At 39.8% G+C, this 144,179-nt stretch overlaps 4 protein-coding genes and 2 pseudogenes across 4 annotated transcripts; 3 read left to right on the top strand and 3 right to left on the bottom strand.

The window, feature by feature from the left end:
- Positions 1-14,592: 14,592 nt before the first annotated feature.
- On the bottom strand, positions 14,593-18,454 carry LOC137278985 (monocarboxylate transporter 4-like). The gene is made up of 5 exons (XM_067811474.1): positions 18,210-18,454; positions 17,575-17,768; positions 16,786-16,929; positions 15,578-16,336; positions 14,593-14,762 (listed from the first exon to the last, which is right to left on the bottom strand). Exons 1-5 carry the CDS (start codon positions 18,452-18,454, stop codon positions 14,593-14,595), a joined length of 1,512 nt encoding a protein of 503 aa, XP_067667575.1.
- Positions 18,455-67,707: 49,253 nt separating this feature from the next.
- LOC137278984 (monocarboxylate transporter 6-like) lies at positions 67,708-83,494 on the bottom strand. The gene is made up of 6 exons (XM_067811473.1): positions 83,455-83,494; positions 80,550-80,778; positions 80,046-80,239; positions 70,613-70,756; positions 68,279-69,037; positions 67,708-67,850 (listed from the first exon to the last, which is right to left on the bottom strand). Exons 1-6 carry the CDS (start codon positions 83,492-83,494, stop codon positions 67,708-67,710), a joined length of 1,509 nt encoding a protein of 502 aa, XP_067667574.1.
- Positions 83,495-95,456: 11,962 nt separating this feature from the next.
- On the bottom strand, positions 95,457-96,255 carry LOC137278983 (uncharacterized; annotated as a pseudogene).
- Positions 96,256-101,450: 5,195 nt separating this feature from the next.
- LOC137278981 (monocarboxylate transporter 4-like) lies at positions 101,451-106,334 on the top strand. Its single transcript, XM_067811472.1, has 5 exons — positions 101,451-101,459; positions 103,407-103,514; positions 104,333-104,483; positions 104,976-105,731; positions 106,165-106,334. The coding sequence occupies exons 1-5, from the start codon at positions 101,451-101,453 to the stop codon at positions 106,332-106,334; spliced, it is 1,194 nt and encodes a 397-aa protein (XP_067667573.1).
- Positions 106,335-119,253: 12,919 nt separating this feature from the next.
- Positions 119,254-120,024, top strand: LOC137278980 (uncharacterized; annotated as a pseudogene).
- Positions 120,025-130,790: 10,766 nt separating this feature from the next.
- Positions 130,791-134,687, top strand: LOC137278979 (monocarboxylate transporter 4-like). The gene is made up of 5 exons (XM_067811471.1): positions 130,791-131,029; positions 131,744-131,937; positions 132,675-132,818; positions 133,342-134,100; positions 134,518-134,687. Exons 1-5 carry the CDS (start codon positions 130,791-130,793, stop codon positions 134,685-134,687), a joined length of 1,506 nt encoding a protein of 501 aa, XP_067667572.1.
- The last annotated feature ends 9,492 nt before the right edge of the window (positions 134,688-144,179 follow it).

Below are 144,179 nucleotides of genomic sequence, written 5' to 3'. Positions count from 1 at the left end.
AGAGTGGATGCTTTCATCCCTAATCCCTTAAGATGTTACAAATGTCAAAAATATGGTCATGGCTCATCCTGTCTTGTGAAACTTGTGAAGATAGTACACAATGTGACAAATCTCCTTCTTGTGTTAACTGGTCGGGTAACCATCCGTCCTCGTCTAAGGAATGTCCCTCATGGAAACTGCAGACTAAAATCTCTCAAGTCAAACATGATCGTAATATAGGTTTTATAGAAGCAAAGAAAATTGTTCTTGCGCAAGAGCAACCAGGAACTACATTTGCCAGTGTTGCATCAGGTGCGCTCGCTCATCCAAAACCAAACCTTGCATCTCTCAAAACCATAGGTTGCCAGACTGATTACACATGGGCGAAGACATCTGCACCCACGTTGTTATCTGCTGTAGTCAAAGTGCCGCCTTCACAAGAGACGTCCAGCTCACAGACCGTTCTTACATCACAATCAACTCTTCCTTCTCAGAAATCTTGTGATACGCATTCGTCTTTAAGTGAGACACAAACGTCATCACAGCCAGTACGGCTGTCCAGATCAGAAACAAATGTACAACATATTGCAAAAAACAAATCTAAATCAAAAACCGAACCTTCAAAACAGTGTCAGAGTGGTAGAACCTCTAAAGGGGCTAAAAATCAGGTCCAGCTGTTCAATAAATTTGGATCACTTGAAGAGATGGATGTGTCAGACGCCGGCCATTGTCGGACACACAGCTTGTCACCTTCAAGAAATGTGAAAGGTCGATCTCCTGTTCATCCGCCTAAGCGATAACTTCGTCACCACTAGTCCAGTGGAATTGTAGAGGACTGAGGACTAATTTTAATGATTTACAACTATTAGTTCAGGACTTTAACCCGTCAGCATTCTGCTTACAGGAAACTTACTTAAAGCAGAATAACAATTTTGAGATACGGAACTATATTGCCTATCATTGTATTTCTCCTCCAGGCGATAGGGCCATTGGCGGATCATCCATTCTAGTCAGACAAAACGTTATTCAAAGCCCTGTTTCACTTCATACTAATATGGAGACTGTTGCTATGAGAGTTACTTTACATGTAGTGTTTACGCTCTGCTCTCTTTATATATCACCGTCTTCGACGTTTGCCAAAACTGATCTTCAAGCCCTGTATGACCAACTCCCGAAGCCCTGTATTATAATGGGAGATTTAAATGGGCACAACCCACTCTGGGGTAGTGTAACTACAAACACTAAAGGGAAATTGTTGGAAGACTTTTGTTCTGACAATGATTTATGTATTTATAATGATGGTTCCAGCACATATTTACATCCTGGTAGAGGGACTTATTCTGCTCTCGACTTGTCACTCACAAATTCAGAACTACTAAATGAATTCGAATGGTCAGTCCACGATGACCTTTGTGGAAGTGACAATTTTCCTACTATTCTAAAATCTGTAACTCCATCTGATGTTCCTCCATCATCAAGGCGGAATTTTAAAAAGGCTAACTGAGCTTTATATGAAACACTGTGTGCGGAGAAACTTAATCCTGAACGTTTTATTGACGTTCCTGATGCTATTAAATGTTTTTTCTGAGGAACTGAATTCCATAGCTGATGAGTGTATACCAAAGTCCTCTGTAGTTCCACACATAAGAAAACCATGGTTCAGCGATGAATGCAAACAAGCTAGGAAGGCAAGGAAAAAAACAGAACATTATTTCCGTCGCCATCCTATGGTGCATAATTTAAATAAATTTAAAATTTAAAATGCTAAAGCACGGCGTACTTTTAAACAGAACAAACGCCAATCTTGGCAAAATTATGTATCCAAAATAACTTCTCGGACACCCATGTCCAAGGTATGGAACATGGTCCAGAAAATCAAAGGTAAAGGTACTAAATCTACTGTCCATCATCTTAAACATGGAGATCAATTGCTTACTGATAAATCAGATATCGCTAATAAACTGGGTGAAACCCTTGCTAAACACTCTTCCTCTTCTAATTATGTACCAAAATTCCAGCAATATCAAAAACAACAAGAAAAGAAAACTATTAATTTCAATTCTGATAATGGGGAAGATTACAATGAAACGTTTTCATGAACTATATACTGCTCTTCATCAAGCTCATGACACTGCTACAGGAGCTGATAACATACATTATTAACTCCTGAAACATTTACCAGAATCCTGTCTCCTAAATATTTTTGATAATATTTGGACATCGGGTAACTTTCCTCCCTCATGGCGTGACGCCATAGTCGTACCAATACCTAAACCTGGACGTGATCATACGGATCCATCCAATTATCGTCCGATTTCATTAACTAGCTGTGTTTGCAAGACCATGGAACGCATGATAAATAATCGACTTGTTTGGTACTTGGAAACAAATAATCTCATAACAGATATACAGTGTGGTTTCCGTAAAAATAGAAGTACTGTCGATCACTTAGTGCGACTGGAATTATTTGTTAAAAACGCACTAATTAATAAACAACACGCTGTGTCTATCTTTTTTTATCTCGAAAAAGCATATGACACAACCTGGAAATATGGCATTCTGAGACATTTAAATGACTTAGGCTTGCGAGGTCGTTTGCCTGAATTTATTGCCAACTTTTTAAATAACAGACAATTCCAGGTCCGAGTGGGTTCTACCCTGTCTGATCATTACAATCAGGATCAGGGTGTTCCACAAGGCAGTATTTTGTCTGTCACACTTTTTAGCATCAAGATCAACAGTTTATCAAAGGTTTTAAACGATTCAATTGGTGGATCGTTATTTGTGGATGATTTTAATATTTCTTGTCGTGGTAAAAATATGCATACCACTGAACGACAACTACAGTTGTGTTTAAACAAGATTAATAAATGGTGTCTTGAAAACGGCTTTAAATTTTCTAAATCGAAAACTAACTGCATACATTTTTGTCGTAAATACAAACCACATAAAGACCCTGAACTATCCCTAGATGGGACGCCCATTAAAGTTGTGAAGGAAGCCAAATTCTTGGGTCTAATCTTTGATTCACATTTAACGTTTTTACAACATATTAAATCACTCAAAACTAAATGCCTGAAAGCACTTGACTTGTTGAAAGTGGTTTCAAATTCAAAATGGGGAGGGGATGAAGCTACCCTTCTCCACCTCTATCGATCACTCGTTCGTTCTAAACTTGATTATGGCTCCATCGTATATGGTGGAGCCTGCAAAAGTAATCTTAAACTTCTTGATCCTGTCCATCACCAAGGTCTACGACTTTGTCTTGGGTCCTTCAGAACCTCACCTATTGACAGTCTTTACGTTGAGGCCGATGAACCATCTCTTGCACAACGCCGTATAAATTATCTTTACAATATATCACAAAACTATACTCTAACGAATCTAACCCTGCATATAACTGTGTCTTCAGTCATCTTTATGAGGATTTATATAGCAAAAAGTCTTCTCTTGGGCTCAGAATAAAGCCGTTTATTGCTGCTGCTGGAATTGAGCTGGACAATATAGCTCCCTTCCGTCTTCTTTCTTCTCCCCCTTGGCAGTTGGTTAGGCCACAGGTTGACCTAACATTAGCTACATTTAAAAATCAGAAACTAATGAATTACAGTATAAACAAGAATATAATCAACTGAAACATACATATAACAATTACAAATCCTTATTTACAGATGGATCCAGGGACGGTGGCGCAGTTGCTTGTGCCACTGTCATTGGATCCAGGACAATATCTTCTAGATTACCAGACAATAGTTATATTTTTACAGCCGAAGCTAATGTCATATTAACAGCTCATAAATATATTCAAAGACACCCGAAACGTAAGCAGTATATAATATATTCCGACTCTCTTTCTTGCCTTCAGGCTATTAAAAATATTTCTTGTAAACATCCACTTTTAATTGAAATTATTGAACTGTGTAATACTCTTGCTACTGGCCAATACGACATCGTCTTTTGTTGGTTACCCAGTCACGTAGGTATTACTGGGAATGTGATGGCCGATCTTGCTGCCAAGGCAGCACTAAACAAATCTGTGACACCACTTCTCCTTCCATATTCAGATTACAAAGCTTGCATTAGAACGTATATCCGTGATCAGATGCAGAAGAAGTGGGACACTCAAGTAGGTATCAATAAATTACATGAAATAAAACCGGATATTGGATACACCTACTTGGGTTGTCAGTCCAGATTTGAGGAAGTCATTATGCGACGATGTCGTATTGGCCACACAAGATATATACATAAATATTTGCTTAAAGGTGAGGATCCTCCGTTTTGTATCCCTTGTGATGGAAGAATCACAGTCAAGCACATCCTGCTTGACTGTGTTGAGTATCCCATCACAAGGGAACAGTATTTAATTCACGATCTTTTTAATACCACAAGTTCTCATTTAGTCATTGCATTTTTAAAAGAAGTAGATTTATTGACTGAATTGTAAATAGATAAATATTTTATTATTGGAAGTTTAAATTCATAACTTGTTAGTGGGTGTACCCTCAAAGGGGGTTGAAGTATTGAAAAACTATTGTCCTCCTGAGAGTATTAAATGTTCTCGTCACGATATGGCTGAGATATTGCCGATCTGACGTAAAATATTAACTCACTCACTCACCCAAGGACAATAAATAATGAGACGGAGAACGTCGCTTAAGATCGTTACAAGTTTATTGCCTGTTATAAAATGTTGCACGTCCGACATAGTCGGATTGTAGGTGACATGGCCGTCGAATCCATGTAATATGAATACGTAGGCAATGAATAATACACTTATAGGTATAAGCTTGGAATGTAATAATTATGCTATAATTGTTTGATTGGTAAAATATATATGACGTAATGCATTACTGCTTCGTGTTGGATATTTACAACTGATGTGACGTCACGCATTAGCGATCATTCAGAATAATATAAAATTGATGATTTGGTATACCGTAGATATAGAATCATACTGAACAATCATTCAGACACTGTCGTACATCCAATGCTAGTGATTTAAGTTAGTAAGTGATGTTATGTTTATGATAATATTATCTGCATGCTAACAATGATATAGATGTAGAAAGAATAGATGTTGAGAGGGCTTACCTTTGAATGACCGAGATTACAACATTATAAAATGTTGCATAGTCGGATTCTGGTGACATAAATGGGAAATTGAAAGCTGTCGGCGACATCTTTCCCCCTTTGGAAAATGTTGTATTCAACATTTATAGCTCCAAGGTAATGGCCAATGGGGGAGAATTGAAAATATCCAAACAGGGATACTGATGAAAATATCCCAACTGAATTGGTTAAGCTTTCAATGACAAGCCATTGAAAGGAACATCAAATAACCGAAAAAGACACCTGTTACTCTTATTAAAGGTCGTAAGGTTTCAATGATCAAGAAATCATCGAAGGATCTGTCACACACCAAACTGAACGAACCCCAAACAAGTTACCTAAACTATATTTATGTACAAAAACTTCAAACAAACACTTCTTCCTCTTTCGATTCTTGACGAAAGATGGCCCCGAAGTTTGTCACCCACTGGTCTCCCCAAGTCCAGGGCCTCCATCTGAGCTGGTGATGCAGTTTGAACACTGACGACAGGAGAGATTGCAGCATCTTCTGTATCCACAGGAGCACTTGAGGTGGGCGTTTAAGTCGACCTTTCCGGAACAGAAGTGTTGGAAGGGGAGATAACTGTGTCAGCTTTTGGCTGTGATCTCTCACTGGCTGGCAAAAGCTCCTGAGAGTGTACTAGCAGAATACGCGGCACTTCCGATCAGATCCGTGGCTTTGGCTTGACTCCTCATTCTGGGTAGTAGTGTGATCTCCCCTTCGTCCTGACTTTCTTCTTCAGATCTGTCGGAAGCTGGAAACTCCCTCATTCGAATTGATACTAAATTCTTGCTCTTCTAGATTGGCCTTGCTCCGTTTTGGGTGTGTCTTACTGGAGGGAAAGGTATTCCAGTGGCAGGGTCAAGTTGCCGTGGAGCGTCTTCATCGGCCCCTGGCCACTCTCGTGCTTGAAAGTGTAGACGGGAATGTCCTTGTTGGGTTGCTTCACAACGGCATAGACGCTTTTTTCCCGCTTGTTGGCCAGCTTGTTCCTTCCCTTAAGTCCGACACATCGCACCAGAACACGGTCATTTGGTTGTAGAAAGGACTCTCTCACTTTCTTGTCATAATTTTGTTTGTGGCGTTGTCCCGCCTTCCTAGAAGCTACGTTGTACGCGAACTGTAACCGTTCTTGAGGTTGTTAGCATACTGAGAGTGGGTAGCGTGTCCTTGTCCAAGGTCAAATCCAAGAAAGACGTCCACTGGAAGTCGAGAGTGTTGTTCAAACAACTGAGATAGAAGGGAGTGAATCCTGTACTCTCGTATCTTGTGGCATCGTAGGAAAGGACAAGCGCAGGTACATAAGTTTCCAGTCACTCTTCTTCTCTTCATCCAAGGTACCCAACATGTTCATATTGTGTGGTTGAAACGCTCTGTCATACCACTACCTTGAGGGTGATATGGTGTCGTTCTAGTCTTCTTTGTCTCAGTAAACTGGCAGAATTCTCTGATTATGTTGCCCTCGAGTTGGAAAGGCAATGGCATAGCGAGTAAAATGATCCGTGATCACCAGGATATTTTCGTAGCCGACGTGGATTCCTCGAGCTGGAGATAGTCCAAACAGACAAGTTCCATGGGTTGTGAAGTGTGGATACTGACAAGTGATGGAGCTTTTATCGAGGTTTTGGCCTTGCGTCAGGCACAATTCCCACAGTTCTTGACATACTTCTCTGTATCCTCAGACATTCCAGGCCAGAAGAACCTTGGCCTCACAAGATAAAGAGTTCTGTCGCGTCCCTGGTGTCCTGAGTCATCATGGAGAGACTGAAGTATTTGCTGCATCTTGTTGCTTGGTAAAACTAGCTGATGTTCAATACCTTCGACGTTGTTGATTCGCCTAAACAAGATCCCGTCCTTGGGAAACAACTTGTCCCAGTCCTGAAGTAATTTTCTCACTATAGGATTCTCAAACGTGGTGCCATGAACTTAATTCCTTCCCTCATGAAATCGATTACACGTCGAAGATGTGGATCATTGAATGGTTCCTTCTTCCAAGACAATGAAGTAGGGGACAGCGGAATTATATCATCTGGGCAAACAACCTTTTCATCGCAAGATAAGCTTTCCACAGCAACGCAGGAGGTGCGATGAACTTGGCAGATGGCCTTGATGGATGGGGTTTCGATGTGGGACTCCTTGCTGTGTGAGTGATCTGATTTACTTCCGAATCCATCAGCATCCATGTTAGTGTTACCTGCACGATAGGTGATGATGAAGTCGTATGCTGAGAGAGCAGCAAGCCACCTGTGTCCCGTGGCATCAAGCTTAGTTGATGTCAAAACGTATCTGTGACAGCTCATTTGAGTGCTTAAAATTCAAGCCTGTATGCATGATAGATTTAAAAAATTTAAATCCGTTTTCAAGACACCATTTGTTTATTTTGTTTAAGCATAACTGCAGTTCCCGTTCAATAGTGCGCATATTTTTACATCGACAAGAAATATTAAAATCATCCACAAATAACGATCCATGGGCTGAATCATTTAAAACCTTGGATAAATTATTGATCTTGGTACTAAACAATGTAACAGACAAAATACTGCCTTGTGGAACACCCTGATCCTGACTGTAATGATCAGAGAGGGTAGAACCCACACGGACTTGAAATTGCCTATCATTTAAAAAGTTGGATATAAATTGAGGCAGGCGGCCTCCAAAGTCATGTAAATCTTTTAAAATTCCATGTTTCCATGTCGTGTCGTAAGCTTTCTCTAAATCGAAAAAGATCGACACTGCGTGTTGTTTATTAATAATGGCATTTTTTAGCAAAAAAAATCCAAGCGTACTAAATGATCGACAGTACTTCTGTTTTTACGGAAACCACATTGTATATCTCTTATGAGGTTATTGGTTTCCAAGTACCAAACAAGTTATTTAATTTAATAATTTATCATACGTTCCATGGTCTTACAAACACAGCTAGTTAGTGATATTGGTCAATAATTGGAGGGATCAGTGTGATCACGACCGGGGCTTAGGTATGGGAACAATAACAGCATCACGCCACGACGAAGGAAATGTTCCAGATGTCCAAATGTCATCAAAAATATGTAAGAGCGTCTGTACACAAGACTCAGGTAAGTGCTTGAGGAGCTAATAATGTATACCATCAATGCCTGAAGCAGTATCATGAGCCTGGTCAAGAGCAGTATGAAGCTCATGCATCGAAAATGTTTCATTATAATCTTCCCCATTATCTGAAATGAAATGAATAGTTTTCTTTTCTTGCAGTTTTTGATATTTTTGGAATTCGGGTACATAATTAGATGAGGAAGAATGTTTGGCTAACGTTTCACCTAATTTATTAGCAATATCTGATTTATTGGTCAATAATTGATTCCCATCTCTAAGATGGTGAATGCTAGATTTAGAGCCCTTACCTTTGATTTTCTGGATCATATTCCATACCTTTCATATTGGTGTGCGCGAATTAATCTTTGATATATAGTTCCGCCAAGATTGGTGTTTATTTTGCTTGAAGGTACGACGTGCTTTGGCATTTAAAATTTTAAATTTGTCCAAATTATGGACCATGGGAGGCGACGGAAAAACATTTCAGCTTTCTTCCGTGTCTTCCTAGCCTGTTTGCATTCATTGTTAAACCATGGTTTACGCACATGTGGAATTGCAGAGGACTTTGGGATACACTCTTCATCTATGTTATTTAGTTCATCTGAAAAACATCGTATGGCATCAGGTATATCATGAAAAAGTTCAGGTTTGAGTTTGTCAGCACATAGACTTTTATATAAAGCCCAGTTAGCCTTTTTAAAGTTCCACCTTGATGATGGAGGAGCTTCTGACGGAGCAATAGCTTTGAGGATGGTTGGAAAATGATCACACAGGTCATTGTGGACCGACCATTCAAACTGATTCAGAAGATCCGGGTCTGTCATGGACAGATCAAGGGATGAGTAAGTACCTGTACCGGGATGTAAATACTTGTTGGAAGTATCATTAAAGAGGCATATATCATTGTTGGCAAGAAAATCTTCTAGTACTTTCCCCTTATTATTAGTGTGTGCAGTTCCCCAAAGAGGGTTGTGTCCATTCAAATCTCCCATGATGATACAGGGCTTGGGAAGTTGATCATACAACGCCTGAAGATCAGCATACTGAAGAGATGAAGAAGGAGGAACATAGAGTGAACACAATGTAAGAACAATGTGCAAAGTTACTCGGACAGCAACAGCTTGGAGGGGGGTATTCAGAGAAACATGGCTATGAATAATACCTTGTCTCACCAGAAGCGAAGAACCTCCTGTTGCTTTAACACCCGGGGGTGAGAAGAAATTGTATGAACTGTACTGTCTTAAGTCAAGTTTCTCAGTATTTGGTAAATATGTCTCATGTAAACATGGAGCTGAAGGTTTAAAATCCTGTATAAGTAATTGTAAATGATTAAAATTATTCCGCAATCCTCTGCAATTCCACTGAATGATATGTGAGTCATTCATGGGGGCTTAATTTGAGATCGGAATTGAGGTCTGCTATCCTTCACAATGTGCGAGGGACTAATCTCCATGTCAAGAGGTTCAAATGAATTATGAACCTCAACAGTATTTGGAAGTGTAGAAGGTACCTCCAAGTGCTGGAGGGACCTGGCTTTGCTTCCCATTTGTTTCTTTTCTTTTCTGGATAAGTGGCCTGCGCCCTTAACTGCCTTGTTGGATGTATTGTCTGGCATAATATCAGTTTGAGATGCTGATGTTGAGGTTTTAGCCTCAAGCTGAGGATTTGGAGCTACTGTGTCTAGTGTAACTTGTTGTTCGACCCAGGAAAGTGTTGTTTGGCAAGCTACAGATACTGTCACTGGAGCTGGTCTAGATTGTTGAGTTGATACAACTGCTGAAAAAGTGGACATGATTTGGAAGAGGCCAGATGTTTTCCGTTACAGTTTGCGCACTTTAAAGTTTCTGTAGCGCATGTGGAACTGTCATGAGTATCACTGCAGCGAGAGCACACAGGGTTGCAATTGCAGTTCTTTGCTCCGTGGCCAAACTTTTGACACCTGTAACATCTGAGAGGGTTTGGAACGTAAACCTCAATACCGATATTGAAATAACCCACTTTAATACTTGTTGGCAATTTTGGAAGGGAAAACGTGAAGAGATAGGTGTTGGTCAGTATAACACTGTCATTTTGCGTTTTAGTGAAACGTTTCACATCAGTCACTCCTTGACTCTTCATTTCAGCAACAATATCCCTCTCACTCATGTCAGATAGACATCGAGCACGATCTCGTACAATTCCTTTACAGGAATTTAATGTTTTGTGTTCTGAAACGGACAACCTCAACGTTGGCAAACTGTTTAATAGACAAAAGGTTCAAAGATTGCCGTTTACGTAAACATTCCACTAGCAAAGAGCCACTCGAGTAACATTTTTCACTTCGCCACAATATCCATTGACAGCTTTTGAAATTGCAAAAGGGTTCAGTTTAATTGGACTGTGGTCTAAAGCCTCAATGAATGAACCCAACAATGAATCGAACCCAGGAATCTACATTAATGCCATGATCATCATCAGGCGACCTTGCATCCAAATGCCGTCTTTTTGAACCGGGGTGTATTTGAGTGTGGTTCAACAGCCCTACTCCCCATCCACCACGGAGAGTCAACCAGGACGGTGTCTAATTGCATTGGGTCTCCAGAATACAAACACCAGGGATACAGGGATGTTATACTCCAGTGAGTATGGCACAAATAGCAGTATTTGTATACCAAAGTACATGCCAGGGAGGTTCAGCCCAGTGACAAGAAATTGGAAACATACTTAATTTGGAGGCCAAAACCACCAGATTGGCCCATGAGCCACAACCTTCTGGCATAGGACTCTAGGCAGTTAAACATATTAATAATCTGAACTATGGAAAGTGAAGAGGCAAACACCCAAATACGACGAAAATGTGCACAAAATATTCACTATGCACAGGGCATTGCGTGACCAGCCGATTGACAGAACCGGGCCAGTTCTACCACCCGTCTAGGCGAAGTCAGGGCCAAAGTGGTGTATTGAGCAACAGGAACACGGTTACAGGCCCCTATTGTCCTCAACCACCAGGATCCGTTCCTCCGCCGACACAGGGCCGCAACCCACGGCAAACGGGTTGGTGGACCAAATATACCCTCGGGTCCACAACGGGGGTGAACGGCTCTCAGCGTTACCCAGCACCCACCACGAGGTGGTGGCCGTTCACGGGTGCCTCAACTGATACAAAGCAAAGGGAGGTAATCGCCTGTAGGATAGGGCGAAGGAAGCAGTATAGAATAGGAAAAATGGAAAAAGACCCTAAATTTATTGTCCTATCAGTTTATATGACTAGTAAACGCGGACGCGAGAATAAATAACGCGAGTGAATGACAGTATAATTAGTGCAGATGGAAATGACTGACGCGTGCACACATGCAAGCAATGAAAAATGTAAAGAATCAATTATTGTACTAAGTCAGCACACTAATATAATACTTAGGCATGCATTGTCGTTTTTACAGACAATACGGATACCTTCTTTTTCCTTATTTAAATGCAACTAAACTTGTCTAAACTAATCTAAATTTATCTAACTAATATGTAATCTAACACAGCTATGCGAAATTCAGTGCATTCATACAATATTACGGCAAGTAAACAGTTGTCAATAGTATGAATACAGCTGAGCCTTGAAATCACGGCAGATGTCAATGCTATGAATATAGCAAAGCCATGGATCTTAATGGAATGTCACGTAAAAATTGCACTGCAGCACGATTGTCTCCCAATGTGTATATGATGGTCACAGATATCACATATTACAGTCTTGTTTAGAGTGTCACATGTAAATATGGATATCACAGATATGTACAATATATAAGATGCAAAGTGTCATGTCACAGCTAATGAGAAGTTGACATGTATAAACACACTAAATCACTGAACACAAATCTCATGTATATGACAATCCTCTTGAAGTTGACGTCGAGGTGAACTGTAACGTGATGGTGTTGTGATCTTATCGTGGGGTTTTCTTGGTTCGTTGGTACTAGTTGACGGCGATGGTGTAGTGAACCCCGTCCCTGTTCTGGTCTTGAAATGTCCCAAGGACAATAAATGATGAGACGGAGAACGTCGCTTAAGATCTGAACCAGTTTATTGCCTGTGAATGACCAAAATTACAACATTATAAAATATTGCACGTCCGACATAGTCGGATGTTGACATGGAAGTCGAATCTAGGTAATATGAATACGTAGGCAATAAACAAAATCGTTATAGGTATAAGCTTGGAATGTAATAATTATTTTTGAATTGTTTGAGTGACAAAATATATATGACGAAATGCATTACTGCTTCGTGGTGGATATTTACAACTGATGTGACGTCACGAATTAGCGATCAGTCAGAATAATATAAAATTGATGATTTGGTATACTGTAGATATAAAATCATTATGATTAATCATTCACACTCTCTCTCTTACGTGCAATGCTAGTGCTTTTATCCAGTAAGTGATCTGCTAGAGAAAGATGGTATTACGCGGTGGATGAATTTCAAGTATGCAGTATGGGAATTATCAAGATACCATGAAATTACAAAATACCAGTATATTGCTTACTCATTCAGCAACACCTATTTCTTTACAACCTCTAGTCATCTTTACACAATTTGTTCACCTGAAGATACTATGTCGGATATACATATTGCACACTTTATGTTACCGCTATTATGACTATTGGACATACATTGATAAGGTACTCTGTATACTTTCAAACACTGTATGAACGAAGATTTGTGAATGTGTATTGATGTGATTTTCAGTTAGTTGTATATGAAATGTGAACAATCTTGTCAATCTGCTGATTTCTCAACGTAAAGAAAGAGATGCCAAATGGTTGCGTTGCCGTCAATTGACCCCATGGGTCGGATGACGGTGCCCCACCGGGCCCATCATTTCATGCTAAATATGTTGTTTGTGAGTACGATGTGAGTGTTGTGAAAGCCTGTAGTGGTTCGACCCCTACCTTGCTTCCAAGATCGCATATTCTATTTAGATTTGTTTTCATCGTGTCAAAACTAATTACTAATTGTAGTACATGCCTGATAACAAACATGATTTTGCATGATACACAACTTGTAATATAACGAATTCGTCCTCGGGAGCGAGGTTTGGTCGAAGTGACAATAATATTGTGAGAAGTATTGTATTGACACCCACCTGGCTTCCAAGAATAAAAGTGCTACGTTATAAACAATGTTCCTTAATATCATATTGTCCGGCAATCAAATACATATTTTATTGCCAGTACAAAGTAGTTTAGAATTTGTAACTCGGTGAAAACAATCATAAATAACATTTATTCTCAGACTGGAAACCGCCTTTTTTTAAATCGTGGTATCACAGCTAAAGTCAGTTTGAGAATCAATTAGATTATGGTTTATTTCCATCAAGTTAGAAGAACAAAACTACGTCCTCCTCGTGGTTAAATATGTCCTGTAGTCACGACCCAAAGGATTTTGCATGACACAGTTTGTAACAGAACGATATATAACCCTTATGACAGAATCGTCTATGAAAACAATTTGTATCTCATAAAATAAGCGAAGCAGGTGACAAGATTAGATGGCAGTATACTGTGAAACAAAGCTTTCATTTTTCAAAATGTCACGATTGCAGATTTAGACAAACCTATAAACAAAATAATCTATCCTACACGAATATTACAGCGATCCATAGAGGTGTACCTCACATTACGTCAAGTAGATGCACCCCTCTGATTGGTTGAAATTTCGTTCGCGGAAGAGAATTGTGCACTGTTGTCAAAAGTGTCGATTTAAGGTAAAAGATATAGCTTGCAATAGGTACGTTAAATGATGGGATTTCATTTCATTTGCCAATAAATGATGAATCTATTGGCGACTGGCCCGCTAGTCCGTGGCAGGTAAAAATCCAGTCTGCCGATAAGTTTACATAGTCACTGAATCGATATAAATTTTCATGAATTCAGAAATGTGCTTTCTTAATCCTTTTTATGTTAATTTCCTTTTTTCTAATCCTTCATTTAGTTTCGTTATTCAGATTTCGAGCTCATGAATTATGTAGTGGGCTAGTAACTTTCGGGTACTAGCCCAACTGGCCATTTCGCAAACTGGCTGTTATGAACACCGCCTTTCCCAAAGAAAAAACCTCTCACTGTATGCAAAATGGTTTAGTTAATAACAGCTTTTTGGGAGGGCAGCGTCCGCAGGCCAGCACAGATCTCAAAGGGTATACACGAATCGGTGTATTTATTAAAATGAATTTTTGACTTTAACTTCATGTACAAAAGGTGACAGAATCAATGGTTACGACAACTCCTTTCAACTGAAACAGTGACACATCCATTTCAAAATTAATTGTGTTTCCACTGTAGGTCCTTTAACACGACCAGCTTGGTCATCCATGACATATTTTCAGGTATTTGAAAATATGTACTATGCAAATTATGACTGTTGCTTGTTGATGACAATGCTGTCTAATTTGACAGTCACAATTTAGTATTCACAGTTTCTTGCGAAACATGTGCATCCATCAAAGAGGACCTTCCTCGTCGGACATGGAGTTCCAGAAGCAGGAGGACCAACCCTATAAACAGAGCTACACCACCAGCCAGGTAAAACATCACGATGTAGTCTCCTGTTAGGTCTCTGATGGCGCCTGGAAAGGAATAAACACAAGTTTGAAAAATCAAGTGTGCTTTTAAATTGATTTGGTTGTCACGGTGAGTGTGGAGCGTGCGTGCGAATACAGTTTGGGGAGGAAAGGGTGTTAGTTAATTGTCAATGTACAAACGGGAACGGGTGGTCAGCAAAGTTTGCAATACTTCAGTTTGACAGTTGGCCATCAGGGCCTGCTGCAGCCTGCAGGCTTAAAAATCTACAGGCCCTGAATGAAATCTGCATCCCCAAAGCAAACTAGACTACACTGTACACAGTTTCATACTGTTTCTACAGCGAAGCCCATGGAGCAGAGATATTTTTTTTTATTTCTCAAAGACTCCATGGTGTTGACATTCCATGCGCTGAAATACCCGCAATGCAACTATATCATCATAACATAATGGATCATGGATGATCCTTGAACCGTAATGACGGGAAAAGCAAGGAAAAGATTCTACTTGTAAACGAAGACAAGGGCCTGCAGATAATTAAGAAACTGCCGGCCCGATGCAAATACACAACTGGCACTGTGCCCCCAAACCAGCGATTATTTCGAACGCTTGTGGTCAGGCTCGCTAATTCTCTGACTTGTCATTGTATCCCATTTGCGTAGATTGACGCTCACTGCGTTGATCACTGGATTCTCTGGTTCAGACTCGATTATTTACAGACCGCCGCTTTAAACCCGGAATACAGCTGAGTGTGGCGTTAAAAACGTACACAGTCCAGTTTCACTTCTTTTGAAAACCGAAAACCCATTCTGTGAATATTTTCCCAAGATCAAATCAATTACATAAATATGCAAAAACCTACCATTCACGGGTCCGCTGCATATATCAGCCATGCCAGAAATCCCAAAGAAGAAAGACAAAGCTGAAGAATACATAGCGTGGCCACACAGTTGATGCAGGATAATAGGAATGCACACATCCACCACAGATATTAGAATCCCATGACCCACTGTCAGTGCAACCATCGCACCATAATCATAAAAGTAGGTAAATCCAAAACTGAGCAGTCCACACACAGAAAGGGCTGCAGCTGAAGACAGAAGAGCAGGTATGTTCAGCACTGTGTCCAAAAGTCCTCCAAGCAAGCTTCCAACAACTAATGAGACTGTGAAGGCGGAGAGCAGTAACGACGCAGCCTCTAGAGAGTAGCCTCTGTTTTCAGCAATGTCAACGATGAAAACGGGCAGTCCAGTATAAAATGTCCATATTGGTAATTGACAAAATACGAATATTGTGTACGATACTTTTTTAAATACGCGGATATTAAACGGCTTGGTTTTGGGCTTGTGGTCTCCTCTCGAAGTTTTGGTCAGAAATAAAGGCCTCGTCAAACAACGGATCGTAAATCCTAGGACACACATGTTAAAGTTGATTCCCCCTAGAAGCAGAAACACCCCCCTCCATCCGTACACATCAAGGAGAATTCTGTTTAACTGTGGGGAAATGAAGGCGCCAAATCCCGCACCAGCAGTGATGAGGGATACTCCCATGGTCTTGTGTTTTGTCATGACTGTGCTCACCACCATGAAGGACGAGAAATAGGCCAAACATAGTCCAAATCCTGTAATAAACACAGCACGTGGTATCATGAACTTCTGACAAAAGTCGAACTGCTAAATATAGTATATATTCCAAAAGCTAAATCCTTTAATTGACACAGCAGACAGTATCATAGGCTGTTGACAAAAGTCGCATTGCTAAATACGTTATACATACCAAAAGCTAAAACTACTGTATCTCAGTTAGGACGACATTCCTTTCATTGTGACACATTCCCAAACTCAAAAGTTCCCTGCATCAAAATTCCCGTTCTTGCCACACAAGTATGGTTTCTTGTTTTCGATTCGAGTTGTTAATAAAATATGTAGAGTATTCAGAAGACACGTGATTGACTGAAGAAAATGCAGATCCTATATGATTTGCGCAGTCATCTCTTCGAATGCGTATGACCCGATCCTCTTTAGAGCAAAAGGAGAAAACCTGACGTTCAATGTGTATTGAAATTGGTACCTGTTATAAATCCCACAGTTACGATGAGCACCTCCACATTTGGAGAAAAACTGGCCCCAACACATCCAACCAATGACAGTATTGCTCCTAGTATGACAGAGGGTGCTGGCCCCAGCTTCTGGACTATTGGGCCGCAGATTATAGCTGGAGAAAACAGGACAGCTTAGAGTGTGTCGGGAAAATATGAATAGGAAGCTAAAAATACAATAACATTCTATATAGAATATATTTTCCATACGTAACCAGTGTGAACAAATATACAACAATCTGTACGTGCACTTTAGTTTGTTCAAGATAAGTACGCTATGGGTATTCTGAACAAACTTTTAACGAAGTACGATACAACGAACAATTGTTAGGGTCTCGAACACCTAAAGTATATTTTGGTTGAAATGTGTATAACGAAACGTGGTTATAACCATATGATTAAAGCCGTAGATGAAAATTAATGTTCGTAGTAGGTTCTAAATATCTTCGAGAATTGGTCGACACGAGTTGGTCGCGAATGCAATGAAGTGGGGATACTGCACTGTAAACCCCATAACGATCTACACACATGCGCGCGAGAGAGAGAAGGGGAGAGAGAAGTAACAGCTATTCAGTGCTAACATATCTTACTTCATTACTATCCATAACCTCGGACAAAATCTATAAAGGTAACGATTACCGCTAGATTGTGTTTGTTAATCCCCACATCCAGTATGGTTTCCTCCCAAAGGTGGCAGAGATATAAATGAGGTTACGAAATACACTGTAGATTCCAGACTGAGACTGTACTAGGGATCATACCCCCTGTGTAAATTATGCCGATACACAACGACTGCATCAGTGACGTCTGAGCTCTAGTGGTGCTGAAGACGTCAAGGATTTGGACAAACACGACTCCCAGACCGAGGGCAAATCCCATAGTTAGAAAGTTGATGCATATACAAGAAATTAGCACTATCAGCTTGGCAGATGAAGTCAGTTCCGGTGTCTGAGCACTGTCATAAGAAACAGAATGGGTATGAATTTAAATCCATTTTGACAATGTTCATAACACTGTGTGATACCATTAAGGTGGCCACAAGACATAGGCCGTTTATTACGATGTGTAGCGGCTAAAGAAACATTTCATAGAGTTCCCCACAGATTATCTTTAGGATAATCAAAAATATTTTGACCCGGTAAAGATACAAATCATTGTATACATAATCCTTTCAGATTCCCGTATTTCATGCAATCAAATTGTTGATGTCACCATTTGCAACAAAAACAAATCATTTAAAAAATGCTAATTGCTCATAATATATATAAAGACATATAAAGCTATAGCATCTACGAGACATAAATGACCGTTCATAAGCAATCACTAGGTGTTCACATTGTGCATAATTATCCATAAAAATCATCAGATACTATGAAAGGTCCAATATGTCGTTTACTCGGGTTTCTCAGTATGGCCGGTAGACTCGGTTGTCTCGCTGGATGACGCCAGTACTCCTTGCTTTGCTTCCACACAAAGTTCCTGGCTGGTTGCACCTTCTTGGAAACTCTGTAATGACCCTGTCTTGTTGACAGCAATCGTTCCCGACGTAGACGACTTTGGTGTGGCAAGCATTGCGAAAGAAGGATCATCAGACTTTGAAGTTGTCCAGACGGGGATTTTGTTAGACACAGCGCTAGCCATGGCTGAAAATAAGATTTCGGACTTGATCCTTGATGCAACCATTTCTAACGTTCCCTAAATGGTACAAGCTATGGACATTTGTTAAAAATAGGAAACGATAGTGTGTGCCTGAGATATTTTGCATTGACATGACCATTGTCACAAGCACAGGGTCGTAGCTACCATTATTAAAAATCTCGGGCTTGCAAATCACTTCTCGAACTTACGTGAAAAATGGGGGTTTTACGCGCATGGAATAGAATGTGATTCATGTTTAAAAGATCACCAAAATGATGGTATCTGATCAAAGTGATCCGTCCGAATTAAGACAATAAATTCAAAATTCATCTCCATGTACACAAAACTGAGACAAAATAACACCTAGATATTGGTAAGCGGTGTACAGAAAACTCCACATCTCTTGGTTATGAACACAATCAGGTGTGACAGGCTGCTGACCTGGTTGATGTATGTTATCGTATGCCATCACGAAACATGCAAAATAGACTGAGATGGCATATCGTTTTATCAATTATTTTATAACACCCACAGTCATTGTCATTGCTTGTTTCGTCAAAATTTTATGAAATCATCTCACCAGTTGCCACTACAAGTTAATATGCAGAAATCATCAACACGACTGAATGTCACAGTGAAGGAAAACTATTCAAATATACTTCTACTTCACCGAGATAACCAGCAACGGGCGAGATGCTGGGCCCCTATTCTCGAAAGGATCCTAGCCCTAACTTTGATCCTAGGATCTAGGATAGGTGTCCTACCTTATTCTCAAAAAGTATCCTAGCGCTAGGATATCCTAACTTAGGACAGATACTAAGATAGGTTCTGACTTGTCCTAAGTCCATCTTAGTGGAAATCAACATGGTGTGATACTTGTTTGTTCATCAATTTCGAAGTTGTTAAAACGTAATTACAGCGGAATTTACAACAGCACATAGTTGTTATGAGTTATAAGAAGATTTTTTGAGTTTATATCAGCAATTTATCAGCTGTGAATAAGACTCATTTGTTGCAATACACATATTCTTTAGATCTACAACCAATATGTATTTTTATTTTTACCTATTCTATTCCTTTTTATTCATAACATCGCTCTTTTTTATCACATTGCTCTGAAATGTCAATGTCAAGGCCAACTTGATAAGGGAAGTAACTTCTGTTTATTTCCTAAGTGAATTTTCACTTTGTGAGATGACGCATAATGAAAGTTTAAGTCATGATAATCATAAAAAAAAATCAAATGAAACTAATTTTTGCACGTCTTAATTCCCTTTTTGGCAGACTTTCAAAATCTGATGACAAATGTTATGTCCTAGTTGAATACATGAATTTGATGTGATGAAAATATTGAAAATGTTAACAATACTTACATCTATTAAAATAGTTTACATCTATTCGGGTACAAGTTCACTCTATTTTCTGGATACAAGGTATGAATTTTTATTATAAATATAATAAATTGCAATTTCTTCTAGATCATGTAAGTCCACCAAAAGCTGAATTTCACCACTCTCAAACCTTTTACTTCGATTTCTAGTCTCACCATTTGTCTTGTAAATTGACATCGATCTGCCCTTACATATGCGTTTTTCATGCAATGAATTATAGGTAATAATTAGGTGAATTTGAAGTTTTTTTCTATCTCACCTACTGAAGAGTTCGTTATCCTAGCTAGGACCAGTTACTCAAATTAGAACAAGGATACGATCGTTTCGAATATGGATCTTATCTTAACAGTAGGATGTCATAACTCCTGTCCTAACTAGTTAGGATCTGTCTTAGCTGGGACAGTTTCGAGAATAGGCACCCGGCATTCTTTTCTGAACCCCAGGATGGACATTTTCGCGTTGTCACATTGTCAATATTTTTCTATTCACCCAAAGGTGACAATCCGATGGTTGGCCGAAATATCGCATTGTAGCCTTGTCATGCCCTGCTTAATTTTACAAATGCAAATGACTTCGAAACTTTGATAACACTGCATTTCTATCTTTTATGTCGGGGTTTAGGCAGCATACCTTAACTTAGAAAGCACAGAGTGTCCCTGTTTGATGACATCGTAAAATGATTCACAATGCAAATCGCTCACTGGTATGCACATGTTTTGGGTTTTTTTTTTCAGTCTTGTTTTGTAACCCACAGTGGTGAGAATGATATGATATCAATTCCGTACCAGACCGCCAAAGGTTTCTAGCGTTTTGAGATTTCCAAGATTTCTAGGTTTCCGTGTGTTGTCAGAGCACGCTGTAAGACGTGTTTGCAAGGATTAGAGTGAGTGAGTTAATATTTATCGTCACATCGGCGATATTGCTGTGATATCGTGAAGAGAACAAGTAAAAATTACATTGTAGATCATGAGAATATGAGAAACTAAAACCACTAATATCTATCACAGATATCCATTTAAGACTAGTAATTAAATCTAAAACATTTTAACTATACTGGACAGTGCAATATAAAAATGGGCAATAGATTGCCAACAACTGAAGGTAGATCACCACACCAGGGACCGAGGGTTGTTACATTACTTTTGCTACCTGCATGGGCCCTAGCTGGTTTTACACCATCCCGCCCGTCGTTGGCCATTTAGGCGTATCAAATCATACTGATTAATATTTATGCGTCCACTTATATGAATTAGTCTAAACATTCTGGACTGGTTATCGCATTAATTTGCGCAATAGGACGGAATCCAGTAAACAGGAAACGGGAGTATTCTGTAATCAATGTTTTGACTCGGTCGAACACGCGACAATGTCCCTTCCCTTCTAATATTATATACAAGGTTTTAGATCTTCATACTTATAGAAGAACAGAATGTGTGGAGACAATTTCTGGTGACTACTGTCGTGATGTTGCCGGCATATGGCTAAAGGTACGTAAAACTATACTCACTCACCCATTAGAATATGTTCATTTCAGGCAATAATGACAGGTCGGTTGCTGCAAGGAGGAACAGACAGGCTTACTCGTTACATCGCCGCATGGCTGTCAAGAAACGTAACAGAATGCTTGTGCCCATGTTTTGTAAGGTATGTTCACAACGTTGGAACTGGTCAAAAATATTTCAAATTGGATGTCTTGCATCATGTGGCCAAATCTTATGACCAGCAGTTGGCATCAGGCCTATCCACAGTGATGGTCATTTACACAGTCATGATCAAGGCCAGGACGCATTTCTGTTTTCAGTAGATTACCACATATCGGTCGTTATAGTTCAGATGTACAGCTCATGAAACATGTTCAGACTTATTGCGCTTAGTTGACATGTTGATGCGAATGTTGCAAAATAGGTAGCCTCAATACTGTGTCACAGTTTAACATGCGTATCTGACACATCACACTGTCATGGCAGCGTCTCCTAGACGGCCAGTCACTCGCACACAATATACAGTCTTCTAGACGGCCAGTCACTCTCACACATCACACTGTTTCCTAGACGGCCAGTCACTCTCACACATCACACTGTTTCCTAGACGGCCAGTCACTCTCACATGTCACACTGTTTCCTAGACGGCCAGTCACTCTCACATGTCACACTGTTTCCTAGACGGCCAGTCACTCTCACATGTCACACTGTTTCCTAGACGGCCAGTCACTCTCACATGTCACACTGTTTCCTAGACGGCCAGTCACTCTCACACATCACACTGTTTCCTAGACGGCCAGTCACTCTCACACATCACACTGTTTCCTAGACGGCCAGTCACTCTCACACATCACACTGTTTCCTAGACGGCCAGTCACTCTCACACATCACACTGTTTCCTAGACGGCCAGTCACTCTCACACATCACACTGTTTCCTAGACGGCCAGTCACTCTCACATGTCACACTGTTTCCTAGACGGCCAGTCACTCTCACATGTCACACTGTTTCCTAGACGGCCAGATACTCTCACATGTCACACTGTTTCCTAGACGGCCAGTCACTCTCACATGTCACACTGTCTCCTAGACGGCCAGATACTCTGACATATAACACTATGATTTTATATGAACATTTCAACACGTCACTATGTCATAAGACCTTACACTTGTTGTATGTGTCAGAATGTAAAAAAATATAACATAAAAAAGTGCATTGTTTATTACCCCCCTTTGCTGACCCTGCATTCAGAGCTGGCACAGACGTTCTGTTCCAAAACGGCAAGTCTATCCAAAACCTCCTTCAAGCTACAGGCAAACCAACAACAACACCAACACATGACGTCTCGGGAGCAGTCTACTGATCCGTTGTGAATGCGGATTGTCCTATATTGGTGCAACATCCCGCCCGCTCCCACTACTAATTAACGAACATGAAACCCGTTTATCGCCTCTTACGACAAGCATTGGTGGCTGAAGACCAGTTTTAACCCGGATCTTCACGGATCGATGCACCAAGAAGCTCGTATGAAGTATTTCTTTTTGACATAAAATGGCTTTCCTCTTTCTGCTTCGTACTGAATTACACAATGTTTGTCGAGAATCGCCTGCTTCACATCCGCTGAGTAGCGTGTTTAGTCAGTTAACACCACGACTTATACCACAGAGCATGGGCGGAACATATTTACGCTGTTCAAACACCGGCATACGATAAACAACTTATATTTCTTTTGATCTGAACCAGTGTACGAAATCCACTGGCCCACTGGCCCACTGGCCCACCTGACATGACTGGATAGCGAACGTTCATGGGGTCACTTAAGTTATAATGTACTTTAAAAATCATGAAAGATTATGGCCTGACAAAATGTTCATCGTACAAAGCAGCTTAATGTTGAAACCCGTGTCATGGCTACTATATCTTATTCTCGTCTATTTTTGTAATCTTCTGCTTAATTTTGCATCCAAATTTTGGGCTTGTGAATTATTTTAAAGGCTAGTAACTTTAAGGCATAATATCACAACCTTTAATCGTTTGCGTTTGCAATTACCATCGCAAATTGGAAGTAGCAATGACTTTCATGATCAACCCGTTCACCATGTACACGTATGTTGTTAGGGGTACATTCTAATATTTAAAATAGATATGCTAAACGTATCTGATGTTAATTTATTGGAAATCTATTTTGATCCATATTAAGAACAAAAATTATTTTGAATTCAACTGACAGTCTTATGTGCTGACATACCTATATATGTGCTCCAAATGAAGACTGTTTTTGCACACTACTTGGCGTAGGTAATCGAATAGAGCAGCGTTTTATATGTGAGATATATTTGTGTTTATTTGTGAGATTAAAGTAATGTTGTTTTCAGCTCCATCCAAACACAAGAGTAGAATAACAGTGCAATTATAACTTTTAATCTTTGGATATTTACAATACTGCAATACTCACATTGGAAAGACAAAAAGTAAAATCGTTCCACTTGGTGGAGAACCACTAGACTACCGCCCGTCCCACCATCGCAAGAGGTCGGTGGTGCGATCATCGTTTGGGTCATATCAAAAGAGGTTAGAAGAAGTTAAGTGATCTGGTCCTGACTGGTTTGGGCAATAAGAGGATACAGCACGGACTGGTTAGTTTAGATTGTACATAGTGTGTTTAATACGGGTTTCCTCTGTAACTCTGGCACGCACGGTATCTGCGTTTGAACGGCACTAGGTAACAGGTGTAAGTATAAAAACAGCCACACAATCGTCAAAATATGTAGATGAACCCGTGAATGTCTGGCTTGAATTGGTCTTCAGCAACCCATGTTTGTCATAAGACGATACAAACGAAATTATGAAAACGCGAGCAAGCAATCGTTAATGTCATATTTAACGAGAAACAATATTTCTCCCAAATTTCGCCACGAAACAAATCACCTTCTCTCATACAGATCTCATGTTAACGACGGTGTGTTTTGTCAGCTTTAGGTCATACATATCCCTATCTGAGACATGATCACTGTCACTGTCCAAGTAACAAGACTTTAATAGGGCGGATTGAAATCCTTTCTAGTGTACCTTTCTCCTTGAACATGAAACTGCGTTATTGCATGTGCACATGGGCACGCGTGGTGGGGAGCATGAAAACGAGGCGAAAATGGGAAGATAATGAGAAATAGTTGTGCAAAGGGTGAGTTTTGGACAGTGATGTCTTGTTAAGTATAACAATAGGTAATAGGTTACGTGACAGATGTAAAAGTAAAACCCAGACACGCACATCGGATGTGTTTACCACGTTGGTGAAACACGGGCATGGTGCTGAAGAACTAAAGACACCGTGAAGATCCTCAGGTTTGTGAATGTGCGTGTGTAGGTGCGTGCGTTGTTTCTGCGGGTGATTCGTGATTCAAGTTGCGAATGTGTCCTATATTCATGGATTCACAAGAATACAAAGTAGATTCGGCTCAGTTCAGTCTAAACCATTTTAAGCTCCGGTTCAAATTCATTCACTGACGTTTATCCTACCATTTCGCAAAAAATAAACAGTTAAAAGGACGTGCCCCTGGTGTTAAAATATACAAAATCAACGAATTTAGTCATTCATATCTGCAGCTGAAAGTCATGGAAACCTGACACGGCGATAGGTATTACTTTACAATGTATGTTCTTGTATGGGATACAGGTTTTCCAAGATGGCCGCCAACAAGATTGACAAACCTGATCAAATGCATACAGGAACACTGTGATGTTTTTGTTATTTATATTGCGTGTCATAAAAGAATGTGACACTATCGACACTATGACATTATCATTCTTGAAATCACTCCGTTATTTTATTAATACGTTGATGTGCACTACAAAACAATGATAAAAACCGACTAATTCCATCAAATTACTATATATGTTATTCAGCTGTGACAGGGTAGCGTAATCATGCGATGACAGTGCACAATGTAAATAAGTAGATATAGTTTTGAGTGATATTTTTCAAATGAAATTCCCCCTATTTTTGTTTCAGTTTTTGCACCCTGCCGTTTCATAACAGACACCCGGTGGTTGGGTCAATCGACTCAGCAATTCCCCTTATTTGTCCTCCCACAAGTTTCATCTCCAGAAAACTTCTCACCCACTTGAAAATTTGGACAGCCCTAAAATGTAAGTTTCATTGCACAAAACCAAGTTCCACAGGAAGATATCATTTAGGCGAGGTCATCAATATCTCTTGAGAGAAATCGCACACTAGAGAGTACTACATTGTGAGCATCATTGTATCACAAAACTAGAATGGAGTCAAAGGCAATAGCGATTTCTACTCAAATAGTCAGTGAGCTATTTAAAAATCATAAACATTTTAAATAATGAGAATTGGAATAAACTCAGGAGTTCGAGATGACCCGATCTCAGAACCTCACCCTGCTGGAAACAAACAGGGACAGTGTACCACTTATCTGAAATTCGTTTCTCACTGAGAAACTTTACATATCGTTACTTCACTGAGTCCCTTGCTGTTGAGGATGCTTAGCTGCACGTTTCATAATTCAAAACCCTGGTGATCATTTAAAGAAAAAAGCTGAAATAAATATTTCATTTGATAACAAAGAGATCAGCACAACTTTGAAAGGTTTCATCGATTCTGGTGGATATACCTGATGCGAAAACATATATGCTTAAGATAGTCTAAATAATTACCTTGAGTGACCTCGTTCAGGTGTTGTTAATAGCCGTGTTCAGTGATGAAACTTTGACAACGACAAATATTTATTTGTCTGGACTCATCTCAGTGGATGCCATCAAACGAACGAGGTGTTTTAGAACTTCCTGCTTTTGCAAAGATTGTGACCAATCTTGAACCTGTCTGCAAAGAACACTGCATCTTTGTTGAACCACACGCAAGAAGTTGCATGGAGACATATCGTCTTTCTACCTATCTGCTGCTAATATTGCAGTGCATGTATTGAATTACCACTTCAAACAAACATCCGAATTCATTCAGTGAATTACAGTTGACATCAATGGGCCATTGCAGTAAACATCCAGCAATCGCTGGATGAGGTCGCTTCGTTTTCAAACCAAAATGGCGGCTTAGGAAAATGTTTTGAATTCGAAGGCTGAACAAACGTGTTCGGCTGCCAAACTGGCAAAAACAACTTACATCCCAGGATCCTAAGTTTGTTCCACTGGTTCAATGTAGTCATCAACAATCATAAATTCATTACTCGTAATCGAGACGTTCATTACTAGCGCCAGGCGAGCAAACTGTAACCGCTCCGCCATTTTTGGAAGAGCGATAAAAGCCTCGAACTGTTGCAAGCCAGGAATACGCGATTCATTTGCTTACTCTAAGCGATTTTCGGCTTCCAACGTTAGTCACACACTGATACTGTGTCCCGTGAAGATCCATCTCCACGTAGGACAATAATCTATTCTGGAGATACGAGCTCAATTATATAATTAAAATGCACGATTCTTATTGTTATCTTGTATGGGATATCAAACTACGTTCTTCAAGAATGCAGAGCATACACTGACCATTTCCCAGTATATTCGCAGAACAACAGGAAGAAGCGCACGGTAGGAAAAGACCATGCTAAATTTCCCATGCTAAATTGTCCGAGTGTCAAATACATCAGCAATTCTGTAAACGCTTGGGGAGATGGGGTACCCTTGTGGATAAAGCGTTCGCTCGTCACGTCGAAGACCCTGGTTCGATTCCCCACGTCGGTACAATGTGTGAAGGCCAGTACTGGTGTTCCCCGCTGTGATATTGCTGGAATATTGCTGAACACAGCATAAAACTCGCAGACGCTTGTCAATGAGGAAACGTAACAAAGACTCCATCAAAGCAAAGCTGGGAAGTCCAAAATGTTTGAATGAAACCGTGATAAATCGTCAGCAGATTGAGGAAAGGTCAATTAAATCAGTCTCCCTCCCGTTCTCTCTCCTGACTCTAGACCAATTTGTATTGATGTTAATGGGGTTATCCTGAAATCCTCCTAAACCATGCAAATATTGTCTAGACTCTCCACTAATGACCCGGATATTAGGGATGCCCAAGCAGCAAAAAGTGTCTCTGTTCAATATTCTAAGCAGGTAGCCACGAGACTGAGAAAGAAAGTGTGTAAGAAAAGTTGATTGCATCCTTCAGCGGTAACCCCGGATTCGTCCCCTTTGTAACGTACCAACGTTAAAATCGTAATGTCTGTCAAACAATCTCACCACAGGCATCAGCTGACCTCAGCATGCCTATTTTGCTCATGAAATATGGGTTGTGGTTGTGGGGCTTGCTGGGTTTGTAACTGTGACGAAATAAGGGACCATCCGTAGCCTCGAGTAAGCCTACTGAAAAGAGAAAAGCTCACCATGTATACGTACCACTGAGTGGCCATTACTTGAGATCGCACTGTGGTTTTGAAGGTCGTCATTCGGGGATTCATCTTGCACTATAAGTAGACATATTTGAGCTACCCTGTGGTAAACACGTATTATGTATAGAGAAGGTGACGTTTTATCTGTTAGGGTAATGTTACGTACTTGCGAGCACATGGCGGCGTTTACAGAGTGTCACGAGTGAAGCTTCTTCATTTTCTGTAGGTCGTTAGTTACAATTGCACTGTAAATACCTTACATATTGTTAGTTACAACTGTACTGTCGGTCGTTAGTTACAATTACAGTTTCTGTAACCCGTAATCAGTTAGTTACAATTTCATTTTAGATAACATGTAAGCCGTTAGCTACAATTTCATTTTAGATAACATGTAGGTTGTTAGTTACAATTTCATCTTAGATAACATGTAGGCCGTTAGTTACAATTTCATTTTAGATAACATGTAGGCCGTTAGTTACAATTTCATTTTAGATAACATGTAGGTTGTTAGTTACAATTACTTTTACAACTATTAGTTTTCATATAATTATTGTGTTTGTTTTAGTTTTTTAAAGTTTTTTGGGTTTTTTTAAGGAGCTTGATTTCATTGATGAAATTTGATTAACATGTTCTGTATAAAGATGTATTTTAATGATTGATAGTTTAGATTAGTGACTTCGATCGTTAGTGACTATATCCTCATACGGGTTAAAGTAGTGTAAAAACATTGTACTCTTTAAAGGATACGTAAGTCCTAAAACTTAAAACGTAACATATTTGTTGTTTTATTATGGCTAACTATCAGAACAACTGCGAATGGCTATAGGGTGAGTGAGTGAGTTTAGTTTTACGCCGCACTTAGCAATATCCCAGCTATATGACGTCGGTGGTTTGTAAATAATCGAGTCTGGACCAGACAATCCAGTGATCAACAACATGAGCATCGATCTGCGCAATTGGGAAACGATGACATGTGTCAATCAAGTCAGCGAGCCTGATCACCCGATCCAGTTAGTCGCCTCTTACGACAGGCTGAGTCGCCTTTTATGGCAAGCATGGGTTGCTGAAGGCCTATTCTACCCCGGTACCTTCACGGGTCGAATGGCTATAGGGATGGTATATGTTGCGATAGTAGAAATATTGTTGTAGCGCATCACTGTTAGTGCATCACGCTCGACGCATCAAGCATCAAAGTCCGACTCTATGTTGTGTTTTTTATGCTAGAGAATCCCGTAGAGAAACAGCATGAATCCAGCTGGTACATGCTGGTAGACAAAAGCCCTAGCCATGGTTCCTAGGGTGGTGGTCTGCTTTCAGTTGTTTGCGATCCCAAGCCTTTTTGGCAATGTTTTGTCCTAATGTGAAGTCCTAGTCTGTTTTACTGTCCTTCGATGACAAGCTTCTGTAATTTACCATAAATTACTATGTAATACAATTACATGTTCTCGTTACGAGGCACCCGTGAACGGCCACCTCCTCGTGGTGGGTGCTGGGTCACGCCAAGAGCCGTTCAAACCCCCGTGTGGACCCGGGTCAACTAGGTCCATAGCACCCCATTGCTGGTCGCAAGGAGTGACCGAATTGGGCAACCTGTTTGCCGTGGGTTGCGTCCCGTGTCGGTGGAGAACGGTAGTCTGGTGGTTGAGGGCAGTAGGAGCCTGAACCGTGTCCTGCTGCTCAACACACCACTTTGGCCCTTACTTCACCTAGACGGGTGGTAGAATCGGCCCGATTCTACCAATCGGCTGGTCACGCCAAGCCCTGTGTATGGACTTGTATGTCATTACACAAATTTAATTTGCAAATGTTTTATTTTTGGACTTGGTACATTTGTTTATATCAAATGTTCACGATTTTTCAAACTGATGTTTTGAACTTTGCCTAGAGTCCTATGCCAGAAGGCGGTGGCTCATGGGCCAATCTGGTGGATTTGTTATTTATAACTCTTCTGCTGGAGTATATCATCCGAGTATCCTTGGTGCTGCAAGAGACCCACCTGTTATTAACATTGTCCTTGTGATACTCCGTGGTGGGTGGGGAGCTCGGATGATGAACCTTAAAGCACTAGCCATGGCTTTCGAAAACCCTGTCACCAAGAAAAAACGTCCTGTTGACACAGAACCTGATATTAATGAACTAAGACCCTCCACATCTATTGACCATTGGCCACGTTTCATAGTACTTGAGACCGTTAACAAGACACTCTTGAAGCTGAACCCTTTTGCCATTTCAAAAGGCATACAAGGCATAGCAGGAGATGTTAAAAACGTTAGACGTTTGCGTTCAGAGTCTCTTCTTATTGAATGCAGTAAGAGACAACAAGCAACTAATCTCCTGTCAACTAAATCATTTGTCGGCATTCCCGTATCAGTCTCTGCCCACCGAACACTTAACACCAGCAAAGGCATAGTGAGAGACCGAGATTGCCTTTTTGCTTATATGCTGGAGATTGATATTGCCTCAGAAATGAAGGAACAAGGTGTGCTATATGTAAAACGTTTCACTACCCGGAAAAACAATGAGATCCAACAAACAAACACCTATTTGTTCTCTTTTTCTACTCCGACTGCTCCTACATCAATAAAGGCTGGTTACTGTCAACTCAAAGTGGAAACGTACATTCCAAATCCATTGAGATGCTTCAAGTGCCAAAAGTATGGGCATGGCGTAAATACCTGCACATTGTCTGTTGTGTGTGCTCACTGTGGTGAGAAAACACACACAACAGAAGATTGTGACAGTGATTTTAAAAAATGCACCAACTGCTCAGGTGACCATTCATCTTCATCGAAACAGTGTCCAATCTGGAGAGAGCAAATGGAAATAAACAGAATAAAGTATACCCAAAACATCTCTTTTTCTGAAGCAAAAAAACTGGTGAAGAGATCTGACCTTACAGAAAGTTATGCTACAGTAGCAAACGCATCATCTGTGCATCTAAACTAACAAAGTCATCTGCAAGCTGCCAAACTACCTTGACTTGGGTCAACAGTGACTCTCCACAACTTCTATACCCAGCTATGTCATCACAGACTGAAGAATTACTTCCTGGAACATCAAAGTCTTCTTCTGATCATAAATCATCTTCGCAGTCACGCACTGAGTCTCAATCTACAACTGATAGACAACAAACTGATAAAGGTAAATCTAAGCCGAAGCCTGATGTTTCAAAACAACAAAGTGGCAGAGCTCCTAAAGGGTCACAAAATAAAATTCAATTGTTCAACAAATATGGGTCTCTTGAAGACATGGACGTTTCTGAAAACGTCCATTCTAGGGCACATAGCTTGTCGCCCTCCAAAAGAGTGCGGGGTAGATCCCCAATAAATCCCCCCAAAAGATAGTTTATTCCAATAATATTGTACAGTGGAACTGCAGAGGATTGAGGACTAATTTACATGAATTACAGCTATTAGTCCAAGATTTTACACCTTCAGCGATATGTCTCCAAGAGACATATTTAAAACAAACAGATACATTTGACCTTCGTCATTTTAATGCATATCATTCTTTTTCACCTCCTGGTGATAAAGCTACTTGCGGGTCATCCGTTTTAGTCAGACAAAACGTTATTCAAAGCCCTGTTTCACTTCATACTAATATGCAGGCTGTTGCTGTGAGAATTACTTTACATGTAGCGTTTACGCTATGCTCTCTTTATATTGCGCGATGCTATAGTAGTACCAATACCTAAACCTGGACGTGATCATACGGATCTATCCAATTATCGTCCGATTTCATTAACTAGCTGTGTTTGCAAGACCATGGAACGCATGATAAATAATCGACTAGTTTGGTACTTGGAAACAAATAACCTTATCACAGATATACAATGTGGTTTCCGGAAAAACAGAAGTACTGTCGATCACTTAGTGCGTTTAGAATCATTTGTGAAAAACGCACTGATTAATAAACAACATACTGTGTCTATCTTTTTCGATCTGGAGAAGGCATATGACACAACCTGGAAGTATGGCATTCTGAGAGATTTACATGATTTCGGTTTGCGAGGTCGTTTACCTGAATTCATAGGCAAATTTTTAGATAACAGACAATTTCAAGTCCGAGTGGGTTCTACCCTGTCTGATCATTACAATCAGGATCAGGGTGTTCCACAAGGCAGTATTTTGTCAGTCACACTTTTTAGTATTAAGATAAAGAGTCTATCAAAAGTTTTAAACGATTCAATTGATGGATCGTTATTTGTGGATGATTTTAATATTTCTTGTCGTGGTAAAAATATGCATACCACTGAACGACAACTACAGTTGTGTTTAAACAAGAGTAATAAATGGTGTGTTGAAAACGGCTTCAAATTTTCTAAATCGAAAACTAACTGTATATATTTTTGTCGTAAATATAAACCACATAAAGACCCTGAACTATCTCTAGATGGCACACCAATTAAAGATGTGAAGGAAGCTAAGTTCTTGGGTCTCATTTTTGACTCACACTTAACGTTTTTACCGCATATTAAATCACTTAAAACTAAATGCCTGAAAGCACTTGACTTGTTGAAAGTGGTTTCAAATTGTAAATGGGGAGGGGATCAAGCTACCCTTCTCCATCTGTATCGATCTGTCGTGCGTTCTAAACTTGATTATGGCTCCATTGTCTATGGTGGAGCCTGCAAAAGCAACTTAAAACTATTAGATTCAGTACATCATCAAGGTCTAAGACTTTGTCTTGACTCCTTTAGAACTTCACCTGTTGACAGCCTGTATGGCGAGGCTGATGAACCATCTCTTGAGCAGCGACGTGTAAAATTAGCTTGTAAGTATGTAACAAAACTATATTCAAATGAGTCAAACCCTGCATATAACTGTGTTTTCAATCCCCTGTATGAGGATTTATACAATAAGAAATCTTCTCTTCTTCCGCCTCTTGGTTTAAGAATAAAACCCTTTCTTTCTGCTGCCGGCATTGAGCTGAAAAACATAGCTCCCTCCCGTCTTATTTCTTTTCCTCCTTGGCAGTTGGTCAAGCCCCAAGTAGACCTGACATTGACCACATTTAAAAAATCAGAAACTAATGAATTACAATATAAGCAAGAATATAATCAATTACAACATAAATATAGCAATTATAAATCCTTATTTACAGATGGGTCCAAGGATGGTGGCGCAGTAGCTTGTGCCACTGTCATTGGATCCAGAACAATATCGTCTAGATTACCAGATAAGAGTTCTATTTTTACAGCAGAAGCTAACGCCATACTAACAGCTCTTAAATATATTCAAAGACACCCGAAACGTAAACAGTGTATAATATATTCAGACTCTCTTTCTTGTCTTCAGGCTATTAAAAATATCTCTTGTAAACATCCACTTTTAATTGACATTCTTGAATTGTATAATAATCTTGCCACTGGCCAATACGACATCGTCTTTTGTTGGTTACCCAGCCACGTTGGCATTTCCGGTAACGCAATGGCCGATCTTGCTGCCAAGGCAGCACTCAACAAATCACTTCTTATTCCATACTCTGATTATAAAGCGAGCATTAGAACTTACATCCGTGATCTGATGCAGAAGAAGTGGGACACCCAAGTAGGTATAAATAAATTACATTATAAAACCGTATATTGGTTACACCTACTTGGGTTGTCAGTCCAGATTTGAAGAGGTTATTTTAAGACGATGTCGTATTGGCCATACTAGATATACTCATGTGCACCTGTTAAAAGGTGAGGATCCTCCGTTTTGTATCCCTTGTGATGAGAGAGTCACGGTCAAGCATATTCTGCTTGACTGTGTTGAATTCTCCATCACAAGGGATAAATATTTTACAGTTAAAACAATGAAGGATCTTTTTACCAGCGTTAATTCATATTTAATTTTTGTTTTTTTTTATTTTTTGATGGAATTTTGAATGTTATGTTGTGTAAATAGACGTATTTTATTGATTGGTAGTTTGAATTAGTAACTTGAATTGTTAGTGGCTGTACCCTCAAAGGGGGTTGAAGTATTGTAAAATTATTGTCCTCCTGAGAGGGTACGCAAGTCCACGAACATTCACAGTAAATTTAAGTCTACCAGGATTTTAATCGTAGTATTCATGTCATTTTAATTTCGGCTAACTTTTCGTACAATCGCCAGCAGCTGAAGGGATGGTGTAAATCCAACTAGGGTCCATGTAGGTAGCAAAGGTACTGTAAGTCCCCATGGTTCCTATTGTGGTGATCTACCTTCTGTTGTTGGCGATCTATAGTCTGTTTTTATATTGTATTGTCTAAATAGTGATATTAGTTTTAACTTTCCATGCTAGTTTTAATTGAAATTGTGATATTCTAGTTGTTTTACTGTCCTTCGTCGACAGGTTTTTATGATGTATATATGCTCTTTTTCATTGTTGAATGTTCTCGTCGCGATATGGCTGAGATATTGCCGATGTGACGTTAAATATTAACTCACTCACTCACTCACTCTCGTTACGATATGGTTGAATATTGCCGATGTGATGAAAAATTGTAACTCACCCAGTCACTATTAACAATTTCACTTTAGATAAAGTAAATATCTAATGTGAAGTCCAGAAAATGTCCATAAAGTACAGATAACGGTTCATCTACAGCTACAACTGCTTATAACAGCAAACGGACATGACGCAAGAATTCTTCTAATCGAGCCCACGAGTTGTTCATATAGATAGCTGAGATGATGCATATTGTAAATGTCACGTTAAGATTTCTTGTATACTTGGTACTTAGCTAGAACAGATTTACAACATAACGTTGTCCCGTGTGTTTCCTTATGTATTTACAGATTCATATACTATATGACATTGTTTATCCCAGTGTGAATATCCTACTGAATTCAGTGGATGCATCCACGCATATTCAATCCAGATCCAGGAAAAGTGAGTGAGTGAGTGAGTGATTTAATATTTAACGTCACATTGGCAATATTGGAGCCATATCGTGACGAGAACATACGTGACAAAAAAGAATATGTATGCATATTATGAAGAACCTGTCGACGAAGGACAGTAAAACCACTAGACTATCACAGTTAGTATTACAACTAGCGTGGAAAAAATAATAGTATCACTATTTGGACAGTACGATATAAAACAGGCCATAGATCGCCAAGAACAGAGGGTAGATCACCATGCTAGGGGACTTACCGTGACTCTGCTCCCAGGAAAAGGGACAGTTGGGTAGCCTCTGGCTCGTCCTGCCAAAGACATGGGTTTGATTCCCACATGTGTACAATGTGCAAAGTCCATAGCTGGGGTCTGGTATATGAAGCACTCGACCAAATCAACACACGATTATGTCACTGTGGACAACCATCGAGCTGTCATATAACAACCAACTCACTGACTTGCATAACATCGTAGCTTTACATATGCAGAAAACCAAGTGCATTTTGTGTTATAAAGAAATGGGCAATCCATACCACAGCGCCAGTGAAGATGATTATCTCGAGATGACGAGACGGACCTCTGTAAGAACAGTAACTTTATGAAAACAAAGTCAAACATCATCTTAATCCCATCCATCAAGGGGAGGAAGACACCGACTTGGAATACCTCCCCTTATTCGAGACAGGGCCCTGTATTCTAGGGCCGAATGGATGGGAAATCTAGGAGAAGCGTTGTCTTTTCTCCACTCGTTGAGTGAGTGAGTGAGTGATTTAATATTAATCGGCAATATTTCAGCCATATCGTGACGAGAACATTCAGCAATGAGAAGGACTATTGTGTACAATATAAAACCTGTCAGCGAAGGACAGTAAAACATCTAGAATATCACAATTAGCATTAAAACTAGTGTGGAAAGTTAAAACTGATATCGTTATATGGACAATACAGTATAAAAACAGGCTATAGATCGCCAGCAACAGAAGATAGATCACCATACTAGGGACTATGGGGACTTACAGTACCTTTGCTTCCTGCATGGACCCTAGTTGGATTTATACCATCCCCTCAGCCGCTGGCGATTGTAAGACATTTTATCCAAAATTTAGATAACGCAAATACTACGCTTAAAAATCCTGGAAAGTATAAATTTACTGTGAATGTTCGTGGACTTGCGTACCCTCTCAGGAGGACAATACTTCAACCCCCTTTGAGGGTACAGCCACTAATGATCAATGTTCCCAATATATACTACCAACCATTAAAATACAAGTATCTACAGAACATATCAATTAGAATTCAACAAGGAATTTAATTTCCTTTAAACATCCAATAATATAATGAGTATTGACTGTGTTAAAAAGATCCGAAAGTGTTTTTACATTGAAATATTTATCCCTTATGATGGAGAATTCAACACAGTCAAGCAGGACCTCTTCAAATCTGGTCTGACAACCCAATGTAAGGTTTTATCTCATGTAATTTATTGATACCCACTTCGGTGTCCCACTTCTTTTGCATCAAATTACGGATATACGATCTAATTGTAGCTTTATAATCAGAGTATGGAATAAGCAGTGGTGTCACAGATTTGTTGAGCGCTGCCTTGGCAACAAGGTCAGCTAGTGTATTCCCTGAAAAGACGATTTTGTAACCAACAAAAGACGATGTCGTATTGGCCAGTAGCATGCGTATTATACAATTCAATAATGTCAATCAAAAGTGGATGTTTACAAGAAATATTTTTAATAGCCTGAAGGCAAGAAAGAGAGTCTGAATAGATTATATACTGTTTATGTTTAGGGTGTCTTTGAATGTGTTTAAGAGCCGTTAGTATGGCGTTAGCTTCTGCTGTAAAAATACAACTATTGTCTGGTAATCTAGAAGATATTGTTCTTGATCCAATGACAATGGCACAAGCCACTGCGTCACCGTCCTTGGACCCATCTGTAAATAAGGATTTATGATTGCTATATTTATGTATGAATTGATTATATTCTTGTTTGTATTGTAATTCATTAGTTTCTGATTTTATAAATGTAGTCAATGTTAGGTCCACTTGGGGCCTAACCAATTGCCAAGGAGGAGAAGAAAGAAGTCGGGAAGGAGATATATTGTCCAGCTCAATGCGAGAAGCAGCAAGAACTGGCTTAATTCTGAGCCCAAGAGGCGGAACAAGGGAAGACTTTTTGTTATACAAATCCTAATAAAGGGGATTAAAGACAGAATTAAATGCAGGATTAGACTCATTAGAAGCTAATTTTGTAATGTATTGTAAAGATAGTTTTATACGGCGTTGCTTGGGAGAAGGCTCATCAGCTTCAACATATAAACTGTCGATAGGAGAGGTTCTAAAAGAACCAAGACAAAGTCTTAGACCTTGGTGGTGCACAGGATCAAGTAGTTTAAGGTTGCTTTTACAGGCTCCACCATATATGATAGAGCCATAATCAAGTATAGATCGTACTAATGATCTGTATAAGTGAAGGAGGGTAGCTTGATCCCCTCCCCACTTCGAATTTGAAACAACTTTTAACAAATCTAGCGCCTTCAGACATTTAGCTTTAAGAGACTTAATGTGTGGCAAGAATGTTAAATAAGAGTCGAAAATTAAACCCAAGAACTGAGTCTCCTTTGCACCTTTGATAGGGGTGCCATTTAAAGATAATTCTGGGTCCTTATGAGGCTTATATTTTCCACAAAAATACAGTTTGTTTTGGATTTAGAAAATTTAAAGTCGTTTTAAGATACCATTTGTTTATTTTCTTTAAACATATCTGCAGTTGCCGTTCAATTGTATGCATATTTTTACCACGACAGGAAATATTAATATCATCCACAAATAATGATCCATCAATTGAATCATTTAGAACCTTTGATAAACTATTTATCTTGATGCTAAAAGGTGTGACAGGCAAAATCCTGCCTTGGGGGACACCCTGATCCTGATCCTGTGCCTGTAAAACAAAACCCATATCGGATGAATCCAGTGAAGCCTGACATTCTGCGGAAAGAGGTGAAATACATGCTGGACAATGTCATTATTGAACCCAGTGACAGTCCATGGAGTTCACCATGTGTTCCTATGACAAAAAGAGTGGAGGTGGTTGGCGCAGCTTTGCTGACATGTAAGCTGTCAATGCACTCTCACGAACTGACTCGTATCCTATTCCGAGAGTGGACGATTGCATTGGTCAAGCCAAGTATATAAGTAAGTTTGACTTACTGACGGGCTTTTGTCAGATTCCACTTACAGACCGAGCAAAGAAAATTTCGGCAGATGGACTGTATCAATACAAGGTGATGCCGTTTGGTCTGAAGAACGCTCCAGCGACGTTCCAGAGACTCGTCAACAATGTCACATCAGGCCTTGATCGTGTCGAGGCTTACATGGATGATGTCATCGAATATGACATGGAGTGGGATGATCATCTGAAAAGGTCTCGTGCTTTCTTCGAAAGAATGTCTGAGGCAAAGCTGGCAGTGAATCTCGCCAAGTGTGAGTTTGGGAAGGCACAAGTTGAATTTTTAGGGCATGTTGTAAGGCACGACCAGGTACAACCAGTTCATGCTAAAGTTGAAGCAATTGTACATTTTCCAGTACCTCAATCTAAGAGAACTCATGAGATTCTTCGGCATGGCTGGCTATTACAGAAAGTTTTGTCAAAACTTCTCAGATGTTGTATTTCCACTTACCAACCTTTTGGGGGGAAAAGGTGAAATTCGAGTGGGATGGCAGTTATCAGACTGCATTTGAAAAAGTCAAAGCCGTAATCATGAATTCTCCAGTATTGCAGGCACCAAATTTTGAGAAAGCATTTAAGTTGCAAATTGATGCCAGTGATGTTGGTGCAGGCGCTCTTCTGATTCAAGAGAATGATTCAGGAATTGAACATCCAGTTTGTTATTTTTCAAAGAAATTTGACAAGCACCAAAGAAATTATTCTACCATTGAGAAAAAGACATTAGGTCTTTTGTTAGCTTTACAGCATTTGGAAGTGTACCTTGGTACCACCACTTTGCCAACTGAAGTTTTTACTGATCACAATCCCATGCCATTTCTTCACAAAATGAAGAACAAAAATCAGAGACTTCTTAGGTAGAGTTTGACCTTGCAAGGGTTCAATCTTGTGATCAAACACATTAAAGGCAAAGACAATGTTGGTGCTGATGTACCTTCCAGGGTATAAATGTATGAGTAAGTGAGTGAGTGAGTTTGTATTTAACGTCACATCGGCAATATTGCAGCCATATCGTGACGAGAACGATTAATTACAGAAATACAAATGAATTAATAACACACACGTTGTAAAAACCTGTCAACGATGGAAAGTAAAACTAACCAGAATATCACAGAATATAATGTAAAACTAGTGAATAGACCTAAAACAATGTATCAAAGAGGACAGTACAATATATAAATGAGCTATAGGTTGCCAACAACTGAAGGTAGATCACCATACTAAGGACCATGGGGACTTACAGTACATTTGCTTCCTGCATGGACCCTAGCTGGATTTACAACATCCCTTCAGCTGTTAGCAATTTAGACAAATCTAGCCATACAGTAAACGAACACTTATTCTACGATTAAAAAACCTGGAAAAATTAAATATACATCAAATGTTTTTGGACTTAAGTACCCTCTCAGGAGGACAATTACTTTACAGTACTTCAACCCCCTTTGAGGATACAGCCACTAACGATTTGAGTTACTGTTTTAATCTTCTAATCATAAAATATTTACCTATTTATAATTCATTCATCGCCGCAAAATGACCTCTTCAAATCTGGACTGAGAACCCAAGTGGGTATACCCAATATAAGGTTTTATTGCATGTAATTTATTTACACCCACTTGGGTGTCCCACTTCTTTTGCATCAGATCACGGATATACGATCTAATTGTAGGTTTATAATAAGAGTATGGAATCAGAAGTGGTGTAACAGACTTGTTGAGTGCTGCCTTGGCAGCAAGATCAGCCACTGCGTTACCAGAAATGCCTACGTGGCTTGGTAACCAACAAAATACGATGTCGTATTGGCCAGTAGCAAGATCATTATACAATTCTATAATTTTTATTAAAAGTGGATGTTTACAAGACATATTCTTAATAGCCTGAAGACAAGAAAGGGAATCTGAAAAAATGATATATGGTTTATATTTAGAGTGTCTTTCAATATATTTAAGAGCTGTTAATATGGCGTTTGCTTCTGCAGTAAATATAGAGCTGTTATCTGGTATTCTAGTAGACATTGTTCTGGATCCAGTGACAGTGGCACAAGCTACTGCGCCACCGTCCTTGGACCCATCTGTAAATAAGGATTTATAATTGCTATAGTTATATTTTAATTGACTATATTCTTGCTTATATTGTAAGTCATTAGTTTCTGATTTTTTAAACTTTGTTAGTGTTAGGTCAACTTGTGGCCTCACTAGTTGCCAAGGAGGAGAAGAAAAAAGCCGGGAAGGAGAAATATTCTCCCTCTGAATGCCAGCGGCAGAAATGAATTGTTGGATTCTTATCCCAAGAGGTAGAACAAGTGAAGATTTTTTATTATACAAATCCTCATAAAGAGGATTAAAAACGCAGTTATGAGCAGGATTGGATTCATTAGAAAATAACTTTGTGATATATTGTAAAGACAATTTGATACGGCGAAGTTTTAAAGATGGCTCATCGGCCTCAACATGGAGACTGTCAATGGGAGATGTTCTGAAAGACCCAAGACAAGGCCTCAGGCCTTGGTGGTGGACAGAATCTAATAGCTTTAGGTTGCTTTTGCAGGCTCCACCATATACGATGGAGCCATAATCAAGTTTCGACTGGATGAGTGATCTGTATTAATGAAGGAGGGTAGTCTGATCCCCTCCCCACTTTGAACTGGACACGACTTTTAACGGATCTAATGCCTTCAGACATTTATTCTTCAGATACTTAATATGTGGTAGAAAGGTCAAATGTTTGTCAAAAATCAGTCCCTGAAACTTGGCTTACTTTACAACGTTAATTGGAAAGCCATCCAAGAACAGTTCGGGATCTTTATGAGGCTTACATTTCCGACAGAAATGTATACATTTGGTCTTTATTTGTGAAAATTTAAAGCCATTCTCAAGTGACCATTTATGAATTTTATTTAAACACTTCTGTAATTGTCTCTCAATTGTATGCATATTTTTACCACGACATGAAACGTTAAAATCATCCACAAACAATGAGCCATCTATTGAGTCATTTAAAACTTTTGAGAGAATATTTATTTTTATACTGAATAAAGTAACAGACAAAATACTGCCTTGAGGAACCCCCTGATAATGATTATAATAGTCAGACAAGGTTGATCCAACACGAACTTGAAATTGTCTGTCTGTTAAAAACTGGGATATAAAATGTGGCAAACGGCCTCTCAAACCAAATTCATGTAAATCTCTTAGAATACCATGTTTCCATGTGGTATCATATGCTTTCTCCAGGTCAAAAAATATTGAAACAGCATGTTGGTTATTGACTATGGAATTTTTAACAAACGATTCTAGTCGAACCAAATGGTCAGTAGTGCTTCTATTTTTTGCGAAAACCACATTGGATGCTAGTAACAAGGTTATTAGAGAAACCATACTAATCTATTATTGACCATGCGTTCCATGGTCTTGCAAACGCAGCTAGTTAGTGAAATAGGTCTATAGTTCGATGGATCTGTATGATCACGACCAGGCTTAGGTATTGGTACAACAATGGCATGACCCCACGAAGGAGGAAAGTGCCCTGTTGTCCAAATATGATATAAAATGTTCACAAGTGTTTCAAGACATACAGTGGGTAAATGGTTCAGGAGCTGGTAGTGGATATTATCAGCGCCTGTTGCGGTATCATGAGCCTGCGCTAATGCAGTATTCAGCTCGTGTAGTGAAAATACTTCGTTATAGTCTTCACCATTATCAGAATGAAAGTTAATTTTTTGCTTTTCTTGATGATTTTTATATTTCTGAAACGTTGAATTATAATTGGATGAAGACGAATGTGCAGCTAAAGTTTTACCCAACTTGTTTGCAATGGAAAGTTTATCAGTTAATACATTTGGTCCATCATTAAGATGATGAACACTAATATTTCTACCTTTGCCCTTGATTCTCTGTATCATATTCCACACATTTGTCATTGGTGTACGTGAATTAATCTTTGATACAAAGGTCTTCCAAGACTGACGTTTACTTTGTTTAAAAGTACGTCGAGTCTTAGCATTATTTACTTTGAAATGATTAAAATTGTGAACAGTAGGATGGTGGCGAAAGTATTTCTCTGCCTTTTTCCTACACTTTCTAGCTTGTTTGCAATCATCAGTAAACCATGGTTTACGAATATGTGGTTTAGCAGAAGCCTTAGGAATAGTTTCTTCAGTTTTTCAGAGAACAACTGAATCGGATCTGGGGCATTGAGAAAAGAGTCAGATTGTAAGTTGTCAGCACACAGTGTCTGGAATAATGGCCAGTTAGCTTTATCAAAATCCACCTTGTTGCAGGGGGTTCATCATTCGGATTTATAGCTGAAGTGAGTGAGTGAGTTAATATTTAACGTCACATCGGCAATCTTGCCGCCATATCGTGACGAGAACAGTCTTGAAAAGAGGAATTTATATATATAGTAAACATCCTGTCAACGAAGGACAGTAAAACAACTAGAGTATCACAATAATAAATAAAACTAGCTTGGAAAGTTAAAACTAACATCACTATTCACACAATACCATAAAAACAGGCTCTATAGATCGCCAACAACTGAAGGTAGATCACCATACTAGGGACCATGGGGACTTACATTACTTTTGCTACCTGCATAGACCCTAGCTGGATTTACACCATCCCCTCAGCTGCTGGAGATTGTACGCAAGATCAGCCACAAATTAAAATGACAGAAATACTACAGCTACAAAAAAATGGAAGATTAAATTTGACCTCAAATGTTTTGGGACTTACGTACCCTCTCAGGAGGACAATTATTTTACGGTACTTCAACCTCCTTCGAGGATACAGCCACTAACGATCTCAGTTACTAATTCAACTTCCAATCATAAAATGTTTAGATATTTACAAGTCAGATAACAAATCTAATTCTTTTAAAAATGCAAAAATTAAATGAGAACTGACGTTACTAAAAAGGTCCATCATAGTTCTTGATTTGAAATAATTGTCCCTTGTGATGGAATATTCAACACAGTCAAGCAAGACATGCTTGACCGTGATTATTTCATCACAAGGGATGCAGAACGGAGGATCCTCGCCTTTCAAAAGATATTCATGCGTATACCTGGTGTGGCCAATACGACATCGTCGTATAATGACCTCTTGATATCTGGACTGACAACCCAAGTAGGTGTAACCGACATATGGTTTTATTGCATGTAATTTATTAATGCCTACTTGGGTGTCCCACTTCTTCTGCATCAGGTCACGGATGTAAGATCTAATGGTAGCTTTATAATCTGAATATGGAATGAAAAGTGGTGTCACAGATTTGTTGAGTGCTTCCTTGGCAGCAAGATCAGCCATTGTGTTCCCAGAAATGCCAACATGGCTTGGTAACCAACAAAAGACGATGTCGTATTGGCCGGTAGCAAGATTATTAAACAGTTCAATAATTTCTGTTAAAAGTGGATGTTTGGAAGAAAGATTTTTAATAGCCTGAAGGCAAGAAAGAGAGTCAGAATAGATTACATACTGTTTATGTTTGGGGTGTCTTTCAATATATTTAAGAGCTGTTAATATGGCGTTTGCTTCCGCTGTGAAAATAGAGCTGTGAGCCGGCAATCTGGAAGAGATTGTTTTGGACCCAATGACTGTGGCACAAGCCACTGCACCATCACCCTTGGATCCATCAGTGAATAAGGATTTGTATGTATTGTATTTACTTTTTAATTGATTAAATTCTTGTTTATATTGTAAATTGATTAGTCTCTGATTTTCTAAATGTTGTCAGTGTAAGGTCAACTTGTGGTCTCACCAATTGCCAAGGAGGAGAAGAAAGTAAACGGGAAGGAGCTATATTTTCTAGCTGAATGCCAGCAGCAGAAAGGAAAGGTTTCACTCTTATTCCAAGAGGTGGAACAAGAGAAGACTGCTTGTTATACAAATCCTCATACAAAGGATTAAAGACACAGTTATAGGCAGGGTTTGATTTGTTGGAACACAATTTTGTTACATACTGTAAAGTTAATTTTATACGGCGTTGATGAAGACATGGTTCATCAGCCTCGACATAGAGGCTGTCGACAGGTGATGTTCGAAAAGAGCCAAGACAAAGTCTCAGACCTTGATGGTGAACAGAATCTAAAAGTTTTAGGTTGCTTTTGCAGGCTCCACCATATATAATGGAACCATAACCAAGTTTCGAACGGATCAATGATCGATAAAGTTGTAAGAGGGTAGCTTGATCCCCTCCCCACTTAGAATGTGAAACAACTTTCAACAAGTCAAGTACCTTCAGGCATTTAGTTTTGAGGGATTTGATATGTGGTAGAAACGTTAAATGTGAGTAAAAAATTAAACCCAAGAACTTGGCCTCCTTTACAACTGTAATGGGAGTTTCATTGAGAAACAGTTCAGGGTCTTTATGCGGCTTATACTTTCTACAAAAATGTATACAATTAGTCTTGGTTTTAGAAAATTTGAAACCGTTTTCAAGACACCATTTATTAATCTTGTTTAAACACAACTGCAGTTGCCGCTCAATGGTATGCATATTTTTCCCACGACAAGAAATATTAAAATCATCCACAAATAACGATCCATCAATTGAATCGTTTAAAACTTTTGATAAACTGTTTATCTTAACACTAAACAATGTTACTGACAAAATACTGCCTTGTGGGACACCCTGATCCTGACTGTAATGATCAGACAGGGTAGACCCCACTCGGACTTGAAATTGTCTGTCTTCTAAAAGCTGTGATATAAAAAGGGGTAAACGACCCCTCAAACCAAAATCATGGAGATCTTTCAAAATGCCATACTTCCATGTCGTATCATATGCCTTTTCAAGATCGAAAAAAATCGATACAGCATGTTGTTTATTAAGCATGGAATGTTTGATGAAAGACTCTAAGCGTACCAAATGATCGATGGTACTACGATTTTTCCGGAAACCACATTGAATGTCAGTGATAAGGTTGTTGGTTTCCAGGTACCAAACTAGACGATTATTAACCATACGTTCCATTGTCTTGCAAACACAGCTAGTTAAAGAAATTGGTCTGTAATTAGATGGATCTGTATGATCCCGGCCAGGTTTAGGAATAGGAATGATTATGGCATTGCGCCATGATGGTGGGAAATTACCAGAAGTCCAGATACTGTCAAAGATATTCAGTAATGTTTCTAAACACGAGTCAGGTAGATGTTTAAGGAGCTGATAATGAATATTATCGGCTCCTGAAGCAGTGTCATGGGCTTGCCCAAGTGCAGTATGGAGCTCATGAATAGAAAAGATTTCATTATAATCCTCTCCATTATCTGAACTAAAATTAATTGACTTTTTTTCTTGCTGATTTTTAAACTTCTGAAAGGTTGGTGGATAATTGGATGAGGAGGAATGTTTAGCTAATGTTTCACCTAACTTGTTAGCAATATCAGATTTTTCTGTTAAAAAATTGTCTCCCTCTTTAAGATGGTGTACACTACATTTGGAACCTTTACCTTTAATCTTCTTCACCATATTCCATACCTTAGAAATAGGTGTTCGTGAGGTTATTTTGGAAACATAGTTTTGCCATGACTCTCGTTTATGCTGTTTAAATGTACGACGAGCCTTGGCGTTTGAAATTTTAAATTGGTTTAAATTATGGACTGTTGGATGCCGGCGAAAATATTTTTCTGCCTTTTTTCTAGCTTTTCGAGCTTGTTTGCAGTCAATGGTAAACCATGGTTTACGAATGTGTGGAACCATAGAGGATTTGGGAATATAATCATCAGCAATCATATTTAATTCACCAGAAAACAGCTGAATAGGATCAGACGCATTTAAAAAGATTTCGGGTTTTAATCTGTTTGTGCATAAGGTCTCAAATAAAGATCAATCTGCCTTGTTAAAGTTCCACCTAGACGACGGTGCAGCATCACTTGGGTGTATGGCTGTGAGTATAATGGGAAAATGATCACTTCCACAAAGATCATCGTGGACTGACCATTCAAATTCATTGTATAAGCTGTTATCCGCAACTGTTAAATGTAGAGAGGAGTATGAGCCAGTTGCAGGGTGGAGATATGTGTTAGAATTATCATTGAAAATACATAAATCAGAATTGGTGAAGAAATCCTCAAGAATCTTTCCTTTTGTGTTGGTGTTATTGCTACCCCAAAGCGGATTATGACCATTTAAATCTCCCATGATAATGCAAGGTTTTGGTAGTTGATCATAAAGCATCTGAAGATCAGATTGCTGCAGAGACAATGATGGCGGAATATACAATGAACACAATGTGACAACAATATGCAGAGTAATACGCACTGCAACTGCCTGAAGAGGGGTATTGAGAGGAACAGTGCTGTGGATAGTTCCATGATTCACCAAAATAGAGGACCCCCCAGTAGCCTTAGCACCTGGAGGGGAGAAACAGTTGTAGGCATTATAGTGCCTTAAATCAAAATTATCTGTGGATTTGAGGTATGTTTCCTGTAAACATATTGCTGATGGTTTAAAGTCTTGAATTAAAAGCTGTAAATCATTAAAATTATTCCGTATGCCTCTACAGTTCCACTGTATTATATTTTGAGAACTCATGGAGGTTCTACAGGAGATCTGGGACAGTTTCTACTCCGCTCACTAATCTGCGGAGTGATATCCATGTGTAAAGGCTCAAATGGATTATGAACCTCCACAGGGACCGTCAAAGGCACTGGGACCTCAACATGTTTCAGAGTTCTTGATTCTTTCTTTTTTAACGACTTTCTTTCTTTTTTCGTTAAACGTTCTGTGATTGTTGCTGGTTTTGACTCAGCAGATTGGGACACAGCAGGTGTCTCCGTCACAGGCTTCGGAGATGTCTCAGTCTGAGTCTCCGATGTAGATTCACCAGAAATAGTATACAATTTTATTTGTTTGTTCAACACCCAGGATATTGCAGTCTGGCAGCCATTATCCACTTTGTGAGCACTGGAAGACACGGCTGCAGAGTAAGATTTTGCGGAAGGAGTTACAGTTGAAAGATCTGCTACAAGTTTTTTTGCTTCTGAAAAAGAGATGTTATTTGAGTACTTGATTTTATTTATTTTGACTTCTCTCTCAAATTTTGGACACATCTTCGAAGATGACATGTGCTTACCATGGCAATTTGCACACTTGACTTCATTTGTGCAATCAGAGGCGTCATGCTGTTCACTACAACGGAAGCACACTGAAGCATTCTTACAGAACCTGGCACCATGTCCAAATTGCTGACATTTGAAGCAACGAAGTGGATGGGGGATAAATATATCCACTCCAAGGTTGAAATATCCAGCTTTGATAGAATCTGGAAGTTTAGAGAGAGCAAATGTCAAAAGGTAAGTATTTGTAGAAACAATTTTATCATGATCTTTCCTTGTAAAACGTTTAACAGAATAACACCTTGCGATTTGAGTTCTGCAACAATGTCATCCTCTAACATGTCAGACAGGCATTTTGAGCGATCCCGGACAATGCCTTTACAAGTGTTTAGTGACTTGTGTGCAGAGACAGTGACCTCAGAATCAGCAAAGTAGTGAGCAGTAAGCAAGTTCACAGACTGCTGTTTCGTGGCACATTCGACCAGCAGACAACCACTACGAAGACGAGTGACATTTTTCACAGTACCACAAATACCCTCAATAGATTTTGAAATAACAAACGGATTGATCTTCAGTGGTGTACCGTTAGTTCCCTCCACAACCAGAAATCGTGGCCAGGAATTAGGGTTAACTTCAGGACATTCATCATCTGACGATGAAATTGTGTCTGTTTCTACGTGTCTTCGTCTATTTGTAGAACGAGAACCAGCATATTGTAGGTGTTCCATGTTGTAAAGAAGTAAATTCGACATCCCAGCTCCCCACCCGCCAGCGAGTGTCAACAAGGACGACATAGCAGTGGAAACCAAATTGCAACACCAGGGTTACAGGGATGTTATACTCCAGCACTTGGGACATGAAAAGCTATGAAAACAAAAAGAATAAATGTCAGGCTGGTTCTGTCCATGACATCATTCCCAAGAACCACAGATTTCAGAGGCCCATATTACCAGATTGGCCCATGAGCCACCGCCTTCTGGCATAGGACTCTAGGCAATGTAATACATCAATATATGTGTGTACATTTCAAATCAAAAGGACCAATACCCAATAAGTCAAGATATATGTGTACATTTCAGATCAAAAGGACCAATACCCAATAAGTTAAAAGTGCAAAAATAAATTCTATGCACAGGGCTTGGCGTGACCAGCCGATTGATAGAACCGGGCAGTTCTACCACCCGTCTAGGTGAAGTCAGGGCCAAAGTGGTGTGTTAGGCAATAGGAACACGGTTGCAGGCTCCTATTGCCCTCAACCACCAGGATACCTTCCTCCACCGACACAGGGCCGCAACCCACGGCTAACGGGTTGGTGGACCAAATATCCCCCCGGGTCCACTACGGGGGTGTCGGCGAGCTCTTAGCGCTACCCAGCACCCACCACGAGGAGGTGGCTCGCCACGGGTGCCGATTTATAGCTGAAAGTATTGTGGGAAAATGGTCACTACCACAAAGATCGTCGTGGACTGACCTTTCGAATTCGTTATATATGTTTGCATCTGTGAGTGACAGATCGAGTGCAGAATAGGCTCCAAAACCAGTGTGTAAATATGTGACAGATCCATCATTAAATATGCACAAATTATTATTTGCAATGAAATCTTCAAGAATTTTTCCTTTATTGTTGGTATCGGCACTTCCCCACAAAGGGTTATGGGCATTAAGATCACCCATGATTAAGCATGGTTTAGGAAGCTGGTCGAATAGATCCTGAAGATCGGACTGCTGAAGAGCTGAAGAAGGAGAGATGTACAAAGAACAAAGCATAAAGGTTATCTGCAAAGTAAGCCGGACCGCAACAGCCTGAAGGTTACTTTTAAGGGGAACTGAGCTATGGATTACATCATGCCTCACAAGAATAGAAGCACCGCCAGTGGCTTTATCACCTTCAGGTGAGAATGAATGAAATGAATTATACAGGCGCAATTCAAATTTATCAGTACTTTTCACATAAGTCTCTTGTGAACTAAACGCCGATGGTGTATAATCTTGTGATAATAATTGTAGGTCGTTAAAATTGTTCCTAGTGAGTGAGTGAGTGAGTTTAGTTTTACGTCGCACTTAGCAATATTCCAGCTATATGGCGACGGTCTGTAAATAATCGAGTCTGGACCAGACAATCCAGTCATCAACAACATGAGCATCGATCTGCGCAACTGGGAACCGATGACATGTGTCAACCAAGTCAGCTAGTCTGACCACCCGATCCCGTTAGTCGCCTCTTACGACAAGCATAGTCACCTTTTATGGCAAGCATGGGTTGCTGAAGGCCTATTCTACCCCGGGACCTTCACGGGTCAAAAAATTGTTCCTAAGGCCTCTGCAATTCCATTGTACTAATGTCATAAAAACATCTAGGGAGGTTCAACTGGAGACCGTGCGTGTTTGGTAGCGCCACTCCTGCACCCTGTTTGTGAAGGAGTGATCTCCATGTCAAACGCTTCAAACTGATTTTGAACCGTCACTGATGGTGACTTCTAAATGTTGAAGAGCTCTGGTCTTTTCCTCATTTTTTTCTTTTCTTTTCTTTGCTAGAAATATGATCAACACCTTTTGTCACCTGTGTTGAATTCATGGCTTCTGGCTGAGATTCTGCCTGGGACGATGAGGAGCGTTGAGACTCATGTGATATTGGAGGATTGTCATCCAAGGTTATCTGAGTTGCATTCACCCAAGATATTAAAGTCTGACAGGATGTTGAAACTGATTTCTTACCAGATGTTGGAGCAGACGAAGAAACTGTAGCTGAATATGTTTGACCAGTAGAAGATTTAGATGGAGTATTTACTAATTTCTTTGCCTCAAAATAAGAGATGTTATTTGTGTATTTGATTTTTAGAACTTGGTTTTCAAACTTTGGGCAAGATTTAGACGAAGCCAGATGTTCACCACTGCAGTTGGCGCACTTGATGGTATCAGTGCAATCAGTACTCTCATGAGGTCTACTGCAACGTGAGCATACAGACTGGCCTGTGCAAGATCTTGCGCCGTGTCCAAACTTTTGGCATTTGTAACACCGGAGTGGATTCGGTACATAGACTTCCGCTCCGATATTACAGTATCCTGCTTTAACAGATTTAGGGAGTACTGTCATACAAAAAGTGAAAAGGTAGGTGTTAGTTTTGATCACATTTGAATCCTGTTTCCTGATGAAACGCTTCACAGAAGTAACACCTTGGTCTTTCAACTCGGCCACAATTTCTTCTTCCGACATGTCTGACAAACAATGAGACCTGTCTCTAACAATGCGTCTACAAGTATTCAGTGTCTTATGAACGGAGACAACATCCTGTTTGTTAACAAAATGCTGCAAGCCCAGCAGATTGACAGATTGTTGTCGTTGTATACATTCTACCAAGAGGGAACCATTTCTGAGGCGAGTGACATTCTTTACCTCTCCGCAGACACCCTGGATGCCCTTGGAAACAGCAAAAGGGTTTATATTAAGTGGACTCCCATCATCAGTTGCAATAACCAAACACCTTGGCCAAGAATCATTCACTAAAGGGGATACCTCCTCATCGGATGACGAAGAAAGATGTCTCCGCTTGTACGTCTTTGATGAACCAGAATGCATATTTTGAGCCATGGTATTAGAATATTATTCGACAACCCTGCTCCCCACCCACCATCGAGTGTCAACATTGACGATGCTGCAGCGGAAACCAGACTGCAACACCAGGGTTACAGGGATGTTATACTCCAGAAATAAGGACATAAATAGCTAAGAAATCTAAAAGATCAAATACCAGGCTGGTTCGGCCCATGACATAAGTCCTCAGAAACTCAGAATTTAGAGGTCCATACCACCAGATTGGCCCATGAGTCACCGCCCTCTGGCATTAGACTCTAGGCAGTTAAATGTAACAAAGATTTGTATATTGAAATTGATAATCAGAAAAACCAATACCCAATATGTTGAATGTGCAAAAAGTGTGCTATGAACAGGGCTTGGCATGACCAGCCGATTGATAGAACTGGGCCCATTCTACCACCCGTCTAGGTGAAGTCACAGCCAAAGTGGAGTGTTAGGCAATAGGAACACGGTCCCAGGCCCCTATTGCCCTCAACCACCAGGATCCCCTCCTCCAACGACACAGGGCCGCAACCCACGACTAACAGGTTGGTGGACCAAATATCCCCTCGGGTCCACAACGGGGGTGTTGGCGAGCTCTTGGCATTACCCAGCACCCACCACGAGGAGGTGCCTCGCCACGGGTGCCTATAAATGTATGATGATTTGATGATGCTGTATGTATGTATCTACATTTTGTCATAGTAATTCTGCAAAGAAGTTTCTCATATTACTCTTATTATTACATGTCATGTTATTGTGTTATTATTGCTATGATTGTAACTGAAGGTTTCTGCAAAACTTTCTTTTCCTCAAGGGGGAGAGTGTTACGAGTGTGTATTTTCTGTATGTTTTGTTATTAATTCAGTAATAATTATTATTGGGTCACAATGTTTAGTGTTTTCAATAATAATTATGATGGGTCACAATTCGTTTAATTGATGATCCGCATTTTTAGGATTTTGGCAGCAGGCTTGTCTGGGAATTATCTGCCCTTGACTTCCTGTTTGTTTACTTTCGGGAAACGACTGAAAATATATATAAATGCTAGATGCTGTTTTGTGTACGACACAGATTCACAGTGTTACGGTTAAGATTGTACCGTGACAAACAATGTAAGACATCCCCTGTGAATCAGCAAAACAGAACAACAAAGACAAGTTTAAAATATGCAGATATTATTATTATGCAACGAGAGCAAGGTACACAAAGTCACAAGTCAATTCCACAATACTGATTTCAAGTACAATTCAAGAGAGACAAAATCTAAGTCAATGGAGAGAGAATCAACCGTGCACAATGTAAACACAGCGATCGGTCTGACAGCGGATGATGTAGATAAAGCGTTGACGGATGCCGATGATGACGATGATGTAACTGCAGTAATGTGTCCGTGTCTCAACACGTCAACCAGCCTTTATATATATATATATATTTCCCGAAAGTTCGGGCACATACGACCATCGCCAACACTGTAGAATGCCCTCGAATAAGTCTCCCGGAAGTAAACACATAAAAACTTAGAGCAGATAAATTCCGGAAAACCAGAATCCGAAAAGTGTTGACCATCTACTGAATGAAATGTGATCCATCATAATTATTATTCGTTGTGACCCAATAATTACAATTATTACTTAATTAATAACAAAATACAGAAAATACACACTCATAACAACAGATTCACATTCATTTACTGGAGTTACATTGCCAACGTTTTATCCGTCAACGCCTGATCTATTGCTGTCAGACCGCTCACTGTGTTCATTCAGCACGACTGTTTCTAAGACCTTGGTGAGTTTGCTATACTATATATTTTGTGACCCACTGCCTTAGATTTTTGCCGCATTTGCATTGTATTTGAAATCTGTATTGTGAAATTGACTTCTGACTTTGTATAACTTGCTCTCTTTGTCTAAATAATACACTATATGGACGTTTTACGACTTGTCTTTGTTCTGTTTTGCTTGTTCACAGGGGATTTCTTACATAGTTTGTCAGGGTAAATTCTTGACCATAACAATATGTAGCAAGGCAAATATCAAGATAATATGAAACTACAAAAAAAACACTGAGTAAAAAAGAGAAACTTCACAAAAGGTAATTTTTAAAATTAATGAATAATGTTTCTCTGATGATACATCTGGGTATCCAAAATGGGATCCCTATCTTTCAACTTTAGAAAAACGTTAGCAAAACCCACTCAAACTCATCCATTCTTCCTGCAAATGACGTTAGTGCCAAATCAGGTTTCGTATGTGCAGTCGATCACGATAACTTCGCACCAAAGTTTGCTTCATTTGCACGTGTTTGCATTGGCCTCAAGAATTGAATAAACACTTTCAAACCACAGTTCTAACGTACTTTAAATGTCACGACTGTCAAATGTGCAACGCGAATGTGCCGTTGGCATGTTGCAAGCGGAAACATCAGTTATTGACATCGCAAGAGCAATGGGATGCAGCTGTCGTACTGTGTATGACTTGCGAGGTCGTCTACAACAAACTGGCACCACTTGTCACGAGCAAAAGACCGTCAAATCGTCCTGCGTCACCTACGTGACAGATTTCTGCCGGCTACTCGAGCCAGGGCTGAGATGTTTAAAGCTCGACTGTCCTAAAAGACCATTCGAAATCGGTTGCGGGCTGTCAATCTCCATTCGAATTTTTATTCTTGTAACTTGACATTCTGTTTACCCATGTCTTGGAACGGTGGTGTAGCCTAATGAGACTGATTGTGGCACTGTCAGCGTATCGAGTACATCACGCAGATCTCAGCAATGCAATAATAACAATTTTACCATCTTACCATGTCTTGTTCTTTTGTAGTGCCCTGGTTAAGGAATGTGAAGTTTCTTTTTTGACTCGCTTTATGTTGGTTACTCATGCAGTAACAGCGATTTCGTTATACCTTCAAGTCTTCTCTACACAATCTCTTCACCTGAAGATATGTCAGATATACATGTTGTACAGTTTATGTAATCGGTATTACCATTATTGGAGATATATATATTCAAACATATTCAAACATTTATATCCATTGTATGAATGGAGAATTGTGAATTTGCATTGATGTGAAATACTTGACTTCAACGTACCATACTCTGAGCTGGTGACACTAATGGTCTTACGGTATAATCTCCGTCATACATTTTAGGCAGTGTCTTACTGATCAACTGAGGACTTGTAAATATAAACCACGGTGTAACAATAACGGCAACCCACTACTAAATATCGTAGGGGTGGTGGGGAGTCTGGTGGTTAAAGCGTTCACTCGTAACCCGGCGTCGATTCTTCACATGGGTACAGTGTGTGAAACCCATTGCCGGAAACCCGCTCTCTGAATACCATTGGTATTCGGAGAAAACGGACCCAAGGGAAAACGGATCCCAAAAAATCGAGAAAACGGCCAAAGCACAGGAGAGGACGGCCTTCGAACCCAGAGGAAACGGCCTCTGTTCCTAGGAAAACGACCAACATAGCTGCATCAAAGGAGAGTATATGATTATATGTATCCTAAATAATTAGGATAATAAACTATTAGCGTCATTACGGATAAGCTTTTACAAACTGATTGTTTGGTTTTGCTGAAGGTCCCGGTGTAGAATAGGCCTTCAGCAACCCATGCTTGCCATAAGAGGATCGGGTGGTCAGGCTCGCTGACTTGGTTGACACATGTCATCGGTTCCCAGTTGCACAGATCAATGCTCATGTTGTTGATCACTGGATTGTCTGGTCCAGACTCGATTATTTACAGACCGCCGTGGGGCGTAAAACTAAACTCACTCACTCATGATAGAGATGAGGGAATATAGGGTAGTGTTTATTTTGATGAGCAGTTTTTGCACTAATTCAAACTTTAGTTTTTGTTTAGTTTAAAAGATTTGAATTTGATTACTAGATTCAAATTTATATCTGCGATAAACCAGTTGTGTTACTGTCCTTCGTCAACGGGTGTTTACGATAAACTTTTAATTAAAATGGAATTATAACTTGTTGTTGGTACTTGAAATTCAGCTCAACCAAATACAACTTGTAGATGTGCAATATAAAACTTTGCCATGACCATGGTATCATTGTTGCTGCTGCCTCTGTGTTATGATACTAATTTAGACATGAAAAAAAAGTTTAAAAAATACATGAAGTTTTCTGTTTTATGAAATGGCCGTTTTCTCTAAACCCATAGGCCGTTTTCTCTAGCAGTGGTGGCCGTTTTCTCGAATAATATCTTGGCCTTTTTCGCTAGGGTTCATTTTCACTATAACCCACACTATTACGTTTTTTCAGTTTGCGACACATTCCTTCCCACAGTAGTCATATAACTGAAATGTACAAAATAAATTATTAAAACACTCAGAAGGTAAATGTGCAGAAAAACGGTATGCGTGGCATAAACCGTTGAATTGACTTTAGAAAAGATAACGAACTTTTTCGGCTTTGTTGGTTTATAAAGAGAAAGAAAACAGCAATGTGGAAACCTTTGTAAGAATGAACCTCTACGAACCGAAAACAAGACAAACTTGCTGTCTTTGATTGGAAATTCACAACAAATGCATACGTTCTCAACAAGTCAGTGGACACAATATTAGAAGTCCGTTTCTGGTGTCCCGCGCCTTGATATCAGTGGAATATTGCTGAAAACGGTGTGAAATTAGCTCACACCTAATGCAGTGAGGATGTGATACAATTTCTGACACATCTTCACAGTCATTAGCCAACCAACTTTTGCTAAGCCTCAAGGAATTCGATATACACCTTCCATCTGTGCTGAAGTAAAAGTGTCGGGAAGCACGTGATTCCAAATTATGACTTACAAGCAAACTATGGCACAAACAGAGTTGAGTAAACTCCAAGAAGACGTCGCTATTCGGCTTTTTCAGGAACAAGCTTTGCTAGTGGAGTTTGCTAGTGAGTGGTGGCTTTGCTAGCATGTTGACTGGCCATTTTCCCTTTGTTGCGCTACAGTTTGCCTGAGGCTTACCACGCAAGTCAAAACTCAACTCAAGACAAACGGTTCGTCACACATGTGTTTTACCAGGTATGGATTGTTACTCATGTCTTCTCACTTTCCCAGCGTTTAACACAGTGATGTTTCAGATCATAGTCTGAATGTATTAGAAGCAGTAATGGACCTTCGCAAGAACAATATCTTTTGTCAAGCGTAACGAGCAAAGACATACATTCTCGCCCATGGGTTAAAGTGTTTTTAATGACGCTCTAAATTAGTCGAATAAAGTCAAAATGATTTAAGATTTGTGTCATGATCCTTACTATTCATTTACAGCCTCCAAAACATACATTTTGAGCAATGGTAAATGTTCTCGCCAATTACATTTTGAGTTTGCGAAAACACTGTTTACAATTTTTCATCCTCAGCTTAAATTCATGATAACTGCGTGTTGAATTTTGTCAAATCCTTTGTCAGAAACTTTCTGGACTTTGGGGGTTGCAGAATAAAATTGTCATGTGTTTTTCTCTCCAAGACTACATTTTCTCATTTAGAACACACAAATAAAATGAGGTGTAACCTTTTTTTCATACACGACAGAGTGAAGGGGTGACTTAAACTTCACGTGCTTAGTTTATTAAGCGATCTACTAATAATCCAAGAGGCTGCACCTTATAAACAGTGCTGATAGCACTGTTCACCAGTGCCATTAAAGATCCACGAGGCTGTTGTAGACGAATCGAATTCTCCAGGCCTGCGAGTTTTTATTTTCTGTAATTACATAAACAAATCATATTAGTATATTCAAGAAGCTGAACAATATCCAACGGTAAATCTCGTAAACTGCTCTTGTCCTTGTCGTAAACCATGGTCAATAGTATACCTTCCGATAAATCTCCAATAGTAAAAAATGGAAATTAGGGATGTGCATTATTAACGGTAAACCACTAAATTCCGGTAAACCGATTCAAATTCTGCAATATACTGGGTCATCCAGAGTTGACTCCCTTTGAATTATCTGCCCCTGATTTCCATAACGACACCATGTTATCTAAAAGTGCCAAATAAACTTTATTTTTGTTGGTTTCATGTCACATTTTCCAAGTGGAAGTAGCTTCATATGTGACTCCAAACGTGGCAACTATTCTACTAAATGCTTAAGATTTGTGTGTTTGAATGTCTTTATGAGTAGCATATGTTTAGAAGATAGTGAATTAGATAAGGAGATACGTTATGGGTGAAAACGTGTGATGCGACACAGATTTACATATCCTTACTTGACAACAGTACAAGAACTTGTATGGAAACGTCGCATCACCTGGATAAATAATTTGCTCATCCATAAAGTTTCTCCTTGTCAGGGTTTGAATGGCTTCATATGTGACATTTAGAGGATATAGTGACCTCAAATGGAACATTGTTCTCTGTGGACACATTAGTAGAGCCTCTGGCTCTGAATGTCCATGTCACAGTTGAGTATATTCGTATTTTGTAACCTTGTTCCATAATGGCACAAGTTATCAATTTATTGCAAAGGCGTAATTAGGTATGTAGGGCTGTATAATGACATTCTACGATACTCAGGACAATAAGCAATAAAATGTTGGGGTTTTTTGTTGTTATTTCGTAGTTTTGAACACAACTAATTGTTAGTTGTTAAATATTCCATGACTATAGTTTTTCCCACCTTTTGTTAAATCATCCAGAATAGTTGAGCTTACAGAACAGCAAATCGTGTTAGCCCTTCAAATTTCATGTCACACTGTACGCTTATGATGCAAGATATAATATGCGAATAAGATTCGCGTGTATACTATATTTTATGAAACATGTGATATACCATTCATCCTATATTTTTATTTTATTTTAATTTTCACTGTAACATAATATTCTGGATGATGGTTAGGGGGCCAGAGTAAAATCCGAGTAAGGAAAAACATTTTAATAATTGCAAAGCTACCTACTTTACTGAAGTAATAAACACGTAAACGCTACAAATCATGTTATTTCTAATTCCGTGAGTCAAGGATCTAAGTTATCGGAGATCACATGAGATTGTAAGCTTAACTAATTATTTGTTGGTTTCATTTTGCAATAGTTTATGTTAACACATGTTTATACTGAAGCTGAATCTGAATGAATCAGTTATATCCGGTAATAATAATTGTATAATACATTGAAGTGCATTCTCCTGAGGCAAACAGTACTGACTATGTAGGTCATGTTATACTATTACCTTTATCATTATGTTCGCAAAACTTTGTTGCAATACTTCTTTCAAACGTTCCGATACTTCTTTTACACATTCCACGCTAAGATTAAGGTTATTCATCTGCAAATCACTTGCACAAAATCATACAGAATAGGGACGGGAGCTTGAAAGTATGGCGTAAAAGTACTTGGTGTGAGCTATTATGAATTATAATGTATGCACTAAGTTTCCCTTCAGTTTTGCAGGTTTTTGCTTGAAGTTTGCTTGAATTTTGCCTAAGTTGGAAAACTTTGTAGGCTATGCTACGGGTTGGTCGTTTTTCAACGACAGTTTGGCATGCAGTTTGGCATGCTTTGTTTTGACATGCTGCTACTTAATGCATTCTTGTTTGTTCGGAATCACGTCCTTTTCTTGCAAGCATTCCTCAAACGAATCCCTGTCCTTGCTGTGAAACAGGGTGACAAGTTCGTTCCCTCAGGTCTTTGACCACCGAGTTCAATTTTTGCATCAGCACGCAAACACTGTGTTTCGTATGTTGGCCCGAGAAGGCCAGGTACGACTCTCTTTTTCATGATTTCCTCTGTTGTCACTGCAGTCACTGTTCACACTCAAAGTGGGGCAAAGGATGCCTATGAGGTCAAATCTTGATAGTAAACTTCCAGCAGGTCCAGCATGAATAATGTTTTGCTGCAACCAGTCTGACCGTACACGATCATGTTGTTAGGATCATGAGGCAGATCAGTAGATGGCTTGCACAAATCTTCCATTGTTGAGTTCATGATCACATACAAGCATACGTTTAATTTTCCCTCGGTTTGAGCCTTATTGTGATGAGGATGGTGATCCCCTTGCTGCCATTGTCGATGTGACACTCACTGCTGTGCAACCCATCATTGTCCGTGGATCACATGTCCAACCACAGTGCGCACTTGGTGGTCAGGTACTCCCAGAGTGACACAGCGACAAGATTGAGATCTTGAGATCAACCACGTTGGTTTCCGGCGCGCATTTGATTGCCGACAGGTTTTTCATTTCATACCACTGCAAGTGAGCCCTCATGCCTTGGCTGAGCAGCTGGTGAGGCATATCCTCAACAGTCACTTCCGCATTCATGATCTTGGGGTTGAAAAAGAGATGTTGTCGACGACATACCTGCAGCCATGAGGGGTCAGGATGAGAATGATTTTGCCTTAGTTGTGGAACGTGAGTTCCTGTCCTAGCCTGTCGCCCAGCGTGGCATGGAAAATGACACTTGACCCTCAAGCAGTTTAAAGTCAAGTGGTAGGCATAACCGGTTCCCATATAGCACGGCAGCTGCTCATTTGGGCGGATACGATCTTGCCAAACTGATCCGGCATGAAACCGTACTGTCAACTGGTTCGTGTGGGGTAACCAGCTTAGATCCTTAAATAGAATGTAGAATTCCGTAAGTCAATGATGAGTCAGGGAGATGTTTCAACATTTAGTGTGAGGTCAAGTGTGTAATACATAAATACATATACATAAAAGATATTTAAACAATAATCGAATATACACATTTTGATGGGGAATTAGCGTCTCAAATGGTCGAGCTTAAATCTGTAACAGTTATAACATTTCCTTTTTCAACATAACATCAAATACTAATCATAATGGGAAAGCATATTCATACAAATCCTTTTAACACATATCTCAATTGTGCCTCAACTGTCGTCATGTAAAACATATATAAATGATATTTGCTATTGAACCAAATATTCACTTTAGTTCACTATTAGCATAATGATGATGCAAAGTACATCTAATGTGTCCATACCTGAGTGCAACACAGGCACAACTAATCCATGACAGCACATCTACTTCATTTACATGTTCAAATAACGACTGAGATATCATGCATGACGATGTTCATGCAAATACAATATTACATAGTCAGTAACGACTTTGCATGAATATCATCATGCACAATGTCAAAGACAATATTACATAGTCAGTAACGACTTTGACATTATGCATGACGATGTTCATGCAAAGACAATATTACATAGTCAGTAACGACTTTGACATTATGCATGACGATGTTCATGCAAAGACACTATATACATGATATTGCCACTTTCTATTCATAAATAAGACATTTTAGTCCTGGCATTAAATAATATAATATCAGAGTTGTACACAAAAGCTTACCTTAAATAGAATGTAGAATTCCGTAAGTCAATGAGCAGTCAGGGAGATGTTTCAACATTTATTGTGAGGTCAAGTGTGTAGACAAGAAATCACTGACCTCTTTTTATAGCCGAAACACCACTGATCAATGTTGGAATTCTTTTGTGATTGGCACAATCGGGTACAATCGGTGTTTTAATTACCATTTTGATTGGTTGACCAAGATCGGATATTTTTACTATTGGTTACTGATTGAACAAGCCGAAATGAATTTTTGGAAGGGTAGTCACGTGACCGTGACAGGATTATTACAACGACTTAATTATGGTTTGTTTTACAACTTCCTACAGCTGATGTCACCTGGCCGTGACCACAGTAGTTGGGGCTAATTAGCTTGGGGTTAATTAGACTGGATTTATTGCAGTTGTAGTCTGGATGTCTATACCACGTGTCATTAAGACATTTACTGGTGCAATAAACAATAGCTTGAGTTTTAAGCGTGACATGTTCAATGGTATATGGTCTGTGTTAATTATTCTTGCCAGGTCCGTTACATCAATTTGAACCATGACATGAAGGCTAATTAATGTGACATTTCAAAATTGCAACTCTTCAAAATGAATGTGAACTCACAGAAAGATATAAATGGCAAACATATACAAAATACATACATACAAATAAGTATACAAATATGAAGAATACAAAGATAAATTGTGCACTGTCACAGTACTCCATGCACAACCAAGTTGCTTCATTACTGTCCAGGCACTCGTACGTGTTTTCCAAACATTCTTTCTCTGTTCTCTGAGATCTGCATAGCAGCAAAGCAGATTGATGTCGTCGATGCTCATTCCCACTGATTGAGGTTCTTGATTATCATGACGCATTAAGGAGATAAAAATTATGTCAAACCCGCATACTTCAAGTGCATGATTAATGACAAAGGGAAGCTGAAGTCCGCTCCTCACATTGCTCTTGTGAACATCCTATCAGGATAAACCCCTCACTTTGTGGTCAGTGGTCAGACTTTATTGGCTTTGGGACGAACTGAATTTGCAAGATTACAACCAACAAGGTCTTTCCGTGAAGACAACCGATGTCCTGCAAACCATCTGAACCAAACCCGGTGCTGCATTGGATGGACACAATTTGAAGGATGTGGTGCAACGGATCAAGGACGGACTGAACATTGTCCACGATGAGATACCATCCTTTATGACCTTCGCAAACTATAAGGGTTAGACAAGGCTATGCAACCATCGCTGGTCAACAACATTGCCAAACAGAACACGCTCGAAGACTGCATCATATACAAGAGAACGAAACTCAAACAACCGGACAATGACAGCAAAATCAACAGTCAAGGAGAGGTTGTGGAAAGATGGAAGCCGCTTCCACCAAGTGAGAAGCCCTTCAGTCTCAAATCAGCCGCTTGCACGAAACCATCGATTGAATCCTGAACGAGGACAGTGGCCAACAGGATCAAGGGATCACCATTGCCAGCATTCTGATGGTGTTAGGCTTTCTTGTATCGAACTTGGTCATGTCCTGGGCGGGAGAAGGATCAACGCCCTAACCAGCACCTCTGTGAGGCAGCAGTGACGATCTCAGAGACTGGATAAATCACACAGCAAAGCCCTGGCCAAACTTGCTGACAAAGCTGCCGAAGCACTTTCGGGAATCCTGGGCAGCACTTCTCCTCGCTGCTCGGCACGCTGTCGAAAACAATCACGTTGTTCGGTCAAAACCTGTAGGTTTTCATTGTGGATTTGGCCAACACCCTAGAAAATGTGCCCCCGAAGTCCATGCTGGTCATCCATGTCTACCTCGGTGTACTGTTGGCATAGAACAATACCATGTTTACTCCGTTTACATGGGGATGAACGCCTACACCAGCCTGCAGCGAGTCCCCGTCAACATGAGAGACACCATATCAACAACCTACTTTTCATGGGCTTGAAGTGCATGTCTGTGAAATTATCCCAAGATCAAATGAAGATTATCTAGTTATATACGGATAAAAAAAAACATGTGTGCCATTTCAAAAGTGTCTCCATCGCGTTCTCCGATCTCTGGGACACGATAGGATTGGAAGTAAACGGAGAAGAAAATGCCCTGTACAGACTGCACTTTGAAAACAACGCGTATGCGTGCAGAAAAGTCATTGTTCAATCTCAGTTCAAATGGATTATCAATCTCATCCTGGCTTATCCCTATCTCGTCACGGATGAGGATTGCAGTCTCTTAGAACTAAAGTAACAAGGGGGTCCTACTGGATGGTTTTATTCCATCTGAGGAAAAGGAAATTTACACTACACCATTACCAGATGAAACAGATTACATGCTAGATTACATTACACGCATCCGGAAAACGGAAAACAATGGATGTATGTGAATTTTTTTTGTAAAGGCCCACACAGTCCCAGCCCCAACCACAAATCTTGATGGAGCCAAGGTTATGCAGGATGGTTGCACCATTGCATTTGAGGCCATTTTTACATCTGAACAGTTTGATTTTATTAGCCTCAAGTATATTCACCGATCATTGATGGACGACCAACAGAACATCATATCATGAAACTGCATACACAAAACTGGGATTATACCCAGTCGTACATGACATAGCACAAACGTTGGAAACAACCATAGACAGGTTTCATTTGCAGCAGTTGTGCAAATCGAAAAGGAAATCGAGAGTCGCAGAGTGGTGTACAAGAAATATCGCAAAGCCATTAATTACGTGGACGGTGCAGACACTGCTCTTAGAGCATCCGGCATGGGATTAGGATCGGTGGACGTTGGTTTGTTGTCCACCATCGCCACTACACCCGAGATACTGGGCATCAAAATAATCGCCAGAGCCACGGGGTTGATCGGATTAGTGCTCAAGTACTTGTCTCGCAGACTGCATTGCAAAGCGACGAAACATGACAAAGTCAGAGTTCTGGCTGAATCAAAGCACATAGCGATAGGAGATCATATCTCCACCCCCTTGTTATTTTAGTACTAAGAGACAGCAAAATCTCGGAAGAGGAGTTTCGTTTGGTGCTCTTGGAACTCACCAAATACCACAAAATGAAGCAAGAGATTCGAACCGAGTCTCATAAGTGCCTCATCTTCTGCGAAAAAGAGAAAGAAAATCATAGAACGATCGACGGGAGGACCGCAGACAAATGTGTTTGATTCACCTTCAGGCAGCTATCGCTTCGCCAGTCTGGCAGCCAGCCGTGAATCATTATAACTGAGGCCACGCACGCACGCACGCACTCACGCACGCACGTCCACAACGCACGCACGTCCACAACGCACGCACGTCCACAACGCACGCACGTCCACAACGCTCGCTCAGAGCATACGGGACGGTAGTAGCGAAGCGACGACTGCTGAGACCTGCGTTTCATTTAGCTGAAAACGACCCGTGAAGGTTTCGGGTTAGAATAGGCCTTCAGCAACCGATGGTTGCCATAAAAGGTGACTATGCTTGTCGTAAGAGGTGACTAACGGGATCGGGTGGTCAGCCTCGCTGACTTGGTTGACACATGTCATCGGTTCCCAATAGTGCAGATTGATGCTCATGTTGTTTATCACTGGATTGTCTGGTCCAGACTCGATTATTTACAGACCGCCGACATATAGCTGTAATATTGCTGGGTGCGGCGTAAAACTAAACTCACTCAGCTGAAAACATCCGTTGCCTCGCTAATACATACTACTAGTACTACGATATATACGTTGGATTGTTGGCTTTTCGTCAGACCGACCCCAAGCTAACTAAAAAGTGATTATTTCCTAAATTATTTGACCGATTTTCATGAAATGTTGAACTTGGCAGATGGTTACGCTATAACAAATGGTATTTGGAACACTCGCGATGACGTCATCGGATTAATTAAGACCTAATTACGGCAAAAAGTTGAACATTTTATCCTTTTCCCGGCCAACCCTATGCTCACTTCGAAGTCAATATCTTGAATGCTATTCGGCCAATTTTAACCAAATTTTGCATGCAAATCCGTAGTAGTATAGACAGTGATGGTTTCTGAGAAGGTGTTTCTAAAGTCCCCAGTTTTCAAATTGGGGCCTTCAGAAGGACGTGATCCAAAACAATCACTGTCAATACTTCTTCCATGAAATATCACAGGTATTTGAAAAAGTATATTATGGAAATTTTGACTCTTGACTTTGGATGACAAGGCCGAAATGTTATATAATTTGACAGTCACAATTTAGTATTCACAGTTTCTGGCGAAACGCGCATATATGTCATGTTATAATTCTGTAATCATAGTACAATATATATATATGGGTTTGCAGACTGTGAATTTGATGACATTTGTATTGCAGTGGGTATATCACGATTTTTACAAACAAAAAAAAGGAAATAGTCTCAAGAAAGAAACGTGGCATTCAAAACAAACACAATGACGACATGAGAAGATACTCCAGAAAACCAACAGTAAGTAAACATAAAAAAACGACTTAGTGTGAGTTCAAGTGTCAAGGATTAAGCTGATTTAAGAGGATATACTAACTGAATTGGCTCGCTCGTCAATTATCAAGGAAGTAGACATGTTAGTTAATAAATCTTAACTGACATGACTCACTCATCAATTAACAAGGGATTAAATTATAGGCTGAGAGATAAAGTAATTGTTAACCCACAGTATTAATCTGAGTGATCTGGAATTAAAGTGATCTTTCCAAGGTGTAAACATGTTGTACCGTGTAGCACTTGTGTTCTAATGCACTAAAGACGCAACTATCAATAATACCAGCTATAACATTGTGAGAATAAAATAATTTTATTTTCACATTAGTTTACCATTCACTTAATGCAAGTATTAGCATACTGGCTTGTTTTCTTCAGAAGTGTCGTAACCGATGTCAGGGCATACGACAGGCAGACCTCCCCAGCCACAAAAAAGCAAAGTATGAGCAAGCATTAAAGAAGGCACAACTGCTGTCATCAGAGGAAAGTGATGTGGACGACGATGGCTTCAAATATTTTATAGTGAGGCCAAAGATGGAATCAAGGGAGCTGATGACGGCCAAGGGGCTTGCAGATGCAAGTTTCAGAAAGCTAGAAGGTCAAAGAGCCATCCCAAAGGCCAGACGTGTCCGTGGACCACCATCCAAATCTGACTTCCCATCAATGAGAAACGATCTTTCATGGGTGAACACTGAATATGGAATGTTGTAGAGTGAGTGAGGACAGTTTTAGCAATATTCCAGCAATATCATGACGCCGGAACCAGATATCGGCTTCATTACTAGTACCCATGTGGGGAATCGAACCGGATCTTCGGCACGAAGAACGAAAGCTTTAACTACTTTAACTACTACGCTGCCCCGTTGTTTTTGATTTTTAAAGTAGATTTGTACAAAGATGTCTGATATATTTTTGTAAATTTGTAAATGGTATTTTTTATGAAATTTAATCGTTCTCTTTCTTTTTGAGAACATGTGCCATTCTGTTAATTCTTTTGCAAAGTTAAATAAACATCTAATTTAAGCACGACAATATCCATTTGTATACTGAAAGGCAATAGAAACGTCGTAGTTTTCAGTTCATGAAATTTATATCAATGACATAGTTAGGTCAACTGTTTTTCACTTGATAATATCAACCAACATTTATGAAACATTATCTTCAGTGAAAAAGATACAGTTTTGTCGAAAAACATTTTCCTTGAAAATTGATTTAATTTACTTTTCACTGTTTTTGGACAAGGATCACTTCACCCAAACTCAACACTGAAAGCATAATGCACGTGCATCTCATGGGCATCCAGTGTATAAATTGCCATCCTGACTGCTCCTGACTACAACAGTTATGCCACGGTAAACAAGAGATCAACGTCAACGGGTCATCGGGCGTCTTCATGCTGGACAACGCCCTTCTGTCATCGCCATTGATTTCAACTGTTCTGTTAGAACGATTGAATGTCTCAGAGACCGATTCCACGCCACTAACAGCACAGATGACCGTCCACGTAGTGGTCGTCCCCGGGTAACCACACAACACCAAGACCGTCAAATCGCCCGTCAACACGTGCAAGATCGCTTCAGTAACAGACACAGCTCTAGGCACCATCGGCATCCATCAAAGAGCGATCAGCGACCGTTCGGTTAGGCCTTGAAGCCAGCCATCTCTTTTGTAGACGTCCTGCTCATGGTCCAGTTCTTACACAACGTCTCCGACGTGAACGTCTAAGCTGGGCACAACTGCGTCAACACTGGCATCAGAGACGTTGGAGAAGAATGATCTTCTCGGATGAAAGTCGATATTGTGTGTCCGTAACCGATGGGAGGACTAGGGTTTGGCGTCGTAGGGGAGAACGCTTCCAGGATGCTTATGTGATGGCGAGAAACGCTTGGGGTGGTCCGAGCATCATGGTATGGTGTGGAACCAGGCTTAACCAGACACTTGGGCCTGTAATCTTCCAGAACCGTGGTCCAGGACGAGGGAATGGTGTGACAGCTGCCCGGTACATTGATCAAGTCCTTAGACCCCACGTTGTGCCCTTTTTTGCACGTCATCGGAACCATATTTTCCAGCAGGACAATGCACGTGCACATACCGCCAGACTCACCAGAGCATTCTTGGATCAACACAATGTGGAAACCATGCCATGGCCAGCCCTGAGCCCAGACCTTAACCCTATTGAGCATTTGTAGGATGAGATCCAAAGACGTCTCAATGACGTCAGACCACGACCGACAACTGGAGACCAACTACGGGCAGCGTTCCTGAGAGTGTGGGCACAAATTCCTATGGCCTTTGTGAAATGGCTCGTACACTCCGTGGTCAGGAGGTGAGCTGCAGTTGACACTGCCAACGGTGGTCACACACGGTATTGACACTCGCTCCCTTCAGTGATGTCATCAATGTTTACGATGTTTCAAGAAACCAGAAATGCAATATTAAACTATTGATTATCCAATAACAGTTGTTGTCGTTTCATTGTAGCCTTGGTCCTCATAACTATGGTGTGTAAAATTACACCAGTTATTACCACGTTTACAAACGACGTTTCTTTTGCTTTTCAGTGTATTTTGGATAATTTCATTTGCAGAAAAGACGGGAGTATTATAAAAGCGGAACAAAAACTCCGCATCATACAATACCATTTTCATCAACGTTGCAATATTGACCATGGAACACTATCAAGCTTGATTTCAGTGTTATATGCTAAATTTGTTGTTCACACATCATCAACCAAATTAAGTAGAGTAGAAGTTTCATCGCCCAAGCAACCGACTCCGTTTATGATCTCCTCGGTACATTACATTGCGAGATGTCAAACCAGTCTACAACTCAGCAGAAGCAATTTCAGTCCGTTTTCTTATCCAATAAAGATGCAGAGTTCTAAATAGCGAGAAAAAAATGGAAGCAATTTGACTAGTCACATCTAGACACTGAAAATATGGTTCCTAATCTATAGTCAGTCTTACACTGACGAAAAGGAGCACAGAGACTTTCTATATTTCTGTAGTAATTGAGACCCAGACTGGTTTAATTGGTATGTCTAGTGTATTGGGTATGTCCAGTCCGTGTATGGAGCTGCATCAAACGCTCATTCCACGACAGCAGTATGTGTTAACTGCAACTAGCCCATGCTGAACAGGTGTCATCCCACGAGGCTTAAATTAGTCAATTGTGTATATACAGTTATTTAGGCTATATCCAAGATGTCTGAATTCTTCTACAAACAGTATAGTGAAAGAAAGACCCCTGAATCTTCACTCCCCCGAACACAGTTGTAACACCATCAGCATCTAGTAACAATAGATCTAATCTCATTAAGATTAACAGTAAGTGCTCTCATCTGTCCTAACTCAGTGTTTTCACAGTAGAAATCTTTAGAAATCTCGTATTTCCAAATTTTTGGAAATCTCACATTTCTCAAATCGAAAAGTTTTGGACATCTCATCTTCAAATGGTAACATCATCTTTCCAAACATTTACAAGCTTGTAAACGTGGACTTTTATGGCAGTGCATCCTTCATAGAAGACCTTCCTCGTCGGACCGAAAGTTCCAGAAGCAGGAAGACCACCCCAATAAAGGGCGCTACACCACCAGCCAGGTAAAACATCATGATGTAGTCTCCCGTTAGGTCTCTGATGGCGCCTAGTAAGGAAAGGAACAAATACAAGTTAAAGTTAAAACTCATGTGTGTATATGATTCATTCGGTTGTCATGGTTAGCGCATGTGGGCGTGTATGTGGATCGTGCGTGTGCGCAAATACGAATTGGGGAGGAAAGGGCTCTAGAAGATTCTCTATCTCTCTATATTAGTCAATGTACAAACGGGATCGGGTGGTCAGGCTCGCTAACTCACTGACTTGTCATCGTATCCCAATTGCGTAGATTGATGCTCTTAGTCAAGACTCGATTATGATTATTTACAGACCGCCCCATATATCAGGAACGTTGGCATTTAAAAAATCCAATTATGAAAGGTTTTCAACTGCTTTGGAAAACTGAAAAGCTATTTTTGTGAATATTTTAAGATCAATTACAAAAGTATGCAAGGCATTCTCCCAAAACCTACCCACCATTCAAAGGTCCACTGCTTATACTGGCAACACCAGAAATGCCAAAGTAGAAAGACAAAGCTGAGGCATACATAGCGTGACCACACAGTTGATGCACGATAATAGGAATGCACACATCCACCACATATATCAGAATCCCAAGACCCACTGTCAGTGCAACCATCGCACCATAATCATAAAAGTAGATCAGTCCAAAACTGAGCAATCCACACACAGAAAGGGCTACAGCTGAAGACAGAAGAGCAGGTATGTTCAGCACCGAGTCTAAAAGTCCTCCAAGCAGGCTTCCAACAGCTCCGGAGACTGTGAAGGCGGAAAGTAGTAACGACGCAGCCTCTAGAGAGTAGCCTCGGTTTTCAGCAATGTCCACGATGAAAATGAGCAGTCCACCATAAAATGTCCATATTGGTAATTGACAAAATACAAATATTGTGTAAGATACATTTTTTAATACGCGGATATTAAACAGCTTGGTTTTAGGCTTGGGGTCTAATCTCGAAGTTTTGTTCAGAAGTAAAGGCTTCGTCAAACAGCGGATCGTGAATCCTAGGACGCACAAGTTAAAGTTGATTCCCCCTAGAAGCAGAAACGCCCCCCTCCATCCATAAACATCAAGTAGAAGTCTGGTTAACTGTGGGGATAAGAAGGCGCCAAATCCCGCCCCAGCACTGATGAGAGATACTCCCACGGTCTTGTGTTTTGTCATGACTGTGCTCACCACCATGAAGGACGAGAAATAGGCTAAACATAGTCCAAATCCTGTAATAAACACAGCACGTGGTATCAAGAACTGCTGACAAAAGTCGCCTTGCTCAATACGTTATTTTTATAGATGCCAAAAGCTAAAACTGTCTACGATTGTATCTTAATTACAATGAAAATTCTTTCATTGTGACACATATATAGCATCGAGCAGAAAAAATGAGACACATGTTACATATATGAAAATTGGTAATATACGCGAATAGATCGCCGGACACTAATATAGGCTATTGGAGTTGACTTCCCATGTGTGTCAAGCGCTTATCTCTCTTACATGCACTTTCGGATTGGTCACGTGACCTTGTTGTTAACAGACGACAGAATGGACGAAATGGTAAATATGACTCAACGAATTAGGCATTGTATGAATCCAGTGTGCGATCAGTTAAGAAACTTGTGAAGTTGTCAGGCCTTAGTAGGGCATCAGTTTACAGAAGTTTGAAAAGAATCGAAGCAGGAGCTGGCGTAAGCCGGGACTGCATTCCAACTGGTCTGCCAAACAGATTGCTGTCGTATCAGAATGGACAATTCGACAATTCTGGATATGCTAAACAGGTACCGAAAAAAGTCCCCTTCATGACAGATGACCATTAGGCTAAACAACTTGAATGGTGTAGAAAGTATGGCTGCCAGGATTTTTTCAATGTGATTTTCGCAGACGAGAGTAAATTTCAGTTTTACAGAATAATGAGGAAGAGGTGGTCTCAGGGAGGAAAGTGCTTGAAAATGGTACCAAAGTTATCTCCAAGTGTCATGGTATAGGGTGGCATCAGTAAACTCGGTGTGATGCCTCTGTTGAAGATGGAGGGCAGATTTGATTCTCGCAAATACTGTGATATTTTAGAGCAAGACGTACTAGATTCCCACATAGGTCAAGGTGGAATCCCATTCCAACTTCAACAAGAAAATGCAACGATCCACAAATTAATTCACACCTTGACATGGCTGGAAGCCAATCACGTGACCTTATTAAATTTTCCTGCTGCGTCACCAGACTTAAATCCAACAGAAAATGTGTGGCAGATCATAAAGTACAAAGCTATGAAGTTGGAACCCAAAAGCATCCTCGAGTGGCGTCATGTTATTGACCAGACATGGATGGATCTACCCCAAACTTACCTAGACACTTTAATAGATTCCATGCCGCGCCGAATTCAGCAATGCATACAGGACTGACCGACTACTAAGATATATTTCCTTTAAGGACAAGGCATCAGACACATCTGTGAGAAATTTTATGAAATTATAATGTAAAATGAAAAATAGACAGCACTGTGAAAAGTCTCATTTTTTCTGCTCCATAGTATATGTAAACTCAAATGCACCCTGCGTCAAAATTACCGTTTTTGACACGTAACTATGGTTGACTTGTTTTCTCTTTTCATTTGTGCAAAGAAGTTTTCGAATCGAGTTGTTAAAAAATGATGCAGAATTCTTTAGGAAGACATGTCATTTACCAAAGAACATATGGACCTTGTTTAATCATGCAGTCAACTCTTCGTGTGTGTATGACGCGACCCTCGTTGGAGTAAACGAGAAAAGCTGACGTTCAATATGTATTGAAATTGGTACCTGTTATAAATCCCACAGTGACGATGAGCACATCCACATTAGGAGCAAAGCTGGCCCCGACACATCCACCCAATGACAGTATTGCTCCCAGTATGACAGAGGTTGCCGGCCCAAGCTTCTGGACTATCGGACTGCAGATTATAGCTGGAGAAAACAGGACAGCTAAGAGTTCAGAGTGTGCCGGGAAAAAAGAATAGAAAGCTAAAAATATAATAACATTCTATACAGAATATATATCCATTCCTAACCAGTGTGAACAAATATACAACAATATGTATGCGCACTTTACTTTGTTTAAGATAAGTAAGCTATGGTTATTCTGTACAGGCTTTTAACGAAGTACGATACAAGGAACAATTGTTTCGGTCTCAAACACTTGAAGTATATTTAGGTTGAAAGACTTATAACGAACATGGTCATAACCGTATGATTAACAACCGCAGATGAAATGTTCATAGTAGGTTCTAAATTTTGGAGCTGAACATGCCGAATTTACTAGTACATACCTAGGAACCTTACCCTTCAGAACCACATTAAGTGTCTTGCATTGTGCACACTATCACTCGGGCAATTCAGACGTCACAATTCTCCCCTTTCCGTAACCTCCAAGAAGACCCGTCCCCAACTGATGATTGTTATTCAGATTTAGAGTCTTTACTTACCTTTGTCTTTACAGACAAACGGTGGTGCTTACAAGCACGAGAGTTGGTACAATTGGATGGCTAAACATTGATTATAACGGAGAATTACAGAGACTATTAATTACTATTATTAAGCAACGTTTTATTTCCAAGACAACAGGCACCCGTGGTGAGCCACCTCCTCGTGGTGGTAACGCCAAGAGGTCACCAACCCCGTGTGGACACTGTAAGGGATAACAATCAAGACGCCGGCCGGCACACAAAACATTTATTCACGATGACTGGACAAGACAGAAGACAAGACGAGACTGATACACACATGTAGCACGGACGCCCCGCTTACAGTAAGCTCCTCTGGCTCACCGTGTCACGTGTGATGCACGGGTAACGCACTACTTAAAGGGACCGTCCGTCTCATGTTTACATCTCACAACCCGGGTCAGCTAGGTCCACAGCACCCCATTGCTGGTCGCAAGGAGTGGCCGAATTGGGCAACCCGTTTGCAGTGGGTTGCGTCCCGTGTCGTTGGAGGACGGGATCCTGGTGGTTGAGGGTAATCGGGCCTATAACCATGTTCTGTTTGCCTAACACAGAACTTCGGCCCTTACCTCACCTAGACGGATGGTTGAATGGGCCCGATAGAACCAATCGGCTGGTCATGCCAAGCCCTGTGCATGGACTACATATATATGTCATTGCACAACTTTGATTTGGACTTTTAATTTCGGTCTTGACCTAATTGTTCATCGATAGTTTCTGATTTTGAAATGCATTTTTGACGTTCTGAACTTTGCCTAGAGTCTTATGCCCAGAAGGCGGTGGCTCATGGGCCAATCTGGTAGAATAGTTATTTGTAATTCTTCTGCTGGAGTATATCATCCGTTTATCCTTGATGCTGCAAGCTGGAGACCCACTTGCTTTTAGCATTGTCCCTGTGATACTGCGTGGTGGGTGGGGAGCTCGGATGATGAACCGTATTACACTAACCATGGCTTATGAAATCCCACCAAAGAAAACAAAACGTCCACTTGATATTGACCCTGTTGATACTGACCACAGACCGTCTGCATCGATTTACCACAAGTAAAGGTATTGTCAGAGATCGTGATCGACTGTTTGCTGATATGTCAGAACTTGACATAGCATCCGAAATGAAAGATCAAGGTGTGCTCTATGTCAAGCGTTTTTCAACCCGGAAAAATAATGAAACTATCCAGAAAAACACCTATCTGATTCCCTTCTCGTCTCCAAATGCTCCTAAGTCAATAAAGGCAGGTTACTGTAACATCCAAGTTGAAACCTATATCCCCAAGGTGTTTTAAATGCCAGACATATGGACACGGTGTATCTACCTGTACATTGCTGTGTGTGCTCACTGTGGTGAGAAGACGCACACAACAGATGATTGTTACAGTGATTTAAAAAATGCACCAACTGCTCAGGCGACCATTCATCTTCTTCAAAACAGTGTCCAATTTGGAAAGAGCAAATGGCGATGAACAGAATAAAGTTTACCCCAAATATCTCTTTTTCTGAACCAAAGAAACTGGTGAAGAGATCTGACCTTACAAAAGGTTATGCTACAGTAGCAAACACATCATCTGTGTACAACTCTAAATTAAGAAAATCATCCACAAGCTGCCAAACTACCTTGACTTGGGTCAGTTGCGCCTCTCCACAGATGCTGTACCCTGCTATATCATCTCAGACTGAGGAATCACTTCCAAGTACATCCAAGCCTTCTGATCAGAAATCATCATCATCCCAGTCACACTCAAAGTCTCAATCGACAGCTGCTAGTCAACAAACTGTTCAAAGTAAACCTAAGCCTAAGCCTGATGCTTCAAAACAACAAAGTTTCAGAGCTCCTAAAGGGTCATAAAATAAAATTCAATTGTTCAATAAATATGGGTCTCCTGAAGGGCACATTCTAGGGCACATAGCTTGTCGCAGTCCAAAAAAGAGCGGGGTAGATCCCCAATAAATCCCCCCGAAAGATAGTTTATTCCTATAATATTGTACAGTGGAACTGCAGAGGATTGAGGACTAATTTACATGAATTACAGCTATTAGTCCAACATTTTACACCATCAGCGATATGTCTCCAAGAGACATATTTAAAACACACAGATACATTTGACCTTCGTCAATTTAATGCATATCATTGCTTTTCACCTCTGGGTGATAGGGCCACTGGCGGATCATCCATTCTAGTCAGACAAAACATTATACATAGCCCTGTCTCACTTATTTCTAATAATAACGCTGTTTCAGTGAGAATTACTTTACTTGTAGCATTTACACTATGCTCTCTCTATATTTCACCGTCTTCGACGTTTCACAAAACTGATCTTCAACCTCTCTACGATCAACTCCCGAAGCCCTGTATTGTAAAGAGAGATTTAAATGGGCACAACCCACTCTGGGGTAGTGTAACTATAAACGCTAAAGGTAAATTGTTGGAGGACATTTGTTCTAACAATGATTTATGTATTTATAATGATGGTTCCAGCACATATTTACACCCTGGTACAGGGACCTATTCTGCTCTCGACTTGTCACTCTCAAATTCAGAACTACCAAACGAATTTGAATGGTCAGTCCACGATGATCTCTGTGGAAGTGACCATTTTCCTACTATACTAAAATCTGTACCTCCATCTGATGTTCCTCCATCATCAAGGCGGAATTTTGAAAAAGCTAACTGGGCTTTACATGTGCTGCAAAACTTAAACCTGGACGTTTTATTGACGTTCCTGGTGCTATTAAATGCTTTTCGGATGAACTCCATAGCTGCTGAGTGTATACCAAATTCCTCTGCACTTCCACATATTCGATGAATGCAAACAAGCTAGGAAGGCAAGGAAAAAAGCAGAACATTATTTCCGTCGCCATCCCAAGGTGCACAATTTAAATAAATTTAAAATTTTAAATGCTAAAGCGCGGCGTACAAACGCCAATCTTGGCAAAATTATGTATCCAAAATTAATTCTCGGACACCTATGTCCAAGGTATGGAACGTGGTCCAGAAAATCAAAGGTAAAGGTACTAAATCTAGTGTCCATCTTCTGAAACATGGAGATCAATTGCTTACTGATAAATCAGATATTGCTAATAAACTGGGTAAAACCCTCGCTAAACCCTCTTCCTCTTTGAATTATGTACCTAAATTCCAGCAGTATCAAAGACAGCAAGACAAAGAACTCTTAATTTCAACTCAGATAATGGGGAAGATTATAATGAAACTTTTTCTATTCATGAGCTCCAAACCGCTCTTGATCAAGCTCATGACACTGCTACAGGAGCTGATGACATACAGTATCAACTCCCGAAGCATTTACCAGAATCCTGCCTAGAAACTCTTCTCAATATTTTTGATGATATTTGGACATCGGGTATCTTTCCTCCGTCATGGCGTGACGCCATAGTCGTACCAATACCTAAACCTGGACGTGATCACGCCGATCCGTCCAATTATTGTCCGATTTCACTAACTAGCTGGTTTTGCAAGACCATGGAACGCATGATAAATAATCGACTTGTTTGGTACTTGGAAACTAATAACCTTATCACAGATATAGAATGTGGTTTCCGTAAAACCAGAAGTGCTGTCGATCACTCAGTGCGTTTGGAATCATTTGTGAAAAATGCGATGATTAATAAACAACACGCTGTGTCTATCTTTTCTGATCTTGAGAAAGCATATGACACAACCTGGAAATATGGCATTCTAATATATAACAATAAGGGATGTACATGATTTCGGTTTGCGAGGTCGTTTGCATTTATACAACATGAAATCTTCTCTTGTTCCGCCTCTCAGGCACAGAATTAAACCATTTATTTCTGCTGCCAGCATTGAGCTGCCAGCAATATAGCTCCTTTCCGTCTTCTTTCTTCTCCCCCTTGGCAGTTGGTTAGGCCACAAGTTGACCTAACATTAACATCGTTTAAAAAATCAGAAACTAATGAATTACAATATAAACAAGAATATAATCAATTAAAAACTAAATATAGCAATTACAAACCCTTATTTACAGATGGTTCCAGAGACGGTGGTGCAGTAGCTTGTGCCACCGTCATTGGATCGAGAGCAATATCTTCTAGAATTCCAGATAACAGCTCTATTTTTACTGCAGAAGCAAACGCCACATTAACAGTTCTCAAATATATTCAAAAACACCCTAAACATAAGCAGTATATAATCTTTTCAAACTCTCATTATTGCCCTCAGGCTATTAAAAATATTTCTTGCAAACATCCACTTTTCATAGAAATTATTGAATTGTATAATGCTCTTGCCACTGGGCAATACGACATCGTCTTTTGTTGGTTACCCAGCCACGTAGGCATTTCAGGGAATACACTGGTTGATCTTGCTGCTAAGGCAGCACTCAACAAATCTGTGACACCACTTGTTAGTCCTTACAGTGATTATAAAGCCATCATTAGATCTTATATGCGTGATCTGATGCAAAAGAAGTGGGACACCCAAGTGGGTTTAAATAAAGTACATGCAATAAAACCTTATATTGGGTATACCCACTTGGGTTGTTAGTCCAGATTTGAAGAGGTCATTTTGCGGCGATGTCGTATTGGCCATACGAGATATACTCATTAACACCTTTTGAAAAGTGAGGATCCTCCATTCTGCACCCCTTGTGATGAAAGAATCACAGTCAAGCATATCCTACTTGACTGTGTTGAGAATTCCATCACAAGGGATCAGTATTTTAATGCACGAACCATGAATGATCTTTTTGGCAATACTAGTCCTCTTTTAATTATTGCATTTTTAAAGGAATTAGATTTGTTAAATGAATTGTAAATAGGTAAATATTTTATAATTGGAAGATTGAATAAGTAACTCAAATCGTTCGTGGCTGTACCCTCAAAGGGGGTTGAAGTACGGTAAAATAATTGTCCCCCTGAGAGGGTACGTAAGTCCTAAAACATTTGATGTAAATTTAAGTCTACCAGGTTTTTAATCGTAGCATTCATGTTATTTTAATTTTGGCTAGTATCTCACACACTGTCCAGCGGCTGAAGGGATGATGTAAATCCAACTAGGGTCCATGCAGGCAGCAAAGGTACTGTAAGTCCCCATGATCCCTAGTATGGTGATATTGTTGAATGTTCTCGTCACAATATGGCTGAGATATTGACGATATGACGTTTAATATTAACTCACTCACTCACTCACTCACTCACTCCGAGACAACAGGTTTTATACAAACATTTACCTAAATTACATAACCTTTTTACATTTCTAACACTTAAATGTTGAATAAGTTAACGCATTGATGGACATCTATAGTAATATGGTTTTATGTAATTAATGTAACAGACATACTAATACAAAATGGAATTCGTCTTCAATGTCGTCTTCACAAAAAGCACATTCTCTTTCTGTTACTTCATTGTATCTACCAGTTTCTATAGATAAATTATGAGAACTTAGTCGAAATTTAGATAAAACACGATAGCTTTAGATAGGTAAGATTGCAATTATCAATAATATTTCTATAAATTACACGTTTTGATGAACTACTAAGAATCTCTTAAGATGCTTGATTGAAAATTCGTTGCTTTACAACAGGTAGGTAAGCAGGACATATCTCTTGCCTAAGCCATAATTCATTGAAACCAATGTTAGATTAAATATTATCCACCTAATATGCCCAATTATCAACTATATGGGTCTCTACTTCCTCATATAAACATTCATAACAGCTTCGAAGGATAAGATTATTTGTGTGAAACAACTTGCACCAATTCTTTAACATATTAAATCGTCTGTCAAATATGAGAGGAAAACGATCTAACTCTGCATAAACTATAGAAGTACATGAACATTTTTTAATTCCTAACAATCTTTTTAAAGAAATGTAATCTTTCTATATTAAGTGCTTTATGGGGAACCCCAGACCTCTGATGTGTATCCTAACACACTTCCAATATAACAATCAGAAACCCCACACAAGATGTTGAGGATTAAAAGAGAGTGGCCTTACATTATTAGTGAGCGAAAAAAGGCCTTTCTGCCTTGATCTGCAAGCTGGATTTGAGCGATTCTAAACTTATTGTTATTGTTAAAAACAACACCCAAACATGTGCTACAATTATTGTAGCACCAATTTTCTTTTTACCGACGTTTCCCACCTCTTCCAAAAACGACCATTTTTGTCTTAGAGGTATTAACTCCATGTCCCCATTCAACAGAGTAATTCAACAACGAATCTAAGTGCTTTTGTACCTTCTACTAACTCAGAAAGTAGGACGAGGTCGACCGCATATATTAACAGAAAAATACTTAGGGCTTTACATTTATCAGGAATACAGTTGTCTTCTAAAAAGAAAGTCTCAATATCACTGAGATAAGAGGGAAAAGGAATTGGAGACAAAACCTCGCCTTGCATTAAACCCGAATTATTCTGAAATTATTCACTACAATAGAGGCTAACTATACACACGATCTAACGCGCAAATACAACTAATTCGATTCAAATATATAACTGACATCAATCTTCCATGTACACCTCCATTTGACAACATCTACTATAACTTACACCTGTCTACCGCGTCAGATGCACGCTAAGTCAACGAAAACACAATATATACGTTTATTATTGTCATGTGCGAAAATACGACATGGCAATACGCGCGTAATGAATGCGGTGCTTTGATAAAAATAATCACGAACACTTAAATCGCTTATGGCATTATGTTCTTGTTTAAAATTCATGAAAATATGAATCGTCATATTGAAAGTATATTGAAAGAACTTTGCTAACAGGATTGTGCTGCCTTATGTGAACTTTTGATAAGAAACATGCGAGTGACGGTTTGTGTATTTGTTGACGTAACGGCTCTCACTGGTCCAACTCAGTGTTTTCCTTGCGGGCTTGCTTTTGTTATACATGCGCTACCAACAGTTTTAGCAAATGTAATAAGAGGAGTTCAAATATATTACATCTGCATAACTAATCATCTGTAATCTTTAACACGGGGAATATATCTCACATCGCGGAACATAGTCATATGACTTTTGTGGTCATTGTTATAATTTTCAGCGAATTCAGATAAGATTCCACTTGGGATATGAAAGCAAGGTTACACGAATGTTCAGTATAAGAAATATTTTATAGTCATTTTGGAGTTTCTGATGTGGGATTTAATGTAGCTATTTTTATTTTTATTTAATTTCTTTTTGTGAAAAACATATGCACAATGAATGAAACAAATTCTGTTTGGAAATGTAAGGTGAACATGTGGTAATAGTTACGTCAGAATATGTCTTTAACAATATGTATTTCTCCTTTCAGGTGTCTCAAACATGCAAAAACAAAAACAGCAATGCTATGTATGAGTACGTCGATGATATTAAGTACCACAGGAATCAAACAGGCATAGAGTTATCATTCCTGTTTGAAGAAGTTCTGATGTTCCTACGCCAATATGAAATTCGAGAGGGGCACGAGGCGCTATTCGGCATGTCCTGGAATAACACGAGTAGGTCACGAATGGTCTAACTTAAATAATGATCACGACGGCAATGGAGTCATTCGTCACCACTCGCACCTTTGTCCTGGAGAGATATAACACCTAGTAAATGCTAATATACATTACCTCATAGCTATGAAAATCTTAGCACAAAATCTATACAGGTAACACAAACCGCCACATTGTGTTTCATAATGAAGCGTATTAATCCCCACATCCAATATGGCTTCCTCACGAAGGTGGCAGAAATATGGCTGAGGTTACGAAACAGTCCAAACTAAGTGCATATTTTATTAGCCACACGGTGTTCATTATATGTATATGTATATGTATATGTATATGTATATGTATATATATATATATATATATATATATGATTTCTGAACTTTACATATTTGTGCATTCTCAAATAGAGTGTTATGTATTTATAGTTATATACATATATAGAATATGAAATCGAATAAAGAGAGAGAGAGAATACACAGAACGCACTCCGTCAAATCTGTCATATGACGTACTACACGGGTTGTACAAATGACCTTCACCTCAGATGGGATGTAGCCGCCCAACGGTTGATTGTGTACGTTGACGTATGCAAAATATGGGTACAGGCAGAGTAAAAAATGTTGCCACAATTTCTTGTTTGTTTGTGTCAATAACTATATAGAAAACGTATAATATTTCTGCATTTCATTTGCCATTTAACAAAACCTCAAACTCTATCAGTTTTATCATAAACTAAGCCATCAAGAGTTATCTCCCTTTATGACCGATCAGGACCCATTATGGCGAAACAGTTTGCGTCTCAGTCTGCCGAAGGTTGAATGCTTAATTGTTTAAAGTTACAGTTCGGTCTTACACCCTTTCAAAACGCCGTAACCCGTGAAGGTCCCGGGGTAGAATAGGCCTTCAGCAACCCATGCTTGCCATAAAAGGTGACTATGCTTGTCGTAAGAGGCGACTAACGGGATCGGGTGGTCAGACTAGCTGACTTGGTTGACACATGTCATCGGTTCCCAATGGCGCAGATCGATGCTCATGTTGTTGATGACTGGATTGTCTGGTCCAGACTCGATTATTTACAGACCGTCGCCATATAGCCGTTGGACAGCCACATTCCATCTAAGGTCAGGGTGACTCGTACAACCAGTGTAGTATGTCACGTGACAGGTTGGACGGGGTGTACGCTTCGTCCACACTGGCAAGTGCGCCTGCATGGTTTCGTATGCTTTGGCTATTGACCAATCAGAATTCGACAATTTTATCATATGGGTAATAAAGGATCATACCCCCTGTGTACATTATGCCGACACATAACGACTGCATCAGTGACGTCTGTGCTCGGGTTGCGCTGAAGACGTCGAGGATTTGGACAAACACGACTCCCAGACCGAGGGCAAAACCCTTAGACAGGAAGTTGATGCATATGCAGGAAACTAGCACTATCAGCTTGGCAGATGACGTCAGTTCCGGTGTCTGGGCACTATCATAATAAACAAAATGGATATGACTTTGAATCCACTTTGACAACGTTCTTAATATCGACTTATGCCATTAACACATTGAAATGAGAATAAGATGTGTTCCTTCAGGTGGCCACAAGGCATAGTCATCAATTTTGTCCATAAAAATATGGTCGGCATTAATTTTGTACATGGCCTGCAGGAGCTAGTGATGGGGGTCATTGAATTTGTTCATATTTTTTTAATTTAAGTTTTGGAGGGGAAGGGGTATGCACAGTGCATCTCCAGATTCATCAGATACTATGAACGGTTATCAGTTATGTCTCTTACCCTGGTTTCTCGGTATGGCTGGTAGACTCGGGTATCTCTCTGGAAGACGCCAATGCTCCTTGGTCCGGTTCCTGGTTGGTTGCACCTTCCTGGAAACCTTGTAATGACCTTGACTTGTTGACAGGAATCTTTTCCAATGTAGGCGAGTTTGGTGTGGCAACCGTTGCGAAAAGAGGATCATCAGAGTTTGAAGTTGTCCAAATGGAGATTTGGTTCGACACAGCCATAACTGAAGATAAGATTTCATGCCTGATCATTGACTCAACCACTTCTAACCTTCCTTAAATGGTACAAGCTGTGTGCATTTGTTCAAAATAACAGGACAGGATTTGCACTAAGACATTTTGTTTTCACATGACCATTGTCATGTGCCACAAAATGCCAAACAAACACAGGAGCGTTGCTACAGTTATAAAAGAGAAAGTTGGACAAGCCCTGGGTTATGAACCCTGGGTGCTCTGTCAGGTGTGACAGGCTTGCTGACTTGGTTTATGTATGTTATTGTATGCCAAATGTGTTGATCAATGCTCATGATGTCAGCCTCTAGGTTGTTTGGTTCAGTTATTAACCTGCCTCTCTCATGTAGCTAGAAAAAAAGTTGAGTGCGACAATCAAGTCTACCATACAAACAGCGAGCAAATCATCAAAACTGAAGTCATGTACACCAAAACAGAACAGTTGTAACTGATACAGTTTTGTTGCCATTTCGAACGAATAATTTTCCGTTTGTTTCGGTTTTAAAAGATATTGTTGCAGGTTTTGGTGATTTTTTCTGTTTCGCTGTATATGAGTTCAGTTTTGATATTTTGTTGACCGTTTGTATGATAGGAAAAACATGCAAAATAAACTTTGATGGTATGTCGTTTTATTCATTCTGAGAGAACACATCAATAGACACTACAAGTAAATATGCATCAGATAAGAAAGTCAGGCAGAAATCATCATTACAAAGCCTTTTGGTGGAGCTGTGAACGTCTCTGTGACCGAAGACTGTCGGTAAAACTATTCACAGACACATGCTACTTCGTGAGAAGCCTCCCCAAGATACAATCAGACTTGGTCGAGATGCTGTATGGAATCCCAGAATGGACATTGTTACGTTGATCATTTTCTTTTTATCTAAAGGGTGACAATGCGACAATTGGTCGAAATGACGCATTGTGTCATTGTCACGCTTTGATTAATTTTACTTTTTGTTGCTTGTTTCTGATGGAGTGACAACGCGTAATGTCCGCCCTAGGATTCCACAATTCTGGGACCAACTTTGTAGAGATCTTGACCTTTGCGAGCTTTGAATGTTATAAACAGAATTATAGATCTTCATTCTTATAACCGAATAGAATGTGTGAAGACAATTTCTGGTATACCCCGCCGTGATATTGCTGGAATATTGCTAAAAATGGCGTAAAACCATAACTCCCTAACTCACTCATAGAAACATGTCCAGTTCAGACAATAACACCTGGTCTGTTGCTACAGGTAGAAACAGACAGGCTTACTGTTTAAATCTGTTACTATTTTTTGTAATTTGTACAATTATTGACTAAGCGATAGTAATTATTGGGTCACAATATTTAGAGTTTTGGGTGATATTTTTATCATAAACTCTTATCATTGGTAATAGTGTTTTAGTGACACGCCTTTAGAGTTGCCCCACTTTGTTGTGTGGTTTTGTCTATTGGTAAACATGTGGCCGGCCGCGAACCTTCTTCGCTGGAATGCTCAAGAATCAGTGACTGTGTATATATAAGGCTGATTGTTGTGTTACACACGCGCGCGAGAGAGCGCGGATTCACACACAGCGTTATACTGGAGTTGTGTCGTTATCTACATCTGTCTGCCTCTTCGTCGACTTTTATCCTATATCTAACATTGCTTGCTGCATAACATTTAGCATAAGTGTTTCACTGAAAACCAAGAATTTGGTGAGTTATATTATATTTTGGACCCATTACTTTAGATTTGACTCAGTTGCATTGTACTGGAAACATGTATTGTAATACATAATATTGGATATTTTAGACTTGTTTGTGTTATATTTTGCCGGTTCTGATCTGATTTCTCACACCTTTTGTCACGGCAAATTATTAACCGTAACAACATCGCTGTTGCAATAATCTTACATGACCACTTGTGCCGATGTTTTGTAAGGCGTGTCAACAATGTTGTGTTTGGTCATAAATAGATGTCTTGCATCATGTGGCCAAATCTTATGACCAGCGGTTTGCACCAAGTCTATCCTCAGTGCTCGGGAGTTTCACAATCATGATCACGGACGCGATTCATTTCTTTGTCTAGTACATTACCATAAAACGATCGTTACAGATAAGATGTACAACACATCATCAGACTTATTGCGCTTGACATGTTGATGCAAATAATACGAATGGCTAGCCTAATGAAATATTGTTTAATGTGGATATCGTACTCTGACACATTACACTGTCTCCTAGACAGCCAGTCACTCTGACACATTACACTGTCTCCTAGACAGCCAGTCACTATGACACATTACACTGTCTCCTAGACAGCAAGTCAATTCGACACATTACACTGTCTCCTAGACAGCCGTCCACTCTGACACACTACAGTGTCTCCTAGACAACAAGTCAATCCGACACATTACACTGTCTCCTAGACAGCCGTCCACTCTGTCACACTACAGTGTCCCCTAGACAGCAAGTCAATCCGACACATTACATTGTTTTCTGTAGTCAATGTTAACAATAGTCATTTAGTATGATTTATATGTGGGACATTTAAAGACATCACTGTGTCATAAGACCTTACACGTGTTATATGTTTGACAATAGAAAATATAAAAATCACTCTTTTTTTACACATATCTCGTTCAAAGATGAAAAAGGCATCCTCGACATCTGCATCCCCTGGATGCATCAATTACCTGCCTTTGCTCGCTCTGCATTCTCACAGTAACCAATCATCTTTGCCACTTTTACATCCGAGCTTGCAAGTGTCATCAAGGATAAATTAAGAAGCGAAAGTGAGTTGTAATTGGTACGCTCAACTTCCCAGCGTAGACACCTGATTGGATTAAAAGCCAGCCAAGGGAGGCAATAAATTCATCCGGACTCATAGATGCATCCAGGGTTTTCGTTTTCCGTGAGTGGACGGTCTGTCGTCATACCTAGCTGAGAGGCCTAATTGCCATGTATAATCTGTTTCTTTTCGGTAGCTAGTCGTATTGACCGTTTTCACGTGCAAACATGTTGTTTTCTTGATAACCCCTCACGCATCCCACTGAATGCCCAGTTAGGTTATTGTGAGTTATTTCGGCATATCGTCTTTGCAATTAACGTTGTTTAAATTTAAGGGATACAGAAAAGGCCATTAACCTAAAAAGCATAAACATTCTAAATTATGAGATATGGACATATTTCAGGGGTTGAGTCCGAGATGACCTGACCTCAGAACCTCTTCCTTGGGGGAAAAACGGATACAATTCCATCTGACACATTTGATTTACAACTAATATCAAATTAGTATCTCACGAAGAAGATACGCATCTCATGGCGTCACAATAAAATAACATCACTGGGTTACTTGCTATCGAAGCAACTTAGCTGCTAAGATAGTGTTAATACTGTTGATAATTATAGGGGTATCTCGTTAATGGATGTTCTTGGTTAATTGTTTTGTATAGTAATAAATAACCGTCTTCAGCGATTCGCAGAAGTTTACGCTAAAATTCCCGAGGCACCAGCTGGGTTCCGTAAAGGTTACTCCACTACAGATGATATATTTACATTGCAATGTCTCATTCAAAAGTATCTTTCTAAAGGTGGTGGTCGTTTTTATTGTTTGTTTGTAGACTTCCGAAAGGCTTTTGATTCCGTTAACAGGACACTACTTTGGTACTCACTTTTCAGGCAAGGGATAAGAGGCAACTTAATCTCAGTTCTAAGGGATATGTACTCCAAAATATTGGTGTCAGTTCGCCATTCCCATCTGTCAATTGGTAGATCGTACGTCAGGGTTGTATTTTAAGCCCGTTTCTCTTTGCGATGTTTATAACAGAATATCAGATCATGCTGCAGGATTAAGGTCTAAGGGGTATCTTTGTGAGATCGGATTATGTTGACTTACTTCTGCTACTGGACGCCGACGATCTTAATTTATTTGATGATACTGTCATAGGATTGCAGAGAAAGATAAATATTTTACATAACTACTGTAGCTCTTGGGGTCTGGAGGTTAATATGGATAAGACAGAGGTTTTGGTATTTCGCAACGGTGGGTTCCTTCGTTCCTATGAAAAATGGTTTTACAATGATATTCCAATCAAAACATCAACATACTATAATTACCTTGGTATTCTATTTTCTACTCGGTTGTCCTGGACAAAGTGCACACAAACTCTAGTAGAGGTAAGGCCAGTTAGGCACTTTTCTCTCTGAAGGTATTATTTAATAAATACCCTAATATGCCTGTAAAGTTAATGTTCAAATTATTTGATAGCAATGTTAAACCAGTGTTACTATACGGCTCCGAAATCTTTTTGAGGAAAAGAAATCGATCGAAATGTTTCATACTAATTTCTGTAAATATGTTGTTGGCGTTGGAAAACATATCTCCAGTAATGGTATTTTAACAGAATGTGGTAGATCAAATATTTATGTGGATTACTACCAAAGGTGCATCATGTATTGGTGTAAATTGTTAAGGATGTCTGAGGATCGTTACCCCAAACAGTGTTACTTACTTATGAAGAAATTGGATTCATCTGGTCGAGTGACTTGGGCGACATCGGTTAAATATCTTTTAAATGCTTATGGCTTCGGGTATGTATGGTATGGTCAGGATGTTGGTGATATTCCCCCATTTCATTTCCCTTTTTAGGAAAAGACTTCTTGATTGTGATATGCAACGTATCCTCGGTAATATCAGAGAATCTGTCCATTTAAGATATCTTAAAGAAGTTAAGTCATTGTTAAATACTGAATATTATGTCTCTTCCATCAGTCAAATAGCTATCAGAAGAAATGTATGTTTGCTCAGATTACATGCACTTCCTTTGAGATGTAATATTCGAGATAATAATTTTGATAAGATATGTACAATGTGTGCCTGTGGCTCGAAAGAAGATGAAATTCACTTCATGTTTGAATGCAAAGCATATGATTTTATTAGGGATAGGGGCACCCGTGGCGAGCCACCTCCTCGTGGTGGGTGATGGGTAACGCCAAGAGCTCGCCGACACCCCCGTAGTGGACCCGGGGGGATATTTGGTCCACCAACCCGTTTGCCGTGGGTTGCGGCCCTGTGTCGGTGGAGGAGGGGATCCTGGTGGTTGAAGGCAATGGGAGCAAGACCAGTGTTCCTATTGCTCAACACACCACTTCGGCCCTGACTTCACCTACACGGGAGGTTGAATGGGCCCGGTTCAACCAATCGGCTAGTCACGACAAGCCCTGAGCATTACTGTATGTAATGTTACACAAAATTATGAGAATCGTAAGATGTATATTATTAGGTCTTGGCCGATTTTTGGATCTTCTGAATTTCAAATTTTACTAATTCATATTTTTGCCTAGAGTCGTATGCCCAGAAGGCGGTGGCTCATGGGCCAATCTGGTGGAATTATTAATGTTTTATTTCTTCTGCTGGAGTATGTCATCCGAGTATCCTTGGTGCTGTAAGCTGGAGGCCCGCTTACTTTAGCATTGTCCTTGTGATACTCCGTCGTGGGAGGGGAGCTCGGATGATGAACCATTTAAACTAACCATGGCTTATGAGAACCCAACAAAAAAAAAACGTCCACTTGATATTGACCCTGTTGATACTGACCATAGACCGTCTGCATCGATTGAGTATTGGCCGCGTTTCATTGTTATTGAGACTCCTGACAAGACACCATTAAAGTTGAACCCCTTTGCTGTATCCAAGGGTATTCAAGGTATTGCAGGGGATGTGAAGAACATAAGACGCTTACGTTCATGTGCCCTGTTAGTAGAGTGCGGAAAAAAGCAACAAGCAACTAATTTACTGAACATCAAATCTTTCGTGGGTCACGGTTTCTGCACACAAAACCTTGAATTCAAGCAAAGGTATCGTTAGAGATCGAAATCGATTGTTTGATGATATGTCGGAACTTGATATAGGATCTGAAATGAAGGATCAAGGTGTACTCTACGTCAAGCGCTTTTCAACTCGGAGAAACAGTGAAACCATTAAAACGAACACCTATCTGTTTACTTTTTCATGTCCTAATGCTCCCAAATCAGTGAAGGCAGGCTACTGTAACATCCCAGTTGATACCTACATCCCCAACCCGCTCAGGTGTTTTAAATGCCAGAAATATGGACACGGCGTAAATACTTGCACATTGTCTGTTGTGTGTGCTCACTGTGGTGAGAAGACACACACAACAGAAGATTGTGACAGTGATTATAAAAAATGTACCAATTGCTCAGGCGACCATTTGTCATTTTCTAAACAGTGTCCTATTTGGAAAGAGCAAATGGAGATCAATAAAATAAAATTTACACAAAATATCTCTTTTTCTGAGGCCAAAAAACTGGTAAAGAGATCTGAACTTTCGGAACGTTATGCTACAGTAACAAAAACATCATCGGGGTGTAGCTCTAAAACAACATCAACCACAGGGTGCCAAACTACCTTGCCTTGGGTCAATTGTGATTCTCCACAGCCTTTGTGCACTGCTATATCGTCACAGACTGAGGAATCACTTCCTAGTACATCAAAGTCTTCTTCTGATCACAAATCATCAACTCAGTCACACTCAAAGTCTCAATCGACAGCTGATAGTCAACACAAAAAGTAAACCGAAGCCAAAGCCTGATGCTTCAAAACAACAAAGTGGCAGAGCTCCTAAAGGGTCACAGAACAAAATTCAACTGTTTAATAAATACGGGTCTCTTGAAGACATAGACGTTTCTGAAAACGTCCATTCTAGGGCACATAGCTTGTCGCCCTCCAAAAGAGTGCGGGGTAGATCCCCAATAAATCCCCCAAAAAGATAGTTTATTCCAATAATATTATACAGTGGAACTGCAGAGGATTGAGGACTAATTTACATGAATTACAGCTATTAGTCCAAGATTTCACACCTTCAGCGTTATGTCTCCAAGAGACATATTTAAAGCAAACAGATACATTTGACCTTCGTCATTTTAATGCATATCATTGCTTTTCACCTCCGGGTGATAGGACCACTGGCGGATCATCCATTCTAGTCAAACAAAACGTTATTCAAAGCCCTGTTTCACCTACTACTAATATGCAGGCTGTTGCAGTGAGAATTACTTTACATGCAGCGTTTACGCTATGCTCTCTTTATATTTCACCGTCTTCGGCTTTTGCCAAAACTGATCTTCAAGCTCTATATGATCAGCTCCCGAAGCCCTGTATTATAATGGGAGATTCAAATGGGCACAACCCACTCTGGGGTAGTGTAAATACAAACACTAGAGGCAAATTGTTGGAGGACTTTTGTTCTGACAATGACTTATGTATTTATAATGATGGTTCCAGCACATATTTACACCCTGGTACAGGGACTTATTCTGCTCTCGACTTGTAATTGACAAATTCAGAACTATTAAATGAATTCGAATGGTCAGTCCACGATGACCTGTGTGGAAGGGACCATTTTCCTACTATATTAAAAGCTGTAGCTCCATCTGATGTTCCTCCATCATCAAGACGGAATTTTACAAAGGCTAACTGGGCTTTATATGAAACACTGTGTGCTGAAAAACTTAAACCCGAACGTTTTGTTGACGTTCCTGATGCTATTAAATCTTTTTCTGATGAACTGAATTCCATAGCTGATGAGTGTATACCAAATTCCTCTGTAGTTCCACACATAAGAAAACCATGGTTCAACGATGAGTGCAAACAAGCTAGGAGGGCAAGGGAAAAGGCAGAACATTATTTCCGTCGCCACCCTATGGTACATAATGCCATACATTATCAACTCCAGAAGCATTTACCAGAATCCTGCCTAGAAACTCTTCTCAATATTTTTGATGATATTTGGACATCGGGTATCTTTCCTCCGTCATGGCGTGAGGAGGGCAAGGAAAAAGGCAGAACATTATTTCCGTCGCCATCCTATGGTACATAATTTAAATAAATTTAAAATTTTAAATGCTAAAGCACGGCGTACTTTTAAACAGAACAAACGCCAATCTTGGCAAAATTATGTGTCCAAAATAAATTCTCGGACACCCATGTCCAAGGTATGGAACATGGTCCAGAAAATCAAAGGTAAAGGTACTAAATCTACTGTCCATCATCTTAAACATGGAGATCAATTGCTTACTGATAAATCAGATATTGCTAATAAACTAGGTGAAACTTTTGCTAAACACTCTTCCTCTTCAAATTATGTACCAAAATTCCAGCAATATCAAAAACAAGAAGAAAAGAAAACTATTAATTTCAATTCTGATAATGGGGAAGATTATAATGAAACGTTTTCTATTCATGAACTCCATACTGCCCTTGATCAAGCTCATGACACCGCTACTGGAGCTGATAACATCCATTATCAGCTCCTGAAGCACTTACCGGAATCCTGCCTAGAAACTCTTCTCAATATTTTTGATGATATTTGGACATCAGGTAACTTTCCTCCGTCATGGCGTGACGCCATAGTAGTACCAATACCTAAACCTGGACGTGATCATACTGATCCGTCCAATTATCGACCTATTTCACTAACTAGCTGTGTTTGCAAGACCATGGAACGCATGATAAATAATCGACTTGTTTGGTACTTGGAAACAAATAATCAGAAAATATCACAGATATACAGTGTGGTTTCCGTAAAAACAGAAGTACTGTCGATCACTTAGTGCGACTGGAATCATTTGTTAAAAAACGCACTAATTAATAAACAACATGCTGTGTCTATCTTTTTTGATCTTGTAAAAGCATATGACACAACCTGGAAACATGGTATTTTGAGGGATTTACATAACTTTGGTTTGCGAGGTCGTTTGCCTCAATTTATTGCCAACTTTTTAAATGACAGACAATTCCAGGTCCGTGTGGGTTCTACCCTGTCTGATCATTACAATTAGGATCAGGGTGTTCCACAAGGCAGTATTTTATCTGTCACTCTTTTTAGCATCAAGATCAACAGTTTATCAAAAGTTTTAAACGATTCAATTGATGGATCGCTTTTCGTGGATGATTTTAATATTTCTTGCCGAAGTAAAAATATGCATACTATTGAACGGCAACTGCAGTTGTGTTTAAACAAAATAAATAAATGGTGTCTTGAAAACGGCTTCAAATTTTCGAAGTCCAAAACTAATTGTATACATTTGTCCAGAACATATAAGCCACATAAGGACCCAGAACTATCTCTAGATGGCACTCCCATCAAAGTTGTAAAGGAGGCCAAGTTCTTGCGATTAATTTTTGACTCACATTTAACGTTTCTACCACAAATCAAATCCCTCAAAACTAAATGCCTGAAGGCACTTGACTTGTTGAAAGTCGTTTCAAATTCTAAATGGGGAGGGGACCAAACTACCCTCCTGCAACTTCATCGATCACTGATCCGGTCAAAACTTGATTATGGCTCCATTGTATATGGTGGAGCCTGTAAAAGCAACCTGAAACTTTTAGATTCTGTCCACCATCAAGGTCTTAGACTTTGTCTTGGCTCCTTTCGAACTTCACCAGTTGACAGCCTGTACGTTGAGGCCGATGAGCCATCTCTTGAGCAGCGACGTATCAAATTAGCTTTACAGTATGTAACAAAATTATATTCCAGTGAGTCAAACCCTCCATATAACTGTGTTTTCAGTCCTCTGTGTGAGGACTTATACAATATGAAATCTTCGCTTGTACCGCCTCCTGGTTTAAGAATTAAACGATTTCTTGCTGCTGCCGGCATTGAGCTGGAAAATATAGCTCCTTCCCGTCTTCTTTCTTCTCCTCCTTGGCAGTTGGTTAGGCCCCAAGTGGAACTAACATTCACCACATTTAAAAAATCAGAAACTAATGAATTACAGTATAAACAAGAATATAATGAATTGAAACATAAATACAGCAGTTATAAATCCTTATTTACAGATTGGTCCAGGGACGATGGCGCAGTAGCTTGTGCCACTGTCATTGGATCCAGAACAATTTCTTCTTGATTACCAGACAACAGTTCTATTTTTACCGCTGAGACTAACGCCATATTAACAGCTCTTAAATATATTCAAAGACGCCATAAACATAAACAATATATAATGTATTCCGACTCTCTTTCTTGCCTTCAGGCGATTAAAAATCTTTCTTGTAAACATCCACTTTTAATTGAAATTATTGAATTATATAATGATCTTGCTACTGGCCAGTACGACATCGTCTTCTGTTGGTTACCCAGCCACGTTGGCATTTCCGGTAACGCAATGGCCGATCTTGCTGCTAAGGCCACACTCAACAAATCTGTGACACCACTTCTTATTCCTTATTCTGACTACAAAGACAGCATTAGAGCTTACACTCGTGATCTGATGCAGAAGAAGTGGGACACCCAAGTAGGTATAAATAAACTACATGAAATAAAACCCTACATTGGTTATACATACTTGGGTTGATTCAGATTTGAAGAAGTCATTTTTCAGAAGTATTTTTCTGTAAACACTGTTAAGGGTCTTTTTAACACAGTCAGCGCTCATTTAATTATTGGTTTTTTAAAGGAAATTGATTTCTTGGTTGAATTTTGAGTTATATGTTCTGTATATAAATGCACTTTAATGAATGGTAGTTTAGGTTAGGAACTAGAATTGTTAGTGGCTGTACCCTCAAATTGGGTTGAAGTATTGTAAAATTATTGTCCTCCTGAGAGGGTACGTAAGTCCACAAACATTCCATGCAAATTTAAATCTACCAGGTTTTTAATCGTAGTATTCTTGTTGTTTTAATTTTGGCTAGCATATTGTACACTCGTCAGCAGCTGAGGGGATGGTGTAAATCCAACTAGGGTCCATGCAGGTAGCAAAGGTACTGTAAGTCACCATGGTCCCTAGTTTGGCGATCTACCTTCAGTTGTTGGCGATCTGTAGCCTGATTTTATAGTGTATTGTCCTAATGGTGATGTTGTTTTTAAATGTCCATGCTAGTTTTAATTCCATTTGTGATATTCTAGTTGTTTTACTGTCCTTCGTTGACAGGTTTTATAGTAGACATATAATTAATTTTGATATTAGATGTTCTCGTCACGATATGGCTGAGATATTGCCGATGTGACGTTAAATTTTAACTCACTCACTCACTCACTATTAGGGATAGGTATTTTCCATATTCTATTCATATAAGCAAACAGACTAAATATTTTTATTTCATAAGTAGTACTTGTATCCACACACTTTCTAACGGCTCTAAATATATTAAAGAAGCCCTTACTTTTAGAAATTCCATGACATCCTCTGCTACAAGTTAACTCAATTCCGTCTATGTAATTTGCTACTCTTTATGTTGTAAATTGTTTTCCTTATCGTACATGGGCCAACGGTCTACAAAACCGAAATAAAGAAACTGAACAACTTAGCTGGACGTTTCATGTTCAAAACCCTGGCATTAGTGATCATTTAAAGTGAAACTGAAACAAATATTTCAACTGATATGCAAATGTTCACCCATCTGACTGTCTCGTTTGATATCAAATAGGTCAACACTCGTCGGTAAAATTTAATCTTAAAAAGGTTACATCGAATCTTGTAGACATATTTGATACCAAAGTACATTTGCTTAAGATAGTCTTTATAATTACCTTGAGTGACTTCGTTTAGTTGCTGTTGATACCAGTGTCCTGAGATGAAACTTTGACTGCGACAAATATGTATCTGTCTTCACCCATCTTAGAGGATGTCATTAAACGATTGATGTGAAGGTGTTTTAGCAGTTAAGAATGGAATTTTTAAAACGTTTGTCATATCTGTTTACAGTACAGTTTCTATTTCTCAAACTCTCTCTGATGTTTCAAAACACGTGACCAGTCTTGAAACTAACTGCAAAGAACACTACATCTTTGTTTAAGCACACAAGGATCCGTTGCAATCGAGACATATCGTCTTGTTGTCTCTCTGATGTTGATATTGCAGTGACGTATTGAATTACCATTTGCTGCCAGACATGTGAAGTTCAGTGAACTCATGCTGACTTAGACATAGTCACACAGTGATACTGTGCCACGTGAAAATTCATCTACATGTAGGGCAATATATCTTTTCTTAAAATACGAGCTTATTTTTTTTATTAAAACTCACGATTCTCATTGTCATCTGGTGCGGGGTATCCAACTACACATACTGGACAAAACGTAGTACGGGATATATGTAAACTTTCAAATGATTCATTGCCAGTCTGATGAAACCCATGCAACCAATGAGAGGTAACTCTGCTTGTTGTAAGAAGCTACTAACGGGATCGGGTCGTCAGGCTCGCTGAGTTGGTTGCACAGAATAATAACCTATTGGCCGTTACTTACAATTACACCGATAACCTGTAGGCTGTCAGTTGCACAGAAAATGTCCATAAAATACAGATAACTGGAAATACCGGTATACAGACGTGCACACATCGTTAAACAAATCGTTTGCCGTCAGTTGAATTCATAGAGAATGGAACTCCATTCCTGTCTCACTTTCTGATTACTGGACGATTTGTCGGCATTGGATACCCTGATGCGAGGATGTTCTCCCGAACGGCTGTTGATAAGCCGGCCATAGCTTATGTTGTTCTTTGCGTCAAAGGTTTGTACAATACGACCCATGCCGAAGACCCGGGTTCGACTCCCCATATGGATACAATGTGTGAAACCCACTTATGGTGTCCTCCGCAATTCTGAGGCTTCAATTTTCATTTTGCAAGGTAAAATTATGAGAATTCGCAATGTAATTTGACTTTATTTGACTTACGTTTTTGTTTAAAGTGAAATTAATCAGTACGTTTTCACTGCAAACGGACTCTACATATGATGAGAGACACCGTGTGAAAAACGACAGAGGCTTCTGCCTTTAAATGGATTCAAATTCTGAACCAATCTTTCTTAGGAGTGAACTGCGTAGACTAGGGATATTTTACGTCCGTTTCTGAAGGTGGATGGAAAGTATAGTAAACTCATTAAACCTATCTTAGGTTAAATGTCTTTTCCACGAGGAACGTTCCATAAGAAGCGGTACTGGTACATTAACATTATACACGTCTCGTCATTTGATATCCCATATACCTCTCGTACCATCTACTTTGACTTTGATTGGTTTCTTGTTTCACGAGGCTCTCAGCAATATTCTATACTAACCAAAAAGGTAGGGGATATCAGATATCGTTTCATTCTCCAAGATGACAACGTCTGATGTCACAATTGTCATTAGGATTGTCATTATGAACAGCGTCGTTAAATAATAACATGAGAGGATTGCAATAATTTGCTAAGTGAAAAACAAAGCCTATGTGTGTCTAATATTTAGGCAGTCTTGTTTAAGCAGTATGACTGTTGAAGGAATGGAGTTTGTATTGTATGCAATAAGGTATTATGTAGAGATCGGTAACTGCGTGTGCTTAAGGGTTGTTTATGCCACTGCATGGTGGTTGTTAAAGTGTGGATGTTAACTAGGGGTGTGACATTTTAATATCATCATGGTTTTTATCCTTGTGAAATTGTCTCATAGTCATAAAGAGGGTGAACTTTTCACCAAGGTGTGACACACTTTAATTAGTTATTACATTAATTACGTATTGCGTTGCAAGTTAACCTATTGAAAAACAACAACATTATAATACCCAAACCATAACTACTGTCGCAATTTTCATGAAACATGTGTTTTCGTTTTCATGAAGATGTACATATCTTCTTCCTGTCATGTGTTAAGGTTATGTCGTCACAGTCAATTGTATTTTGGGTCACATGGCCAAACTACCGTATAAATAAACTGAATTCTATTGAATCAAATTGGTGCTTCCGTCTCAATTCTTCTTCGTTCTCACTGGAATTGTCTCCTGCACGATGTAAAATCAGGTCGTGTTGGTACGGTCTAACTTCCAGGTAAAAAGTGACGTCGGGAACATCTATTACAGCTTCAGAATCCATGGTCACTATCAAGTTAGCCCACCTCATTGTCTTCGGCATGGTTCGTATTGTTCAACAACTGTTGTACTAACAACTTCACTGTTAAGCTATGGCTAGCCTATCAACAGACATTCCAGAGAACATCTTCGACCAGGGTGTCCAGTGATCAGAGAGATCAGTGCGATAAGAAGTGAGTTTAATTCTCTATGAATTCAATTGACGCCAAACGAACTGTTGACGCTGTATGTACGTCTGTATACTTGTATTCCCGTGGTAAACATTGCCATTACTGACGTCAAGTTCGACATTTAGATACAGCAAATATAGTAACTAATATCTTGTCCTGAGAGTTATCATTGAAATCACCCTTTTGATGATGTTGCCACCGGAGGATCAGTTGTGTCTAGTGTGTGAGTTTATTCCATGCCAAACCCTTGCAGTCCTCGTATTCACGTAGATGACCTACGTGAGTTTGCATTTGTTTCTTTCTAGAATTTGAAGGGAAAACACAATCGGGATACCCTCATGTGATCATCAGATTATTGTTTCAAAGTTGTATCGGTTTGTTTTGAAGACAAAGATTGTAGCAAATCTGATTGTGTTGTTAAATCACTTTGCAATCAAGCAGATGGTCATTAAGTTAAAAAGGGCCTCCTCTAAGTGAGAGGATGTAGCAAATCTAGTCACTGTTGTGCTGTGTAATGACCTAGCTGTCAAGCCGCTGGGCCTCCTTTCACAAAGCACTGAGGTGATCGTAAGTCACTAAGGTCATCTTAGTTCTAGGTTAAGGATGAGAGGTAAGTTTAACCTTAGTAAAGCCTGCTTCGTGAAAGTAGCCCCGGTCTTTAAAGGTAATAAGGCTCCTCCCTGATTTTAGGGAACCTTTTCCCTGTGGGGTAGTTATCTGGCACTTTCACCGGACCAAAGATATGTTTCATACCGTCTTTTATTTTCAACTTCCTATCATCACCCCTGATACCAATCTTAGGCACGTCCTCTTCCTCAGGCTTGGGGTTCTTCCACGCTGGGAAATATGAGAAGTAACGTCGATTGTTGGTGTAATGCATCCAAGGATCCTTCTTCCATTTCTTGAATCCAGCATCTGCCAGAGCCAAGAGGTATACATGTCTGTGTATGTTTGGATCTATAGGTGTGGCTGAAGGGTTTGCACCAGACCGAATGCGGCATCTTGTACTTGTTCTTCACCTACCCCTTTCACTCGCTTCTGGGACTGTTAGCTGATTTGTTCCTGTGTCCACTTTCTTTGCTCTTTTCTTCTCTCTCTCAGTCTTTAAGGTCGGGTTAGGGCCGTCTGTTCTTTCAGCATCGGTTCTGTGTATACTCGAGCACGTAGGTGATTTGTGGGATAAACTGGTCAGACTAGTTCTGATCTTTGATGGTGATTTGATGAAGAATTTCATTCCATCCACTTTGATTGGTTTCCCACAATCACCACAGCTCGTTCCCGCCGGTCATGCAACACTCCCTCCACTCGACCATGTTAGGATCAGAATACAAACAACTGTTCCATTTATCTACATTCACCCTTGAACTGTATCCGTCTTCAGAGATTGTGAGATTCTCCTGATTTATTCCGTTCCTCGAGATAATCATCTTCACTGGCACTATGGTATAGATGACCATTTCTTCATAATTCAATATACACTTGGTCTCACAGGAAGTATTCTGCAAATATATAGGTATGATGCTATACAACGTCAGCGAGTTGGTTAAAATGTTGTTTTAAGTATTGCAGTTATTATATATCAGCTCGATGGTTGTAAGTAGCGACTGCATAATTCGTGATTTGTCGACTGTTTCATATATCAGACACCAGAAATGGGCTTCAGACATGTGGGGAATTGACCCCGAATCTTCAGCATGACGAGCAATCGCTTTAACCACTGGACAACCACACCACCCCTTTTCTCCTGAACTGGGTAGAATATTATGGTACCCCAACCCTTGGTCCCCGAGGGACCAATATTTATCTTACCGAACACCTCAATGTTAATTTGGAACTGTTTTGAAGCATTAGTATCGGATCGTACACTTCAGCCAAACTGTATGAATCAAACGATTCGAATCTTGCATCTTGCAGTTTTTCCCATGGGCATTGTCTTAGTAACGTCGCCGAGATGTAATTCCCCTTGTTACTATTCACAGGGATTACATTTGAATGTTTTGTCAAAATTTATTTATTGCAAAGAGAGTCAAATGTTTTCGTAACCATCGCTAGATTTTGCGGACGACACAAGAACAGATTTAGAGTTACCTCCTTTCCATCGATTTCCACTCGCAAAACATCGGTAATTCCCATGCATCATGCGTCATTTAATGTTATTTAAGATACAAAAGTAACTACCGTGAAGTACCGAATGAGTTGCTATTGACAGCGGATTGTATTGTAACGCACCTCGCTTGTTCACAAGGTACATCGAGAATAATAGAAGAGCATTCCGACAATCAGACACCGATATTTATGTGTGAGGTAAGATAAGCGTGGATACAATTCAGTAGAATATTCAGATTGAGATAGACAAATGGCATATTCCAACTGCATCTGGAGAGATTTTCACTGTAGATTTATAGATTTCTGTACTTTGGAAATGCTCGGGGCAGTGTTATGTAGCAAATCTGTTGTAAGTACCATGTGCAGTATTCCATACGAGATCACGAGAATGTCCCTTACAGTATTCCATAACTAACAGTTCACGGGTTATACAATTGTAACAAACGACCTGCAGGATATATTCTGCGTAAGTGTAAGTAATAATGTACTGGGTATTTACGCTGCAATTTTTACTAATGGAACATGGGGTATTTACAGTTACTAACTCCCTACAGAGAATTTACAGACTGAGTGCAATTGTAGCAAAATGGCCAACAGGGTGTTTACAGTGCATTTGTAACTGATGGGCTATGGTGTATTTAAAGTGCAGTTGTAACTAATGTCCTTTGGGGTATTTACAGTGCAGTTATAACACACTATATGTAGTGTATTTACAGTGCAGTTATAACACACAATATGTAGTGTATTTACAGTGCATTTGTAACTGATGGGCTATGGTGTATTTTAAGTGCAGTTGTAACTAATGTCCTTTAGGGTATTTACAGTGCAGTTATAACACACAATATGTAGTGTATTTACAGTGCATTTGTAACTGATGGGCTATGGTGTATTTTAAGTGCAGTTGTAACTAATGTCCTTTGGGGTATTTACAGTGCAGTTATAACACACTATATGTAGTGTATTTACAGTGCAGTTATAACACACAATATGTAGTGTATTTACAGTGCATTTGTAACTGATGGGCTATGGTGTATTTTAAGTAAAGTTGTAACTAATGTCCTTTAGGGTATTTACAGTGCAGTTGTAACACACAATATGTAGTGTATTTACAGTGCAGTTATAACACACTATATGTAGTGTATTTACAGTGCAGTTATAACACACAATATGTAGTGTATTTACAGTGCATTTGTAACTGATGGGCTATGGTGTATTTAAAGTGCAGTTGTAACTAATGTCCTTTAGGGTATTTACAGTGCAGTTGTAACACACAATATGTAGTGTATTTACAGTGCATTTGTAACTCACCACCAATAGGATATTTACGGTGCAATTGTAACTAACAACATATAAGACATTTACGAGGGCAATCGTAATAGAAAATGTTGTCGAATGAAATATAATATCACTGAGAGACAGAGAGACAGCGACAGAGAAAGTGAGAAAATGAGTGACAGACAGACAGATTTCATTGACCTTTCCTCACTGCTGTCGATTTATAACGAAGGGACACTAGAAATGGACTTCACACATTGTACGTCTGTAGGGAATCGCACCCAGGTCTTCGGCGTGACGAGCGAACGCTTTGACCACAAGACTATCCCACCGCCCCAAACGTTTTCAGAATTACTGCTGTTGTTCACTATTTCACGCCATTCTTCCAATTATCCTGCGAATATATTGGAAAATGTTCCTCGGTCAGTGTACGCCTGGATAAGTAACATGTGTAGTTGGATACCCCGTACCAGATGACAATGAAAATCGTAAATTGTAATGACATATATGAGCTCGTAATTTAAGAAAAATGCATTGTCCTACATGTAAACGAATCTTCACAGGTTCATCGTGTGACTCTGTCTAAGTCACCTGGAGTTCACTGAACGACTTCAGATCTTTCCCAGCAAGTGGTAATTCAATATACACTGCAGTATCAGCAGCAGATAGGTAAAAAGACGATATGTCTCGATTGCCACGGCTACCTGCTAAAACACCTTCAAATGAATCGTTTAAAGAGATCCTCCAAGATGCGTGTAGACAAATACATATACATATACAAATACATATCTGTTGTAGCCAACGTTTCATCTCAGGACACTGCTATTCACAGAACGAAGTCACTCAAGGTAATTATGTAGACTATCTTAAGCAAATGTATTTCGGTATTAAATATATCCACTAGAATCGATGAAACTTTTTAAAGTTAAAATTCTACCGTTGAACTATTTGATGTCAAACGAGACAGTCACATGGGTGAACTTCTCCATATCAATCGAAATATTTGTTTCAGTTTTCACTTTAAATAATATCCAGCGTTCTCAATATGAAACGTGCAGCTAACCAGAATCGACAGCAGCGAACCCTGTGGTGTTATTTCACTGTGACGCTATGATATGCAAAGGATTGTGATGTAGCTTCTCAGTGAGAACCTAATTTGAGATAAGTGGTAAACCTGTATGGTAGATTCCTCCAGGATGAGGTTCTAATGTCAGGTCATCTCGGACTCCTCTCCTGACTTTAGGCCAGTTCTCATGTTTTACTAATGTTTATGGTTTTTAGATAGCGTAATGACTACGTGTGTAGAAATCGCTGGTACCTTGGACAACACGACACTTCTCTGACACAATTCTCGTGATGCTCCTGACACTCATGTAGCAATGTCTTTTATGCGATTTCTCCCTGGAGACATCAATGACCTCACCCAAGCGAAATCTGTAGGAGCTGTTTTTGGTGCAATGAACCTTACATTTAGCATCACTTCAAGTTACACAATACTACCGACCAAATTGTACAGCAGTTTAAACCTCACAGTCCTTCTCGGTTGGCAATAATGTACCTGGTGTATTCAGGTGTATTTAAGGTGTATTATAATTAGCCGCGTCTGCCTCTTCAATATGCGTTTACACACATGGTTGTAGAAATAGGTCATACGAAACAAACTCATTTTTAGTAAGGGGGGTGCAGACAATACTTTTTCACCCGTTTTCACGAGTCATTGTCATTTGATAAATTTCAGGACAAAATTGGGGGTGCGCATCCCCGCACTCCACCCCACCTGCTGTTAAACACTGTTGTTTCCTTACTACGTGTACACCAACGGTGACATTGTAAACGTGTATGGTCGGCGTCACGTCGAGGTTTTCTCTGAAGCTCCTGCCAGGGTTAGAATGGATCTACAGTAACCCATGCTTGTCGTAAGACGCGATGAGCAGGATCGAATGGACAGGCTCACCGACTTGGTTGACGCTTGCCATTGGGTCCCAAATACGTAAATCGATGTTCATGCTGTTGATCACTGATTGTCTGGTTCAGACTCAATTATTCACAGATTGCAGCCATATAGCTGGGGTATTGCTGAGTACGGCGTTAAAGAACAAACAAATAGCATCAATGAATGATCTGATTTAGTCACATATGACTAAAATATGGCTGCGTCAAACAACAAACAAACAAATCCTTAGCTGCTGACTAGCAGCGGCATACCTGTTCACAGTGACCTTATAATATACCCACCCACCGTATCCAACACACCACTGACCCAAGTCTACCCTTGGGGTTGGTGATGTTCATTAGCGCTGCCACCCGTCTCTGTAGTCTTCGTATGTCCCCCTGGTCCAAGGAGAGAGAGGGGATGGAGACCGAGGGTAGAAGAGTCTTCGGGGAGACAAAACTTGTGGGAGGCCAAAATTCAGAGAAATTGCCGAGTCAGTAGAACCAGCCCCCGAGTGGCTGTTATGAGACGGCATGGTGTAACCTGGAATAGGCAAAATTTCATTTGAAAACTATGACACAAAAGTATATCTATTTTACTGTTTCCTATTTACACTGTTGACTGCTATCCCGACGCATGATTACTCTACCCTGTCACAACAGAATAACATATATAGTAATTTGATGGAATCGAGTGGTCTTTATCGTTGGTTTGTAGTACCCATCAACATATTAAATAACTTAATGCCTTCAAGAATGATAATATGATAATGTGGACAGTGTTACATTCTGGAGCAGGTATATTTTCTTTTACGACACGAAATAAATAACATAAATATCACAGTATTGCTATATGCATTTGGACCCGTGAAGGTCCCGGGGTAGAATAGGCCTTCAGCAACCCATGCTTGCCATAAAAGGCGACCATGCTTGTCGTAAGAGGCGACTAACGGGATCGGGTGGTCAGGCTCGCTGACTTGGTTGACGCATGTAATTGGTTCCCAATGGCGCAGATCGATGCTCATGTTGTTGATCACTGGATTGTCTGGTCCAGACTCGATTATTTACAGACCGCCGCCATATAGCTGTAATATTGCTGAGTGCGGCGTAAAACTAAACTCACTCACTCACTCACTCCCTATATGCATTTGATCAGGTTTGTCAATCTTATTGACGGCCATCTTGGATAACCTGTATCCCGTATAAGGAAATACTTTGTAGGCAGCGTAATATCTATCATCGTGTCCGGTTTCCATGATCTTACTGATTACTGAATCCGTTGATTTTATATATTTTAACACTAAGGGCACGTCCTTTTAACTATTTTTTGCGAATCAACATGATCAACGTCAGTGAATGAATTTGAACCGACGCGTTGGAATGGTTTAAACTGAACTGAATCTAATTGGTTTTCTTGTGAATATCAACAGGAAACACAAGTTCCCCTTCCCTATGATAATATAAGACGTATTCGCAATTTGAATCCCTGATTTCACAAGTGAAGTTTCCTATATTCCGAAACACCGCTGGATAAAAGTGACAAAACTCTTTTTATAGATACATGAGAAATCTTCATGGTGCTATTCTGACCGCTTATAGAGTATTTATGTATAGACTAAGAGGGCCAGTCGTAACCGGAAATGAATGAACTAATGTGGTTTTATTCACACACACACACACACACACACACACACACACACACACACACACACACACACACACACACACACACACACACACACACACACAGAATTACCTACAGGCACACGCAAACGCTCGCTCACGCGCAAGCGCTTAAGCACGCACAGGCACAAAGCTGCTGAAACGCTAAATCTCTCCGTTGTGGTCATAAATGAATCGCCTGATAATAGGTTCGCATCAAAGTTTCATCATGAATGTTCCTTTTATTCTTAATTAGGTTTTTGTTTGTGTGTTGTTTAATGTCGCACCCTGCAATATTCCAGCCATATATGGTTTGATCTGTAAATAATCGAGTCTGGACCGGACAATCCAGTGATCAACATTATGAGTGTGGACATATGCAACTGGGATCCGATGGCCACCCGATTCCTTTAGTTGCCTTTAGGACAAGCATGGGTTGCTGATGGTCATTTCAACCGGATCTTCACGGCTCTCTTTAGTTCTGTACATACCCGTGTTTCTACATTTTCAAAAATCTGCACGAAGGTCTCTGCTACAAACAAGGTGAGATGGGATTCCCCTCCCTACAGCGTCTCTTGCTCGGAAAGAATTCCCATAGATGCTCATTTTGAATAATACAGGTGATAATATGAGCCAAATCCACACTTTTGTAACACCTTATTTACAAATGATCAAATGATTCTGAAACGGCATAAACGTTTTTTTTTCAAAATTGACCAACAGTTGAAGGCCTTTTCATTTTGTTTTCTGGTTTTCGAACAAACCAGATTAATTTCAATTACATAAATTACAGAAAGCGCACTCTCGTAACAAAAGTTTTATAAAATATCCATCAATACCTGGATTAATATTTTTACATTAATTTGAGATTTCCAATTCATTTACTAAATATTTTGGAAGGGCTGGAATATTTAGTTCTGAAAGAAACCAAATAGTTTTTTGTCATTCATAGGGTCCTGCTCAGGATCAGAATACAGGTCTTTTGTTTTGTTTTGTTTTGTTTTGTTTGTCTAATATATATTTACCATCAGTAAATTCACCCGTGTCAGACATGAGACTAATGGTGGTTTTACATAATTTTTATTTTCAAGATTGCAAAATTGTTTTGATGGCTTTTCTCCCTCTTCATATCACTGAACTCTATCTTGTCTTTAGAAAGAACGGAGAGGAGGATTTCGACAGTATCGTATCCCCAAAATGTTTAATTTTGTATGTTAGTTTAAAAGGTTTTCATTCCTTTCTTTCTTTAGAAAAGTAGCTATATGAGGTAGATTTTCTTCTAATATTTATCAACAAAGTTTCCAGGAATAGACAATCCTCTATGTTTAGTTTCAAATCATTTTTATCAATATCGACCATGTCATTGGTTTGGGAGTTCATAACGTATTGCCTTTAGTTGCCTGGATTTCATTTTTAACAAGTTTAACATACACCTTCTCTCAAGAGCGATGTTTAAAACTTCCAGCAGCCCTTTCCTCTAGCTTTGCTATCTGAAGACAAGGTTAAAGTAATGTCTGAATGATCTGATTGATATTCTAGTAGAATTGCAGAGTCTACAATAACATTAGAAATATCTTAAGAGATCAGAAAAATATTAAGACTGGCTTGCTGTCTTTGATTCTTGTTCTACCAGGTATATTTTCTTCTATCAATATTGAGATCATCCCAAATATCCACAAGATTTAATTCATCTACCGTCTCCGGGATCCCTGCTTATTTTTCGTGCATTGGGATTATTTATGTGTTTATAGTTCTCTAAATCAATGTTTGGATCCATAACTAAGTTCCAGTCACCACACAGCACCATTGATTCATCATGAAACTCATCAGTTTCCTCAAAAAGGGTATCATAGAATGCTGGATCGTCCTTATTTGGTCCATAGACATTAGTTGACGTCAACCTTGTGCCATCCACGTTTGTGTCTACAATGAAATAATTACCATTGATGTCTTTCTTAAATTTATGCATATCAATTTCTACATCATTATTAAATAACATTGCCACACCTCTCGAATTTGAGCTCATTGCAATTGGAGCTATGATACTTTTGATTCCTCACTCATTTCTCATAATGCTTTCATCTTTTTCAGAAATGTAGATATCCTGTAAACATATAATTGAGGCTTTACGTTTTCTCCATATATTCATAATCTCAAGTGTCTGTTTTTCTGCCAGTCCCCTTCAGTTTTGCAAAGACAGTCTTTATGCTATTAGCCATTGTAATAATTAGAATTGAGTTTCATAAATATAGAACGTGCCGTAGACATGGTAGATAAAATTATACTCACCGTCTGATATGGTTTTGTCTTTATATGTAGCTAAAATAAGAACCATGGTTCATTTTACACATTTCAACCAAAACATGTGTTCGAGTCTGTTACAGATGTTTGTTGTATCGTACTTCGTTATAAGCCTGTTCGGTATAACGATCCGTTACCTATCTTAAACAAAGTAAACTGCACGTAGATATTGTTGCATATTTGTATGGAAAATATATTCCGTATAGAGTGTTATTATTGTTTCACTTTCTTATTCATATTTTCCTGACACAGTCTGAGTCCCCAGCTATAATCTGCAGTCCAATAGTCCAGAAGCTGGGTCCGGCAACCTCTGTCATATTAGGAGCAATACTGTCATTGGGTGGATGTGTTGGGGCCATCTGTGCTCCTAATGTGGAGGTGCTCATCGTAACTGTGGGATTTATAACAGGTACCAATTTCAGTACACATTGAACGTCAACTTTTCTCGTTTCTCCACAAACAAGACCAATTCATACACACACGAAGTGTTGACTGCACAAATAATAACAGGATCTGCATGTTCTTCAGTCAATCTCTTGCCTTCTGAAACGATTCAGAATTTGTAAACAACTCGAATCGAAAACCTATTTGTACAAATGAAAACACACACAGAAAACAAGACAACCATCGTTATGTGGTAAGAACGGTAATTTTGAAGCAGAGTACTTTTAAGGTTATATATGTGTCGCAATGAAAGTAATTTCATCGCAACTAAGATACAGCACTAGATATTTTTACCTTTTGGTGTAATACAGCGTGTTTAGCAATCTCACTTTTGTCAACAGTCCATAATGTAGTGTGCTCTGTTGATAACAGGATTTAGCTCTTAGTATATAATAACGTATTTAGCAAGGTGACCTTTGTCAACAGTCCATCTCACCATGTGATGTGTTTATTACAGGATTTGGACTAAGTTTAGCCTATTTCTCGACCTACATGGTGGTGAGCACAGTCATGACAAAACACAAGACCATGGGAGTATCCCTCATCAGTGGTGGGGCAAAGTTGGGCGCCTTCATATCCCCACAGTTAAACAGACTTCTACTTGATGCTTACGGGTGGAGGGGCGTGTCTCTTCTCCTAGGGGGAATCAACTTTAACATGTGTGTCTTAGGTTTCACGATCAGTTGTTTGACAAAGCCTTTATTTCTAAAGAAAACATCGAAAGGAGACCTCAAGCCCAAAACCAAGCTGTTTAATATCCGCGTATTCAAGAAAGTATCCTGCACAGTATTTGTACTTTGTCAATTACCGATAAGGATATTTTATACTGGACTGTCCGTTTTCATCGTGGACATTGCTGAAAACCGAGGCTACACTCTAGAGGCTGCGTCGTTACTGCTTTCCGCCTTCGTCTCCGGGGTTGTTGGAAGCTTGCTTGGAGGACTTTTGGACACAGTGCTGAACATACCTGCTCTTCTGTCTTCAGCTGTAGCCCTTTCTGTGTGTGGACTGCTCAGTTTTGGATTAACCTATTTTTATGATTATGGTGTGATGGTTGCACTGACAGTGGCTCATGGGATTCTAATAACTGCGGTGAATGTGTGCTTTCTTGCTATCATTTATCAACTGTGTGGCCACGCTATGTATTCTTCAGCTTTGTCGTTTTTCCTTGCGATTGCCGGCATTGCCGATATATGCAGTGGACCCGTGAATGGTAGGGTTTGAGAGAATGCCATGCATAGTTTTTAGTTGATCTGATTATGAAAATATTTACAAGAATAGGTCTTCCTCAATTTGGAATTTGGTCACTCCCAATTGGATTGTTTGCTTGTTTGTTTGATATATGGCAGTAGTTTGCAATTAATCGAGTCTGGAACATACAAACCGGTGATAAACACCACAGGCATCAGTGCATGCAACTGGGATAGGATGACAAGTCATTCAGACAGCGATTCTCACCACCCATTCCTCTTTTTACATTGATAATATATTGATATGGAGAAACAGAGAGAGAATCTACTACAGAGGAGAAACTTAACTTCACCCTTTTCTCCCCAATCTTCATACGCACACACACACTAATCATGACAACCAATTGACTATATATACTCACGTGACTTATTAAACTTGAATTTCTTCCTTACCAGGAGCCATCAGAGACATAACGGGAGACTACATCATGATGTTTTACCTGGCTGGTGGCGTAGCGCTGTTTATGGGGGTGGTCTTCCTGCTTCTGGAACTCTGGGTCCGACGAGGAAGGTCCTCTTTGAAGGATGCACATGTTTCGCCAGAAACTGTGAATACTAAATTGTGACAGTCAAATTTTACAACATATCGTCCTTGTCATCCATAATCAAGAGTCATAATGTGTTTAGTATTTGCATTTACAAATACCTGTAAATATTCCATGGACGAACCGTCCTGACCTACTGCGGACACTCTTATGGTTTCGAGATGAATTGCTTGGTACTGTTCCGATTCGTTTTCACCCTTTGAAAGCAGTGTTGATCGACAGACGTTCAAACCTAAGCTGAAATTACCACGAAACTACATGCATGAATTCATGAAAATGCATATCAAGCCCTTGACTATGTAGACTTACTGGCCGACTGGATGTTGAGAAGCCTAGGGCTAGCAGACCAGTTTACATTTTGCAACACTGTTAATCGAACCATTTCCAGGTATCCCCGCCTGGACAGGGAGACAAACGCAAACTAGTGACAAAACAAGGAATACGCAGGTATGTGCAACAATGACACATGGTGGTGGTCTGCAAATAAGCAGATGTGGACCAGACAATCCAGCTAGTGATCAACACAACGTAAACAAATCTACATAACTCAGATACGATGACATGTATCAAAGAAGTCAGTGAATCTCATCACCCGATCCTGTTAGTCCCGACAAATCGACCAATTCTACCAAGGATCTTTACCAAGAATCTTTACAAGTTGTTTTTTGAATGCTTGCACGGTGTATCCTCCATAATCTCCAGAGCATATGTTCCTGTTGAAAACGGAAAGTGATTTTTAAGATGCGGGTTTTTTTCATTTATAAAAAGATTTTAGGTTAATATTCTCCTTTAAACAAGAAACAAGAACATCAGACGTGCAGAAGGTTCTGGACAGTCATGGGATATCAAATAATGAGACGTGTATAGTATTTATGTGCTAGTACATTTATCTGAGCAGGAAAACTTCTGATAAAATGTTCCTCGTGGAAAAGACAACTGACCAAATTTGGTTTAATGCATTAAATATACTTTCCTTCTACCTTCAGAAACAGACGTAAAATATCCTTCATCTACGCAGTTCACCCCTGAGAAAGATTGGTTCACAGGCTGGATCCATTCAAATGTAGAGGCTGTTATCGTTATCATCAATTATCACTCATCATATGAGATTGTGTTCAGATACAAATCATATGTCTAGCGAGAGGCCTTCTGTGCATGATTACCTACGGGTGAGACGTTCTTGAAGGAGTTTGGTAACGAGTCGCTCACCCTCTAAACGATGTACTCTGTTTTCCAACATTCCTGTTTTTGTAGATTTTGGTTCATGGGTTCGTTTTTGTACTTTCACTGATGCTCCGAATCGTGTTTTAGTTACACCACAGTGTGTAAGCATTATAAAGGTCCATTCGTGTTTACTACTCCGGTGGAATAAACGAGCATATATTGTAAACATTGGAGCACTGTTCCACAATCACTGGATCTAGGCCAAACTAAGGTAGCCAGCATCCACACTGCTTGGTCACTCTGTGTGAGCTATCTTATCTGTGAGTGATCTTATCAGTGAGTGATTAGTATTACTGTTCTTGCAGAGCAGGGCCATTGATCTAAATTCACCAGGACATTGCAAGACCAGGGTTGTATTGTGAGTTTAATTTACACTGTTTTAGCAACATTTCAGCAATAATGCGGTGAGGACGTCAATATGGGTTTCACACATTGTATCCATGTAGGGAGTCAAACCTGTATCTTCGGCATGGGCTGTATTGCACAACACTTTCTTGCAACGAACAACTTCTGTGTTAAGCTATGACTAGCCTATCAACAGACATTCAAGAGAACATCCTCGACGATGGAGTCCAGTGCCAGCAAATCTTCCAATGATCAGAAAGATCAGTGAGATAAGAAGTAAGTTCAATTCTCTGTGAATTCAATTCACGCCAAACGAACTGTTAACGCTGTGTGCACGTCTGTATACTAGTATTTCCCGTAGGAAACATTGCCATTACTGACGTCTAGGGGGACATTTAGATAGATATGTATATCTCAAATGATATCTTCAGAAAAAAAGATTGTATAGAGATGACTAGATGGTATAAAGAAATACATGTTGCTCTGTGTGTAAGCCATATATTTTGTAGTTTCAAGATATCTTGATATTTCCCATACTACATACTTGAAATTCATCCATGACCTCTGTTACGGTTCCTAAATTGCCGTGACAAAAGGTATAAGAATCTCCTTTGAACCAGCAAAATGTAAGACAGACCACTCTAAAATATTCAATAATATATTGAGCAAACAATGAGCAAGTTACACTGAATGAAAACGCAAATTTCTAATAGAATGCAAATGAGTAACAAGTCTAAGATAATGGGTCACAAATATAAAGTATCAACGCACCAGAATCTTGGCATTTTACACTGATATCTGATAAACTAAATGAAGATGATTTGCAACGTCTGTGGTCAGGCAAACTGTCTCAAATGATGGTGCTGCACTGATGTAGATGAAAGCAGAAAATCGATGTCGACAGACAACGAACTCCTAGTGTAATTCCGTGTGTTAGACCATGTGTGATTTTCCCTTCAACACAACAACCAGCCTTTATATGCACCGACACAGTGTCGCAAACATTCGAGCATAGTGCAGCCGCATTGCCATTCACTTAGAACTTTTCCGAATGGGAAGAAGGGCAGGCAACCATGAGCAGTCTCAAGAATGCCTGCCGCTAAAAATACTATTGCCATTGAACATATATGATAATAAAAGTGAGCCACAATCTACACTCAAAACTTTAAACATTGTGACCCAGTGATAACTATCACTTAATCATTGACAGTATAGATTACAGAAAATACATTCTCGTAACACATCCAAGGAAATCCTCTGTTTTCCTCTTTATGTATACTCAGTATAATACTTTCACTAAACATGATATATAAGGACTGATTTGCCTTTCCATGTTTTTGTGACTTTTCCCACAGGTGAGGAGTGTGGCAAGACACATTCAGGATTTTGCTTTTATCACCATTTGATAGTGATTCACAAATACATGTCCGTATGATATTCAGATGTCTACAATGATTTCTTTTGAATATGGATGATATTTTATTGTTATTATTTTATAAATTATATGAGTAACATGGATAAATTATTATATGTTCTAGTGAAAACGTGAATGTCATGGAATGTTACCTATCCTACTCAAAAGTATGTACGCATCAGTGAAGGCCTGCGTATAAGTTGGTAGTTCAAGAACAGTAGCGTTTGATACCTCCCGTGGAGTAAGACAAAGATGTATCCGAGGTCCTGTACCTTTTATACTTTTTATTAATGAATTTGCCAATGAACTGTATACGTCTGGTAACAGCAGAGTTACTCTGGAACTAAATGCCTGATGGCACTTGATTTATTGAAAGTCGTGTCTAACTGCAAGTGAGCAGGTGATCAAACTACCCTCCTACACCTATATAGATCACTTGTCCGTTCGAAGCTTGATTATGGTTCAATTGTATATGGTGGAGCCTGCAAAAGCAACCTAAAACTATTAGATTCTGTCCATCATCAAGGTCTAAGACTTTGTCTTGGCTCCTTTCGAACTTCACCAGTTGACAGCCTGAATGTCGAGGCTGATGAACCATCTCTTGAGCAGCGACGCATAAAATTATCTTTACAGTATGTAACAAAATTGTACTCCGATGAGTCAAACCCTGCATATAACTGTGTTTTCAATCCTCTGTATGAGGAGTTATACAACAAGAAATCATCTCTTGTTCCGCCTCTTGGTGTAAGAATAAAACCATTTATTTCTGCTGCCAGCATTGAGCTGGACAATATAGCCCCTTCCCGTCTTCTTTCTTCTCCTCCTTGGCAATTGGTTAGGCCCCAAGTGGACCTAACATTGACCACATTTAAAAATCAGAAACGAATGAATTACAATATGAACAAGAATATAATCAATTAAAAGATAAATATAGCAATTATAAATCCTTATTTACAGATGGGTCCAAGGACGGTGGCGCAGTGGCTTGTGCCACTGTCATTGGATCCAGAACAATATCTCCTAGATTACCGGATAATAGCTCTATTTTCACTGCTGAAGCAAACGCCATATTAACAGCTCTTAAGTATATTAATAAACACCCTAAACATAAGCAGTATAATAATAAAAATTATAATCTTTTCAGACTCTCTTTCTTGCCTTCAGGCTATTAAAAATATTTCTTGTAAACATCGACTTTTAATTGACATTATTGAATTGTATAATAATGTTGCTACTGGCCAATACGACATCGTCTTCTGTTGGTTGCCCAGCCATGTAGGCATTTCCGGTAACGCAATGGCCTATCTTGTTGCCAAGGCAGCACTCGACAAATCTGTGACACCACTTCTTAGTCCATACACTGATTACAAAGCTAGCATTAGAACTTACATCCGTGATCTGATGCAGAGGAAGTGGGACACCCAAGTAGGTATAAATAAATTACATGAAATAAAACCGTATATTGGTTACACCTACTTGGGCTGTCAGTCCAGATTTGAAGAGGTTATTTTAAGACGATGTCGTATTGGCCATACACGATATACACATGCATACCTATTGAAAGGCGAGGATCCTCCGTTCTGCCTCCCTTGTGATGAAAGAATCACATTCAAGCATATCCTGCTTGACTGTGTTGAGTATTCATCACAAGGGATCAGTATTTTAATTCACGAACTATGAAGGATCTTTTTACTAATACCAGCTTTCATTTAATCATTGCACTTTTAAAAGAATTAGATTTGTTATAAGAATTGTAAATAATTAAATATTTTATTATTGGCAGTCTAGATTAATAGCTGAGATTGTTAGTGGCTTTGCCCTCGAGGGGGTTGAAGTATTGTAAAATTATTGTCCTTCTGGGAGGACAAAACATTCTATGTAAATTTAGTACGACCAAACTTTTAATCGTAGTATATTTCCTGTTTTTAATAATGGCTAAATTTCAGTATAATCGCCAATGGCTGAGGGGATGGTGTAAACCCAGTTGGGTTCCATGCAGGTAACAAAGGTACTGTAAGTCCCCATGGTCCCTAGTATGGTGATCTACTTTCACTTGTTGGCGATCTACAGCCCGTATTTTATATTGTATTGTCCAAATAGTGGTATTTGTTTTAACTCTCCACACTAGTTTTAATTGCATCTGTGATATTCTAGTTGTTTTACTGTCCTTTGACGACAGGTGTTTATGGTGTATACCTATTTCATTTCAGTATCAAAATGTTCTCGTCACGATATGGCTGAAATATTGCCGATGTAACGGTACATATTAACTCACTCTAAAAGACATCATTCACGCACTCGACGTGTAAATGTGCATTGGGACTCGATTACTCAAGGCTGCAGAATAAAAAGGTAAACACGACATAAAAAGATGAGCATACACATATGCTCATGAGTTCAGGGGACTGGCTGATTACTGTGAAGATGGGTCAGGCATTGTGTCACTGCCTCAGTCTCTACATTGTTCCGTGAGTTTAATTTCATGATACTTTTAGAAGTATATGTCAGCAATATCATGGCGGGGACACCAGAAATTGGCTTCGCATATTGCACCCACTGATATGTTGGGAACTAATGCATTTGTTCTTAAACTTCAATCAAACGAATTAAGTTAACTCGTACAAAGGTTTTTGTTTTCTTCATACACCAACGAACCAGGAAATCTTCATGATCTTTTCCCAAAGTCATTTCATCTGTTTGTGTCGTGTATACCTTAACCTCTTCAAATCTGGACCGGCAACCCAAGTAGGTATAACCAACATAAGGTTTTATTGCATGCAATTTATTAATGCCCACTTGGGTGTCCCACTTCTTCTGCATCAGATCACGAACACAAGAGCTAATGATAGCTTTATAATCAGCGTAAGGAATAAGAAGTGGCGTCACGGATTTGTTGAGTGCTGCCTTAGCAGCGAGGTCGGCAGTGAGTTACCATAGCTGTGTTCAAAAACACCGGACGCGGGCAATGGATACAGGCAGTTTATTTCTCTTGATCTGAACGCGATCAGACACTCGTATGTGTTGGTGAATGTTGTTTTGTGAGAAAATCCTTCTACCTAAATCAGTGGTTGAAAATATATAACACGTCACAATTTAATTCTGGACTCACTAAAGTCCAGAAAACAAAAATTTAAAAACTCAAAATTTAAACTAGCTCGCCCACGGGCGAACAGTGGCCCATGCACAGGCTCATAGGCGAGAATGTTTAATGTTAGTCCAGAATTAATGTTTTGGAGGTTGTAAATGGATGAAAGCATGGTTAAAAGTATCATGACACAATTTTTAAATCCTTGTGACTTGACTGAGTGCGATTTCGAAAAATCTTCTCCATGGGCGAATAATCATTTGGAAGAGAATGTTTACTTTTACTCAATATACTATTATTGTCACCGATCGAGTTTGACGGGAATGCGATATCACACTATCAATCACGTCACACACTGTGACTTCTTAGCCGACAACAACTTCACACGCAGTGTGGTGTGGAACATCTTCTCGGACAGAAGCGAAACGGTGGTCAGATCAACGGGCAATATGTAGATGCACCCGTGGATGTCTCGCTTGAACTGGTCTCCAGACAACCAATGGTTGTCAAAAGAGGCGACACTTACAAAAAACATAAATTTGCAACTGTCCTAATGATCACCTAATTGCAATGATCACTGTCACTGTACAAGTTGCAAGAAATTTAATACGGACAGATGTGGCGGACTGAAATCCTTTTCTAAAGTACCTTTCTCCTTGAATGTGTCTAATGCATATGGACATGAAAATGAGAGTGCGAGTTATTGCATGTGCACATGGAAACGTTTCTGTCTAGAGGTATGCATGAAAACGAGACGAAAATAGAGCAAACGAGTAATAATTGTGCAGAGGGTGAGTTTGGGACAGTGTTGTCTTGTTAAGTATTCCAGTAATAGGTTTCTTGCCAGATGCGAAAGTAAAACCCAGAGACACACATCGGATGTATTTACCACGTTGATGAAACACGGGTATGTATAGAAGAACTAAAGAGAGCCGTGAAGATCCGGGTTTGAAATAATCATCAGCAACCCATGCTTGTCCTAAAGGGATCGGGTGGCCATCGGATCCGTATTGGCATACGTCGATGCTCATAATATTGATCACTGGATTGTCTGGTCCAGAGTCGATTATTTACAGATCAAACAATATACCTGGAATATTGCAGGGTGCGACATTAAACAACACACAAGCAAAAACAGGATAATTCATGATGAAACTGGGATGCGAACCTATCATCAGGCGATTCATCTGTGACTGACCTTTTCAGCAGCTATGTACCTGTGCATGCGTAGGCGCGTGTGTGCGTAAGCGCGTCTACGTGTGTCTACGTGTGCCTGCGGGTAATTCGTGTATATATGTATAAAACCACAATCCTTCATTCATTTCCTCTTACGATTGGCCCTCTTCATTTACAATTTAGTAATGATTCATACATAAATACCCTTTAAACAGTTAGAATAGCACCATGAAGGTTTCTCATAGATATATATAAAAGGAATTTTTTTCACTTTTATTCATCGGTGTTTCTGAATATGGGGAACTCTTTTGTGAAATCAGGGATTCAAAGTGCGAATATGTCGTGTATTTATCACAGGGAACGGGAGCTTGTGTTTCCTGTTGATATTCATGACTTCACGGGATAACAAAATATATTCAGGTCAGTTCAGTTTAAACAATTTCAACGCTCCGGTTCACATTCATTCACTGACGTTTCGCTAAAAAAAATAACCGGCGTACCCTGAGTGTTAGAATATACAACGAATTCAGTAATCCTATGAAATATCTGCTGAAAGTCATGGAAACTTGACATGACGATATGCGCGTATTCGACGCATTACATCACAAACTTCACACGATGATTGATATTATGCTACAAAGTATTTCCTTATACGGGTTATCCAAGATGGCCGCTAATACCATTGACAAACCTGATCAAATGCATATAGTAACACCGTAATATCTGAGTTATTATTTCGTGTCATAAAGGAAAGTATACCCCCTACAGAATGTAACACTGTCCACATTATCACATTATCATTCTTGAAGGCATTACGTTATTTAATATCTTGACGTGTACTATAAAACAACGATAAAGACCACTCGATTCTATCAAATTACTATATATGTTATTCTGTTGTGACAGGGTAGAGTAATCATGCATCGGGATAACAGTCTACAGTGTAAATAGGAATTCGTAAAGTAGATATAGTTTTTTTAAAGTTTTCAAATGAAATTTTGCCTATTTTGCTCCAGGTTTTCACACCATGCCGTCTCATAACAGACATTCGATGGTTGGTTCTACTGACTCAGCAATTCCTCTTATTTTGCCCTCCCACCTAGTCCCTCCCACAAGTTTTGTCTCCCCGAAGACTTCTACCCCTGGTCCCCATCCCCTCTCTCTCTCCTTGGACCAGGGGGACATACGAAGACTACAGAGACGGGTGGCAGCGATAATGAACATCACCAAACCCAAAGGTGGGCTTGGGTCAGTGGTAAGTTGGATACAGTGGGTGGGTATATTATAAGGTCACCGTGAACAGGTATGCCGCTGCTAGTCAGCAGCTAAGGATTTGTTTGTTTGTTGTTTGACGCAGCCATATTTCAGTCAAATGTAACTAAATCAGATCATTCATTGATGCTATTTGTTTGTTCTTTAACGCTGCACTCAGCAATACCCCAGCTTTATGGCTGCAATCTGTAAATAATTGAGTCTGAGCCAGACAATCCACTGATCAACAGCATGAACATCGATTTACGCAGTTGGGACCCAATGGCAAGCGTCGACTAAATCATCCAGCCTGTCCATTCGATCCTACTCGTTGCGTCTAACGACAAGCATGGGTTACTGAGGATCCAGAAAAGCTCAAAGTACGCAGACTCTACACGTTTACAATGTCATCATTGTAGTACATGCAGTAAGGAAGTAACGCTGTTTAACAACTGGGAGTCCATAGGCCGATACAGAGGCGGTTGGGATGGGGGTGCGCACCCCCAATTTAGCCCTGAAAGTTTATCAAATGACCACGAAGACGGGTGAAAAAGGATTGTGCGTACCTCTCTTTCTCACAAATGGGCACCCTGAAATGATGACCTGAGTTTGTTTCGTATGACCTATTATTACAACCACGTGTGTAAACTCATGTTGAAAAGGCAGACGAAGCTAATATTAATACACCTTAAATACACCTGAATACACCAGGTACATTATTGCCAACCGAGAGGGACTGTGAGGTTTAAACTACTGTACAATTTGGTCGGTAGTATTGTGTAACTTGAAATGATGCTAACTGTGAGTTTCATTGCACAAAAAACCAACTCCTACAGATTTCGTTTGGGTGAGGTCATTGATGTCTCCAAAGAGAAATCGCATAAGACATTATTACATGAGTGTGATGAGCATCACGAGAGTTTTGTCACTAAAGCGACGTGTTGTCCAAGGCACCAGCAATTTCTACACACGTAGTCATTACGCTATCTAAAAACCATAAACATTAGAAAACATGAGGACTGTACCAAAGTCCTAGGACTCAGGACTTAGAACCTCATACTGGAGGAAAAGAAGGGACCAAGAATTCGGTCTACCACACAGGTTTACCACTTATCTCAAAGTTCTCACTGAGAAGCAACATCACATTCCTTTGAATATCATAGCGTCACAATGAAATAACACCACAGGGTTCGCTGCTGTCGATTTTGGTCAGCTGCACGTTTCATATTGAGAACGCTGGATATTACTTGAAGTAAAACCTGAAACAGACATTTAGGTTGATATGGAGAATTTCACCCATGTAAAGGCCAGGTCAACGGTAAAATTTAATCTTTAAAAAGTTTCATCAATTTTAGTGGGTATATTTGATACCAAAACTTATTTGCTTAAGATAGTCTACATAATTACCTTGAGTGACCTCGTTCAGGTGCTGTTAATAGCAGTGTCCTGAGATGAACAAATATGTATTTGTCTGCACGCATCTTGGAGGATGTCTTTAAACGATTGATGTGAAGGTGTTTTAGCAGAGAGCCGTGGCAATGGAGACATATCGTCTTTCTAACTATCTGCTGCTGATACTGCTGTATATATTTGAATTACCACTTGCTAACAAAGATCTGGAGTCGTTCAGTGAACTCCAGTTGACTTAGACACAGTGACACAGTGACACAGTGATACTGTGGATATTCATCTACATGTAGGGCATTACACCATACGGAGGTACAATGTGTGGAATCCAATTCTGGCGTGCCGAGCTTCGTTATAAACCGACCGCCAACTCTCTCTCTCTCTCTCTCTCTCTCTCTCTCTCTCTCTCTCCTCTCTCTCTCTCTCTCTCTCTCTCTCTCTCTCTCTCTCTCTCTCTCTCTCTCTCTCTCTCTCTCTCTCTCTCTCTCTCTCTCTCTCTCTCTCTCTCTCTCTCTCTCTCTCTCTCTCTCGCAGTGAGATTATATGATTATATTTCGTTCGACAACATTTTCCACCAGCACAAACTCTCATTCTTTTAACAGTCGACAAAGGCCGATACGAAAAAATTATTTGGTCATTTGGAAAGACAGATGTGTTGTTCGTACATTACCTCAGTAATGGAGCTCTGTACTGGTTCTCAGAATCAGAGTCCACAAGAGATAAGTGACGTACCAACATCTAACCAAGACGTGTGCTCACGCCAGTACAAGTGTAGGATGAGTCCAGGCCAATTCTTTGATGTTAATGGGTTTATCCTTAAATCCTGCTAATTACTTTGTAATTATTGTGGAGACACTCCACTAATGGCCGGATATTAGGGATGCCCAGACAGTAAAGTCTCTGTTCAACACTTTAACTTCGAGCGCGGGGCCACCAGATTACGAAAGAACGTGTCAGTTGTCAGAAAATATGACTGCATCTCTCAGTGGTAACACTGCATTCGTCCCCATAGTAACGTACATAGGTTATTGTTATAATGTCTGTCTAATGAGTGAGAGTGAGTTTAGTTTTACGCCGCACTCAGCAATATTCCAGCTATATGGCGGCGGTCTGTAAATAATCGAGTCTGGACCAAACAATCCAGTGATTAACAACGTGAGCATCGATCTACGCAATTGGGAACCGATGACATGTGTCAAGCAAGTCAGCGAGCCTGACCACTCGATCCCGTTAGTCGCCTCTTACAAGCATGGTCGCCTTTTATGGCACGAATGAGTTGCTGGAGGCCTATTCTACCCCGGGACTTTCACGGGTCATGCCTTTCTAAGCATCTAACTACAAGCATCAACTGATGTCAACATGCCTATTTTTCTCATGAAATATGGGTTGTGGCATTGGGGCTTGTTGGGTTTGCCATTGTGATGAAATAAGGGACTAACCGTAGCATCGAGTAAGCATACTGAAATGAGAAAAGCTCACTATGTATACGAGTGGCCATTCCTTGAGAAGCTGGATTGCACTGTGTTTGGAAAGGTCGTCATTCGGGGATACATCTTAAACTGTAAGTAGACACATGTGAGGTACCCTGTTGTAAACACGTAATTTATTTATAGAGAAGGTGACCTTTTATCTGTTTCGGGGACTCTACTGACGAGGCCATGCTTGTGTTTACGGAGTGTCACGAGTGAAGCTTCTTCACTTTCAGCCTACATTAGTTCCAGTTACACTGTAAGTACACTGTAGGTCGTTAGTTACAGTTGCACTCTTAAATGTCGTATATGTTGTTAGTTACATTTGTACTGTAAATATCCTATTGATGGTTAGTTACAAATGCACTGTAAATACCCTACATATTGTGTGTTACAACTGCACTGTAAATACACTATAGGGCGTTAGTTACAACTGCACTGTGAATAACCTATAGGTTCTTAGTTACACTTGCACTTTAAATACACCATAGTCCGCCAGTTATCATTGCAGTGTAAATACCTTACAGCCATTGGTTACAACTGTAAATACCCTATTGGCCATTACTTATATCTGCACTGCAAATACCCTATTGGCCATTTTGTTACACTTGCACTCAGCATGTAAATTCTCTGTAGGGAATTAGTAACTATAAATAGTAAACATTGTAGTGTAAATACCCGTCGAACCCACGTGTTGTTCATATACAGAGATGAGAAATAATCTGAAAACTCATTCGGTATTTCGTGGTGGTTACTCTTGTATCTCAAATAACATTAAATGAGGCATGGTATTTTGACAAAACGTTCAAATGTTGTCCCTGTTAATGTTACGAAAGGGAATTAAATCGCGGCGACTTTACTAAGACAATGCCTACGAGAAAAACAGCAAGATGCAAGATTCGAATCGTTTGATTCACGGAGGTTGGCTGAAGTGTACGACCCCATACCCATGTTTCAATCAGTTTAAAGTTAACTTTGAGGTGTGCGGTAAGATAAATACGTTGTTCACTAGTCCCTCGGGACCAGTGACCAACGTATAATATTCTACCCATGTGATATTTGGGATTTCACTTTCTTAGTAATGTACAAAATCTAGTACTTTTTGGGTTGAGTCCCATTCGGGAGACGGTGGATGAGCGGGCTAGGCGGCTGACTTTGTGTGCTGGCGATTAGGTGCCTGACTCAGAGGGTGCGGGTTCGAAATCCCAAATACATATGTTGCATTTGACGACTTTCTAAATGACATTGTGTAGTCATAATATTCTGGAGAATTCAGGGGAAAAGGTGTGGTGGGGTAGCCCAGTGGTTAAAGCAATGGCTCGTCACGCCGAAGACCCGGGTTCAATTCCACAAATGTGTGAAGCACATTTGTGGTGTTTGATATATGAAACAATCGACAAATCAACACACGATTCATGTAGTCACTGCTTACAACCATCGAGCTGACATATGATATCGATAATGTTTAAAACAATATTTTAACCAACTCACTGACTTTGCATAACATCGTACCTTTATATTTGCAGAATACTTCCTGTTAAGACCAAGTGCATATTGTGTCATAAAGAAATGGGCCATCGACACCATAGTGCCAGTGAAGATAATTATCTCGAAGAACGGGATGACGAGACAGTGCTCTCTAAGAACAGCAACTCTTTGAAAACAAAGTCAAACAGCATCGTAATCCCTTCCATGCTCGATGGGAAGGAAGGCACCGACTTGGAATACCTTCCCTTTATTCGAGACAGGTCGCTGACTTCTAGTTCCTGTCATGAAATAACGGTAGATATTCCCAGGCCTTACAGCATCACCTCATCAGCCACGGCATCAAGAGAAACACTAACAATCTCTCCAGATGGATACAGTTCAAGGGTGACTGTTGATAAATGGTGCAGTTGTTTGTATAGTGATCCTAACCCGGCCGAGTACAGAGAGTGCTGCATGACGGGCGGGCACGAGCTGTGGTGCATCTCCCGGCCTGGGATATGTGGTGATTGTGGGAAACCAATCAAAGTGGGTGGAATGAAATCCTTTATTAATTCATCATCAAAGATCAGAAGACATAGTAGTCTTACCCGTTCATCCCACAACTACGCGCTAAGAACCGCTGTTAAAAGAACAGATGGCTCTATCCCTACCTTAAAGACTGGGGAAAAGAAGAAGCAGGTGAAGACAGTGGACACAGGAACGTAACCAGATGCAACTGAAAGCGATAGGTCAACAGTTAGTACTAGATGCCGCTTCCGATCTCATACGAATCCTTCAGCCACACCTATAGGTCCAGTCATGCACAGACAGGCGTACGTCTTGGCTCTGGCAGATACTGAATTCACGAAATGACTGAAGTATCCTTGTATATATTACAAGTGACGTTACTTCTGATGTTTTCCAGAGTGGAAGTTAAGTTAAATCAAATTCTGAGACTTAAATTTTCATTTGACAATGTAAAATTATGAGTATTCGAAATGTTAATTTCACTTTATTTGACTTATCTTTATTTTTGTTTAAAGTGAATTTTATCGGTACGTTTTCACTGCAAACGGACTATATATGTGGTGAGCGACACATGAATGAAAACGACAGGGGCCTCTACATTCAAATGGATTCAAATTTTGAACCAACCTTTCTCAGGCGTGTACTGCGTAGACGAGGGATATTTTACGTCCGTTTCTGAAGGTGGGTGGAAAGGATATTCAACGCATTAAACCCATCTTTGGTTAAGTGTCTTTTCCACGAGGAACATTCCATTAGCAGTGGTACTGGTACATATACATTATACACGTCTCCTCATATGCCTCTCGTACCATTTACTTTGACTTTGTTTGGTTTCGTCATTCACGGCACATTCAGCAATATTCTATACTATCCAAATAAGTAGGGGATAAGGGACTTTGATGACTCATGAGTAGCGGGTGAACGGATGAAAACAGAACGGAACAAATAATGTAGAACTGTTAAGGGACCATATGGAATTTACCATACGGTAAAGGCAAGTCAGTAATGGGTAAATCCTCCAAACAGGAAAACAGGCAGGAATCCGACGCCGTATACTCCTTAGGGGCCGTCGCAAGTCATTTTGATTATTTTATTATATTATATTTTATACGTTTAATCAGTCTGACTGCTGGAGGGGTGTTATGCAATAATGTATTATGTTCAGGGCCCTTATTCTCGAAACGTTCGTAGCCCTAAGAATTCCTAGCTTTGATCGTAGCCAATGTGTTAAGAATGGGCTTAAGAAGTTCGTAGGGCTACGAACGTTTCGAGAATAGCTAACCTGATCCGTAACTGCGTGTGCTTGAGGGTTGTTTATGCCACTGTGTGTGATGGTTGTTACGGTATGTGTTTTGACTGAGGCCTTGTTAATTTCATCATGGTTTTTAGGACGTGACTCACAGTAATTAACAATTTTCCTCTTCAGAATGAGAATCAGTCAAATTTAACCATCAAGCATAACACGAACTTATTGCTTTGAGTGTTATTATAAACAAATACCTCAGTCGTGTATTTTACAAGACGATTTACCACAGCGAAGTCCTGATGAACCGCTCACAGACAGCAGTTAGTACTTCATGAATAAAGTTCATGTATCACATTTGGCAACTTAACAATATAACTGAACCGATAAAACCGAGTATTCAGCAGTTGTTTGTATTACGAACTTCAAAGATTATTCATTCTTAGATAAGCATTTCTGATGTATTTATCTTGTAAAGGCGGTTATTCGTATATAACTACATTTATCATAAGTGTTAGCCACCATTTCAAACCCTCTGCACTCAACAAATATTTGTGCTATAGTACCTGTACCATGGGCCAATAGCACCCTTACGAAATAAACACTATCTGACTATCTGACTAACTTACCAGTCTATGTTCCCGAGTTTTCCTGTGTGGACATCAAGTGGTCAAGATGTTAAATTGTAACTTATTTTAGCTACCTTTTATTCTGTTCGCATCATCATTGAAGTGGTCAAAATTATGTCAAACTATCTCTCTCAGTGCTAGTAAGGTAATCTGCTCCATATACAGATTAGTTCGTTATAGCGAGGATATTTCCATCACTGTTGCATGTGAAACATTATTTCGAAATGTTTGCAAGTGTGCATCAAATATGATAATACTGGACGGGTGTGGTAGATAAGTGCACCTGTCTACTCAAATACGTGTTATAACGTTTTGATTAAAAATATAAAGAATGGAATTACACCGCCATCCTCACCAGTAGTATTTATTCCTTTAAAACATTGATGAAAATGGTACACATATATAGGTTTCAGATGTCCGTCACTAGCTTTTCACATATTTGCATAGAGAAGATGCAGGGAAAATACAATTGTCTAAAAGCACTTTTGCACAAAGAATCCGTGGTATATGTATTTCCAGGTTTGGCATAACGCTCTTTGTACATCCACATTTATAAAGAATTACTCGAATTTCAAATCATTATTACAGCCTGAAATATATCTTACAGCATTAAGTGATAACACCTTGATTCTTGCATTCAATAAATTACGTATTGCATTGCATTCGTTTAAAGTTAATCTATTGAGAGAAAAAACATTGCACTTATTCCTGTATGCACTATGTATGTATGTTGTAATATAGGAGTTCTCGAAGATGAGTTCCGTGTATCTGTATGTGAGAGGTATGCTGACTTCCGAACAAAAGAATTACATAGTATCAATTTTAAAAGTCTCTGTTCTCGGTACAGAAAATATCCAAACCATGACTGGTGTCGCAAGTTTCATGAAACATGTGTTTTCCTTTTCATGAAGATGTACATATGTTCTTCCTGTCACGTTTAAGGCTATGTCGTCACAATCATTTGTACTTTGGGTCACACGGCCAAAAATAGCGAGTAAATAGATTGAATTGAATTGAATTGAATTGAATTGAATTGAATCAAACTGCTGCCTCTGTTTCGATGGATTATTCTTCTTATGTCCACTCGAAGTTACTCCGGCACGATGTAAAATCAGCTCGTATTGGAACGGTCTAACTTCACGTAAAAATGACGTCGGGTACATTTATTAAAGCTTCTGAATCCATGGTCACTGTCAAGTTGTCAAATATAACCAAAGAGGAAGTCACCAGCAATAGTCACATTTGACGTCATGTTACGTGATACCGCCTGTGCTGGTGTTCCGTCATGGACGGACGTCCGAGGTCGCTTTTCACGTTTTTTTTTGTGTGTGTTTTTTGCGCTTTTACAAAGCTTCTGTGAAATTATGACAACGGAAACTGATTTTTAGGATGCGTTTTTCCCTATATAAAAAACGTTTAAAAAAACAGTCAAAATAAAATCAGATGCACGGGAGGTTCTGGACAGTCATGGGATATGAAATAACGAGACGTGTGTAATGTTTATGTACTAGTACATTTATTTGAGCAGGAACACTTCTGATGAAATGTTCCTCGTGGAAAAGACAACTAAACAAATTTGGGTTTAATGCGTTAAATATACTTTCCTTCTACCTTCAGAAACAGGCGTAAAATATCACTCATCTACGCAGTTCACGCCTGAGAAAGATTGGTTTACAGACTGGATCCTTGAAATGTAAAGGATGTTTTCGTTATCAATATACCCATAAAGCGTGCTTCTCACTATATATTAGGCCATCTCTTGTTTTCCCAGAATAACTGCATTTGAGGTTTTTGTTTTGGAGGGACAGGTTTTACTTTTCGTTAGTAAGACCGCTTCCCAGGTTTTACTTTTCGTTAGTAAGACCGCTTCCCAGGTTTTACTTTTCGTTACTAAGACCGCTTCCCAGGTTTTACTTTTCGTTAGTAAGACCGCTTCCCAGTGTTTACTTTTCCCAACTTTACATGAACATCAACATTCAAATGATACACGAGTGTTTGAATTCAATTGAAATTCAAGATTAAACTCACTATACAAAAGTTTTCCGAAGCGGGACTGGCACCGTAATTCTCTCATCCGTAGGCAGAAGCTCTACCGCACGGCCACCGGGCCGACGAAGGTGGAGGGGTTAAATTATCTGCTTATAGTTACTGTCATTAAATTGATTTTACACGCGCTTCAGTTATTGTTATGTAGCTTCATTAAATGATCATCCACATTATAATTACACATCATTGACGGTATATATGTTAGAGAACACACTTCTCGGGTTTGGTAGACAATGTAAAACCATCGGGGTTTTTTACATTGTCTACCGAAACCTGGGAAGCGTGTTTTCTCCTATATTTCAAGTATCGCTCGTCATATGAGATTGTGTTCAGATACAAATCATATGTCTAGCGAGAAGCCTTCTGTAGATGGTTACCTGCGGGTGAGACGTTCTAGAAGGAGTTTGGTAACGAGCTGCTCACCCTCTATATACGATGCACTCTGTTACCCACCATTGCTGCTTTTGAAGATTTTGGTTCATGGGTTCGTTTTCGTACTTTCACCCGTGCTTCGAACCGTGTTTCAGTTACACGACATTGTGTAAACATTAAAGAACCGTTCGTGTTTACTACTTTGGTGGAATAAAGGAGCATGTATTGTAAATCTTGGAGCACTGTTCCACAATCACCGGATTCAGACCAAAATATGGTAACCAACATCCTTACAGCTCGCCCACTCTCTGTGAGTTATATTATCAGTTAATGAATAGTGTTACAGTTCTTGCAGAACAACCCAATCATCAACCCAGTGAACAATAATTCACCAGGACAATGCACGACATCCGCGAGGGTTGTATTGTGAGTGAGTGAGTTTAGTTCACAACTCTTTTAGCAACATTCCAGCAATAACAAAGCTGGGGACATCGGCCAGGGTTTCACACACTGGATGCATGTGGGTTGTATTGTACAATAGTGTTTAGCTGTGGACAGCCTATCAGCAGGCATTCCAGAGAATATCATTTGTCGAATTTGTTTGAAATACTGTGTTATTAAAGTTTAAAATCAAAATTCATTTATAAATATCATCGTCGCCTGAAAACCAAAATATATCAAGAAACAAAAAACTGTTTTCGAGAAAATCGATTTTGAAATTTAGGAGAACGATATCTTCTAGACTATTCAATCGAATTCTTTGCAGCTTTGCTCATGCATGTGACATGGGAAACTGTCAGAAAATAGCAAAATATGAGCTCACTGTATTAAAATAAATAAGAAATTCTCGAAAAATGATTGGAAAACACTTGACCAAGGACCTTTTCTCAAAACCAAAGTGTTCTAAATGTCGAAAACATAGTTAAATCATAATTATATTGCTATTGATTCTTATTGCTTTTTTATCAGGTTGTATCTTTGTCGTTTAAACCTTTTTTTAATTTCATAAGGACTATATTTAATTAAATAAAGCAGAAATAAGAACAAGGATAAATGATTCATCTCCATGATGAAAATCACTTCACAATTGGTAAATCTCAAGGTCACGTGATCAAATTGTGCTTGCTCATTGGTCCTTGACACCTTAGAATACTCTAAAACTAACAACATGTGACTTTGCATGGAGATAGAACAGATAGAAGTTTGCGTTTGAAAAAACAGTTTCAAAGCAAGAAATGACTGTAAAATGTTGCTAGAGTAATAGATTTTGCTCTAAAACCTGCCCCGAGCATACAAACTATAGTGTTGTCAAATGTGGACCACGATTTTCTTATGAAACAAGGAATTGGAATTCAGTGTAACCAGGGGTGTTTGTGGTGTCTGTTTTTACTTTCACAAGAGAAAATTCGGATCGGTGAAAAGTAGGTCATCGTCCGAATAGGTTAATGAGAATGATTTTTCGGTATTTTTGAACTGGAAATAACTGTAAAAATACTTTCAGTGTAAATGGAACTAATGTAAGCTGAAAATGAAGACGTTTCACTCGTGACACACTGTAAACGCAAGCATGACCTCGTCAGATAGCAGACCCGTGAAGGTCCCGGGGTAGAATAGGCCTTCAGCAACCCATGCTTGCCATAAAAGGTGACTATGCTTGTCGTAAGAGGCGGCTAACAGGATCGGGTGGTCAGACTAGCTGACTTGGTTGACACATGTCATTGGTTCCCAATCGTGCAGATCGATGCTCATGTTGTTGATCACTGGATGGTCTGGTCCAGACTCGATTATTTACAGACCGTCGCCATATAGCTGGAATATTGCTAAGTGCGACGTAAAACTCAACTCACTCACTCACTCACTCACTCGTCAGATAGCACACAGTCCTCCAGTTAGATAAAACGTCACCTTCTCCAAAATACGTGTTTACCACAGGGTAGCTCACATATGTCTACTTACAGTGCAAGATGTATCCCCGAATGACGGCCTTTTCAAACACAGTGCAATCCGCCTTCCCAAGAAATGGTCACTCAGTGGTACGCATGCATGGTGAGCTTTTCTCTTTTCAGCATGCTTACACGAGGCTACGGTTGGTCCCTTATTTTGTCACAGTTACAAACCCGGCAAGCTAAACTACCACAACTCGTAGTCATGAGCAAAATAGGCATGTTGAGTTCAGCTGATACTTGTGGTTAGACAGTTTGACAAACATTATGACAAAAGCCTTTATACGTTACCACTGGGACGAATCCAGTGTTACCACTGAAAGATGCAATGAACCTTTCTTACAAACGTTCTTTCGCAATATGGAAACCCCGCGCTAGGAGATGGAACATTGAGCAGAGACATGCCAGGTCAGCCATTTTCGATTGTTAAATGAAAATGTTTAACATTTAGGACTTCCCAGCATTCCATAACGGCGCAAACTTCGCGTTGATGGAGTACGTGCTACTTTTACTGACAAGCATTTTCAGTGTGCGAGTTTAGGTTTACGCCGTTTTTAGGAATATTCCAGCAACATCACTTCGGAGAATACCACAAATGAACTTCACACATGGTACCCACGTGGGGAATCAAACCAGGGTCTTCGGCGTGACGAGCGAACGCTTTATCCACTAGGGTACCCCATCGCCCCAAGCATTTTCAGAACTGCTGATGTATTTTGACGCCCAGACAGTATAACATGGGAAAACTACCATCTGTCTTCTACAGTACGCTTCTTCCTGTTGTCCTGCGAATACTTGGGAAATGGTGGATACGTAGTTGGGCCTAGATTTTCGAAGCTCACTAAGCGCTAAGATAGTCGTCAGTGCCATACATTAACATTAACTTACGACTATCTTAACGCTAAGAGAGCTTAGAACAGCTAGGCCTTGGATATCCCATACCAGATGACAATAAGAATCGTGTATTATAATGGAATAATTGAACTCGTATTTTAAGAAAAGATGTATTGTCCTAAATTTTTACACGTAGATGGTTCTTCACAGTATCACTGTGTGTCTATATCGACGTCAACTGGAGCTCACTGAACGACTTCAGATCTATGGCAGCAAGTGGTAATTCAATACATACACGGTAATATCAGCAACAGAGAGGTAGAAAGACGATATGTCTAGACGGCAACTGCTCCTTGTGTGTGTTTAAACAAAGATGCAGTGTTCTTTGCCTACAGGTTCAAGATTGCTCACATCCTCCGAAACATCAGGGAGACTTTGGTAAATAGAAACTGTGAGCCATGATCTGTAAATACATGTGACAAACCTGTTTAAGAGTGCATTCTGAAACACCTCGTTCGTTGAACGGTGTCCTATGAGATGCGTGAAGATTTGTCGTAGCCAAAGATTCATCACAGGACACTGCTATTACCAACTTTGAACGAGGTCACTCCATGTAAGTATAAAGACTATTTGAATGTATTATGGTATCGGGTATATCCACCAGAATCCTTTTAAAGTTCTTTCACCGATCAGTGTTGACCTATTTGACATCAAACGAGGCAGTCACAGGTAGTTGAGGCGGCCACGTGTACTTTAATAATAAGCATGTCATGTGAACTTGACGCTGAATTCCAGCTGGACAGATCGAGATCCTCCGGGATACATCGCCGCACACTTCGTAGTTCCTGTATATGGCGAAGTCGTAGAACTTTTAACAGTACGTTTCCGAAAACCCTGCACAATCTTGTTTACGTCGTTTTCCTGCATTTGCCCTTTTGTATGATCTGATGGCGAAACGGACTGTTCCTCAACTCCTCAGCGGTAGAAGCATTTAGCACACGCTGCACGCAATGAGTGGCTGGTGTAAGAACATGCAAAATCTGGATTATTTTAGTGATTACTACTAAATAACATCCTTCCGTTCCCCTAAACCTCACCCTAGATCTAACCTTACTCCAAACCTACACCTAACCCTAGACCTAACCTTACCCTACACGTTAATTTTTGACATTTAGTTATGCTTGTGAGTTGTCTAGTAATTGTTGTATAAAAATTAGGTTTGGGTAATAATTTAGTGTATAATTATTGAGAAATATTGGGGGTGAGGAAACGTGATACAAGCAAATGATCCCATGACACGTTTGATTTGCTAATCAAATATGACGTTACAATAAAGATAAGGCCTTTATTCAGTTTAAACATCATGGAATATTTTGCAAAATCTACTTTAGAACACTTGACTGAGGTACGTGGCTACAGTTATACAAGTGAGTATAATCTTTTGATGTTGAAACTTTCACATTTTTAACGGTTTTGAAATTTCATTAGGAAAGAGTTACACCCGTGGTCTAACTAACCATTTCAACTAACCATCTAATTATTAGATAGATAGATAGATAGATAGATAGATCGGGCAAAAAGCTGCTGTACTGCCTCTTTATGAATTTAACAAGTGTTCTTTGTAATACAATATCATCTCACACTAATTTGCATAAAGCCATGGTCTGTTTCAAGCAAGTCGCATTGCTCATTTCCTTACTAATCTCTCCTCGGTAAAGTCCTTCTACAGTGTCGGAATGACATCTAGAAGACAGTGCCATGTGACTAGCCGTCTAGGAGACACTGTAAGGTATCAGAGTCACTGGCCATCTAGGAAACTTGATTGCTTGATTGCTCGTCTAGGAGATAATCTTCAGTGTGTGGGTCACTGACTGTCAAGAAAGCAGTTGTGTGTCTGAGTGACTGGCTCTCAAGGAGACGGTGTAACGTGTCAGAGTGGCCGGCCGTCTAGAAGAAAGTGTAACGTGTCAGAGTGACCGACCGGCCGTCTAGAAGACAGTGTAACGTGTCAGAGTGACCGGCCGTCTAGAAGACAGTGTAACGTGTCTGAGAAACTGGTCGTCTAGGAAACGGTGTAATGTGTAAACGTGTTATACGTTGACATCGTACTTCATTATGCTATCAAATAAGCCCTCACTTCCTAAACCTATTTCGACCCCTTTTCAAGATCCAATTTCGCAATATTCGCATCTGAAGAGGTTTCATGACTTGTACATATATCGACAGTTTTACAAACACTGAAATGAATCACGTCTGTGATCATGATTGAGAAACTACCATGGGGAGGATTCCCGCGTAGTAACAAGTGTCTTTGAATAGTTTTACCAACAGCCTTAGATCACTGTGACGCTCTCACAGTGGCCGTCAAACTTCCTCGGTACAAGCACAAGTTCCGATTTGCACGTGCATTTCGTGTTACACATGAAAATGTCGTTTTTCGATTTTATGCTGCGTTTATGCGAATCGTAATATTTGGGTTCAGTTTGTTCTCTGAAACGATGGGTCTTTACATCGGTAACATGGCTCAGTATGGATAAGTTTTCACTTTGCGAGGTTTTTATGTACTTGTTTAGGTGTATACTTTCTTTTGAGGATTAGTTTACTTTCATGCCGTCGTCTGTAGACACGGTCTCTACCATCACGTAGCCTGAGGAGATAACGGGATTCATCGCTAAACCATATGCGCCCCCAGTTTGCCAGGAGCTATAGCAGCACCGCGTTACACCATCCCGCTCGTCGACGTCGATGTAGTCGTGCCAAGGAGGGGCACCTTTTGGACGTTTGGCTCGTATTCCAACTTCTCGGGGACAGTTCCTGATTATCTGATCGGATACTCTTCGGGCTCCAAACTGTTCTTGTGCTGTGTCCCGGACGGTACGATGGCGGCCATATGGGTGCGTTACCCGGATGTACCGATCTCGGGCAGGTGTGGTTACTCTAGGTCTTCCTGATCTTGGACGGTCAATTGTCGAATTTGTTTGACGAAATCGATCCCACAATCGAGTTCTGGTGCTGGGAGGAACGTTGAAGATCCTTACCACCACACTCTTTGAATCGTCAGCTTGCAATCGTCCAATTGCCTGATTTCGATCGGCAGCGTTGAGACGTCCCATTTTCGTGTACAGTACTTGTTAAGATCGTGGATGAAATTGTGAGATTCGTTTTGTCTTTTATAGACACATGCAATGCTCATGCTTTGCACCTGAGAAACAATCATTGTGCCTGATATTCGTGCTGCATGACATCCACGCATATCATGACAATCCTGATTGATAAAACCGCTCAAAGTCATATTGGGTTTGGTTTGGTCAAGCATGATCTTCTAAAACATTCCAGAAACAATGTGCAACCCTAAAGAAACATTTGAGTTAACATATGTGAACAAAATTGTAAGTATCATGTTTTAATTTTATTTTGCGTTCTTTTTCTTGGAGAGGGTATTTTCGAGCTGTATGAGGGCGGGCGGTTAGTAATCGAATCTGAAACAAACAGTCTTGGGGATGGCTTCATGAATACCGGTCAACGCAATTGGCATAAGGTAAAATACATCAACCAAGTCAGCAAGTCTGTCACACCTGACAGAGCACAAAGGGATGATAACTCAGAGATGTGAGGTCAGAGGTTTTTGTACACAGAGTTACCAATATCGTGGCATTATTTCTTTTCAGAGATGAATTTTTCATCTATCGTCGTAATTTGGACGGTTCACTTTGGTAAGATATCATCATTTGGTGATCTTTTAACATTTATCACATTCTGTTTCAGGTGCGTAACAAGCCAATTTTTTCGTGTAAGCCCGATAAGTTGGAAAGCTTCATATTACGTTAGTACTGAAGACTACCCAAACTTCCACATAATGAGTAAGCCCAGGTACGCTGATGTACTTGTTTGGCCTTTTTTTACATGAAATAGTCGTGTCAGTGCAAATTGTGTCCGTGCAAATACTGCCGTTTGCTATTTTAACAGATGCGCACAGCTTTTATCTTTTAAGGAAGGATAGAAATGGTTGAGTTAATGATCAAGTTCGAAATCTTATTTTCAGCTATGGCTGTGTCGAACAAATGCTCCATCCGGACAACTTTAAAGTCTGATGATCCTTCTTTTACAACGGTTGCCACACCAAGCTCGTCTACGTCTGAAGCAATTCCTGTCAACAACACAAGGTCATTACAGGGCTTCCAGGAGGGTGCAGCCTTCCAGGAACGTCGTGTGGAACCAGACCAAGGAGCAATGGCGTCTTCCAGAGATAATCCCGAGTCTACCGACCATACTGAGAAACCCGGGTAAAAGACATACCTGGATAAGGGGCTGTTCATAGTACCTGATGATTCATATGCAGAAGCATGTACAATGTGGATGACTTCCAAACCCCAAAATTAAAATAAAACATGTGTACAAAGTCAGTGGCCCCCTCTCTCCTGCATGTTTTTACGATTAATAAATTGCCGTGACAAAACGTATGAGAAATCCCCTCAGAACCGGCAAACTATAACACAGACAAGTCTTAAATAGTCACTAGTGTGTATTGACTAAAGAACAAGATACAATGATTCATAATAGAGGTTTCTAGTACAATGCAACTGAGTCGGATCTAAATTAATGGGTCACAACTAAAATATCAACTCATCAAAGTCTTGGTGACAAACAGTTATACTGAGTGTTACACAGCGAGCGGTCAGTCTAATCATTGTGATTAAACAATAACTATCACTTAACAATCAATAACAATACAAATTACAGAAAATACACACTTGTAACAATGCCAAGTACAAAATGAATGACAGAAATGTACAAAACTGATGAAACACCCACCACCCCCACCTCCCCAGAACAAAATGAGTGGCCTCCGTTGTTATAAATTATGTCTCGTAGATGCTTGGCATGGAGTTATATGTCTCAAGGGACAAGTGATATGCCTCAGGGGACATTTATTTGGATCAATTGTATTTGTTGTCAAAATAGATTTAAATTCATATCCATTTTGTTTCTTACGACAGTGCTTGGACACCGGAACTGACGTCATCTGCCAAGCTGATAGTGCTAATTTCCTGTATATGCATCAATGTTTTAAGTATGGGATTTGCCCTCGGTCTGGGAGTCGTGTTTGTCCAAATCCTCGACGTCTTCAGCGCAACCCGAGCACAGACGTCACTGATGCAGTCGTTGTGTATCGGCATAATGTACGCAGGGGGTATGATCCTTTATTACCCTTAAGATAAATTTGTCGAATTCTGATTGGTTAATAGCCAAAGTATACGAAATGAGGCGCATTTGCGAGTGCGTACGAACCGTAGACCCCGTCAAATCTGTCACGTGAAACACTACGAATGACCTTGACCTTGGATGTAATTTAGCTTTCCAACGGCTTCGTGTGAGTGAGTGAGTGAGTTAATATTTAATGTCACATCGGCAATATTGCAGCCATATCGTGACGAGAGCATTCTTGACACAAAACGTATTACTAATATATGTATATTATAAAATAACCTGTCGACAAAGGACAACAAAACGACCACTCGCTACACTCTCGATCTGGAATATTTCGTAACCTCATTTATATTTGACGTGGTGGGAAACACAAAGTTCACTATATAACAAAATCTAGCGGTTATTGTTACCTTTATACGTTTTGTCCGAGATTATGGATAGTAGAGAGGTACTATATTTTTAACGTTCTTTATAACCATAGCTCGTTTTACGCATTTCACCCAAACATCAAGTGTTCGAAACCAAAACAAATGTACGTTGTATCGTACTTCCTTATAAGAGAAATCGGTATAACCATACTTTACCTGTCTTATGTGTATATGTATATTTCTTCATCTGGGTAAGTCATGGAAAGTATATTCTGTATAAAATGTAATTTTCATCTATTCTATGTCTATTCATATTTTCCCGACACACTCTAAGTTGCCATGTTTTCTACAGCAATAATCTGCGGTCCGATAGTCCAGAAGATGGGACCGGCAACCTCTGTCATACTAGGAGCAATAACGTCATTGGGTGGGTGTGTTGGGGCCAGCTTTGCTCCTAATGTGGAGGTGCTCATCGTAACTGTTGGATGTATAGCAGGTACCAATTTCAATACATATTGAACGCTACCTTTCTCATTTACTCCAACGAGGGTGGCATCATACACACACGAAGTGTTGACTGTGCAAATAATGACAGAATCTGCATGATCTTCAGTCAATCCCAAGTCTCCTAAGAAGATTCTGTATAACTTGTTAATAACTCGAATCGAAAACCTTTTTGTACAAATGAAAACAGAAAACAAGACAACCTTCGTTATGTGGTAATAACGGTAATTTTGACGGAGAGTACTTTTGAGAATATATATGTGTCACAATGAAAGTATTTTCGTCGTAAATGACATATGGAATATATAACGCATTTAGCAAATGCGACTTTTGTCAACAATCCATGATACGATGTGCTGTGTTTATTACAGGAGTTTACAGGAGCTTTTGGAATCATCATAACGTACCTAGTGTGCTGTGTTGATTAAAGGATCTAGCTTTTGGTATATTTCACGTATTTACTGATGTTACGTTTGGTCAACACTCCATGAAACAGTGTGCTGTGTTTGTTGCAGGATTTGGACTATGTCTAGCCTATTTCTCGTCCTACATGGTGGTGAGCGTGGTCATGAAAAAACACAAAACCATGGGGGTATCCCTTATAAATGCCGGGGCAGGATTTGGCGCCTTCATATCCCCACAGTTAAACAGACTTCTACTTGATGCTTACGGATGGAGGGGGGTATTTCTGCTCCTAGGGGGAATCAACTTTAACATGTGTGTCCTTGGATTCACGATCCGTTGTTTCACGAAGCCTTTACTTCTGACCAAAACTGCGAAGGGAGACCATAAGCCCAAAACCAAGCTGTTTAATATCCGCGTATTCAAAAAAGTCTCGTACACAATATTCGTATTTTGTCAATTACCGATATGGACATTTTATGCGGGACTGCCCGTTTTCATCGTTGACATTGCTGAAAACAGAGGCTACACTCTAGAGGCTGCGTCGTTACTGCTCTCCGCCTTCACAGTCTCATTAGTTGTTGGAAGCTTGCTTGGAGGACTTTTGGACACGGTGCTGAACATACCTGCTCTTCTGTCTTCAGCTGCAGCCCTTTCTGTGTGTGGGCTGCTCAGTTTTGGATTTACCTACTTTTATGATTATGGTGCGATGGTTGCACTGACAGTGGGTCATGGGATTCTAATATCTGTGCTGTATGTTTGCATTCCTATTATCTTGTATCAACAGTGTGGTCACGCTATGTATTCTTCAGCTTTGTCTTTCTTCTTTGGGATTTCCGGCGTGGCTGATACATGCAGCGGACCCGTGAATGGTAGGATCTTGCATATTTTTATAATTGATCTGATTGTGAAAATATGTACAAAAAATAGGTTTTCGGACTTCAAAAGAAGTAAGAAATAACTTACAACTGGATTTCGTTTGTTTGTTTGGTTGTTTTTTCGCCACAATCAGTATTATTACTTATATATCGTGGCGGTCAGTAAATAATCGAGTCTGGACCAGACAGTCCTGTGATCAGCACCACGAGCATCAATCTACACAACTGGGATACGATGACAAGTCAGTGACTTAGTGAACCTGGCCACCCGATTCCGTTTCAACATTGATGATAATTTGATATGGAGAGATAGTGAGTGTTTCTACTACAGAGCGCACACACACTAACTGTGATAACCAAATCAATTTAGATACACACATGCCTTTTTAAACTTGTGTTTGTTTTTACCAGGCGCCATCAGAGACATAACGGGAGACTACATCATGATGTTTTACCTGGCTGGTGGTGTAGCGCTGTTTATGGGGTTGGTCTTCCTGCTTCTGGAACTCTATGTCCGACGAGGAAGGTCTTCTTTGAGGGATGCACATGTTTCACCAGAAACTGTCAATACTAAATTGTGACTGTCAAATTTTACAACATATCGTCCTTGTCATCCATAATCAAGAGTCAATAGTTGCATTATATAGTTTTTCAAATACCTGTAAATATACCATGGATGGCCGTGCTGACTGTGTTAAAGGACCTACATCGAGATGAATTTGTGAATGTTTCTATGGAAAGGTTTTGTCGTAACCATAAGTGATTCTTAACACTACTTATATATGTTCCGAAGCACTTGTCATTTGCATAACATTTGCAGGGTTTGTGTTTTGCAAATGTGCAGTGATATAGACCCTCTGTCTGACTTAGATATGGGACTGAAAAATCAACTCGAAATCAACTGTTACTCCCCATGCCGTAAGCAGAGCATGGTGTGTCTATTTATTTGTTGTTTAACACGCCCCTTATGACAAGTGAGAGTCCTGAAGGCTGTTGTATGTTTGCAAGGTGTGTGCTTGCTAAAATCTTGTGGAGATTTATCGGAACTATACCCTAGAGACTATCGACGATGTTTTACGAGAAGGGCAAGAACACTTTACGATATTTACCATTGAATATTGTTCGGCGAATGTATGGAATATACTGATATGACTTGTTCATAGAAACCAGTAATCAGGCCGGGAGATGTCGACTCATCCACAACATTGTCATAGATTCGGTAAGCGCAGTGGTATGAATGGTGGACGTACCTACTGCAGTGAACACTGCTATCAGCACTGTTAAGGTGTAGCCTCCTAGATTAATTATTAAATAGACATAAAAATACTGCCACGTTACGTTAAAGTAACCCTTTCACCAAGTCGTGTGTGCCACGATGATTACACCTCACTTTTATTTGCGCATTCAAAATGCGGAAATGTAGCTTTAAAAAGAAATACATGTGGCGGTTTCATTCTGGAAATCCAAGAGTCCAGAAAGTCTCAGTATCAAATTCAGTATATACTAAGGATGAAAAATTATAAACCAATGTTTCCGCAAACACAAAATCAAACGGGAAAGAATATTTACTGTTCCTCAAAATAAATGTTTCGGAAGTTGTAAATGAAAGGAAGTGTGTCCGTAAGTATTATGAAACAAAGTTTAAACCATTTTGATTCAGGTCCACCTGTTTAGAGTGTTGCTGAAACATCTCATCCGTGGGCGAAACAATTTTTGCCATGGGTGAAAATGTATGTTTTTGCTTGAAATACATGACACATTCCGAAACATAAGTCTCATTAACCTATTCATACCTACTTTTCAACCGCACTGATTTTTCTCGTGTGAAATTGAAAACAGACACCACAAACAACTCTGGTTAAACTGAATCCAACTCATTGTTTCATAAAAATGGTAGTTACAAATGAATTTTAATTTGAAACTTTAACAACGTTAACACCGTCTTTCTACACTTTATGTCGAAGATCAGACAGCATACCTTACCTATAGAATCACAGACTGCACCTGTTTGATGAGGTCGTAAAATGATTCATAATGCATCTGGCTCACTGGTTAAACCTGTAGTGTGGCCTTTTATCGCTTATTCGGTGTAGTTCTGTAAAACACAATGAGGTTGATGTAATATCAGTTCCGTACCAGACCGCCAAAGTTTTCTAGCGGCAGAGCCTCGTTTTGAGATTTCCACGATTTCCAGGTTTCCATTTGTCAGAGCTCGCTGTATGACAGAGGAAGCTGTACGACAGGGCAAGCTGTATGACAGAGCAAACTGTACGATGTGTTTAGAAGGACCGTAGTATTGCTATATACAAGAGCCTATACTTATCAAATCATGCGGATCAACATTTATGAATCCAGTTCAATGCCATAGTCTAACACTTCTGGACTGGCTATCGCACTAAGTTGCGCAATAGGACAGAAACCAGTAAGCATGAAACGAGACTGTTCTGTAATAAATGTTTTGACATGAAATTTTGTTAATGTGAAAGTACATTCTTGCTTCTAATACATTCAAACTATGATCTGGAACTTCATTGTGTTAAAGGTTGGGAAAGCGAGAAGCCCTGAGTAAAATCCGTACCTGGTAAAACGTGTGACGAAATGTTTATCTATAAATTATTTCATTTTAATCGCATGTATTGCTATTTTACAATATGAAATGGCATGCGTAGTCAAATGGATATCTTTAGGGCAGATGGAAGGTAAACTGACGAGCAAAAGAAAGTACACAGGTTGTGTTTCTTCCAATAAGATAAAAAATAGCAAATACTTTTGATGAAATGGAAAATTTTAATGTATATTGAAACGCACTGCGGTACATGTGTTTTATTAGCAAAATGACAATGTACCAATAAACAGCGAGGTAGTGTCACACGATGACCCAAGGATGTGGTAGATGATGACGTCACCGTCAACATCCGGTTGCGTAGGTGAACAACCTGCGGATAACGGTCATCGTGGGGTGTTGGTGACTCTGGGACGTCCACTTCTGGGTCGACCACATATCTGGCCTGTCACATTGAAACGGTTAAACAGCCGAATTGTGGTTTGTTTTGTGCAACGAAATGTCCACGCAATATGGTTCATGGGACTAACAGGTTTTATACCCTCTGTACGAAAGGTTCTCGTACATAGGACAATAATCACAATTTTGCGAAACTTCGTGCAAAACACGCACAAATGTTTTTGGTTGCATTTTGGCAAATGAAACATGGTGATTGCGTTCTATACAATCAACGTTCTTCATTAATTATTCTACTAGGTAGAACGTATATTTGGAATTGCACCAACAATCACGTTTGTGTACTTTCTTTTGCTCGTCAGTTTGTACATCGAATTCCAAAAGGCTTAACAAGAGTTGGTTGGCTAATGGCTGAAGATGTACCAGACACTGCATCACTTCACACAGTTTGCTGTATCGTTGTGTGAGTGAGTTTAGTTTTACGCCGCCTTTGGCAATATCTCAATAATATCAAGGCGGGGACACCTGAAATGGACTTCTATGACATGTTCAGAACATATGCATTTGTTGTTAAATTTCATTGAAACGCAAAATGTTTGTATTGTGTTTTCAATGATTTCCTTACAAGACCCATGAAAGTCCAGGGTAAGAGGTTACTAACGGGATCGGGTGGTCAGACTCGCTGACTTGTTTGGCACATGTCATCGGTTCCCAATTGCTCAAATCGATGCTTATCCCCTGGATTGTCTGGTTCAGACTCGAATATTTACAGACCGCCGCCATATAGCTGGAATATTGCTAAGTGCGGCGTAAAACTCTTTGTTCAGCCAGAAAATGTTGCAACGTCATTTCATGTCGTGCATACGTTTTTATTCTGCGGTCTTGAATTATCAGGTTGCTATGCACAATAGACGTAGGGTGCGTGCATGATTTACTTTTTAATTATTTTAGTTATATATCTAATATTGGAAGAAAGTCAAAACGGTGTGTAGGTTAGCAATAACAAGATTTGGAACATGCCAAATCAAGAATCATAATTAAAGTGAACATGGGACTCGAACCACTACCATGACATCCAAGGTACGCGACCTTACTCAACGAATCGCAGAATGATACATTACTGGATCACCTGCTTTCGCTAAACATGACATGTAAGAACTGATTTGCCTTTGCATGTTTTTGTGACTTTTCCCACAGGTGAGAAGTGCGGCAAGACACAGGTTTTTGCTTTTATCACTACTTGATAGTGATCAAAATATGGTCGTATGATATTCGGATTTCTACAAAGAACGCTGCGGTGATTTCTTTTAATATGGAATGCATATTATTACTATTATTTAATTAATAGCTAGAAATACTAAACGTATTAGAACGTACTGTTAAAAGTAACCAATATACAATGTATGACAAGCTTAAATATTTTAATGGTATTCAGTGAGTGTGAGATACCAGAAACGGGCTTCACACATTGTCCTCAAGTGGAGAATCGACCCCGGGTCTATGGGCCTTCACCGTAAACGCTTTAACCACTAGACTACGCCACCCCCCTTACGGCATTCAGTGGTAGGGAGCCTTTATTGCTGTAATGGAGTATATATTTGTAAGTCATTAGTTGTCACCGTGACACTGCCTAAAATGTGGCAAGAGGATTATATAGTAAGAGTATTAGTGTCCCCAACTTAAAGTATCGACCGCTGGAGTTTCCGCTACGTACCTGCCATGACCTCTCATTTGTATTGTGCATGTATTTATGATCAACTGATAAGTACCCATGAAGCGTGATTGCGAACCGTACTTATATGAACCTATATGTGTTCCCTGCTCTCCTAATAATCCAGAGGCCTGGTAGATAGACAGAATCGCACGTCGACATGGATGCCCCTTTTCTTCCTGGACCTTCGCCATCATTGGGTTATCACAAGAACCGTTCGGCTCACAGTCAGCTGTCTGTGTGGGGTTTGTATGTAAAGTTGTGTGTGACATCTCAAATCGCTTGCAACCCGTGGAGATCCGGGTTAGAATTGGCTTCAGCAACTCATGCTTCTCATAAGACGCAACTAACGGGATCGGTTGGCTGACACATGTCATCGTATCCCAGTTCTGTCGATTAGTGCTTATGATGTTGATCAGTGGGTTATGAGGAAAGGTTACAGTGTAGTCGGCCTAACTATATTCTCCATTTCCAGCTCACATATTTGGGTCATGTGTTACATTAGTCATCACAACACACTGGAGCATAATATTTCTTTAAAACATGCAGAAAATGAAAAACACCTGTCATTTGGTACCTCTTAGATAACGGTATGTCCTCAGAAAATATCATATAAACTATATTCAGCACAGTATTGGATGACTTCATGTCATATTCAGCAATCAATGATTTTTATTGCTTAATTTATATCCACACGGAGGCCTTTTAGTCTTTCAAAAACATTCTGTCCGAGCCCGTATATTCAAGCTGGCACTGTTTACATAAAATTGAGAACTGACATCTGTGTGACCATCCAGTATTTAGTTTGAACCACTGGCGTCATGTATTAATAGGTGAACACTTTGGGAAACAATATTTTTGTGATTAGGTCATCCGAAAGGGGGGAGGTGGTGTTTCCGAAACAGTCCCTTTCACTACACATGAAGAAGGGCGTCACTTAAACAAGCGATTGTTTTTTCGAATTGCTTTTTTATGCGCTCTAATATCTAAGCTTGATTCTAGAGTTCTACCTATCCCAAACACAAAATGCTTCTTGCATATTTTGTTTCCTGGAGTTTGTAATTTTTTTTATTGAACATCCTGGGTTTTGGGGGAGTACCAAGATAGAAAGTGAAACGAAATGTTGTTCATGAGGTTGGAACATATCAAAACCAATTTTCTTGAGGTTTACAGATAATATGTACAGTAATAAAACACAAAAACGGCAGCATTTGCATCATTTTCCATGTACTTTTTGACGGACCCTCGTATCTGATATTTACTCGATGATTTACGGACCATCGCCATAAATATTAACTCCGATAGAGTCCTACTTTAAGATCTACGGTCACCTCCATAACACGTTAGGATCCAGGGTAGAAGTGATCTTCAGACGCTCATGCTAGTCGTTGGAGGCTCATTGACTTGGTTGACACATGTCATCGTATCCCAAATGCGAAGTAATAATCCTAATTCACGTTGAGTGACTCAGTGAATAGATCATCCTGTTAATCTAGATTTTGATGCACGATGATGCACGATGAGTTAACCAAAGGATGCTGAATAATGAAGTGATTATAAATTGTAGGGCTATGCAGCTTGACATGAGAATTGATTAGTTTGATTAATGCATCTTAGGTCACTCTAGCCTGGAATTCCACTGTCTGGGCTCAGTCCTACACATAAAGGTCTACTCTCATTTTTGATTAAGATAAAATCTTATAATTATTTTATTCCATGTATTTTACCTTCTAATTATATGAAAACGGCTAATACTTCTTGACAATTAAGGAAAGATATTCCTTACATGGGTATGTACTACTGATGCATATCTTTAGTATTGCTGGGTTGATGGGGTAGCCTCGTGGTTAAAACGTTCGCTCTTCACGCCGAAGTCCCGGGTTTGATTTCCCACATGTGCACAATGTGTGAAGCCCATTTCTGGTTTTCACCTCCGTGATTTTACAGGAATATTGCTAAAAGCGGCGAAAACTAAGCACCCTGTAGCCATAATGGTTAATAGAAACATTGCAACTGGCGATGCTACAGAATTTGGCCATTGTTCGCTGATCCATTCATCTAATACTCATCAGTGACTTTTCCTTGTTACCAAATGAAATGCGTTTCGGCGGATATTCGAATCTAATATTCTCTGAAACTGTGGATATTTTTCGTTTGGTTATAACGCCGTGTCAGTTGGAGAATCACTGTCTAATCGAAAATGTACTACGGAGGTTTCTTGACGGAGGTTCTTGACTGAGTGCACAGGTCGGGGGGACCTGGTGCAGGCCGGTGTGACCAGACCCAGAGCATGTCGAGGTGACCTGGTGTAGGTCGGTGTGACCTGAGATCATATAATGGACTCGTGTGGTATCTGGTGTGACTTGCTACATGTCTGTGTGACTTGGCGCAGGTCGCAATAACCTGGTGCAGGTCGGTGTGACGTGGAGCATGTCGGCCTGACCAGGTATGTGTCGATATGACCGTGTGTAGATCGGTTAGACTTGGTGCAGGTCAGTATGACCTGGTGCTGGTCAATGCGACCTGGGACTTACCTGATGATGTAACAACAACCATGTCAACATCACCGATGGCCAGTGACTATCCGGTCACACAAAGATTAGCCAGTATTTAGCACTGAATTACCACAAGATATATCCGCCCCACTGGTAAAGACGGGCAGGGGCGAGGATAAATGCATGAGTGAGTGAGTGAGTGAGTGAGTGAGTGAGTGAGTGAGTGAGTGAGTGCTAAACGAAATGAAGAAATCTACCAGAGATCACTCAGACTGCCGCTGCTTGGTTCTGAACACAGATCACACAAGCATTGTATTGTCTGTCCATAGTGTGGGTGAGTGAGTGAGTGAGTGAGTGAGTGAGTGAGTCAGTCAGTCAGTCAGTCAGTCAGTCAGTCAGTCAGTCAGTCAGTCAGTCAGTCAGTCAGTCAGTCAGTCAGTCAGTCAGTCAGTCAGTCAGTCAGTCAGTCAGTCAGTTGAAATGGAATACGCTGCAGTGATGTGCTTTCAATCAACATGAAAGTACCATGTGGTTCGTGAAGTTCGTATCCAAGGATCCGAAATATTTCAATAATGATTTTTAGATAATCTAAATATTTTAAAATTGAATATATTTCGATTTGAAAGCTTATTGTTTTCAAAGAAATACACTCATTGTCATCACATTATTAGTGAAGATCTATAGGATAAGTTTTGTGTGGCCCAAACACGAGGTCTGACGTCATCTTTAACTTATAATGTATGTTTGCATTGCTTTTTGCTTGTCTGTTTGTTTGTTTTGTTCTACGCCACTTTCAGCAATATTCTAGCTTATGGCGGTTATCGTATACTGATCTGTGGAATCTATCCTTAGTGCTTACATCCACATGTTTCGTAAACAAATTGGTTGTCAGCGGACAAGTGCCAGCATGAATGCGTTTCTGATGTTAACGTGAGTGTAGGCGGAGCATTAACCCAGATTTAAGACGAAGAAATACCTTTAGTTGTTTATAACGGATACTTTCAATTAATAACCAAAAAAGGGGAAAGTTTATTACACCCCAACAGCGAGTTAAATCTGTTTAGCTGGTATATTCTGCTTTCGACTGTTCAAACAGATGCCTTCAGAGTCATTGCATAAGTGTCTTGGGTTTCGTTTTCTGGGTCGGTTGACCCCCATCTGACCTCCCTGTGATGCCTGCTGACTAACTATGCCGATATTAACAAGTAGTAATTAACGACAAAGGGCAGACGAAGACATAAGGTCGTTGCCATGACGATGTGGGCCATGAGGATCGGATTACCGAGAGGATAATCCATAAATCTATAAATTACATAATGTTTTACACCTCTCCGGGACTCAACATATAGAAAACTTGAAAACCACTAATGTACCGAGTCTATGATACTAGACACATGTTTAATGTGTTTGTGGCGGCCACTATATCACCACCACCCCACCCACCCCTCCTTCCTCCCCTCTCTCATAGCGTTTACGAGAGTGAGGGAGAGAGAAAGGGAGACAGAGGGAATGTGTGTGTGTGAGGGAGAGAGGGGGGAGTGGTGGGGGTTGGGGAGAGAGTAGGGATAGGGTTTCAAATATATATAACTAAGCCTGCAATGTACTGCTCAATGATGTGGCTGTGATAAATTATTTTCATAATATTCATGTTTACTCTCACGTTGTCCATGTACATTTCACCTGCTTGACAAATGAAAGAGATCGGCGCTGACATTTCTTATTAGCAGAAGAGGTCATTAATTCCTCTGCTGTTATCGTGTGGTATGCTCTACTACGGAGGATGATATAAGCGGAAATTGATCGGTACATTCACACAGTGTGACAATGAGTACTGTAAACAAAGGCCAGAACCTTGCGATGGGGTTCACTTTGATTTAAGGGTGGTCGGGTATGGCGTTGATTTATTGACATACATCCAGATGTGAGACAACCAGCCTACTGTACGTGTTAACTCACTCATCTCCGTACCAGCTGTGAGGACCAAGCGTTCCGCCTCAGACTCGTTCTTACTAGGATAACCTTCACACAGATGCTACTTTTGTAACAGCTAGTGAGTATTTCTGCTAATTTCTCAGTAAGCAGGCATTGTTATTCTCTGAGGTCTTAACATGGTTATATCAGTCTCGAGTATCAATAAGCAGGCATTATTATTCTTTGAGGTCTTCATATGATTGTAGGAGTTTCAATAACGAGGCAGTGTTATTCTCTGGGGTCTTCGCTGCAGTAAACTTGAAAATGACGGGGTTTAAAACGAAGTGAGCTAGTTAGGTACGCAAAAAGAGGCATTCTTTTAATGTTGACTGTGTTGACCGTGTTGACTTGGAGCATGATAATGTCACAAATATATTCAGTCACGTATCCAAAGTTTCAACAAATAGCAGATAATATAAATTAAGTAATATTTCTATAAGTACGCATACACGGATTATATATAACACACGTAGAGTACTAATATAATATAATATAATATAATATAATATAATATAATATAATATAATATAATATAATATAATATAATATAATACTTAATATGTGTTAGCTCCTTTTTTGTTAACAGCAATATCAATCAGGTTACAATTAAATCATGTGACACAACTCACGTAGGGGAGATCGTCTCTATGTAGCAATGAAACACGTACATGACACGCTTTTTGCTGATTCCAGTGAAATACAACGTAGCCGATTAACTCTAAGTTGTAAATACCCATAAGAGTCACCTGCTGATACAAAATGAAACAGTTATTGCATAGTAAAACAATAGCAAACGACAGGGTTACTTGACCGTGTTGTTATTGACATCTATAAGAGCATTTCTGCTGTGGAATTGTTCACAGGATATGTATGAAGCCATTTGTTGGGATTTCGACATTTAATGACATAGATAGGGGTCATCCGCTAATTGCGAATC

The sequence above is a fragment of the Haliotis asinina genome, chromosome 3 (assembly GCF_037392515.1).
Source record: "Haliotis asinina isolate JCU_RB_2024 chromosome 3, JCU_Hal_asi_v2, whole genome shotgun sequence".
Lineage (NCBI taxonomy): Eukaryota > Metazoa > Mollusca > Gastropoda > Lepetellida > Haliotidae > Haliotis > Haliotis asinina.
This window is presented reverse-complemented; position numbering and strand designations above follow the sequence as displayed.

Coding starts and splice junctions, on each gene's coding strand:
- LOC137278985 (XM_067811474.1), bottom strand. CDS start 18,454: ATGGCTAGCGCTGTGTCTAACAAAATCCCCGTCTGGACAACTTCAAAG. Junction 16,930..17,574: donor CGGCATAATTTACACAGGGG/GTATGATCCCTA, acceptor TGTTTTCTCCAG/CTATAATCTGCGGCCCAATA. Junction 16,337..16,785: donor AACTGTGGGATTTATAACAG/GTACCAATTTCA, acceptor TGTTTATTACAG/GATTTGGACTATGTTTGGCC.
- LOC137278984 (XM_067811473.1), bottom strand. CDS start 83,494: ATGATTGGTTACTGTGAGAATGCAGAGCGAGCAAAGGCAG. Junction 80,240..80,549: donor AGCCATACCGAGAAACCAGG/GTAAGAGACATA, acceptor TTATTATGATAG/TGCCCAGACACCGGAACTGA. Junction 70,757..80,045: donor CGGCATAATGTACACAGGGG/GTATGATCCTTT, acceptor TGTTTTCTCCAG/CTATAATCTGCAGTCCGATA.
- LOC137278979 (XM_067811471.1), top strand. CDS start 130,791: ATGGCTGTGTCGAACAAATGCTCCATCCGGACAACTTTAAAGTCTGAT. Junction 131,030..131,743: donor GACCATACTGAGAAACCCGG/GTAAAAGACATA, acceptor TTCTTACGACAG/TGCTTGGACACCGGAACTGA. Junction 134,101..134,517: donor ATGCAGCGGACCCGTGAATG/GTAGGATCTTGC, acceptor TGTTTTTACCAG/GCGCCATCAGAGACATAACG.
- LOC137278981 (XM_067811472.1), top strand. Junction 103,515..104,332: donor CGTGCATTGGGATTATTTAT/GTGTTTATAGTT, acceptor ACACAGTCTGAG/TCCCCAGCTATAATCTGCAG. Junction 105,732..106,164: donor ATGCAGTGGACCCGTGAATG/GTAGGGTTTGAG, acceptor CTTCCTTACCAG/GAGCCATCAGAGACATAACG.